This window comes from Anastrepha obliqua, chromosome 5 (assembly GCF_027943255.1).
Source record: "Anastrepha obliqua isolate idAnaObli1 chromosome 5, idAnaObli1_1.0, whole genome shotgun sequence".
NCBI lineage: Eukaryota > Metazoa > Arthropoda > Insecta > Diptera > Tephritidae > Anastrepha > Anastrepha obliqua.
Genome location: NC_072896.1, coordinates 53,773,938 through 53,918,116, shown reverse-complemented (window position 1 = coordinate 53,918,116; position 144,179 = coordinate 53,773,938). Strand labels below are relative to the sequence as shown.

Genomic DNA, 144,179 nt, shown 5'->3' with positions numbered 1-144,179 from the left:
CCACACACCCTTCTTCTTCTTAATTGGCGCGATAACCGCTTACGCGATTTTGGCCGAGATTAACAAAGCGCGCCAGTCGTTTCTTTCTCTAACTTTTCCAACGCAGAGGAGACCTTCCTCTTCCTCTGCTATCACCAGCTGGTACCGCATCGAATACTTTCAGAGCTGAAGCGTTGTTATCCATTCGGATGTCTGTGCGTTATATCTATGCCGGCGCAAAGCTCATGCAGCTCATCGTACCATCGCCTACGATATTCGTCATTGCCAAAGTGCAAAGATGCGAAAATCTTCCGCATAACCTTTCTCTCAAACACTCCAAGTAACGCTTCGTCGGATGTTGTCATCAAGTGCTACTTTTGCCTTAATAGGCAATTGAGTAGTAGAGTCCCGCAGCAGATGTGTGGAGCATGACAATATCCGATGAGTCGCCACTTGGAGTATTTGGATGAAAGATTCTGGGGAAGATTTTTTGATCTTTGCTCGTTAGTAACGGCGACGTCACAGACATAGTGCAGCGAATAAAGGTTCAGCGGTCGGTCATGCCCGAATGGATAGAAACGCTCCGGCTCTGAAAGTATTCCATGCGATACTAGCAGGTGGTAACAGAGTCTTCTCTGAGTTGGAGAAAGAAACGACTGCCGCGCTTTGTTAAACTCGGCCAAAATTGCTTAAGCGGTTATTACGCCAATAAAGAAGACGAAGGAGAAGTATTTGTGTGACTCCGTTAACGTTGGTTTGGATTTAATTATTTTCCCAACTAGTCGATTACTACCGGTTAAAATTTGTTTCTCGCGACGTTTGATTTACCAGCGGTTTAAATCACTTACAGTTTTCCATGCCGTTGCATATTTTTCAGACGAGCCCTAATAGTAGCGGACATAACTTTTGGTTATTCGTGCTTGACCGGTTTGCGTTATACTTTTCCTCAAGTTTTACGATTCTATCTATTGCTGAAGCCGAGCGATTCAATTTAATGGAAATTTGTCTGTAAGTCAAGCCTATAACCCTATAGGCATAGACCTGAGCGATTTCTTCACGGATGAGTGTTTTTATTTTTGCGATAATGAATCTTTGTAAGAATTTCTGGCGTATTGCAATATTTAGTTTTTTACTTAAATAAAATTAAAAATTTTAAATTATGGGTAAATTCAATAGATTTTGTACCCAACTAACCCAATTACTGACTTTAATTGAATTTCGCAACAAAAGTAGTTCCCGAACGAAACATTTCGGATGCAAGAGAAAAGATCTAACGGTGCTGGCATTTTTTAAGCAAAACTGTAAAAATTATCAAAACCTATAACCTCGAGACCATAAACAAGGCACCGTTATGGGCATAAAATTATAATAACCCTTGGCTTAAGTGTACAGGAAATATAGTATATAGGGAAAATTTCAAAACCAAGGATGGTCTATTTGATGTTGTATAAATCAATATTTGCCAAATTTTCATTCTTAAAATACTTTCCTTATGCTTTCAGCCTTCCAGATTGTCAATACAAATCTTTATTAATCGATTTAAGCCCGCAAAACGTTTTCTGCTTTGAAAAATATGAGCCACCCTGAAATACAAATCTAGCAAAAATAAAAAATTCCTGTGGAATATCTGACTTGGCTACACAACCACGGTTCAGAACAATTTCCCCAGTATGGTTGCAGTCTTTGCTATGTGCGCGGAATAATACAAATCTTAGAACATTTCCGTCACAGAGTGGTTCATGTTTTCATATTTTGCTTTGTAAGCAATTTAGTACACAACAGGCAGGGGACAAGAACAGAATGATTTGCTGAATTAGTTTAAATGCTACAGTAAAAATTGTGATGCAGGAGTTTATTCTTACTTCAAGTTTATTCTCCGATTATAATAAAACAAAACATAAATTTCGGTTACAAAAGTTACAGTAAAAATCACATGGACATGTTTTTTAATTACGCGAAGAATATATGTACAGGGTTGGCCATATTAAACTGACCCATGTGATTATTAAAAAAATATGGAAAAAGAAACATTTTTTTGTGTTTCATTGTGAAAAACATTTAATTTAGTTCAAGGAGATTCGTTTACATCACTTTTTGAATATGATATCGCGCAAGTGGTCGCCCTTAGCTCGTATAGCGTAATGTGCCCGTTTTTCGGCGTTTTCCATAGTTTTGGCCAGCGTCTCGGCCGATATGGCGGCTATTTCCCGTCGGATATTGGCCTTAAGTGCGCCTAGTGTCTTTGGCTTGTTGACGTAAACCTTAGATTTCAAATAGCCCCAAAGAAAAAAGTCCGGTGGCGTCAAATCCGGTGATCGTGGCGGCCAGTCAAAATCGCCGCTTTTTGATATCAAACGGCCAGGGAACAAAGTCTTCAATAAGTTGACGGTGGCTCGTGCTGTGTGTGGTGGTGCGCCATCTTGCTGAAACCAGAAGTGCTCCATACCATTTTCACGAACAATCGGCATCACAAAACCGGTTATCATGGCCCGATAACGCTCTTGATTGACGGTCAATGGTTGGTGTTGACCATTTTCAAAGAAGAACGGCCCAATGACCATATCAGCGCAAATGCCACACCAGACTGTAACTTTTTGGTCGTGGAGAGGCACCTTTTCAATAATTTGAGGGTTTTCAGTGGCGTAGAAACGGCAATTTTGCTTATTTACGGTTCCGTTCAAGGAGAAATGGGCCTCATCACTCATAATGATTTGATGCCAAAAATCCTCATCAGTTTGGGCCACTCGGACGACAAAATTGGCATATTCCAAGCGACGAGGCTTGTCGGCCGGCAACAGTTGTTGATTTAGTTGTATTTTGTACGGGAATATCCCCAAATCCAAACGAATGATACGTCGTAGAGTGGTCCGAGGGATGTCCAACTGAGCAGAACGACGATTACCTGACGTTCGCGGCGATGACTCGATACTGGCTCGTACGGCCGCGATATTTTCGTTAGATCGTCTTGGCCGCTTTTTATTTGGACGTCGGGTATTAGCCACAGTGCCGGAAGACAAAAATCTTTTGTGCATTTGCTTGATTGCGTTCTTTGACGGCGCACTTTTCACTTTATTTTTTTTTCTCCACGCACGTTGCGTTTTTACAATCGAGAAGGAATTTTGAATGTACAGCTGAACAATTTCAGCGCGTTCTATTGGGGTGTACTGTTTCATGGTATAAATCTCCTTCGACTGACGCTTCCAACGCGGTATGTCATTAGCTGATCTGAAATTACAGTAAAAAGTTATAGGGTTACTCAATGGGTCAGTTTAATATGGCCAACCCTGTACGTATGCACGTAGATATATAAGAAAAAATAAACATTTTCAATTACTGAAATTGATTTTCTTCCCGAAGTCGACGATTCATATTTATGAATGTACATATATGTATGTCAGAGCTAGGCAAAACCGATCGTACGCACATACAAATATTATATGCTTGGCTCATGATGAAAAGATTTTTAGAGGTGTGGTCAATATCAAACCGTTAACTGGCTCTCAGCGATTTTGAAGGAGTCAGTTGGTTGGCTGACCTAGTCGGTGTTATTATGGCGGTTTGTTTCGGGAAAAACTGTTTGAAAGTGATGAGATTGTGTTCGTGATATACGAAAAAAAACAACAGAAATGTCAGAGCTGACTTTTTGTGTTTACAATAAAATAAATTTTGAAGTGAAATCTTTTCGTTTGCTATATTTGTGAAACAACTCGTTGACGCTGATTGTTAAAAAAAAAAAACTTTATTCTAAATTATGGACATTTTGCGGGTTTTTTTGTGCGAATCGCATAAATATTATTTGCTTATTATTTGCCTGCTGTGGCTTGTAAACAAACAAATTATCATCAAGTGATCAGAAAAGCAATCCTGAATCTTCAACCCGGCGGAGAAAATAGAAATGAGTCTAAATATTTTCCCGCCGTAAAAATAAATGACGGCAAGAAAACCGTCCTCGCGGTAGATCTGTGCAATTTAATGCGATTAAATGTGTTCTAATTTTGACAGTAGATACCCGTCAGCCCATTACCCGCTGTGTGCTGCAATTCTGTTTACCACATTACTTCCTAAATTTTGGTTTTACTACAGCTGATGGGGAAATCAGGTAACCTATCATCCTTGCTTGGCGCTATCGAATTGTACGCTGCAAATTTGTACCTAAAGTTTTTTGTACCTAACAGTTTTTTTTTTGGAATTTATTTTGGGTTAGATCTTCTGAATTCGTGTCTGTTAAACCATTCCTATGTTAGCTTTTAATAATTTTCATATACAGTCTATGTCAGGAAAAAGGAATCGCGATTATTCATGAAGTATAAAATATATACATATATTTAAAACTTTTTTAGATAAAAGTATGTATCATGCAAAACTACAAGTCGCAATTACTCAATAAACCGTGTAGTCTCCATAGTTGTCGAATATAGCCTGGCATCTTCTTTATGCTTTGAACCAGCTTTTCTGTGTAACTCGTCGACAAAGAGGACTAGATTTTGCGAACTTGACGCACGAGATGCTTTTAATCGTGGACTCTCTCTCTCAAATGGGGTTAGCGTCTGGGGACTGGGAAGGTCAGTCCAATACTGGCCATTTGCTTGTTTTGTTGTTTCTCAATGAATTTTTCTGAGAACAGTGGTTTTGATGATGTGGGACGATAGGATATGTTCGCCTCCTTCAGTCGACGTTCGATGGTGTTGATACTCACATTTATTCACTTTTTAACAAGAACTGATCGAACTTGGCGTAGTCACAAAGATGGGTCCCGCTTAAAAGGTTGAACGATCACTTTATCCTGCTTTTTTGTCGTCACTCTCTTCAAGCGCGCTCGGAAAAGTCATCAACGTTTTTGTCTGCCGCTGATTTTACATCACAACAAACTTTTTTGATTTTTTAATCACTTTTGCAGCCGCGGCGTAAGATAATTTCGGCCCTTTCGAATACGTGCAAGTTAGCACTGGCGTCGTAGCCCTTGAGTGGGACTATTATGCAGCAAAAAGGAGAACGAAATATATCTTGAAGTTACAAGAAAAAAACCGGTTCTTTTCTTCTCACACAGCCCATAGAAAAGGGGTTTCACAATTATACGTGGAGCTAAGCATAGAACCAATTTTATATATTGCAGTAGCGAGATGCAGGTATTTATTTTTGCAAATTTGTTTCCAAATTCTTTACCCGTGGCCAAAGGTAATACTAATACCAAATCTTGTAAGATTCCTTTCATTTCTTTTTGAATTGCAGGACTATGATTTGTTCATCGGAAGCAAAGATGTTGTCGATATTTGTTGTTGCGATATTTTGTTAAAATCTGCAAATCTATCATTCATGTTGCTTATGATCGTTTGATTTGTTGTGGGAAATTCTTGAAGTAAGGAATCTGAAACAAACGTAAATTAAGTGAAACAGTTTTCGGCAGTGATTTATATCTTTATTTGTTAAAATTTCATTAAAGATTTAAACTTTTTTTTTTTAATATTGATCTGCAAATATAATTCAAAATATTATATTATATATGTATAGATATAGATAATTGGCGCTTACACCCTTTTTGGGTGTTTGGCCAAGCTCTTCCTATTTGTGGGGTGCGTTTTGATGGTGTCCACAAATGGAGGGACCTACAGTTCTAAGCCGACTCCGAACGGCAAATGGTTTTTTATGAGGAGAAAACTTCTTCATGTTGGTGTTTCACGGAGATTCGAACCTACACTCTCTCCGAATGGTAGTCACACGCCAACACATTCGTCTACGAGGGCTAAAATATTAGTTTGGAGAGAAAGAAATCCTTTATTTTCTCGATAGATGGCTGAAGTGATTGATATCTTGTAAAGTGTAGATCAAACAATTTAGATTTTATTTTCTCCCCGCAATACAAAATTGAATTCGTTAATCATACTACGAACGTTACTACGATAACAGTGACAAAAAATAATGTTGGGTTACTCGGAAAGTCATTTCGTTTTTTTGTGGTGAAAATAAAAGACGATCTTTGTATAAGAAATAAATATTTAAAAAACAGTTGAATTCGATAAATTTAACCTCCCACCGATCTCACGTGTAACAACACGCAGCAACTAATATCTTTATCGCGTCTTTATCAGCTTCAACCGGCCTTCCAGATCATGGAGCATACGTTTCCACGGCAGTCGGTTCTACGTTACCGAAACGACCCGGATTTATATCCCGTATGTAAGAATGGGGAATGCTTATGCTGTTACAACAACAACATCGTGGTGCATATTCGACATAAAAATTGCGGAATCGAAATTTTGCAAACCAGTTCTGGCACTGGCGTATTGTTAACACATCTTCTCCATACACATCAGTTAATTTCTTTCTAGCTTGAACAGCATTTTTACCTTTTGTAAATGACGAAAATGCTGCTTAAAACATATAATGACAAAGGGGCTTAAGTGTGAAGTTAGCTGTGAAAAAATACAATTAAATCCTCTGTCGGGAAAAAACGAAATTACTTTCCGAACAACCAATTATTTTCATTGAGTAGATATACTCACCTTTCTCGACGGATAATATTTGTTCGCTTTCCAAATGTTTTCCATACTTTGTTAGTTTTTAGATATGGTACCGTAAAAAACAATACATATATCTGTTCCTCCTTTTCTTTTAATGCCTTATTGATAATTAAATAAAGCTATTTCCACCGAGAAACAATTATTTTTGTAGGCTTTGTTAATCCATTTCTGCGTGTACAAAACGAACGCTATTGTTGCTTTTAGCAGCTTTCAGTGAAATCAAACAGAGAGTGAGTGCTGCGGTCACACTTCGCTTTCGTGTGCGTGCGAATTGCCGATCGTGCCTGTGTGAAAAATACGATTACCGTCGGTTTCGCGAAACCATGGCACGAAAGCAATGAGGCCATGAGCTGCCTAGCAATGATGTATGAATTTACTTAAGGCGTGCTGGTGGTCTAGAGCTCGAAAATTTTGGGTATTTTCAGGAATTTTTTTTACAATAAAAAAAGAAAAACCATATTAAAATTTTTTAAGCTTTTTGTTTAACTTCTTTTACATACAAAAATGAAAAAAAAAGAATTGTTCTTTTTTAATTCTAAAAATTTAAAAAATTAAAAAAATGGCGTTGAAGTTGACCCTCTCGAAAAATTGTACTTGAACGGTGTTGCCCATTTGGGCTCTTATATTTATCTGAAACACAAAAGCCAAAAAAATTATTAATCAGTACGTCTGTAGCTATGTCCCGCTACTAGAATAAAAAAAATTGACAAAATGGCGCGGTTTTGAATTTGAAACTCTAAAAATTGTTTTTTTTTCAGTTTTTTAATACAAAAATACAAAGTAATTGAAGTAATATGATTATAGTATAGGCGATAGCCATTGATGTTATGCATTAATATTTTAGATGATTCGATTGAATAGTTGTTTTTTTTGTTTTTGACAACATCAGGCCGAAAAAGTAGTTTTGAAATAATTGAGTTTAAAGTTTGGACCATTTATTGTAAATGCGACCATTGATGCCGCCGCGTGACGAATCTGACTCTACCTGCTAAAACGGCTGCAGAATCGAAAGTACTGGGAATATCCTTCCGAAAATTTGACAGTATATTCTTAAAGCCTATGCTTTCGAAATATCAAAATTCAATTTTTGAAAATTCCAGACCACCGAGGGGTCCCGGCATATTAAAGCTTCTCTTAATATGCATGCGCGTATGATATTCCAAAAACGAAAAGAAATTCAAATACTCTTTTATAAGTATCATATATTCGTATAATAAATACCTTTATGATTTTATTCAAATACTCAATTCTATAATTATAAATTTAATACATAATAATATTTATTGTATTTCATAATTTTGTATTTTTTGCAATTTATTGTATTTTTTTTTGTATGTAGTATGTAAGTATGTAATTGTTTTATGTTTTTATTTTAATTTTGGTACACAATCCATTTATTTATACTAAGTTGCTTGTAGTTTTTGTTTAGTTAGTTTTTATTTGAAGTTTGAGGTTAAGTTGAGTAAGCACTGTATATATATATATATGTATAAGTATGCATGTAAGTATGTAGGTATGTATGTAAATGTTTAAGTTATGTAAGTAAATTGTTTATTTTTTTCAAGTTGAAGTGTTAAGAGTGTAAATATGTATGCATTTATAACATTCAAATAAAATTAATATTTAATTTTTTTTTTGTTTTTGTGGCTTTATGTTTGTTTTTGTTTATCATTTTTAGTAGTGCAAATAAATACTCACACACAGACAGTAAATTTATGCGTGATAATATTTTTGGCTGATTGGGGGGTGGGGGTGGGGGCGTACCTATATACCCCCTCTCTACAAAAGCTTCATTAAATTTTACGCATTGTCCTTAAAAACTTATTCATATTTGCTTCATATTTGGTAATTTCTTTAAAAACCGAGTTAAAAATTTTCAGATTTAACAAATAATTTTATATACTTTACAAAATATTTACAAAGTGCACATATTTATAATATTTATAGAAATTAAATGTAAACTTAAATTAGTTAGACTAATTTTAGGAGCGAAATTTTTACAAAATATATTTATAAAAAATGTAACGCTAAATTTCTAATTATTACAGAAAATATTTATAAAAAATTGAGTGGTAAATTCGAAATTTATGCCGAAAATATTTATAAAAAATTTAATGTTAAATTCGAAATTTATACAGAAAATATTTATATAAAAAAAATTTAGTGTTAAATTTCAAATTTATACAGAAAATATTTATAAAAAATTCAGTGATAAATTTTAAATTTATTATAAACAAAATTTTAGTTCTTTGTAATTTCTTCTCTTATATAATTTTCCTTGTTGCCATGTACTCTTGTATTTATATTTATAATTACACAGTACAACACAAATTACAGTAACAAAGCTCCGACGATAAAACTGAAATATTTTTTTTCTTCTTCTCCTCTACCAGAATACTTTTATTTTTTTTTTTTTTTTGTTGTTCTTCTCTACCAGAATCTGTTGGCTTTCTACGTCGACCTATTTACCATGAGAATGTGCAGCGATGGTAACTTTAGCCCCTTTTAAAAAAAATCAGAAGTAAACTCTCAAATCAAGGATGCACCTACATTTTTTTTATTTTTGTTCTCTGTACCTGAATTAATTGCCGACACATTGTTATTTCGGAAAAATTTTGGTTTTGTCTTACAGTGTTATTATATACAAGGTGGCGCAAAATTAGTCATCCTATTTTTTTTTTTTATTTAGTAAAAAAGTTATTCAAAAACAAAATTACTACCTAACTCAATTCCTTTCAGGGCACTGGATATTGAGAAAATACCTCTACAGATGTGGCCATGACAGTTTACCAAACTGCCCAATCTGCACGGAGAAGGAAGAAGATGTTGATCACTTTTTGTTCCAATGCCCAATAATGCTGAAGTCAGCTGATAATTGGAAATGAGTCTGTGCGCATGTAACATATACTCAAAACGATCTATGACGCGTGGAATTACATACCCCTCAACAACAATTTGGAGCTTTTGAGCTAACCAGCCCCGTGAGGTAATAGCATTTGACAGTTCCGCAGGTTTAGTGGTAAAATGTGGTGAGGTGTTTAGTACGGTGGTGTACCTCTGAGACTACAAGTCGTGCATACTGCTACGCCGGTAGCATGAGAGTTTCCTCTTCATGGGCGTCATCCTGGAAAAACAAGTTCCGAACGGCTGATGGTTCGTTAATGATCAGCTTTTTCAAGGCAGAATTACACTTAGGGGAGATTGCTATTAGAAACAAATTTTCATTTTATGTTTCGTGCCCGGAGTTTCAAACCAGCACACTACCATGCACCATGTCACACGGCTCATTACTATTTTGCTCACTAAGTGCAGTAATTGTTCTACTATTGTATTATACCGGTACCAATTGGTCAACTGAGAGCTATAATTTTGCTTGTATGCCATATTATTGATGGAATGTCATTAAAAATTGATGTTATGCGAAAATTCAAAAAGAGTTCAGAGCGAATATTGTATGCAAGATATAACCGGAAACCTTCATCTAGGCCTAGAAATGTACATTAATGCGCTTCAAAGTTTCAATTTGCGCAAAGTTCCATTTGGCAGTGCTTTAGCGCCTATTTCCATTTATCACATCGCGTCATTTTTTGCTGATTATTCAAGCAGAGAGTTTAGACATTCGACGCGATGTGATAAAGGGAGACAATTAAATTTCAGATCAAATTGGATGCAGAACGGAACCAATTCGTTTTAGTATAGTTAATGTCGTTAGCGAGTTTTAATAGATGAGTTACCAGTAACGCAAAATAATTATTGTCCTAATATTTCAGATCAAAAACGTCGCCCTGTTTTAGAAGAAATTTTCTTCGACTTTCGAGGCGATCGCATCAGAACGAAAATTATTTACGGTTTAGCATAATAATTATAATTAACGCGGACACTTCTATTAGGTGTTTGGCCGAGCTCCTGCTCCTATTTGTGGCGTGCGTCTTAATTTTGTCCTATAAGAATAATACCTTCACTTTACACCTCGTTTTAGACCTTAAAGCCTTAAAAGAAATTTAAAAACAATAAGATGTAGTTCCCGGTTTGTCTCGCTACCTAAACTCTCATAGCTTTCTGTTTACATACGTACGCTCTTTGAAGGCCTTCAAAGTAAAACAAAGTAAAGCACTGCGTACAAAGCTAACTTGCATGCAACCAGCACATTTAGGTTGACAGTATACAATGTTGCGAAACCAGCCACGTTAGTCACATGCAAGAAATGGATTTCTCTAAAAATAATTTAAATGCTTCCTTTTTAGAAGCCAGCCATAAGATATGAAAACAGATTGAGCTTTCTTTCTTCTGGTTTTTTTTGAGAGGATACTACTGGTTTTTGGATCACACTGTACGCTTCGCCAGGGGCACATTCAATGGTCAACTTGTAACTTCTGGCTATGTTTTTAAGTAGATCTTTTTATTGCTAGCTCTGTGTACAAAAAAATATTTATGTTTATTTTTTTTTATCTGTATTTATATGGAAGCCATCATACTTTCTGCGATTTTAGAGTGTCAAACATTTTTCTACTACATTTCAATAACTTTAAAATTCCATTTGTTATATCCTTTTGCTAATCAGTCATTATGATTTTTTTTTATAGAATTTTAAATATTTTCTTTATTATTATTTTTTTTTTTTTTTTTGAACGAAACTACGAAAAGTTGAAGGGTCTGCATATACATATTCGAGTTTGATTTTTTGTTTCAGCTTTTTTTCATGTTCTCTTGCTTTCATTCTAATTTTTGTCATACGAGTATATATATGTATGTGTATGTATGTATGTATGGAGTTTTAACTTTTCAATTAGCTACATATCTATTTTCCACTATCAAACGTATAAAATGTAAGAAATTTGATTGTTTTATTATTTTTAGTTTTGATTGATTTTTTTTTTATTTGGTTTCTGTTTTATGCTGTTTTGCGGGGTTTCAATATCTTAGGACTATAAGAGATGCGCAGAAATAAAATTAAAAAAAGTAGATTTCAGCGAAATTCCACCTGTTTTGGTTCTAAAAAAATGTACCAACAAAGCGGAAGTGTTTCTGAAATCCACTTTATTTTAATAATACTCACGAAAGCTTCTGTTTTTTTAAAGCTCTCTTCATAAACGCTTATTCATTTTGCTTTATTAAAATTCGTTTGCAGGAATTTTGGTTGCTAAAGCTATTTTTTCCAAACACAAAATATATTCTGGTTGAAAGAGCTAAAAAAGGTAATATTAATATGATTAATGATCGAAACCTGTGTCAAAGGTGTTGAATAATTACATAATTTTTTTTTTTATATTTCATAATTTTTTTTTCGATGTATAGCTGATGTTGTTTATGTTGACTAAAAATACAGTATTTCAAGATTCTGTTAGTAATTACTGTATAATAATTTTCATAGTTGCCACCTTTATTTTTAATGCAATGTACTGTAATACTTCTTTAAGAAAAACCAAACTCACAGCAAGCAGTGAAAAAGGAAGAAAACATGACTAAAAATTGATAAAAAATGTCGGTTAGCATTCTGAAGAAAGTATGAAAAAAGTGCGTATAGCGTAGTACACATAACAGAAGTGAAACTTTCAAGGCAAACAAAGAAAGAGGCCCGAGAGAGAATGAGAATGAGAGAGAGAGAAAGAGAAAGAATATATATCTAAATAAATTCACATTTGCAGAGAATACAAATAGACAGAATTTACAAAAAACCGAGAAGGGTCGATCGGTGTAGGTAAACGCCGGACACAAACCGTGGCAACAACGCGTACTACTCCGAGCGTTTATCACCCGCACAAACGCTGCGATTCCAGGACCGCAGCAACGGCACAAATTACCGCAAGGCAATACCAATAAATCCGACGCCGGAATGGAAGCACTTTATAGTACGCACAAGCACTAGCCAGGAAACGGAAAAGAGCGCCAAAAAGTAGGCACCAAAAACAAAAACGTCATAAAAATTGGAACCAAAAAAGTCCCAAACAGTAGTTATACAGAAAATATTTATATAAAAAAAATTTAGTGTTAAATTTCAAATTTATACAGAAAATATTTATAAAAAATTCAGTGATAAATTTTAAATTTATTATAAACAAAATTTTAGTTCTTTGTAATTTCTTCTCTTATATAATTTTCCTTGTTGCCATGTACTCTTGTATTTATATTTATAATTACACAGTACAACACAAATTACAGTAACAAAGCTCCGACGATAAAACTGAAATATTTTTTTTCTTCTTCTCCTCTACCAGAATACTTTTATTTTTTTTTTTTTTTTGTTGTTCTTCTCTACCAGAATCTGTTGGCTTTCTACGTCGACCTATTTACCATGAGAATGTGCAGCGATGGTAACTTTAGCCCCTTTTAAAAAAAATCAGAAGTAAACTCTCAAATCAAGGATGCACCTACATTTTTTTTATTTTTGTTCTCTGTACCTGAATTAATTGCCGACACATTGTTATTTCGGAAAAATTTTGGTTTTGTCTTACAGTGTTATTATATACAAGGTGGCGCAAAATTAGTCATCCTATTTTTTTTTTTTATTTAGTAAAAAAGTTATTCAAAAACAAAATTACTACCTAACTCAATTCCTTTCAGGGCACTGGATATTGAGAAAATACCTCTACAGATGTGGCCATGACAGTTTACCAAACTGCCCAATCTGCACGGAGAAGGAAGAAGATGTTGATCACTTTTTGTTCCAATGCCCAATAATGCTGAAGTCAGCTGATAATTGGAAATGAGTCTGTGCGCATGTAACATATACTCAAAACGATCTATGACGCGTGGAATTACATACCCCTCAACAACAATTTGGAGCTTTTGAGCTAACCAGCCCCGTGAGGTAATAGCATTTGACAGTTCCGCAGGTTTAGTGGTAAAATGTGGTGAGGTGTTTAGTACGGTGGTGTACCTCTGAGACTACAAGTCGTGCATACTGCTACGCCGGTAGCATGAGAGTTTCCTCTTCATGGGCGTCATCCTGGAAAAACAAGTTCCGAACGGCTGATGGTTCGTTAATGATCAGCTTTTTCAAGGCAGAATTACACTTAGGGGAGATTGCTATTAGAAACAAATTTTCATTTTATGTTTCGTGCCCGGAGTTTCAAACCAGCACACTACCATGCACCATGTCACACGGCTCATTACTATTTTGCTCACTAAGTGCAGTAATTGTTCTACTATTGTATTATACCGGTACCAATTGGTCAACTGAGAGCTATAATTTTGCTTGTATGCCATATTATTGATGGAATGTCATTAAAAATTGATGTTATGCGAAAATTCAAAAAGAGTTCAGAGCGAATATTGTATGCAAGATATAACCGGAAACCTTCATCTAGGCCTAGAAATGTACATTATTGTATGCAAGATATAACCGGAAATATATTGTATGCAAGATATAACCGGAAACCTTCATCTAGGCCTAGAAATGTACATTAATGCGCTTCAAAGTTTCAATTTGCGCAAAGTTCCATTTGGCAGTGCTTTAGCGCCTATTTCCATTTATCACATCGCGTCATTTTTTGCTGATTATTCAAGCAGAGAGTTTAGACATTCGACGCGATGTGATAAAGGGAGACAATTAAATTTCAGATCAAATTGGATGCAGAACGGAACCAATTCGTTTTAGTATAGTTAATGTCGTTAGCGAGTTTTAATAGATGAGTTACCAGTAACGCAAAATAATTATTGTCCTAATATTTCAGATCAAAAACGTCGCCCTGTTTTAGAAGAAATTTTCTTCGACTTTCGAGGCGATCGCATCAGAACGAAAATTATTTACGGTTTAGCATAATAATTATAATTAACGCGGACACTTCTATTAGGTGTTTGGCCGAGCTCCTGCTCCTATTTGTGGCGTGCGTCTTAATTTTGTCCTATAAGAATAATACCTTCACTTTACACCTCGTTTTAGACCTTAAAGCCTTAAAAGAAATTTAAAAACAATAAGATGTAGTTCCCGGTTTGTCTCGCTACCTAAACTCTCATAGCTTTCTGTTTACATACGTACGCTCTTTGAAGGCCTTCAAAGTAAAACAAAGTAAAGCACTGCGTACAAAGCTAACTTGCATGCAACCAGCACATTTAGGTTGACAGTATACAATGTTGCGAAACCAGCCACGTTAGTCACATGCAAGAAATGGATTTCTCTAAAAATAATTTAAATGCTTCCTTTTTAGAAGCCAGCCATAAGATATGAAAACAGATTGAGCTTTCTTTCTTCTGGTTTTTTTTGAGAGGATACTACTGGTTTTTGGATCACACTGTACGCTTCGCCAGGGGCACATTCAATGGTCAACTTGTAACTTCTGGCTATGTTTTTAAGTAGATCTTTTTATTGCTAGCTCTGTGTACAAAAAAATATTTATGTTTATTTTTTTTTATCTGTATTTATATGGAAGCCATCATACTTTCTGCGATTTTAGAGTGTCAAACATTTTTCTACTACATTTCAATAACTTTAAAATTCCATTTGTTATATCCTTTTGCTAATCAGTCATTATGATTTTTTTTTATAGAATTTTAAATATTTTCTTTATTATTATTTTTTTTTTTTTTTTTGAACGAAACTACGAAAAGTTGAAGGGTCTGCATATACATATTCGAGTTTGATTTTTTGTTTCAGCTTTTTTTCATGTTCTCTTGCTTTCATTCTAATTTTTGTCATACGAGTATATATATGTATGTGTATGTATGTATGTATGGAGTTTTAACTTTTCAATTAGCTACATATCTATTTTCCACTATCAAACGTATAAAATGTAAGAAATTTGATTGTTTTATTATTTTTAGTTTTGATTGATTTTTTTTTTATTTGGTTTCTGTTTTATGCTGTTTTGCGGGGTTTCAATATCTTAGGACTATAAGAGATGCGCAGAAATAAAATTAAAAAAAGTAGATTTCAGCGAAATTCCACCTGTTTTGGTTCTAAAAAAATGTACCAACAAAGCGGAAGTGTTTCTGAAATCCACTTTATTTTAATAATACTCACGAAAGCTTCTGTTTTTTTAAAGCTCTCTTCATAAACGCTTATTCATTTTGCTTTATTAAAATTCGTTTGCAGGAATTTTGGTTGCTAAAGCTATTTTTTCCAAACACAAAATATATTCTGGTTGAAAGAGCTAAAAAAGGTAATATTAATATGATTAATGATCGAAACCTGTGTCAAAGGTGTTGAATAATTACATAATTTTTTTTTTTATATTTCATAATTTTTTTTTCGATGTATAGCTGATGTTGTTTATGTTGACTAAAAATACAGTATTTCAAGATTCTGTTAGTAATTACTGTATAATAATTTTCATAGTTGCCACCTTTATTTTTAATGCAATGTACTGTAATACTTCTTTAAGAAAAACCAAACTCACAGCAAGCAGTGAAAAAGGAAGAAAACATGACTAAAAATTGATAAAAAATGTCGGTTAGCATTCTGAAGAAAGTATGAAAAAAGTGCGTATAGCGTAGTACACATAACAGAAGTGAAACTTTCAAGGCAAACAAAGAAAGAGGCCCGAGAGAGAATGAGAATGAGAGAGAGAGAAAGAGAAAGAATATATATCTAAATAAATTCACATTTGCAGAGAATACAAATAGACAGAATTTACAAAAAACCGAGAAGGGTCGATCGGTGTAGGTAAACGCCGGACACAAACCGTGGCAACAACGCGTACTACTCCGAGCGTTTATCACCCGCACAAACGCTGCGATTCCAGGACCGCAGCAACGGCACAAATTACCGCAAGGCAATACCAATAAATCCGACGCCGGAATGGAAGCACTTTATAGTACGCACAAGCACTAGCCAGGAAACGGAAAAGAGCGCCAAAAAGTAGGCACCAAAAACAAAAACGTCATAAAAATTGGAACCAAAAAAGTCCCAAACAGTAGGCACCAAAGAAATATAACGCCAAAAAGTAGGCACCAAAAAAATATTTCCCACAAGTTTGCAGCAATAAACAAGCGCCAAAAAGTAGGCAGTGTTATTTCTCACTAGAAATTAGCAACCACAAGGAAAAATTCAGGAAAAATAGTCTAAAGTGTGTCTAAGATGTTTATAAGGTATAGCTCTCTCTCTCCTTTCCCTCTACGTTATATCTTTTTTCTCTCTCGCGGAACGAAAATGCCCAAAACGTTGCATGGCCATGAAATTTCACTCTCCATTCTCGCTCGCCCATCGACGCCTAAGAAGTTTCACTTCAAAAAAAAAAATTATTATTTTTAAAAATATTTTTGTTGTGAATATTTAGTGACAAATATATTATTAAAATGTTTTTAAAATTAGGTCGTTACATTGAAAACAGCCACCATTCTTTATTGGGAAAGGAACACATAATTGAAAATACATATAAAAAAAATTATTATTTTTATGGTGAATATTTAGTGACTAAAAAATATTATTAAAAAATTAGGCCAGTATAGCAACAGCCACCGGTCATTATTAGGAATTTAGTGACAAAAGAAAAAAAGTTATAAATTTTAGAAAATTTAGGACAGGAACTACCAGTCATTAGTGAATGTTTCGTGACTAAAAAATATTATTAAAAATAAAAAAAAAGTTGTCGGACAGTCATTACAAGGTGGAAAAAAACTAAATAGAAATGATTTAAAATTTGTTATTTTATCAATGAATTAGTGACAAACAATTTTATTAAAAATTTAGTCCGGTATTCGAAAACTGCCACCAGTCGATTTAAGGAATGCCGGTGGCCTGGAGCTGTAGGGTATTTTCAGGATTTTTTTTTTTTGGAATAAAAAACGATATTTAAACTTTTAAGGCTTTTTATTTAACTTCTTTTACAAACAAAAATGAAAACAAATTGTTGTTTTGTTTAATTTTAATAATTTTAAAAGTGGCTCTGAAGTTGACCAGAAAAATTGGACCTGGACGGTGTTGTCCATTTTGGTATGACTGTAGCTACGTCCCGTATAGAATAAAAAAAATTCATTAAATGGGGTGGGTTAGAATTTGAAAAATCAGTTTTTTAATAAAAAAAAATACGAAATAATTAAAATAATAATATGATTCTAGTACGGGTGATAGCCATTGGTGTTATGAGTTCAAATTTCAGATGATTCGGCTGAATAGCTTTTTTTTTTTGACAACATCAAGCCGAAATAAGTAGTTTTGAGATAATTGAGTTTAAAGTTTGGACCATTTAAATGCGACCATTGATGCTGCCGCGTGATGAATCTGACTCTACCTGCTAAAACGGCTGTAGATTCGAAAATACTGGGAATATCCTTCCAAAAATTTGACAGTATATTCTTAAAGCCTATACTTTCGAAATATAAAAAAATAAAAAATCGATTTTTTGAGAATTCTAGACCTCCGGAACCTCTTAAGGAAAAACACATAATTAAAAATAAAAATTAAAAAAATATTTTATTTGTGAATATTTAGTGTCAGAAAATATCATTAAAAAATTTCTAAAACTTAGGTCGGTATTCTGAGAACAGATAACAGTCATTGCAAATGTAAAAACAAAGAAAAACAAAACGAAAAATGTGATTAAAAGTTAAAAAATTTTGTATTATTTTTTTAGTCTCAAAAAGTATTATTATAATAAAAATTTAGAAATTCAGCCCGATATTCTGGCAACAGCCACTGGAAAGTATTGGAAAAAGAACACATAATTAAAACTAAAAAAAATAGCCCTCAGTAATCAATAGTGGCTAAGAAAAAACCTAATTAAAAATGTTTTAAAATTTATTGTACTATCTTATTAGTGAATATTTAGTGAGAAAAAATATGATATTATTAAAAGTTCAAAAAACAAAATTGTAGGTATTCTGGCAATAGAAACCAGTCTTTATTATGAATTTAGGGGCAAAGAAAAAAAGTTTAATATTTTAAAAGATTAAGGGCAACATCCACCAGTAATTATTGATGAGCATTTGGTGGCAAAAAATATTATTAAAAATTAAAAAAACAAAAACTAGGCCGGTATACGAAAAACAAACACTTATTATTGGGAAAGAGAAAACATAATTAAAAATTATAAAAAAAATATTATTTTATTATGAATATTTAATGAAAAAAATATTATTAAAAAATTAAAAAAAAATTTAGGTCGGTATTTTGAGAACAGCTAACAGTTACTAGTGTCACAAAAAAACAACAACAGCACGAAAACACGAAAAATATGAATAAAAGTTAAAAAAATTGTATTATTTTATTAGTGAATATATTTTTTTATTAGTTTATTAAAGAAAAATAATAACACAATGAATATTTTACAATTAAGAAAAGAACTCTGCCTGCCAGGGCTTACGGCCATTGTGAATATTTAGTGTCAGAAAGTTCTACTAAAAATGTTTAAAATTTAGCCGGATATCTGGCTACAGCCACTAGTCATTATTAGGAAAAGAACACACAAATAAGAATAAAAAAGTTTTGTTTGTTTTATTATTGAATATTTAGTGACTAAGAAATATTATTAAAAATCAATATTAAAAAAATGTAGGTTGGTCTTCTGACAACATTCAACATTCATCAATAATGACAAAAAAAATAAACCTTATTAGAAATGCTTTACAATTTAATGCTTTATTAGTGAATATTTAGTCACAAAAAATATTACTAAAAATTAAAAATGTAGGCCGTTATCTTAACAATAGAGGCGCCAATCAATTAGGAATTTAGTGACAAAAGATGAACTTAATATAATATTTAAAAAATTTAAGACCACCAGTCGTTATTAGTGAATATTTATTGATAAAAAAAATTAAAAATGTATACCGGTATTCTAAAGCCAGCCCCCAGCAACTACTAGGAGAAAAACAAAAAAAAATTAAAATTAAAAAAATATTTTATTAGTGAATATTTAGTTAAAAAAAACAGTATTACAAACTTTAGAAAATTCAGGCCATTACCCTGACAAGAGCCATCAATTATTATAAGTGAATATTTAATGACAAAAAAAATTTAAAATATATGCCGGTATTCTAAAAATAATCACCAATCATTATTAGGAAAAGGAACACATTATTAAAAATTTTGAAAAAAAAATGTAGAATTTGGTAAATATATTTAGCGAAAAAATAGTATTAGAATGTAAAAAATGCAAGTCGTTATCTTGACAATAGCAATCAGTCATTATAAGTGAATATTTAGTGAGGAATCGATCGTGAATGCGGAATCCCCGGACAATTTTTGAATTCGAAATAAAAATATAATAATAATACTACGTAATAGTAAAAATTAAGTTCGAACGCCATAATAAACTGTACAGTCCACCCATACCAAATATGAGGAAATTTTTGGAACAAACCTCGTACAAGCTCAAAAAAGTCAAAGTCACCAAAGATGTACTACGACTTTGTTTGACATTTTATTTGATTACTATCGGCCGAAGTCATCCGGTGGGCAGCTTTCGAATTCGCAAACTTTGAACTGATTGAATGCAAGGTTAATAGATTTACAGGTTTGCTTTTTAACGATGATGAAAAGAAAATTGTGATGGGAACTTTGGCTGTCACGTCACTTGGGGATTTGGCAGCCGAAATCTGCACGATCATTTCACACACTCGTCTAATCAGTGTTTGTTCAGATAGCAATGAAGTATCATTGGTTGATTTTTTCGGCATATCCCTAACACAATTTCATTTTTATTTTAAACACATCGTAACGTCTTCGTATCAGCTGGTTCTGTCAATTTCGCTCAGAGCCGAATAGCGGTCTCTTAAAAGTACATTTCTTTTCCATGGGCGTGGTCAATATCGGACCGTTAATTGGCTCTCAGCGAATTTTAAAGAATCAGCTGGTTGGCTGAAGTCACCAACTGAGATTGTATTGGAGATATACGGAAATAATTAACACACCTCGGGTCATATTGCATCGTTGTCAAATAAACAATAATTGATTCGACGAGTGTGTGAATCCGTGTTAAATGAGCGTGCAGAATTCTGCTGCCGAATACCCGGTAAGGTGGCAGCCGAAGTTATAGGGCTGTCACAGTGGGTCCGTTGCGGCAATGAATTGGACTGACGTGACGTGCAAAAGGTACTGTGCCACAATGAAAGTATTGCCGCATATAAACAAAAGACAGATTTCCTGTCGTGGAAGCAGAATTTTCGAAATTGTTTTTTTTTTCTTAACGTATAATATCTTAAAAATATTGCGTGAAAATTTGAAGTGAGTCCGACAAATACTTTTCGAGTTATTTAACAATCAACAAATTGCGCTCGGGCACTCCGGAGCGTTCATATGCTCAAAAAATGGATGCTGCACGTATGAAAGTGGCAGATAAGCGCGCTAACGATAACACTCGAGAAGGTAGAATGCTACGTAGGCAACAGCAAATCGATATTTTGAAAGCTGCGATGACGGTTGAAGAACTATTATATGGCCCAGGAATAGATTGCATAGTGTAAGTAATTAAATAATTCAAATAACTCTACATAAAGCGACAGCAAAACTTTAAATGCGTTTTTCTCAAAACTATGTTTCTTGAACTGGTGATCTCTGTCACTTGAAAACCGCTTGGTAGATTTCAATCAAATTTATACCGTTATTGAAAGCATAAAAAACTCGTGTCTGATCGAACGATTTTTTTTTTTAATTTCGATTTTTTTTAACAATTAATTGACGGTTTTTTTCTCGAAAATCTGAAAAATATGAAAAAGCTTCGATCAAGCACAAGATTATCTATTAATAAAACTAATTTCTCTTGTCCGATTGATTTTAGATGAATCGCCAAGGACTTGTGATGATCACAGGGAAACGGGTTCCCCACAAACAGCGATAAATTTTTCAATAATTAATTTAGCTTAAGTCAAGTCGAAACATGAAGTATTAATGCTATGTTTTTATTTTTGTAAAATAAAGCAATTGACCAGCAAAAAAAATTTATTGAAAATCATCATTTTTCCGACCTCTGACTACCCCTAACTCCTTAAGGGGGGCAGCTCCTCCAGACAACAAGTTTTTCAATCATGTTTTGCGAAAAACGGAGAGTATTTATTATTTAAAAAATAAATTACATATTCATACTCATGCTTAAATGAATATACAAAATTTTATTTAAAAACCAAAAAAAAAAAAAAATGGCGGCACTACAGCTGCTCAAACGTGGCTCCTTTAATTTGTGCCGAGGAATATACAGCCTCTTGTCATCAACTGAAATCGACTAGACAAAATTTTGTTATTAAAATAAGTTATTCCGCTTTGCACTTACCTTTTCTTAACGAAAAAAATGAAAATTTGAAGTGAAAAGAAAAAAAAATTACACTTTTTTTATAAACAAAATGAACAAAACAATATTTTTTGTGATAATATAAAATTTGAGGTACATGCAAAGGCCATTATGTTAAAGAATATTCCTGTAAAATTTTAAGTTGATATCTTGGTTACATTTTGAGTTATATTCGACAGCGCGGAAGAAAAAAAAACGCGATTAAAGATTTCGGTCTTACTCATCTTTCGTTCGACGCTCATCACATCGCTGACTTTATAGAGACTTTTTAGACTCTCTATCACGCTTGAAACATTGAAAAGATATTCATTAGATTATAAATGAATTAATCAGGAAAAATGGAAAATTTGAAAGCGCTGAAGGAGCTACCCCCCCTTAAATACAGGGCCCGCCATCTATCGTTACGGATTTGAACTAGGTATTATTTGAAGAATGGTAACACTTAGCTGTCATCAGATTTGACAGAAAATTAGTTTTATTCTTCCGCTGAACGAAAATGGTTGTGTATACGCTCAAAGGACAGACCACCCAATGCGTTTTCGCTTCGCTTCATGGGCTTGGGATCGACTTGAAGAAGATGAAGACTTTTACCGAAAAATCATCAGCTCATTTCCATCTGGGCGGGTATGTTAACAAGCAAAATTGCCGCATTTGGGGCTCAGAAAACCCGCACGCACTCGAAGAAAAGCCGATGCATTCACAACGAGTCACTGTTTGGTGCGGATTTTGGTCGAGAGGCATCATTGGTCCATTTTTCTTCGAAAATGAGCGAGGAGTGGCCGTAACCGTCAATGGAGAGCGTTACCGGGCCATGTTGAACGAATTTTTCTTCCGAGAAATTGAAGAGGAGGATATTGGTGGCATTTGGTTCCAACAAGATGGCGCTACTTGCCACACAGGGAATGCTACGATCAATCTTTTGCGCACTGTCTTCGAAGATCGCATTATCAGCCGAAATTCTGATATCGTTTGGCCGCCTCGGAGCTGCGATTTGACGCCGTTGGATTATTATCTTTGGGGTGCTGTCAAAGACCAGTGTTATGCCAACAAACCAGCAACAATTGATGCACTGAAAACCAACATACGCGATGTCATAGCTGAAATACAGCCGCATACAATCGGAAATGTGTTGAAAAATTGGTCCGATCGTATGGGATGGTGCATGGCTAGCCGAGACAGCCATATGAATGAAGTTGTGTTCCATCATTAACCGGAAGGATTGTACTTCAAAATAAAAAAAAAACAGTTTGGAAAAATATTGAGTAGTTTCTTTTTTATAGCATTTTTAATTCCGTAAAGTTATATGGCGGACCCTTTTGTTGTCAATTTCGCCGTACTTTCCGAATGGCAAAAGTAAAAAGTTACCAGTTTTTGTACAGTCCGGCATGGCATACGACGGCAGGTAGGTGGTGCCTTCGACTCAAGTGCACATAATTTATTTTGCTGTCAGTCAAATTCGTTGCCGCAACGGACCCCTTGTGACGGGTCTATTACTCCTTGAAGAACAATTGTCGACAAAATTTTGCCACAAGAATAAATGCTGAGAATTTGTATATGCAGGATTTTGCGCGTAGAGTTCGGTAAGTGAAACTGCGCCATCACTTTCCAAATTTGAGAATTTTCAGATCAGTATAAAAAAAGATAGATACGATAGAAACAAAATACTATAAGAATAATCAGCATTGACCGCTCTGGCAAAATTTGATGCTTGTTAGCTTGCAATGCTTGGATGTTCCCATAGTTCTTAAAGGTGTGATTGCACAATAAATGAAGAACGCCAAATTGTTTGTGTAAAACTATATATGTAAGCATATATTTTGTGATATTGTCATCTTAGAAATAAATTAAATAAAAAATGCTGAATACAAATAGTTAATAATGTGAACTTAATGAGTAAATTTACATTAAAAATGCATTTGTATGTATATATGCATGTATGTAAATGTATATGTAGGTATGTTTAAATTTTTTTAAAAATAAATATATCAAAATGCTATACATTCGCATCAATTATTAACAACATATTAAAAAATCTAATTGAAAAAAAAAACACAGAGGTTAACTTAAAATATTTTATAAAATGTCTTAACAAAAGGCCGCAAATACGAGTAATAATATAACATATGAATACATGGCTGTATGTACGTATGCCTATATATGTTTGCTTTTATTTATGTAGAGTAGATAAATACTAGCGCATGAAAAAATTGCTATATGCAAACTTTTGTAATGCGCTGTAATGGAGTGATAGTTGTAGTGTGTGAATGCCAGCATGCCGTTGTTGTTGTAACATAATATAGTAATACCTTCCATACAAACTTTTGATAAATGTTGTTGAAGTGACAGCAATTGGCTGAATTCATAAGTATAAACCTGGTTCAATGTGGTAATTTAAAGCCGACTGCTGTCTTGCCAGGGTTTAGCTGCTAATTGCCGGCATTGAGGCAACCAGCCCTTGTAGATAATATTTTTTTAATTTTTGTGGAAGAAAATCAATGATTTTGAACAATACTTTCATTTTCGTCTAAAAGTGAAATTTTTAATATAATATTATATATGCCGATTTGGAAAATTAAAAAAAAATTTCAAAAAAAAATGTAAGAATTTTGTAGTTTCCACAAATTTAATATGCATACAATAAGAAAAACATTCTAGCTACACATTTTTTCTGATTATATACCAATTTGGAAAATTTCGAAGAATAAGTTCTAAAAAATCTAAGAATGTGTTTAAAAAAGCCTCTTACTTCAAACAAAATTTCATGTATGTAAAGGGCGATCAGATTGGAGGTACTTTCCCGGTTTTTGTGACAGAACACGCATAACTACCGTTAAACTAAATACACAATTTCTCCACTATTCATTGACATTTCACCAACGTTTACAAACGGTACAAATGTATTACGAAATTACAAAAAGTGTTCATCGCGCGCGCAGGCCAACATATAATATGGTGTACAGCCATGAGGCCCATTTTTGGCTTAATGGCTATGTCAATAAGCAAAAGTACCGCATTTTGGCTGAAGACCAACCCAAAGATATTCCACAACAGCCATTACTTCCATTGGAAACTACTGTTTGAAGCGGCCTATGGGGTGAAGGAATCATCAGCCAATATTTCTTCAAATACGAGGCAGGCGCCACTGTAACAGTGAATGGCGAACGCTTTGGTAAACGACTTTTTGATGCCGAAAATTGAAGCACGTGATTTCCACAACATTTCGTTCTAACAAGAAGCTACTAGCGCTACTTGCCATACAGTCAGACAACCCGCGAAAGAATGGATTTACTGCGTCGTTGTTTCGGTGAGCAATTTATCTCTCGTCTCACCTCAGACCAGTGGATTGGCCGCCAAGATCGTGTGATATCACACATTTGGACTTTTATGTGTGTGGGTATGTAAATTCTCAGTACTTTGTGGATAAACTAGCTTCGCTTGAGGCATTGGAAGCCAACATTATTAAATTTATTCACCAGATACCGACCGATATGTTCCAGCGAGTCGCGAGTCATTCAAAATTGGTAATTGCGGACAACATTTGAAAGGGATTATTTTTAAAAACTAAGTGTGATAATTGGTTCTACACAAAATTAATAAAGATTACCCAATAAATTTGAATGTTCGTTCTTTTATTCAATTTACATTTCGATACCTCTAAATTGATCGACCTTTACATAAAATGAATTAAGTTTTATTAAAAACCTTAGACGCTTTACCACAAAAATAATTTTTTTTTAAATACTTTGTAAAATAATATTTTCTCACAAATTTTCTTTTTACAAAGTATTTAAAATTTTTTTTTAAGTTTTATAAATTTAGGAATTAGCATGCAATCGTTGGCTCTACTACTAGTTTTCGTATACTCGGCGTTTTTATGTATGTATGCATGTATGGGTGAAATCTAAGTGAAGTGGAGTTGAACTATAATTTGATACGATTTTTTTGAATGCAACTTTAAACACATTTCACTCAATGCAGGATTTTATGGGGTGTTCCGATTTTTAATTTTCATATCTTAACTCACTTTTGTTTAAACATTTATTATATAACGGTGTCTCATAAAAAATATTTTTTTTGTTTTTTTTTTTAATCTTAACTAATTTATTTTTATAAAATAATTTAACACAACTAATACATATGTATAAACAGAAATGCTCTTTTGTCTCGTTATTACTGTTTTACCGTTATTCTCATTCAAGTTTTACATTACCCTGCCAACGAAAATTGGCTGCTTCATTCGAAATGCATTAATTTCTTAAATTTAATCAATGTCTTATTTTTTCTTTGGATAATTTTTAATATGCAGTTATAATATTAAAAAAATTAATAATAATAATAGTTTATTTTCTTCATAAAATTATTAGCCGCAACGCTTAATTTCACAAGCAATCCATACATACAAATTTATAATATAAATCAAATTTATTTTAAATTAATTATCTTTCCTCATAAAATTTAATTTCATGTTTCTTAGCAAATTTAACATAAAATTTAAGAAAATCGTCGCACACAATAATTAATTTTAATTTTCTACATAGTAAATGTCAAGTTTTTTTAGCATAGCATAGAATTTATTATTTCAATTTTGCAATTTCTTTTTTTGTTTTTAGCTTTTGTTGCTTTGTCAAAGTAAATTTGGCTAGAAAAAATGTTATAAATGGTTTTCAAGCCATCATATTTGATTACATACAACTTCTTGCACTTCTTTCTTCATCCGTTAGTATTACGTAAAAAAAAAATTCACCTTTTTAATTACAATCATAATTTTTTTTGCAAATTACATGCGCACACACTCAGTTTTTCATATATTTTCAAGTTCAATATTTATGTGCTACATATTGTAGCATGATTGTTATGTTGTTCTTGTATTCTAGTAAAGACCTAGTACGAAGAGGTGTGTATGTAGGTATGTTCTTTTTTATGTATAATATTATATTGAGTGTATGTATGTATGCATGTGTAGCTATGACATAAAGTAATATATTATACGTTTAACGTTTTCAACTTATTATTATTACGAATTTTGTGAACGTGACTCAAACATCGCCGTCATATCACGTATGGAAAATTGTGGTGAGATCTTCTCACGTCTGCAAATATACAAAAAACAAGAACACATTAGTATTAATTTTTTACTCTTAAATAGATTATACAAAATTATTGCAATAGATTTTGCTTATACAAGGTGAAAGTGAAATAAAACCGATTGGAGCTTTGTTCTGATAACTCCGAGTTCATTCAAAATACTCCCCTCTGGCCTCGAAGCACTGTTTTGCGCGATCTAAAAGCTTTTCGAAAGAGTGTTTCAGGGCATTGACCGGAATGTCCTGCAAGATGTCGGTACATGCTTTTTGGATGGTCTCTATGGACGCAAAACGTTTTCCTTTTACGGTCAAATGCAATTTTCCGAACAGGTAGAAGTCACAGGGAGCCCTATCAGGCGAATGCGGTGAGTGATTGATGGTTAAAATGTGATTTTTGATCAAAAAATCAGTCACAAGACATGGTGCATTTTCATGCAATAAGCGCCAGCTTCGCAGTATTCAGGGCGAATTCGACGAATGCGATGCAAAAAACGCCTTTCATTACTGTTGAACTTCTTCATCTCGGACCTTCCCCCACTATCTGATAGTTTACGGATCTCTCATGCTGATATATAATAAAGGGTTTTTCAATAAGGGCGGGTAGATGTTGAAATGGAATGTCGTGGCGTTTGCTGTGTGGCACGTAGCACCGTCCTCTTAGAACCACATGTCGCCTGGTCCATATGGTTCAATATGGGCCATAAGAAAATGGGCGCGCAACGTTTGCGTTAATGAACACTCATTTTGATAATAAAGTTTTATCATTTGAACGTGCTGTTCAATCGTGTAACTCGCCATGTTGATTTGGCATAAACAACTGAATAATAAACAAAAGATTTGACAGATGTCACCAAAACAAAATGGCTGCCACAGGGCGCCAAAATCGACCCACGCCAATTCAAAACCCCTTTATAACGGGTGATTTTTTAGCTATTATCTTTTTAAACAGTTGGTTTAAACAGCTGACGCACGTTTCGTGTTTTGTTTCACTGTCAAACATCTTCAGTTTGGTCTATAATTTAACCATGAATCGTCTTACAAACGAACAACGCTTGCAAATCATTGAATTTTTATTATAAAAATGCGTGTTCTGTTAAGAAAGTTTATCGCGCACTTCTTCCATTTTATGGTCAGTTTAATCGACCCACTGAAGCGGCTATTCGAGCTATTCTGACTAAATTTAGAACCAAATTTACATTATTGGACATCAAACCACCAACACGCTTACGTAGAGTGCGAACTGAAGAAAATATCGCACCTGTATCGGCCAGTGTTAATGATGACCATCAATTATCGATTCGTCGCCGTTCGCAGCAATTGGGCCTCTGTTACGCAACAACGTGGAAAATTTTACGAAAGGATTTAGGTGTGAAGCCTTTCAAAATACAGCTGTTGGAAGAATTGAAGCCGAACGAGCTACCGCAACGCAGAATTTTTGGTGAATGGGGTCTTGGAAAGTTGGCCGAAGATCAACTTTTTTATCGAAAAATTGTATTCAGCGACGAAGCTCACTTTTGGATCAATGGGTACGTAAATAAGCAGAATTGTCGATTTTGGAGTGAAGATCAGCCAGGAGAATTGCAAGAGCTACCAATGTATCCAGAAAAGGTCACAGTTTGGTGCGGTTTATGGGCTGGAAGTATCATTGGACCGTACTTCTTCAAATATGCTGCGAATCGTAACGTAACTGTGAATGGTGAACGCTACCGTGAAATGATATCCAACTTTTTTTTGCCCAAAATGCAAGAGCTTGACTTGCACGACATGTGGTTTCAGCAAGACGGTGCCACATGCCACACAGCACGCGTAACGATGGACTTGTTGAGAGACGAGTTCGGTGAACATTTTATTTCCCGTTCGGGACATGTCAATTGGCCACACAGATCGTGCGATACACCGCCTTTATATTATTTTTTGTGGGGATATGTTAAAGCTCATGTCTATTCAGACAAGCCTGCTTCAATTAACGCATTGGAAGACAACATTAAAGCATTTATATGTGAGATATCGTCCGAAATATTGGAAAGAGTATGCCAAAATTGGACTAAGCGGATGGACCATTTTAAGCGTAGTCGCGGTCAACCTTTGCATGAAATAATCTTCAAACATTAAATTATATGGACCGTACTATCGATTTAAATAAATTTCATGCATTTTTCTGAATTTTACGTGTTTTTTTTTTAAACTTTCCTATAGCTCTTAAAAAATCACCCTTTAGATATATTTCCCGTGGTTCCAAGAAGGAGGTTCAGAGGAACAATAGCTGATAGCTATTCGATAACGGTATCCGGTTAAGACATTGATGAGTTCTGTTTAGGAGCGTAAAGGATTAACTATCTGAACTTTTTCGATGCCGCATCAATATCGACTTCAAATAACTCGGAAATTTAAGCGGTTACTTTCGATAGGTTATATTTCCTTATCATATGCAATGTCAGTCGTAACCACACCATATAGCCACAATAAAGTTCTCAAATAGCTAGTCGGCAGTGGTTGGAGTAAAGGCGTTGAATACTAAGCAGTATCAGTTTGGTCGCCTGGGGTCAGTAAGATACAGTGGATCTCAGTGCAGCACAGACCTGTCAGAAGACCGCACTTAGGACTGCAATGGAGCCTATTTTGATGCCCTTAGAACTTCACCCATACAGTGAAGGGTATATGGTCTTTAAGCAGTTTTTTCTGGGATGTTAACGCAGGGGCTATCCACGTAAACAACTTCAGGAAGCTAACATGATAATTAGGTACAAGGATACATCCTGGAGAAGAAAGACCGAGTTTAAGCAATTTTACGACAACCGCTGGACCCGAAAGACTATCGGCAGGCATATTTATCGAAAGACATAAAACATCTTCATCAACTCTCGCTCCATTAATGATGTAAATGGAGACCAACTACACCACATGGCAAACGCAGCACATGAGAAGCCTCCAGAGACGCTCACGTAACACTGCGTCAATTACGTTCTGGGTATTGCATCACGTTAAATTTCTAAGCCTACCGCCACATGACCTCGATGACAACACTTTGTGGAGCCTCGACTTAGGCACGGCTTAGTAAAGTTTCTAAAACAAAAATATGCTAATATAGATTATTACATCTTGCATCCTAAGAGCTCGAAATGACGTTCAGTCCCATTGCATGAATTTCCATCGGTTTGCGAGATGTTATTTTCGAAAGGATCTCAGTTTAGATATTTGCAACGAAACAAGCGCTTAGAATTTTTTTTTTATAAATTCTGTAAATCCTTTGAGAATTAAATTCTTAAAGCATATCTATAATACTTACGTTGAGGTTAGACTTTGCCGACTGGTCGACAATGCCGCAACACTCCCCACTCCGCTAGCGCCATTACTGCTGCCACCCGCCAACTCACTCCTACTATTACGTTCGCGTGCTGCCGCGGTTACTACTATCGACCCCGCCGTTCCATTTGCTAACTCAAAACTTTTCCTTTCAAATTTTTGTACAGTAGCACGCGCTGAAAACTCCTCCTGTGGCGGAGCTTTCTTTGAAAAATTCACATTTACTGCCGACGATGTCGTCGTATTGGTTGTAGGTGCGACTTCGTTTGTTGTGAGCACTGCGTTGGTGGGGGCATTTGCGTTTGAATTGCAATTATTTGTAGCAGCTGCAGCCGTTGTTGTTGATGGTGTAGTATTTAAATCATTTTGATTCTTTTCATCGGAAATGCTACGCACACGAGGAGCATGCAACGTGCTCTCCGAACCAGCGAGTAGACGTGCACGACCCAGCAATTCCTTTACATTCTCATTTTCCTGTTGTAGAGCACGCATGTCACCGCGTGATTTCGATTTTACTCGCAACGATTCAGGTGCATTAAATTTGTCATCATCCTTGTGTGAGGATGTGTGTAGATCGGTTTTGGAGCGCGACTTGAAGTTCGCCGTATCGCCGCGATACTTTTGTGTCAGTTGCTGACGACGTTCCTCTTTAATTTTATCAATGCGCTCGCGGTCGAGTTTGACACCTGATAGCACTTTGAGGCTATTGGTCGATAGATTCAAATTTGAGTTACTCAGATCGCTTGCGCTGGCATTAATGGCGGATGATGTTGAGTTTGCTGAGCCCACAGATTGCTGTGTTGGCGTATTCACATTATTTTGTATGAGCGAAATGCGATTCTCAGTGGTTGGCGTGATTTTCAGCTCAGCTGTTTCATAATCGTTTTCTAACGCTTCGTCCGCCGCAGCGTGATTGTAACTCTTTTCCGGCTTGAGCGCAGCTGGTGGCGTCGCCTTTTCACTTTTCGTTAAACAAATCTCTTCGGTTATTGGTATGCCGGGCAAGCGCTTTGGCGGATTTAGTGTTTTCGGGCGCGTAAAATCGAAACTCTTGCGCCGGTTAGTTACCTCAGCCAAATCGGGTAGCTGTTGGCTACTACGCGTGCTCAACTCTTGCAGATGCTTTGAGCCGAACTCGCGCACGAAAGCATTCTCATCTAAGGAACGCGTTATTTGCTGTGACTTCGTCAGTTTTTGTTTGTTGCTCGGGTTCGAGGCATCCTTTGCTGTAGACTGCTCGGCATTTGATGTGAGGCTCGATTGCGAAGCTTTCAGTTCAGCCACCGCGCTTGTGTGTTTCTTAATCGAACTGCGAAAGCTGAAGTCAAAGGCAGGCAGCTGCTCGACGGGCGAACTTTCGAACTTGGTAGCAAGCTCCTTGACACTAAAATTTGATGGGGATTTACGTGCTGAGTTTTCGATGATCCCTGCGCTGTGTGGCGGCTCGAGCTCAAGCTCTTGCGCGTTTGCACTGGCAAATTCTTCACCCAGCGCTTTTGTTGTCAACGCAACATCCGTATCCGTTTTTACACTATCTAAACTGTCCAGCTCCAACTTGTCTGATGAGACTTCCTGTTTCGCTTTTTCTTCTACATTTTTCAACTGCTCGCCTAACATATTTTCATAGATGCTTTTTGGCTTGCGCATTTCCACATTTTCATATAGTAAACGCTCCTCTTCAGTTTCAGAGGGTTCCTCCAAACTATCCAAATTACTAGACTCGCCACCCATTTGGATATCGACTTCGCAGTCTTTCGTCTCGATATCTCCACGGTCCCTCTTTTTGTTACCCAGTAGTGGTATATTTTCGTAAGCGCCAAAATCTTGCATCTCATTTTCATTGGTCTCTTTCAGACTCTCAAGCGCCAAGCCGCTTTTGCGCTCATCGCTCAATAGCTGATTCACCTCGGTCACAGAATTTCGAAAGAACTTCACTTGCTCATACACTATATTCTCATCAAAGCTTGTTTCCAATAACGGTCCCTTGGCCTTTGTCTTCTCACGCATCACAGCAAATGATTTGGTCGGCAATTCCTCACGTGGACTGCGCATGTTGTAGGTGATGCTGATTGTAGCACGTATTGGGCTCGTTGGGCCGCCTATTGGAGGTGGTTTTTGTGCGCCTAATAAAGGTGAAGTCATATTGCTGGGTGTATTCTCATATTCTTCATACGCTGGCGAGTCCGCCTCGGTTTCGATAAGCGAATGCATACTGGACTGGCGTTGCAGGTTCTGATAGCCGAATTCGCTGGGCGTCACCGACTGACTAGTGTTGTCTGTAAAATTGGAGTTATTTGGCGAAGGAATGAGTTGTTGTGCGAGTTCTCGCTGTCTATTGTAGGGTAGCGTAGATGCATGTCCAGCACCACCATTTCCACCGGCATCTACATTATCGGTGGTCATCTTGGAGCTCAGCGGCTGTAAATCGAGTGAGAGTTCTCGTTTGAGGGCATGCATGTCACGCCGTTCTGGATGTGAGACGTGTGTGATGTTAGAATGTGAGGTGAACTGCTGGGAGAGATCGCGAGATATATATTGAATTTAAAATTTTTTAACTATAATGAATTCATTGAAAGTTACATATTCTTAATCCTCCTGCTTCGTACCTCTAACTTATCCTGATCTTTTGACAAATTTAGCTGATTCTTTAACTGTTTAATTTTATGAAATATTTGTGAGAGCTGGTTAAATTATGAAAGAACCTGTGCTTTGTTAAAATTATAGAGAGTAGAGCCAGAGATCAGACGGTGATAAGGTGAATTCAGCTCAGGAGTCAGCCAAGCTTACTCGTACAAACGGTTCGCTCTTCCAATCGAGTGTTGTTCAGACGACAATGAAGCAACATGTGCATAGGTTGTGCTGATTTTTCTTGCATCACCAACTCAATTCCAGTGCACTTGGTGAAGACACCCGAACGATGACTGATTTACGGTGGTGTTAGCCGCTTGCTAATGAAGTTCATCAGGTTTTTAATATCAATGCCTGCTATATCAGCAGGCGTAGAAAAGAGATGAGAGCCAAGATACTTAAATATTAGCCCCGCGAAAGCAGGGCAGTTAAGGAGAAAGAGCTGAGATTATTCCACCGCATCCTCCATACAACTAACGCAAAAAGTATTCAAACTAATGCCAAGTCTCACAGCTTATACACTCTGCGGCTAATGTCCTGAGAGAGCACCCACGAAATTTGAGAGCTGAGATTTTGTTAATCTCAGGAGATCCCTCGAGCGCCTCCGATCCACTCATGACCAGAAAGATTTCGCGACCTGAGTTGACGCGAAGCCCACAGGTAATCAGCGGGATTCCAATACTCTCGTTTCGTCTGGTAACTACCTCACAGGTGCCTGTCTAGCCTCGCAGTTTCCTACAATGTCGTGAAAGAATACGGATGAAATCGTTTGCTGGGAGTATACGTCCTTTGTAATATTATTATGAAACGTGCTGAGGATAGCTTGGGCTTGGCTGTATGGTTTTTGGAGCGACGAACTGTTTTTGTTGGTTTTTAGAATCTGAACTCTTTTAGCTCCTTTTCTAGAGCCCACTCAAGGTGGATCAAGTTATTGTTGAGAGGAGTAGGTATTTGAAATCACCTGTCGCTGCATAAGGGACTGATTTTAATGAACCAAATAGGACTAGAATGGTTATTACATGGTTACAACTAATTTATCGCTTTCTAAGTACCGTAAAATGGTTTCCTTATTCTCGACTCATGTAATAATAAGACTGCATTCCTACTGCAGAGTTTATTAGTTAAATTAGAGCTATGCACTAAGGAAGAGGAATAGCTGTTGACTGTGAACCTATTGAATTGAGAATAGCTATGGCTCGAACATCCCTTTCGGGTGTTTGGTTGAGCTACACCTTCATTTGTTGTGTATCTTGATGATGTTCCACAAATGAAAGGTGCTGTGGAGGTTTTTGTGCCGGATGTGAAAGGCAGATGGTTTTTATGAGCTTTTTCATGGCAAAAGTAGACTCAGAAGTTTGCCATTGCTTGCCCAGGGGCGACCACTATAAGAAAACTTTTTCTTTCATGTAGAGTTTCATGTCCACAGTAAGTTTCAAGCCCGATCCCTATCGAATAGTATTCACGCACAAACCTTTCGGCTACGGCGGCGAATTGAGGATAGATGATAAAATAAGTTAGGACTGCCGACTGGGACATTACCTAATAAGAAGTTAGAGAGTAAAATTTTGATGAATTATGTGGAGGTGTCCCAGAATAAAATAAGTTTCATCGGACTGTCGCTGAGCGGAAATGTGCTTACTTCTACTGCTAGTGGCAACAACTTACAAAAATAAATACCGAAAACAAAGTTACTCACATTACAGCTGCCAAGACTTTCGTGCGAGGTGCCCATACAACTACTGGAGTCTACACCTAATAATAATGGCTGCTGTTGCTGATGGTGTGAAGATGTTCCAGATAGTGCCGACAAACCGGACATTGCGGAGGTCACCATCAGTGGTTCTAAATCATACTGTGGTGTATTTACGGCCGAACTATTCTCCGAACTGGTATCGCCAACTAAAAGTGAGTAGCGAGGACTCTGCATCGGCGACGAAGGTGTAACCGAAATTTTTGAACGTTCCATTTCTGATTTGGCATCTTTGGTTATCTCATTGGAGTTGCTGCGTAATATCAGCGAATTTAGCGCCTCGTTGGCATGAGCGTTGCAATAGCTGTTACGATTTCTTGGACGCATCAAATCGGGTAGATTCTTGAGAGCATGGGTATGATGGTTGTAGTTTGTGTTTCTATATAGAGAAAAATTAATAATATTTCTTATGAATTTATGCATTCGTAACTACTTGTTATGTCAATGTCACTCACCTGCCATAAGGTACTTGTGTAATGCTCTCCAGTTCACGTTTGGCGTACAGCTCGTCTTCGAATTGCATGCGCGCAGCGGCATCTTTCGACGAAAAGCGGCGCTCATTGCTTATACCCGAGCCGGGATAGCTAAAACGTTCTTTAAATGAATCCTGATCCTTACGTTTAGCTCCTAACTGCACTGTTGGATAGCTGTATCGTGTATTAATGATACTACCTCCGGCTGCGGCGGCCGCTGCGGCACCGGCGGATGTTTTCTTATCACCGCTCTTGGTACTAAGCCCATATTTCTTTTCGAATTGAGCCGCCTTAGCACTGACGGCATCTTGCAATTTGTTGGTGCTTTCCGTTGAACTATACAGTGAGTTTTTGGATAATGCTGACTTGGGTGGCGCATGCACTTGAACGCTAGCATACAGTGTCTGTGGATTGGCTATGGCATGCTCGGGTGTGCCGCAGTCAATGAATTGTATATCGGATAATTGATCCTCCAGCTTGTATCGTTTGCAACAGCTCTCATCGCTGGAGAGATGAGCGTGATGTTCGTGACAGGCCACCTCGTTGCCGGCAGCATCGAGCATTACACCTACGCCTGCTGGTACTCCAGCTACACCGGTGCCTTGTTGTGCCCAATTGTGCGCGAGTGCCGAAGCAGCGCTTGGCGATAGATGCAAATTTAGACGTGGTTGCTTTTTGGGACTCGGATTCACGCTATTCGTTTGACTGGAGAATTCCTCGGGGCGCGCACGCAATATGCGTCGTGAAGCTGCGCCCGACGATGGCGGTATATTCTCCTTGCCAACACGTGGAGAACTTACCAGCGACTCACTCTCGGAGAAGATGCGCATCTCTGGCTCTTCGCGGTCGAAGTTCAAACCAAGTTCTGAGAGCTCACGCGAAGGGCAAGTGGTTACGTGCCCGCGTTGTGGCGACTGCAGCAGATCGAAATAGGAGTCATGCGAGACTGAGCGCGAGTGGCCAGCAGTTCGCAGGCTGTCGATGGAGTTCGAGCGCACACATACTTCCATTGGCTTGCCAGACACTTCGTCTCGTCGACTGCTAGTCTCAAATAGCTCAATCGATTTCGTTTTTTCCTGTTTGTGCAATGCTTTGCCAACCTTACCGGCGTTCGTAATGATTAAATCCGCCTCAGCAAAGGTGACCTGTGTGTGGCTACCATCTTTATGACGCGCTGGCGGCGTATCACTGACGCCTACTGCACCCACAGCGACACCAGTCTTCATATCATGCCCGCCATTACTTATCGGTCGCTGATTGCGTGTGAAAAGCGATTTCCATGAATGCGTTTTCCGTTTTTGCCAGCTACGTGGCACGGATAACACTGTGTGGTATTTGTCGGGCAGGCTGGAGGGCCCACCACCAACCTCAATATATGAACCAATATTGGCCGCATTGCTGGCCACCATATTAATTGGCATCGAAGTCTTCATATCGAGGCCATCGATGCGTGAGTGGCGCTCCTGTGCTTCTTCCAAACTTATTAGTTTCGGTCCGCCTGTGCTAAGGCTTTTTGGACGCTCCATATAGGTGAGCGATTGATCGTGTTCTCGTTGTTCAACCAGCAAGCTCTCACAATCTGTTAAAGAATCCAGACGCGTCTCGTTGGCCGGTGTGGCGCCTGCTGTCGCGATGTAACTCAATCGCACATTCATGTCATCGAAGGCGTCGAAAATATTGTGACAATTGCGTATCAGGTACTCAGTGACAACGGCTTGTACGCCTACACCGCGCAGAGCGGCCACTCCGCCAGACTCCAGTGCTGGAGAGCGTAGTAAATTTGGGGCCCAGACAATCGCAAGATTCTTGTCAGTCATGCTGGTGCGTGCAGAATGCTGCGAGATTCGATTCAGATGCTCAGCCAAATATTTGAGAGTGCTAAGATGAAAAAGGGGATATAAATATTAGAAGAGAGGATACAAAAAAATGTCCCAAAGTTTTCTAGAAAAATGCGACACCATCTACACTTTCTTATGCAATCAAACCCACCTCTTCATTTCAAACATTTTTCACTTACCGATAATGCGGTGGTGGCAATTTCAGCACCGTTTCCTTCATCAGACGCAGCCGTTCGTTCGACTCGCTTTTCTCTTGTATAGCCTCGACAAAGTTATCATACAACTGGTATGTACACAAAGGATTCGGCAATTCGCGGAAGTACATTTTCAGCAAAGAACTAACTGCGTGTATGTCTTGTTTCATCTCTGGATTACCCAAATCTGGTATACGTTCTTCGTCGAAGGCTCTTCGCAGTTTTTGTATGTTCGATGTAATGCCCGAAAGTCGATAGATGCCATCAACAATGCCATATTCTTCAATGAATTCCGCGCAACACTTCAGAACCATCGGTATCTCTTGTCCGCTGTTAAGCAAATGCTCCGACAGATCACACGAAAAGACACGTTCACGATAGATGCCGCTCTGCTTGAGACGACGTCGTGATGGGCGTGACAGTATGAACGAACGAAAGAAAGCGATGAGCTTGCCGTGTTTACGCAATACTGGCTTCGTTGGCGAGACATCCAACTGACCCACCAATGGAGCGGGCAAAGGAAAATGCCGTGGCACCTTATCACCGATCGTGGCCACACATGATTGCGGAAAGAAACCGACCTCGTACTGCGATTTTTGCAAATGCGACTTCTTACCGCGCCACCAGATCGACTCAGCCGGACTGGGCATATCAATAACTGAAATCATGTCGCCTACTTCAATTGAAATCTCATCGGAAGCTTGTGCCTGATAGCGACGTACACCGTAGGCTGCGCCTACAGCGGGTGTGTTGATCGTGCGCATTGTATCGCCATCGGCTAGTGGCAATCGTCGACCCTTATTGTCCAATTGCAACCAAGTGAGGATAGTGCCGCAGGTCAGCGAATCTGAAGCGATCTTTGAGAAGCGCTCCAAGTATTTAGCTACCGCATATTCCACATCTTCTTCGCTCTTGAAATCCATTTCTTCCAAATTCTTTAGGCCGCTTATTTTACGATCATAAACGCAGCGATGCAACATTTCGTCTAACATTTGCATGTTGTCAAAGGAACGTTTTACTAGAAACGGATCACAGCTGTGAGGAAAAACTTTAATAATGAACCAACAATTCGCTGGCGAGAAGGAACGATAGGATGACGGGCCGGTGCCACTGCTACTGAGCGCCTGCCCCAGTTGACTGCCGGCAATATCGCCACCAATCGATTGTGATGCTATACTGCTATTGAGTAGTTCGGATTTATCGTCGACCAGACGCACTGAAAATGCGCCCAGCTGTACGCGCTCATAGTGAAAGTGTGCGCATTCTTCTAGCTTAGGAAAGCGACAGGATTTCTGAAATGAAAAAAAAAAAAAAACAGATAAGTGGCGAGTAGAAAATTTGGATAAGAATACAACAGTTAAGCTATGAAATAAAAATGAATAAATGTGTTATTTGTAGGTTTGAGATTTAGCTTGGATGACGCGAAATCCAAATTTTTTAGAAACTTACAATTCATCTCTAATAGAGTCTATCATCTTCATTTCGAGGATGAATTGAGGTCCATCAAACTTATTTAATTACTAACCGTAGTTTAATGGAAGAAGACTCCAGCTAGGAACCTCCATTTCACTATTTTAAATAAACACGAACTCTTTCGAAATGCTTCTTTTTTTTGTAGTGCAAGATGTGTAAGATGCTACAAAATGAGAAATGCTTTCGGTGAGTTCTGAATGCTTTCTTATTAATCTTATTAGTATTGGTATTAAAGGGCGAGGCATCCCATTGAAAATAATCGGCCTGCTCAAAACTCTGTATGAGAGATCTGAACAGTCAATTTCTGCACATTGGCACCATAAGTGACGCTTTCTCAACCAAAGCTGGAGTTAGACTAGGCTATCCCCTCTCACCGCTCATTTTCGCGTCCCAGAGGCATTACATGGTTTCTCAACAGACAACTGAAGGATTTGGACTTGCTGACGATATTTATTTAGAGTCATCCAATATGCAAGCGAAGGCGGGCGAACTAGTAACACTGGCACGCAAAGGCGGGCTGGAAGTACACGTCGCAAAAACTAAGGCAATGGGAATCCAGACAATAACTACATCATGATAGATGGCAAAGAAGTGGAGATCGTTAATAGCTTATGCAATCTGGGACGTCAGCAATACATTGATTAAGGCAGGAGCTGCTGTCAAGTGGACGGCGCTATATGGAAGTGAAACGTGGCTCGTTTCGAAAACGATCACGCAGAAATTTCAATGCTTCGCCAACAAATGCTAGAGGATAATATGCAGAATATTCTGGCCCAAAATGTTAAGTAACGAAGAGCTCTGCATACGAACTAACGCGAAGCCCATCTTACTCCAGCCAGCATGCAGGAAATGGAGTTGGAAAGGCCACGCTCTTAGAAAACTGCCACAAAACATCACAAGAATGACCCCAGATTGGAATCCTTAGGGAAGCAGAAATCGCGGATAGCCAAAGAATTTTATTCATTGGGGGACACTAAAACTGTTTATATAATTATTTTTTTATTTTAATTAATTTTATTTCATTTTATTTATTATATTTTATTACTATTTTTTAATTTTTTTTACTTTATTATTTTATTTTATATTAATTTGGTTTACTATTTTATTTTTATTTTTTGTTTCATTATGATTTTTTTATTTTATTATGCGGAGGCCAATAATTTTTATTATTTACATTTATTTTCAATTTTTCCGTTATTTTATTTTAATTAATTGTATTCTTCTCTATTATAACTTTTTTCCATTTATGGAACAACATCAAGACGCACACCACAAATAGGAGGTGGAGCTCGGCCAAACACCCAAAAGGGGGCGCGTATGCAAGTTTATTATAACTTTGTTAGTTTTTCATTTAAATTTTTTTTGTTTATTAATTTTTTTTTTTAATTTTTATTGTATTTTATTTTATTTTATATTAATTTATTTCATTTTGCTTTAATATTTTGTTTTATTCGAATTTGATTTTTTATTTTACTTTTCAATTTTTATTTTTACTTATTTGATTATTTTTATTTTTAAATTTGTTTTTTTTTTTTGTGTTATTTCGTTGTATTTAATATTTATTTTTTTAATTGTAATTAAATTTTTTAATTTAATTTTTATTTTATTTTTACTCATTTCATTATTCCCAATTGAATAATTTCTCGTTATTTAGCTCTTGGATAACCGCGCCAGTTTTTGCCAGCTACTTGCTACAGTAACAACATTCATAGTTGGGCTGGTTATGAAAAGCTCGTGGTTTGTGGTTATTGCCGACATTTTTACTGGCTCATCGCATCACGACTGCCCTACTAACATGTGACTACATGTAGGTATGTAAGTACAAACTCTTGTAATTTATACAATCACACATTTTTAGTTTTTTTTTTCATGTGCCCATATTCAGCTGTCAGTTACTTCCAACACATATTTTGCCTTGACTGACCTAATTCAGTGTGAGTTGCGTAAGTGCCGGTACAACGCTTCGGTTGTTATTATCTTCTTATTTTTTCCTTTTTCGCTTTTTTTTGTCTTTTTTCTGTTTTGCTGCTGAGAGGATTGATTTTTTCCTCATAACCGCAAAATTTTTTCTTCAGGGATTTTGATGTTCTCCCAACAATTTGGTGTGCGCGGAGGTAAGATAGGCTCACCACCCTGCCCTAACAGCATCAGCAACACATTTGTGCCGCAACATGCTAACCAACACAGCGCAACAGCAAAAAATTACGGCACACAAAGAGATAAAATAAAAAACAATATAAAAAATAAAAATATTTCAAAGCACAGGCAGTAGCATAGAAGTGCTGCGGAAGCTTCCTTTGCGGCGGCTCCAATGTTCCGGCGCTCTGGCAATGGCTGCTTTCCTGTCGCCGATGACGCGTTTAACTCAACAGAGATGATTGTACGGGGATGCACAAAGTAAATTCAGACGCTGTCACAAGCATTGCGATGCACAAACAAAAGTAGGACAATTCGTGGGTGTGTGTATTAGTGCCCAAGCGCTTTTATTTGTAAACAAGCACAAAAAATATACATATACATATATAATATGTATGTATGCACACACACGCCTTTTATATTTTTGGGCGTTGCCTCTCGCAATTGACTAACCGACTGACTGTCCTTTTTATTGTGGCCTGCCGCTGCCACATACATGCAGTTAACGTTTAGTTGCTGCCACTTTGCCCGCTTGTGGTTTTGTAATTGGCAGGAGAAAGTATATTAAATATAATAAGAAAAAATAAGAACAAAAAATATTCACATAACAGTAATTGCGTGTTGGCGTTAGTTTGAAGACAATGATGATGTCTCACTCGCCAACCAGTTGCTTATTACAAATTTTAGAAATTCCTGCAAAAAAAAGGGATTTAGTTTCATTCAGGGTGTGCCAGGCACCAGTGGCGCGCAGAGAACTGCGTTGGTAGCAAAAGAAACAAAATTGGGTTACCTTGCATTGTTGTGTTGCGGCAGACATGGCAACTAGGTTGTAGAGATGTCAACTTTTCGATTGACAATAGTAAATTGCTAACCTAATTTTTGGATAGTTACTTAAATTAAATATTTTCGATAAGGATCTAATGAAGTATATATCGTCTGTACAGCAGGGAAAGGAGATTCAAGCGAACGTCTGTAGTGAGAGAATCACAGGGAAAGCTAAATAAGCTTTTGTTGTGCTATCTTAACCTTTTGAATGCGTCATTTTTAATGCAAATGGTTTTTTTAATTTTCTACAATGGCTTAACTTTTCTAGTGCATAGGAATTTCTAATTCTTAGTTTAATATGAACTTTCTGTATTAAAAAATAACTAAGTAACTTATACAAAAAATCAGCTGAATAGTTAAGCGCTGACACAAATTCATATTCAACAAAAAAAGCAGCAAACGCCGCCCAGTCTTCTAGTGATAAAAAAGTTGTCATGAACGCGACTAAACATGAATATCCCGTATACAGACATATTGATATACATTGGTATACATATATGTATGTAGAACGTTGTATATAATTCAAGCTATAGCGTAATACGATTACTGCTGCGTTCAAAAAAAATATAATTGCAAGTAGTCAAATTTGGAAGAGCAAGAATTTCGTTTGGTTATCGCCGCGTACTTTGTGTATTGTTTTGGTTTTATATCGTATTATTTGCTCTTTTTCTCGTAAACCAACTTCCTTGACCCAAAAAGGAGAAATAGTCGCAGTGGCGCATGGAAGTGCAAATGGAACTGCAGTTAAGAAAAAACTGCTCGTAGACAAGTGATTGGACCTAAACCGGAACTGATGTCTAATAATATTGAGAAAATGGGTGGATACTCGCGATCTCTGTTTAAATTTCTGATGTTGCTATTATTGTAGCAGGTCAGTAGGCCCTGCCAGTGCGGTGTAGTCACCGATCGTCATCGTCTAACTCATCTCACGGTAGATTGAGGCAACGTGCTGTTTCGACGGCTTGGGTCCAGAGGGAGAGGGGTGTCAACATCAAGACGCACAGCGCAAATCGGAGAGAGAGCTCGGCCAAACACCAAATAAAGGGTTACGTAGGCCTCACGAGGCAGCTGAAACTTTTGTTCGCAATGGGTGATGGTGGGACTTCGATTATGGCATTCGGGAGTCGGGAGTTCAGGAAGGTAATAAGAGACTGCCGGTAAATTTCGTTTAAGTCTATCTATATACTGTCCGATTCAGTAGTTGCAGCCGTATTTGGCTCTGGATCTCGTCGATGTAGTCGAAGTGGTACTTACTGACACGGCTGGGAGGTGGTTCAGGTTCTAGCAAGTGGCTGCAGGGTTTTACCGCCCTAACAGGAATTACTTGAGAGCATTTAACCATGAGCCAGACAGTCGGTTTTACGTACCGGAATGACTATGATTTTTCCCGACCAAGTGCTGTCGCCCCAGTGAACGAGGGCTAGTAGTTTAGTGCGCTGAAACTCAGCCCAGTCAATTTGGTTCACATTATCGCTTACAGAGGGGAAGAACGCAGAATCAGCGAAGATAGTGTAAGACAGTGGCACGTAGGCAGCCACGACTACGTAGTTTTCAATCTACACTTCAGGAAGGATATTAGTTTTGTAGTTCTACAAGAAGCTCATGAGGCTACTTGTATATTTGTAGCTCAATTAATTTTAAAATAGTCGAGAGAGGGCTGGATATGTCACGCGTTAACCATTAATACTCTCTAGACTGAGAAACAAACTGCCACCAAAGGAAGTTGATACTGGAAAATACAAATTTGAATTTGTAAGCACTCTCACATATCTTGGTTGAAAACTAAGGCCAGATAATACAATGAGTCTTACTATAGGCGAACGAATTCAAGCAGCTAATAGGGCCTACACATCACTGGGTGTTGTGTATTATGAGCTACTGAAACCGAATGAAACGATTACGGGGGATGTCTACCGACGACAATTGATGCGTTTGAGCCGAGCACTGCGAGAAAAACGGCCGCAATACGCCGATAGACACGACAAAGTTATTTTGCAACATGACAATGCTCGGCCACATGTTGCACAAGTGGTCAAAACATACTTAGAAACGCTCAAATGGGATGTCCTACCCCACCCGCCGTATAGTCCAGACCTTGCGCCATCCGATTACTATCTCTTCCGATCGATGCAACATGGCCTGGCTGACCAGCACTTCCGTAATTACGATGAAGTCAAAAAATGGATCGATTCGTGGATTGCGGCAAAACCGACCGAATTTTTCACAAAGGGAATCCGTGAATTGCCAGAAAGATGGGAAAAAGTAGTAGTAAGCGATGGACAATACTTTGAATATTAAATTTGTAACCATTTTACGTCAATAAAGTTTCAAATTTCGAAAAAAACCGCACGAACTTATTCATAGTCCTAACGAACTTTTCAAAGCAAAACTCCTTAACAGACCTTGCAAGCTAGCACTATATAAAACCGTAGTTAGACCGGTCCTGTGCTATGGAGCTGAAACATGGACATTGAGTGATAAAGATACGACTCTTGTCACATAAGCATTTCAGAGGTAAGTTCTCAGAAAAGTGTTTGGCGCAATCACAATTGCACAAGACGAATGGTGCATATGATGAAATGATGAACTGGAGGAACTAATTAAAGACGAAAATGTAGTACGTAAAGCGTAATGCATACGAGGGCTAGGCCACCTTATGAAAATGATCAGTATAAGATCCCAAAAGAACATACTGGTGGTAAATGCATACACACATAAAGAAAGAGGAAGACGAAGATCGAGATGGATAGATGAAGTCAAGGAAGATTTGAAACAACTTAAACTGCGGAACTGGAAGGTTAACGGCAAAGGAGAGAGCAGCATGGAGGTGTACTATTTAGTTAGTCAAAGCTCACAAGAAGCTGTAGCGCCACATGATGATGAGAACCCTTTATTGGGTTTTTGACCGAGCTCCTCCTTCTATTTGTGATGTGCGTCTTGATGTTTGAATCTCCACAAATGGAGGCACCCACAATTTTAAGATGACTCAGAATTACAGACAGTTTTTTATGTGGAGCTTTTTCATAGCAGAAATACATTCTGAGGTTTGCCATTGCCCGCCGTAGGGCGACCGCTTTCAGGCTCGGAGATTCGAACTCGGACACTTACGAATGATAATCACGCACGAATCCATTCGGCTACGGTGACTAATTCTTCAATGCGCTACCAAAAACAGTTGGCTAGCATCTCTTTGTAATGCACACCGTTGACCGTAACATTGTTGCCAAATAAAAATGAACCAATAATGTGTTTGCTTTCTGTACCGAAAACTTGGTATGATAATGAGATGCTAATATCTTTCAACAGAAAATATAACTTTTTTAAGCAAAATCAACAGCATTGGCCTTTAATATCTGAGTCAATTGATCTTTATAAGCGTCTAAGCGGAGTTGTCTGCAGGTAGGATTTTCGTCAGGCTAGTGCGATCAATGTTCAGTTACCTAAATATGCGGTGAGTTGATGTTCTCAGGCAAAAGCAGGAATTGTCTTGATTACGTAGACTAAATGAAACAAATGCACGAATGTGTGGTGAATTTCAACACAACACGGTAACACAACATTTACTTTTGAAGTTAGTTTATTTATTTCGAAAGGTAGTTCAAACGTAACGTACGGTCAAACACATTGCGGAAGTGTACGCGCCAATTATTACTCTTTTTTTTAGTTCAAACGTACCATAGTAAAATCTCCAGTTTGCAGCGTGGAAACATGGCACTGAGTGCTACTTTTTTGAGCACGAAAGTGAAAGTAACATTTGACGTAAAAGAACCCCAGCGATGTTTCACCTTCAAAGCGTTTCAAATTCCCACAATTTATGAACCGCATATTGACTGGCGGAGACCAATTGAGGATGATTGTAATAAAACTACAAATGAGAATTTCAAATCATCTACACTTGTTATAGGCTTTCATAGACGCTCTAAAAGGGAAGAGGCTTTAGAGAAAGAAGAATAAAGGTAAGTGTTTGCAAGTGAAATATGAACAAAGTAGAAATCCAACTTAATATGCTTTTACACATATATATACATATAAATACATATACATGTGTACGCTCGCAAGCTTATTCCCATACATTTCCTTTTTTGTTTTGCTACCAGCAACGAAGCGGCATCCACGGCGTATGAGTGCTACGCGAAACAGTGGTGTAATATAATACTTATACGAATATATAACGACATACATATATGTGTATGTGTATTACTTCGATGATGATGACATCACTTCCAACACTACTGCCCATTAGTGAAGTTAACACGAGATAAGTCAGGAGCAATGTAGCCCCAATACTCTTGGCATTTTATGGCATCACATATAGATGGATGTATGGATGTTTGTATGCATGTATGTATGTATATATGTTTGTATGCACTTCACCAAATGCATTTGCGTTTACGATCGCTTGGCTTTGAAAGAAGTTACCAGATTTTATATGCTTGTGATACATCGTGTCGCTTAGAGCTGTACACTATGTTTGCAGTTGATTGTTTTATCAGCGGCGCATGTCCTTAAGAGGCGCATGTGCTTTGCCACCCGAGGGCATATTTTGCACAGATGTTGTATACAAGGTTATTTTAAGATGAAACTTGATTTGATTTCCAGCAATATTTGCCTTTTCCATTAACTCGATAGCCTTGGAGAAAGACAATCAAATCAAATGAAAATAATATTAGAGTGAAATGGCAAAGACAGAGCGATGTATTGTAAGCAGCGGTGTTCGTGAGCGATATATAGTAGATAGTTGAATACATGAACATATATATAGTCACACTAATTTCTGAGAATTTTTTATTGAAGTTATGAAAAATCGATGTGCTTATTTGTTTAAGCACATACTTAAACATCATCAAATAAAATGTTTGTAGTTTAAGTAACCCAACTGTGACCCATTCGCAACTAGACGCTATGAGCCTAGTTTGTAACCAGTTATTTATTAGACATTTATTCCACTAATTCACAATACTTGTAATTTTAAGTAACCCAACCGTGGTCCATTTGCAACTAGACATTATTTCACTAGTTCGCAACCAGTTCTTTATTATACATTTGTTTCACAAATATACAATATTTGTAATTTTAAGAATGCCAACTGTGGTCCATTCGCAACTCGACACTATGAGACTAGTTTGTACTCAGTTCTTCATTACACATGTGTTTCACTAATTCACAATATTTGTAATTTTAAGTTACGCAACTGTGGACCATTCACCGCTATATCCTATGAGCCTAGTTCGTAACCAGTTCTTTATTACCTATTCACTTCACTAATTCACAATATTTATTTCACTAATTCATTTCTTGCAGGCAATGAGCTAAGAAAACAGTCAACTATGTATTTAATATACCACAATGCGTATCAAATTAAACTGGCGCCCTGCCATCCACTGTTATCATTAGTGCGACTGCGAGTAACTATGCAGCAAGTGTCACTAAGCCTGCTTGCGAAGGGATAATATTGACACAGGTGAGCTCTTGCCAAATCGCCCAACGGCCTTGGTTGCTAGTGAGCATTTGGCTTTTGAGTCTAATGCGATTACCTGGCCGAAAAGTGCACGAATTCACAGTACACTTTTGAGCATCAAATATAATACATTTGTATAAGTGAAAATAATGTTGTGACTTTTTTCGTAATATAACTCAGGGTTATTAATTTGACTTATAGAGAAGAAGCAGTTAAATTTAAAAATTATATTATTCGAATAACTAAAAAAATGTTGAAACCGCGAAGTGTGTACCGAGAAACCGGTAACAAACACCACTCGTCTATGCTCTTGGAATCCACTAAAGCACTCTTGTAGCACTCTATATGATTACCATACATCTCAGGAATTCGGCAGTGGAATCAGCAAACAGTTGTTCTTGCTGCAGATGTGAAAAAGAAGAAGATTTATAGGAATTTGTTTGCCATTGATAGGCACTAAGCAGAAGAAGATTGCACGCTTGCAGCAATTTTATCTTACGAAGGCTTACAAGGACATTACAGAATGAAATAAGGCAGCATTAGTAAAGCCTTCTAGGTCTTCTTCCTTGCCCTTGTATAGGATAGAGCTACTCTATCTAGCCGTTTCTATCCAGCCTATCCTGCCATCTGATGTGATGGCTATCGCATCCGAAAGCTTAAAGTTTGACGCTTTTGGAAAAAATATGCTGCAAACAACTCCCTTCACCATTTTACTCGCGTCGTTAATGTCTTTGGCACTTTGACCACGACTTAACTGCGAACAACAAAGAAACTTACAGCAATGCTTACACAAAAAGTTTAGGTACTCAGTATTCGATTTCAAGACTCAATGGTTTCTTTTACTATTTAAAGGTTTATCAATTTATCTCTCCGTAATCAGTTTCGTATTAATTTCAAACCCACAGACTTGTAAACACCAATAACTGGTATCGAGTGCACTTGAAACCCGCAACAAATTAATTTTCTTAAATGCTTAACATTTAATCCCTCAGCCACAAAAAATTTAAGCTTAGCCGCAACCAGTACACTAACAACACATTCATATTACATTTAATCACCACAAAGGTGACACTACATTTCTTTTTTTCAGCAATAAGTATTTTTTTCATAAAAATGCCGCTCTCGTACGCATTTTCTTTTTTTCATTTTTCACAGTCAATAAGTCTTTGAAAATTAGAAGAGCAGCGGCAATTTCTGCTTCCAACAGTTTGCTTACCTTGAAGCATATTTCAAAAGAGCATATCTATTATCCAGACTAATCTGTCAAAAAGTTTTGCGGCAAAATGAGGAAAAGTGAACTCTTTGTAGCCAACTACTTTTTGTGCAAAAAAAACATCAAGTGAACCAAAAAGAAAGTTTGAAAAGTTGCGTCTATGGAATTAGTTTACAACAACTTCAAAGGTCGTACAAGTGGCACCAAACATTCTGGTCGATACCTATTCAGGTTACCACACCGGTATTAGACCCAAAAAAATAAAACTACACACGGCTTGAAAGTATGAAACACTCTGACCCCATGGATTATGATTTCAACATTGGACTAATATAATGCTTGAATATGAAAAAGCCATCCATCAGGGTGCTCGCAATTGTTAAACAACCTCAAAGTAGTATTTGGCGATATCCAATATCAGTCCGAGTGAGTTTTGACCCTTCTTTGTACCCAAAGACGAGGCATTCATTAAATGTAACATGCCTAAGAATCGTCGGCTAAGGAATCGTCGACTCCGTAGGCTTTCTAGTGAATCAAAGTCGCAGAAGACCAAAGTCGACTGGCTTGTCGGTAAAGGTAGACCATAAGGAGAATATTGAGGAGTGCTCGTGGATCTAGTGAACGAGTGACGTGATGTATATGTTAAACATTTTCAGACATTCACAGTTTCTTAAGAAAGTGTTTTGACATTCGCTAATTCAGCGAACTTTAGACATATTGCTTAAGAAAATAAATTGGCTGCCGAAGGACGACCGCCATTAGAAAAAACCTTTCTATAATTTTGGTGTTTCCTGCACGGAGACTCGAACCTACGCGCTACACACCAACACATTTGCTTAACGCGGTCTCCAGTGCATTCACAAGAAATTTGAAAAAAAATTTTGTCGGTAAAAATTATAGACATGAGAGGCTGAGTTCTTAGAGTTCGCTATCATGATCAGTTGAAGGCTATTTTTTGCCAATATTGGATGTTTTAGATCACACAACTGGCTAAAAAATTTTTTTAGTAAAGGAAAAAAAGCGGATATCGGCAAGTTAACTTCCAAGAAGTCTTGTTGGATTTCTTTTCGTTAGGCTACTTTTACTTGTCTTTTGCTTATTTCAGCAAATCAACAGCGCTAGAGAAGCCACAATATCGAATGCGTAATTGTCCATATCCGGCCGATATTTGAGGAAGAGGGGTTCAAAATGAATTGCAACTTAAATTCAGTAAATCGCTGAAATTGTATTCCCGTTGCGATATCTGCATGATCGATATAGATGCCTCAATTATGTTGTTAAAACTACAATTATTATAACCTTATTGAAAACTCGTTTACATTTTAAATTCTCCCGATTCAAGTACAAATCGGTGAAGCTTTTCGGTTTCTAGAAAGCACGGAAGTATGTATCTTTATCCTCAAATCAGCCTTACTCGTATAATACTTTCTGAAAGTATACCTATTCAGTCCCAAACCAATCGATGGATTCGCAAAAGTTAGCTCGATTTTTTTTCGGCCTTCTAAAGTTTTCAATCCCAGCCATTAATTTATGCCACCAATGTTTTGCCTAGCCAAAAAATAATTTTCTAGAACAATTCAATCCTCTAACGACTTTCCAAATTAAGTTTTTGGGGGATTTCTTAAGTAAGTGTGAAAACGATCCTTATTTGTGGGTGATAGAATGGGTTAAAATGTTCTACGAAAACATTTTACCTTTCACTTTGCTTAGACATATATTTTAATAATATTTTCACTTTTTTGAAAACAATTTGGGCCGCGACATCAAAATTTAGTAGGCCGTAAAAATATGTGTGAAACCAGTTTAGTTTGAAATTCTACGAAATTCTAATTCTAAACTCAAAATATCTCAAATGTTGTGAAAAAACCGAAAATGTCGAATAGTAATTATTATTTTTTGCTACACTTCTGATGAAATTGGTAATTTTTTTCATGAGGTTTGATGATGCGTGAGCGGTGACTCGGATATTATCTGATCCTTTAGTTGTAAACTGAATTGGCCCCCCCTTTTATGGGTTCAAAGCAACAGTTGATTTAAAATCACCTTTACTGCAATTGAGTTCATTATTTCCCTGATTCTTACTATTTTGTAAATCAAGTTTCCTTTTCAAAGAAGATGTTATATTTTTAGTGTAGATTTGTATTCATTTCTGTCTCTAGGAAGCGGCGAATCTGGTGACATGGCATGGATATCGTTTGTGGTATCAATTACAGAATATTAATGGCGTACGTTTCCTCTTCTTTTCTTCTTTTGAGGGTAATTGTTGGATCGGCCTGTTCGAAAAATATAGATATTGCATACATCACAATTTTTTCGAGTTAACTTTAGTAGAAGAATTTGTTTGTAGTTTGGTATAGTCTGTAAAGGTCTATAAATACTTTCTAATTCAAGAAGAGCTAGTCGACAAGATCCGCATATGCCCAATGGAAATTGGGAATTTGTGGTACAAAAATTTGTACTATGAAGCTGATTTCACATTTGTCAGTAATAATAAATTGCGATTTTTGTTTGCCAACCCTAATATTATATTTTGAGTTTAGATTCGCGTAGGATTTCAAACTACCATAAACTGATGTCACACTTATGAGTAGCCCGTAACGAGTCCTTGGTGGCCGTTTTGTATAACATTTTTGTCAAACCTCTCTCATGTTCAAGCGAATGAATCGTGAATAATTATTTGCGGGCTCAAGAATGTCTAGGCTAAGGATACTTGGCACTATCGTTAGATCAAACTATAGATAAGTCGTGACTTTATGCCACTATTTCTCCACCTATTATCCCGAACTAAGTACATGAGAGGTTAAAAATTGTGCATAGTGCGGCTTGGAATATCGAACGGCTTGGAAAACACCTCTAGCGAAAATTGTTGCCTATCACCATTCCATACGACATATTCCCCAGAAGCTAATACAGATTCAGATTTAGAGTCATTGCTGGCTGTAATGTATGACGTATGATTGTTTTCTAAATTTAATGCAATGCCGAGTTCTTAATGTTTCACTGATTTTTGTTTAATTTTTCTGGTGCATTGAAAAACTTATTTAGTTCCAGGGATAATTAGTTATTAGATATTCAGAATTTGGCACTCAATTATTCCATTTTATAAATATTTTTTAGTAATTATACTATTTATTGTGATAATTTTTAAATTGTAACACTGTAAGCAACTCATTAAATTAATTAATTAATGCAATAATCCATTGTTTTTTTTTTATTATTATTACTTTTTTTTCACAATAACAACTAACCGTCTACAGCGCGCTGAAATCTAAACGTTACTAATAAAATATATTGTTTTCGGTTGAAAGGCGAGCAAAGAACTAAACAAATGAATGGTGGGTTTGGTTGTTGAGCGAATTGGTGGAACGAAATGTGCAAGTATCCGCATGCAAACATACATATGCATGAATGCATTCAACGTGGTAAAGAAGCCACTGCTAACAGCAACTAACGCAATGCTTACTGCGGCGCAAGTATTTACAAGCACTCGCATTTGCATCAGTCTGTGAACAACCAGATACCATATTAACAATTACCCCAACCAAAGCAGCCAAAACCTGGCATAGTACCCACCAAAGCTCAAGCCTGGGTCATATGCATGCCGCACTATTATTTGTGACATTTGTTCGTCTCAATTGCAGTAAAGGAAAGTGAAATAATCACAGGGAAATGTAAATAAGTGCATACTCATGTAAGTACACAGCCAAAAATTTAGGTGGAAGCAAAAAATTTAAATCAGCTTTCTGTTAATCTAAAGAATGTCACGGGATATGAAGTTCAATTTGATTTCGGTTTCTCGACATCACATTAAAGTTAATACTTCGTGAGCAGACAATGTGTCTTGCTAACTTATTTTTAATACATAATAAAGGGTTTTCCAATAACAAGTGTTATTGGTGAATAGATTGCGCTATCGAGAGATGATTAACGATTTTTTATGGCCGCAATTGGATGGAGGGTGCTACATGCCACACAAGCAACGAAACCATTGATCTTTTACGGGAAAAGTTTCCGGACCGTGTTATTTCTCGCAGAGGTGACCACAATTGCCCACCGAGATCTTGTGATTTAACCCCTTGTGACTTTTTTCTTTGGGGCCACGTGATTCAAGACCTTAAAGATGGAATTCGTGAGGCTATCGAGGACATAGGGCAGCCACTTTGCAATTCGGTTATGGAATATTTCATGAAAAGGATATTGTCCTGTAAGCGTAGTCGTGGTGGTCATTTGCCTAATGCCATTTTCCAACGTTTAACCCAGTCCTCCATGCACCCCTGGTAGGCCAACGAAGGGATGGCCTTCAGCTCCTTCGTCGCATTCTCTTTGATCTCCTCTATCGACTGAAATCTCTTTCCACGAAGTGGTAACTTCAACTTGGGAAACAAAAAGAAGTCGCACGGGGCCATATCAGGTGAATACGGTGCCTGTACGATGGTATTTACTTGGTGTTTGGTGAAATAATCCAGCACAATTCAGCTCGGTGCTATGGCGCGTTATCATCATGCAAAATTCAAGAATTGTTTGCCCACATTTCCGGCCGGCCATGCAGACGCTAATGATCCGATGGCGTTAAAAAGTGACAGATGTGTGTGCACACATAAGCAAAAAATATAGACCGGTTCCCACGGGCGCGGTTCGTTTAAATTTAACATTCCCGGTACTTTTTGATCATAGTGTATATATACTTTTAACATAATTTACTAGAAAATATCAAAAATATTGAAGGATACAGTTCTCAAACGACATATGTAATTCTACTAATATACATATATTAATACAGGTGAGAACAAAATTGTATTATAATATAGATGCATCTTTATTCGTTTGATATCAATATTTTTTTGAAAATTTAACGCTTTGAAACTTTAAAGTTCCTTAAAAAATTATATTGACGAGAAAATGAAACACTGAATATGCAACATTACTATATAAAATCCATAGTTTCACGTGCGTATGCAATTTTTCCTGAATAACTTTTACTGTTGCATGGAGAAAAATAAACTAACTGAAAACAAGGAAATCTAAGGGATTTAGAAGTAAAGAATGTTTATAAAGTTCGCAAAAAATTTTAAGTATGCTATGACGATGTAATAGTTTTGCTCGGTTTCTCAGGAGGTTCTACATGGCATGCCTACAAAATTTTCGACACCAGTCATGAATGTGTAACCAATGAAAGGCATGTCATTTAATTGACGCTTTAATATTTCACTAATACTGATTACTTGAGGCAGTCTCGGCTATCATTTGGTGAGCTATATTACAAAGAAGTACGTATAACCTCTCAGATTCCTTAAATAGATTCCTTAGCTTTATGTCCAATAAAGAAAAGGCTGTCTTTTTTCTTTACCCGCTTCAGTGAATCTCTTCGAGATAGCCACAGGGTGCAATATCTTCACAACGAGGCTGCCATCTTCCCTGTTGAGGAGCATAAGATGCTCGACAAGCAATTTCTACTGGATTTTTACCGCAGGACCCACCTCTGCAGGCACTTGTTGGAGGCTGAGCCACCTCCCAGGCGAGACAGGAGACATACCTTCAACATCAAGATCTACGATCGAACACAACTACTGGATCAAAAAATTTGCAGATGGAAATTAAACCACATTCAACGGGAGTATCTCACAGCCTTCTTAAACTTTCGATCCTCGAATGCTGTCATCGTAGTCCAACCACCACCCATTACAGACGTAGAGCTTTAGCTGTCTCGCGAGACTCGCGTTATCTCAACACAATAGCGTTCAGAATATTGTGCCAGGTTAAACTCCTATATATCCAAAATCGACCGCGACACACTCAATATATATCCGGCATGTGAAAGTACACCACACGATACTAACGACCTATTCAAATGCCCCCCTAAACCCACTCAACTAATACCTTTCTCTGAAAAAGACGTTGACGATCGATGACAACACTATACTGATAGGGCTTGCTGAACTGCTACAACAAGATACTGCACAAATTCCAGTCTATCCCTTTAACTAAACCCTAAAATTTAACTAAATCTTAGAATCAATATAAAACGGTTTAGTTGTTTGGGTATTTTGTTAAAGTCGTTTTGCCTCTTTGTATCCTTGGTAGGCAGTATCTGAACTGAGCATATTTTGACAAAGAGCTCATACGTTAACATACGTATTTGTCACCGGCACTATCAAGATTTACGAAGTATCTCAAGTAACCTTTCGTCAGCTACTATTAAAATCACTTCGTTCTATATGGTCGTGGGGAAAGTTTTTACGTCATGCAATACTAACATCTAAAAGGAAATGATTTTTGTTCATTGCCTGTTAGAAAGACAGTCTAAAATGCAACATGTGGGCAAAATAAATGTCCACTTGAAAACTGTAGATAAACCACGAATTCATTTATAACTTTTACTTTTCAATAGGCAGCCAAATTTTTTCTCAGTGTATTTGTGCAACCTAAGAATTGAATTGTCTCGAAAAAAGGGGTAAACATTTGCAAAATATAAAAATCAGTGGCTTGTAATTCTAGTAGTGCATGACTCACGTTGTATTAGACTAAAGCACACACACACACACACACACAAATTCTTCAAACATACTCGGCTATCTGCAAGTACGTACAGTAATTGCATGGAAACAATATGAGAATGGAACATGCAGCCAAGCGTTACAAGTAATCGTGCTTTTCTAGAGTAGTGCCAGTTTTGGGCTGAATTGTTTAAATGTTGGCACAAATGCGATTTTATGCTTGGCTGCATAAATGCAACAACAAGGAAAATGAATGAATAAACTGAAATAAATAGAAAAAGAAAAAACTGCAAAAAAATAAATCAAATACACGTAAAGCAGAAAAAATATATGAAATAGGGGATAACTGAAGAGTGCAATAGCAAACTGAAAAAAGTGATACCAGAAAAAGTAAAGCAAAGTAAAAAAAAGCTAATTGCACTAAAGTAGGAAGACAACTCATGCAACTACACGAACAATGAGTGCAACTTTTGCGATTTTCAAAGTGATTTGTGTGCACAATTTTCCACTGTCTCTCTTCCAGAAAGCGTCATAAAAGGAATTTGTGGCTGGTATTGTTGGTAGGGCTAAGGTACAAACTAAGTTTACGGGTATGCACTATGCAGCCTGTTGCACTGCCATTAAAGAATGTTATTTCAGTAATTTATTTAACTGGTGCATCTACGCCCCTACTAACATGCAAGTACCTACTGGCCTTTCTTTGTGTATGCTGTTCTTCTTCTTCAGATGCGGCACGAACATTTTTAGACGCGCACTAATGAGTGGCAACAACTATGCGCGAAGCTTCCTAAGACACACAATGAAGCAATAATGTATCATACAAGGTGGAGCAAAATTAGTCACCCTTTCGGAAATTTTTTTTAATTTTTGCGAAGCTGACAGATAAGCAGTGGAGCGCGGTAACGTCAAAATAAAGATTTCCATCACTCAAAATATTTTTTGTAATTTAGTAAAAAAGTTATTCAAAAACAGATTAGATGATTAATTTTGCGCCACCTTGTACAGGGTGGGTCATATAGCGTTCGCTTTTTGAACCACCGATTTTTTTGAGAATGGTAACACAAATGACATGTCAAATGTGTTCATAATTTACTTAAAGGTTTGACATTTACGAAATGGGACGCTATACGCTTGAACAAAATTGGGAAATATTGAAAACCTATTTCCGAAGTGGTGAGTCTTCTTCTTCTTTTCTGATTTTCACATCGGTGGCTACGTCAATAAGCAAAATTGTCGGATTTGGGGCTCAGAAAATCCACCCGTTACTGCAGAGAAGCAAATGCATCCACAACGAGTCACTGTTTGGTGCGGTTTTTGATCTGGCGGCATCATCGGGCCATTTTTTTTCGAAAATGAGCGAGGTGCCGCGGTTACAGTAAATGACGAGCGTTACCGTGACATGCTCAACGAGTTGTTTCCAAAAATTGAAGAGGATGACATGGACGACATTTGATTTCAACAAGACGGTGCAACTTTTACCTACCGTTTTTGAAAACCGAATAATTAGCCGAAACTCTAATATCAATTGGACGCCTCGGAGCTGTGATTTAAGCCCGTTGGACTATTTTTTGTGGGGAGCCGTTAAGGACAAATGCTATGCGAACCATCCAGAGACGATTGATGCTTTAAAACACGAAATCGAAGTTGCCATTCATGAAATTGGAGCCCAAACAATTGAAAATGTGCTTAAAAATTGGGTTGATCGAATGGCCTACTGTAGGTAAAGCCAGTCGTGGCAGTCATTTGAACGATATTATTTTTTATTCGTAAATGACATGGTTCAATCTTCAAAAAAAAAAAAGTTTAAAAAAATATTGATTAGTCGATTCAAAAAGCAAATTTTGCATGGCCCACCCTATTGCAAATGTAACTCACCGACTACTTATTTCTCTATCTACAGGCTTGCATACATGCGGCCTAGGGATGTAATCCCGTGTAAAAATTATTTACATTGACTTAATCGACTTCGTATTTTAATTAGGATAAAAGCCTACTGACATGTGGCGCAAAATTAATCATCCCATTTTGTTTTTGAATAACTTTTTACTAAATAAAAAAAAATATTTTGAGTGATGGAAATTTGATGCCAATTTGAAATGCCAAAGCAAAAACTTTAAATTGTCCGAAAAGTATGGAGGAACTATGACCTGGAATTTGCGTCGGAAACGCAATTATTTAATTATTTTGAAATAAGCTGACCTTTTACTTCGAGATGCTGCAAAACAGGTTCATATGTCGAAAGGTTACGTATGCAAAAGTGAGGGTTTACGATCATATAAAGATATTGTAGCACCTAATCGAAATGATGAACAAAATAAGAATGATAAAACACATCCGCGAAAATTATACAGTCAAGTCATTCATAAATACGACTGGGTAGTTCTGGACGATAGAACATACATCAAAGCAGATTTTTAATAGGTTCAAGACGCTGAGTTTTATATTCCAACGAAGAGAGAAGGAGTCCTAGGTGCCTTTAAGCTGAAAATATTGGAAAAGTGCCCTAAAAAATATTTGGTTTTGGCAAGCCATCATTACCGCGGGCACTAAAAATCAAGAAATTTATATTTAAATTTATATGAAGTACTGCTCACAAAAACGTTTGCTGCCATTCATAAAACAACATAAAGACTCTGTTCTGTACTGGCCCAATTTAGCATCACGTTAGTATAGCCGTCCGTCTTGCCAAGAACTGGTATGAAAATCACGGGGTAAATATTGTTCAAAAGGACCACAACCCACCAAACTGTCCACAATTGCGACCCATTGGAAAATACTGGGCAATTATTAAAAGAAAATTGCTAAAACTGAAAAAAGAAATTAAAAATGAGCAGCAGTTCAAATTGAATTGGCAGAGATCAACAGATACCGTAACAAAATCTGACTGACTTTTCTGTTTAAACTTTCTATTTTTTTACCAAAGTGTTCTTAAAAGACTAATAACGACGATGGACAGAGGGCACAAGTCACGTCAGCACGCAAAAAACTCTTTGCTAAACACAAAAATGCCCTCTTAAAGACTAAATACATATATGTATTTATAATTGGGGATTACACCCTTTGTTGGATGCTTGACCGAACTCCTCCTACTATTTGTTGAGTGCGTCGATGTGCTTGCAACAATTAAAAGGACCTCCAGTATTATGCCGCCACCGAGCGGCAGATGTTTTTTTTTGTCTTGAGGAGCTTCTTCCAGCGACGACCGCTATTAGAAAAAACTTCCTGTCTCACAAACTCACTGTCGGAATTACCTCGACAATTAGTAGCTCACTTCCGTGTGGAGTTGTCTGTCTCCCATCGGGCGGATAGTCAGAGGCCCTATGCTCCAACTGAGAGTTAAACACCGCACCTTGCCACAAAGCTGCCACCGGGTATAATTAATAATTCTATGTGACTTATTGTTATTATTTATGTTTTTCCAAACAATATACTTCCTCTAAAAAGAACGAAAATTTTAAGGAAAATTTCAATAAACTCTCCTTGAGCTTATGAGAAAACAGCTCGTACGACATTGTTACTAAATAAAGAAATTCAATGGATTTCGGGGTTTTTAGGAAGATTAAAAAAAATAAAAAATAAAAAATTCGGTTATAATGACACCTAAGCCGGCTGTAGGCCCATTGTGATACCACCAAGGCTGTTTTCTCTACCTCACTCTGCACCGTCCTGATTGAACCAAACTGTGGCTTTAATGTATCTAACAATCTTTGTTAGTTTTAAACTGGCTACTTCTGCCAAGTTTTTCAAAAAACTATTTCCTAGAATATTGAACCTTCTTTTAACCAGAGCCATGCACCCGCATAAAAAGTTTTCCATAGTCTGCTCTTCTTCAATGTCGTTACAGCTTCTGCAGTAGTCGTTATATGGTTCTTCCAGTCTGCCTATAAGACAGTGCCCTGTTAGAACCCCAAAAAACTTTCTCACGTCCTTCCTGTTCAGTTTAAACAGTCGCTTTGTGCAGCCCATGTTCCATTCTGGCCACGTCATCCTACTTGTAGTACAGGTCAGGGACTGCGTCCATAGCACGTTGATGGTGTGTTTGTCTATTAGTAGCTTACAAGTTGGTCGAGGTAAAGGTATGTTCGGTTGGTTGGATCGTTATGTGGTACCCGATCTCGCTAGTTCATCTGCTTTTCAGTTACCTCCTATGTCTCTGTGGCCCGGTACCCAGAGCAGATTTATTGTAAAGTACAGTGAGGGTTCTGTCAAAACGTCGATACATTCTTTAAAGTACTTTTCAGGAGCACTTGGCAATGGACTGGTCATAATTCAGTGTCCAGTGTCCAGTACATGCAAATATGTATATAGCCGTTTCAGGCACACTTGGCAGTATCTGGCCGAGTGATTTTGTGGCCCTTTACCTTCAGCACCTTTCTTACTTTTTTGTCTATTGTCAAATTGCATACAATTTCCAGTAACTAACTGCTGTCCCACACACATCAATGTATGCATTACATTTTTCTTTCTCGGGCACTTGTGGCACCTACTCGTACATGCTGTAAGTACCAAATGCTGTATACCCAAAGTATTACGTAGCACTCGACAACAATAGAATTTGTATGTGCATGAATAGTGTGGCATGAAATTGTTTCATTGTTGGCAATTGGCCAATTGGCCAACCATAACTTACATGGCATGAATGGTCTGCTGCTGCTTTGGATTGCTTTGGGTTATTGCACTTTTGAGCATTTGCCTCTTATTTTTTACTCTCTATACTACATCTATTTATGTGCATATATTAATATGTGTGCCCACTCGCATGCAATAATATTCAATTACTAACATGTTGCATGCCACCTCAATTTTTTTTTTTTTACTATTCGCCACATTTATGCGAAAAATCAGTTTCGCTTCACGGTATGTGATAATTAAATGTCAAGAGGGATCTCAGACAGTATGAGAAAAATCAGAATACTGTCATGACACCGTTTAAGAAATATGAAGAGTGTATGAGGTTGTTTCTTGAGAAAACTTGCTGAGCATGCATCCAATATTTGCGTAAGTGGTTCTTATATAAATTAGTGTGTGTAAAGGGGGAAAAAAGGCAACTCTTCTGAGCTATCAAAACAAATGAGAAAAATCTAAAGTTCTTCCAGTTACCGATGCGTCTTGAAAACGGTCGTTATGACTAAAGATTCAGGACCAAACACAACTGCAACTACTGGACCGGACAGTATGAAGACAGGCACTAAACGACAATAATCGGAAGACTTTCACAGCCAACCTAAACTTCCGATCTCCGAATGCTGTAATCGGAGTCCAACCGTCATCCATCGCAAACGAAGAGCTTCAGATGTCTCGTGTGACCCGCGTAACTTTGGCTCCATTACGATCTGGCTATTGTAGTAAGTAAAGCTTCGCGGCATGCGAAGGTATACCGCACGATAATAACTTACATCATCCCGCACAGATACTAACCTAACACCCCTCTCCATCTGGACCCAACCCGTGGAAACAACACATTTCCTGGGTCCATCGTTAGATGTGTTAGATGATGGCGACCGGTGACTACACCGCAATGGTAGAGCCTAGTGAACTGCTACAACAACAACCAACAACAGTATTGCAAACTCCTATAGTAGCGAAAGACCATAGCCCTACACTCTCGGAGATCGCGTATCGAGAGGGTACGATTATAATTTCCAATAAAAGAGACGGGCATTAAGGCGGCAGGCGGCGAAAGGTCATGTTTGAGCCAAGCTAGTCAGTATTCTGTAATAGGTATGGTTACAGGAAACGCCAAAATAGTGAACGGTGATTTAAATTGAAGTCGAAACTAGAAGCAGACAGCGCCCAATACCAGGATATGGTTGGAAAAATCGTATCGTATGTTCGCTTTTCAACGTTAATAAACTATCCACACCCTCTTCTCTCTTTCCTTTAACTTTATACATACGTATTTAGCTGATGAAATCGTTCAGTAACTGAAAAATCGACGCTACGTTTCGCGGACTACCAACTCGGAAATTATTAAAAAAATAGTATCGAAAATCCAGCTCAGTGGTAAATACGCAGATGCGGATTTTGACAAAAAAAATCAGCTTCTTCGATTAAACCTATTTTTGGCACAACTCCTGCTTTGTCAACAAATAAAATTGGCGTTATTGGAGCGAACGAAATCCTCAATTGCTCCATCAAGCCTCAAAGTAACCACAAAGATTGACTGTTTGTGGCTTGGCGACGACCTCGGACCTGATTCCTTTCGAAATGAGAAAGGTATTGAATCGGTATTGATCGACTTCTTGTAAGCTGAGATCGACAACGTCAATATACCCAAGCTTCGGCTTCAACAAGACGGCGCCACATGCCATAAAAGTGATGCACTGTTCGAAGTTGGGAAGAAGAAATTTGACGACTGTGTTATCTGACTTACACACTCATCGACTTTTTTTCTCTGCCAAGTCGCCGTAGCCGAATGGGTTGTTGTGTGACTATCATTCTTGAGTGCGTAGACTCGAATCTCCGTGCATGAACGTCAAATAAATAATAGAAAATGTCAAATTTCTGCTAGTCGCTCTGTGGCAGGTAATGGCAAACCTCCGAGTGTATTCCAGCCATGAAAAAGCTCCTCATAAAAACCATTTACCGTTTGGAGTCAGCTTAAGAAATGTACGCTCCAATTTGTTATATATGTCAAGTCCTTAGTCTACGATGATAAGCCAATAAGTCCAACAACTTTAGACCAACATTCGCCTCGCATACTGCACCGAGTCATCAAAAATTTGGCCGACCACTTGAAACACAGCCAGAACAGCCGAGACGGCTATTTGAAAGATGATTCCATAATTGTTAGCTTCAAATTCCTAAATTTCCTTCCTTATTCGATCACCCCATAAAATATATAAAATTTTCACTAAAATGAACAAGGCCCATTGGGATTAGTTCACATCAATGAGCGATTACTGTGGTATACTATTTTGATTCTCATGTCAACAGAGGCACAGTGATTTTCAAATTGTCGCCATTCTGCGCAATCATATTTACCTTACCCATATTTTGCTCAGCGCCAAGTAGACAAACAGCAAAATCAATAAGCGCAAACAAAGTGCACAACGATTGCAAATACATTTAAATGGAATAACAACAAAAAACACAAAGTTTGTGTTTCGCAAGCATGAAATTGATGTGCAACAAAGACTGCCGGCCAGAGTATTTGTTTGCAAGTGTATGTATGCATGTATTAGTGTGGTCACAACTAGCAAGCAAGTGCTGCTGTCCATCCAGCAAGTACTTAGTTCGCGTTCGGGTAACTGTAAATTGCAGCAACAGTAATGGCCAAATTTGTATGCAAGTGGCAAATATGTTTTCAACACAAATACGCACAAACACACAGACACATACAAACATTTTCCAACAACAATGGAGAAACACAAATCCTTTTCAAACTGTACTGTGCAGGCACACACATAGTACATGTGTGTGTATGCTTGTGCGCACAATAATAGTAGCGTGGCATATCGCAAGGTTTTTACTTATTTTTTAATTAACTTTTTTGTATTCTTCCATATCAAAAATTATATAACATAAGGTTGAAAACTTTCTAATATACAAAACTTTAAATCATTAAAAAATTATTCATTAAAACTTCAAACTATTTATTCAGAATTTAGAGAAAACTTTCAGGTATGTAGTTTTATAGCCCATTGAATTATAATACATTAAGCGACAAGTTTGAAGCGATTCAAATGTGCTTGACATTTTTGTTTGGTGGCGGTCGATTTTCTCTACGTAACAAAAAAATTTAAGCATTATAGGAAAGTTTTAAAATTAAAAAATTTTTTTTTTTTAATTTTTGTGCAAGGGCCAAAATTGAATGGTCTTCGAAACTGCATATCCAGAATTCTTCTAAAAATTCAGATTAAAAAGTTTTAATTTTTTCTAATTTCAGTACAAAAACCAAAAAATTAATTGGCTACAAAACTGCATACCCATGATTTTTCTAAAAAATTTTATAAAGAGCTTGAAATTTTGAACAAAAAATTTTTTGCATACCCAGAATTATTCTAAAAAGTTTTCAATTTCTGTATGTACAAAAACCCAAAATTGAATAGGCTACAAAACTGCATACCCAGATTATTTCTACAAATTTTGATAAAAATAAAAAAAAATTTTTTTGCATACCCAGAATTTTTCCAAATTCAGATTAAAAAGTTTGAAATTTTAAAGAAAGTTTTTGTATTTTTCTCATTTCTGTACAAACACCAAAATTTTATTGGCAACAAAATTGTGTACACAGAATTTTTATACAAATTTTGATGAAAAGTTTGAATTTTTTTTGCCTACCCAGAATTTTTGTAAAAGTCAAGCTTAGAAAGTTTGAAATTTTTAAGAAAGTTTTTTGATTTTTTTTTCAAATTCTGTACTAAATCCACAATTAAAAAGGCTTTTTCTAAAAGATTTGATAAAAAGTTTGAAATATGAACAAGGAAGTTTTAACATTCCCAGAATTTTTCCAAATACTACCCAGATTTTTTCTAAAAATGCAGATTACAAATTTTCAAATTTTAAAGAAAGTCTTTTGAATGCTTTCCAATTTCTGTACAACTTCTAAATAAAACTTTTCAAATTTTTTAATTTTTCAGGTTGTGTACAAAACACCAAAATTGACTGGGCTACAAAACTGCTTACCCAAATTCTACAAATTTTGATAAAAAGTTTGAAATTTCGAACAAAAAATTTTTTGCATACCCAGAATTTTTCCAAAAAATCAGATTAAAAAGTTAGAAATTTTGTAACAAAATTTTTTGAATTTTTTCTAATTTCTGTACAAAGACCAAATTTGAATTGGCTAAAAAACTGAATTTTTAGAAAAATTCTGACTAAAGCTGTACATTTTTTTTTTAATTTTTTCATATTTAGTATTTTGCTAGTAACATACATTTTGAAATTTAGTATTCGATTTTGATAACAGAAATTTTTTGAAATTTTTTTGAAAGTGCGAAGCTTTGAGCTATAGAATTTTTGTAGTATTATGAACTAAATTTTTATAAAAGAATAAGAAGAAATATATATAAAAAATAAATTAATAGTTAAAACGTTGCAAAATGTCGCCCTGCTATCATTCTGAACACAGGAGCATTTATATGTGTGTATGTACAAAATGACACAAAATTAGTCATCGAATTTTCTTTTTGAATAACTATTTTACTAAATAAAAAAAATAAGTTTGAGTGATGGAGATTTCTATTTTTAACTTTAGCGCGCTCCTTTGCTTGTCTGTTTATATACCATAGCTGTTTGTTCGCAACGCCATTTCTAAAAATTATAATCTTCTGATAGTGTGATAAATTTTGCGCCACCTTGTATTTAGAATGCGGTAACGAAAGCGATTGCAATTACATCCAACCGAACACTTCACTCCTTGACTTTATATCTGCGAGCGTACACCTGCCGCTGCCAACGACAAAATGTGAATGGAGAACAATAAACATCGGAAATATGGGCACATGTGCGTTACTGTTGCTGCTGCTACTGGTTGTTCTTGTTGCTTTTCACTGTTTTTGCTGGTCATATCATTGTGTTGCTGTATGTATACATATCCAACAGCAACAAAATGACCAACGTTATATGTGTATATGTGTGTAAATATGTTGGTATGGATGTGTGCGTGTATGTTTTTACGGTGTCCAATAACTCTTTGGTGCAGAGTTTTATGAGTGTTTGGCAAATATTATTTCATTGTGTGCCGCTGATTATAGCCAAAAGAAGCCAAAGTCAGAGTCAGATACTGCGTGTGCTGCTGTAGTTGTTTAGAGTGGGAACAATGTGTACGATAAAATAGCAACAAAAGTAAATGTACGAGCAATGGATAAATGCGTTAACAAATATGTTACGTTGGCCTAGTTCGTTTCGCTCGATATTGAACAACTATTTGACCACTTGCACATGCACAAAAAAATTTTAAATAAATTTTAATGGTGATAACATTGGATAAAATATCAAGTTCTGAAGAGACACCAATAAACTCGGAGGCATGTAAACTTAATTTTGTTAAGTGTTCCGTTTTTCAGTTAATTTACTCAAAACATCAAAATATTTTTAATATAATTTCTATTGTCATTGGACGATCGGCACACACGCGGAAAAGCTAGGTTTCCCATGTAACCACCTTTGAAAACTTCCTCTGTAAATGCCCGGGTTTGGCAGCCAGACGATTAAGGTCGATGGGTGCTTCTTTTTTCGATAGCCTGCTTTTCCGCATCAATCTTCTACAATACATCAACAGCTCTGGCTGGCTGTAGATATCTGTCTGTTGAAGGTCTCATAATTGTATCAACACAGCATTTTAGTGCTACTTGGGGAGTGTCCGACTGGTACTTCAGCCATTTCACCTACCTACCTATCTACCTTCGAGCGATTTATCTAATATTTCTAAATGAAAAAAGGCGCAGTCCGCTTTGAAATTCCAATCTTTTAAAAACTTAACTCCATTTTCAATGACTAAAAGTAATTTTTTCCAAAGTTTGGGCACTTTTTGACCTACAAATTTCTATCAAATTTTTATAGTTAAATTTTGTATTTATTTAATTTCTTTTTTATTTTTCAGTTAGAATTGACCAACAGAATTGGGCAGGTATATAGTCCTTCTTCGCAATTGTTGCTGATTTTTTTGCATTCAATGCAAAACGATTATGGGAAAATTACCAGTTGCAGCGGAGCACAGATTCTTAATCTACGACTATAATTTAAGTTCAGGCGTATCCGCGTTTTCTTTCAAGTTTAATTTTAGCGTCTCTACAGCGTCTGAGTAGTAGAAATATAGGGTGAACCAACGGTTGGTTTTGTTTCAAATCCCATATTGCTTCCACATTGACAGTCAACTCGCGTTAAAAAAGTAGCAACAGCTCAGTAATAAGAATAGAAAGTATATGATTTCGCATAAGGAGTCAAAGCGGAATAAATACTTGAGCTTCGATGTGAAATTGTGAAGCATTTTTTTTATTTGTGCTTTAAAACTCGTTTGCCTTTCAAAACATTTTCAGATTTGCAGCTAATGGAACTCTCATAAAGAGTTTCATTCTTATTCGGAAAAGCACCATACAATGAGATTTCAATTTACCACTCTATAAGCCATTTCAGAAGTGTAGCCATGTACTAAGTGAATAAAATGGTAGCCTTACATACCTACAGGCGTGGAAACTATTAAGTGCAACTCTCATTATCGTATCCCCCCGGAATCAAAAAAATATAGTATACAGGGTGATCCAAATACTGGTACATTATTCTATTTTAGCTTTATTAGTTCAAAAGCATGGCTGTTAGACAATAGCATATTTCCATGGAATGAAATAGATGTGTCTAATTGGCATTTACATCCTTTTTGGGTGTTTGGCCGAGCTACTCTTATTTGTGGTGTGCGTCTTGATGATGTTCCACAAATGGAGGGACCTACAGCTTCAAGCCGACTGCGAACGTCAGATATTTTTGATGAGGAGCTTTTTGATGGCAGAAATACACTCGGAGATTTGCCATTGCCCGCCGAGAGGCGACCGCTAATTGAAACACCTCTTTCTTCATTTTGGTGTTGCATGCACGGAGATTCGAATCTACGTACTCCGAGTGGTAGTCGCGCACCAACCTATTCGTCCACGACGGCCGCCTCGCAATTACTACTTATAACGGGTGATTTTTTAGCTATTATCTTTTTAAACAGTTGGTTTAAACAGCTGACGCACGTTTCGTGTTTTTTTTCACTGTCAAACATCTTTAGTTTGGTCTATAATTTAACCACTGAAGCGGCTATTCGAGCTATTGTGACTAAATTTAGAACCAAATTTACATTATTGGATATCAAACCACCAACACGCTTACGTAGAGTGCGAACTGAAGAAAATATCGCAGCTGTATCGGCCAGTGTTAACGATGACTATCAATTATCGATTCGTCGCCATTCGCAGCAATTGGGCCTCTGTTACTCAACAACGTGGAAAATTTTGCGAAAGGATTTAGGTGTGAAGCCTTTCAAAATACAGCTGGTGCAAGAATTGAAGCCAAACGACCTACCGCAACGCAGAATTTTAGGTTAATGGGCTCTTGGAAAGTTGGCCGAAGATCCATTTTTTTATTGAAAAATTGTGTTCAGCGACGAAGCTCATTTTTGGATCAATGGGTACGTCAATAAGTAGAATTGTCGATTTTGGAGTGAAGATCAGCCAGAAGAATTGCAAGAGCTACCAATGTGTCCAGAAAAGGTCTCAGTTTGGTGTGTTTATGGGCTGAAGGTATCATTGGACTGTACTTCTTCAAAGATGCTGCGAATCGTAACGTAACTGTGAATGAGCGCTACTGTGAAATGATATCCAACTTTTTTTTGCCCAAAATGCAAGAGCTTGACTTGCATGACATGTGGTTTCAGCAAGACGGTGCCACTTGCCACACAGCACACGTAACAATGGACTTGTTGAGAGACGAGTTCGGTGAACATTTTATTTTCCGTTCGGGGCCTGTCAATTTTCCACCCAGATCGTGCGATATAACGCCTTTAGATTATCTTTTGTGGGGCTATGTTAAAGCTCATGTCTATTCAGACAAGCTTACTTCAATTAACGCATTGGAAGACAACATTAAAGTAATTATATGAGAGATACCGGCCGAAACATTGGAAAGAGTATGCCAAAATTGGACTAAGCGAGTAGACCATTTGAAGCGCAGTCGCGTTAAACATTTTCATGAAATAATCTTCAAACATTAAACTATATGGACTGTACTATCGATTTAAATAAAAATTTCATGCATTTTTCTGAATTTTACGTGTGTTTTTTTGAAAAACTTTCCCATAGCTCTTAAAAAATCACCCTTTATATTAAAAATTAATGGGCTACAAAACTACATAAAACTGCTGGAAAAGTCGATTGAAAAAATGTTGATTAAATTTCCTGAATTGTGGCTTTGTAGGTCGTGCAAAAAAACAATCCCTGTACTATTTTCAGTGACACTCAAAATTGTGTTTATATTAACTGGCAACACTGTTATCACTCCACGTATCAAACGAATTTGTGACTGCTCTTGACAACTTCCCATCGCAAACGACGGTGTGCCAAGTAAAAATACATGCGTATGTATGTGTGTAAGTGTATTGTACATACTACGTATATATGTATGCGTGCATGTAACTTTGTCAAATAAATTGAATCAAACATTGAATTTGCATATGTAATTTTTTACTTAGCAGGGTGCCTTCCGTCCAATCATAGCACAACCTATACAATTTTCCCCTGCTTGCTGTGGAGTGCAACGCCTAATGGCGAGCACTTTTGCGGTGGCATGCAAAGAGTTACAGCCGTTGATAGCTAAGCAGTAACTCGATATTTTGGTCAATTTTGACTACTTTTCTTTGGCTTTTTGATTTTCATGCAACTTTTATGAATGCATCAAATATATAAATCAAAGTTTCAAAGTCTCTACAAGATTTATAAAGGCATGAAAAATATTCATCAAAATTTCAAAATTTTTCATCAGAATTTCTAAAAAAAATTTGAATTTTTTGATTAGTTTTATTGTCCATTAAGTTTTAGCATAACAAAGTGTGATTTTGAAGTGGCATTTTGGCAGTGGAACACATTTTTGTAAGGAGAAAGTGCGCAACATCGTCAGGGAAAAAATTATCCAAAAATCAACGAGACTTTTGAGCCACTTGAATTTTGCACTAAAATTTAATAAGGTTTAAACTGTGTACCCGAATTAAAAAAAAAATTGAAAATTGAATTTGAAATTGAAATTGAATGGAAATTTGTCGAATTTTTATAAACCTTGCAATAAATTTAAAAATAAATTTATATGATATTTCTTGTGCAAGGTGGCGCAAAATTGATCATCCAATATTGTTTTTGAATAACTTTTTTATTAAATGCTATTTTGCAAAAATTTTAAATCTTCCGATAGTGTGACTCGCGCCACCTTATACAAGACATATCATATAAATCTATTTTTGTAGTTTGTATTTTAGAAAAAATTAACGAAAATTAAAAAAAGAACTTTGCACTTTATTATATTAAAATTAAAAAGTTATAAAACTGCTTGCAGAAATTTTCGTTAAATACAAATTTTTTATGAAAATTTCTCGAGATTTTATAAATCTTGTAATAGATTAAAAAGTAGATTTATATGATATTTGTTGGGCGAGGTGGCGCAAAATTAATCAAACAATTTTATTTTAAAATGACTTTTTTACTAAATAAAAAAAATCATTCCTAGTGATAAAAATCTTTAATTTGACCTTCGCCCGCTCCATTGCTTGTCTGTTGGTATACTGCACATGTCTAGTGTCACAGCTGTCTTAAGTGTCAAATATGATTGGCGTTCGACGCTATTTGCAAAAATTATAAGAAAAAAATATAAAAAAAACATAACAAAAATTAAAAAAAATCTTCCGACAGGGTGATTAATTTTGCGCCACCCTAACGATGAACTGTATTTTATAAAAAATTTGCGAAAATTAAAAAAAAATAAAAGCAGTCAAAATGTCGCATTTCCATTTCGCTGTCAAGGGGTGTACACGTATATTTGTATGTATGTATGTAAAGGTATACGAGTATCTGTAAATTCATTAAAATTTGAGTGACGTATCAGTCCTCTTAAACTGAATTATATACCTACATATGAAGCCTTTATGCCCAACAAAGTAGCAATCGGTGGGAGTTTGCTCGTGCTGAGAGTTCAAAACCACAGAATCCCATTCTCTCATTTTTAATGGCTTGAGTATGCATTTCTGAACCGGTTGGCATTAAATTCTGTTTCTATTTCAGATTCACATTTCGAATAATTTCTTTATTACTTAGCGTCATTGTTTTAATATTTTTTAACTTCGTTTCTACTACTACAGCCAGCGTTTATTTATGTATGTATGCATGTATGTGTGTAAACATGTGAATGGTTTGTATTCGCTCTGGGTTTTTATCAACAAAAGACCTCAGCCAGACACATTTCATTCATGATTATCAACGCCATCTTGACAAACAGCAGCTCGAGTCACTCCAGTAAAAGTTTCAGGAGTGGGCGGCAAAGACGACAGTTATTTGAATGCCAAGCCACGTTACATATATTCTCATGGCTCAGTATTCATTTGCATATTTAAATACCTACATATGTACTTACTTTTGTGCACTTGCTGATGTATTTTTTCTGCCGCCTTCTCGGCCAGCATATGCACAAATTTAATTTATTTTGCAAAGTAGTCAGGATGAAGTTGAATAAAAATAATGAAATTACACACTTTAAATTAGATTATGGTAATGAGACACACAGACCCAACTACATTTCTGAATGACGCAACCCTTTAAAGTAAGTTAGTTAAATCGATCTTCCCTGTATATTATATTTGTATTATATTTATTAGGCGACCCTTGGAGTGTTTGAGAGAAGATTCTTGGACCTTTGCACGTTAGCGATGACGAGTATCGGAGGTTATGGAACAATGAGCTGTATGAGCTGCACGACGACATAGACGCAGTGAATGAAGTGAATGGGTACAAACGCTCGGGTCCCGAAAGTATTCGCTGCGGTACCAGTTAATGGTACATTGGAAAGATCAAGTGGAGAAGGGCTTGGTGGTGTGTTCAACTGGTGCCGGTTAGCACGAGGAAGAAACGACTTGCGAGAAATTTTCGCATCAATATCAAAAGCTTGTGCTGGTTGAGCCACGTCGAGCGTATGGATGTAGAAGCTCCATCAAAGAAGGTTTCCAAATGACAAGTTTAAGAACAACGTAGAGGAAGACCATGTCTCCGATGGAAAGACCATGTCGGGGAAGCCCTATCATCGCTTTGTGTAACAAATTGGAGAAGGCGCGCGTGAAGAAGAGACGCCTGGTGAGACTTGTTGCAGTCGGCCTTAATTCGGTAACGGATTGTAATCCCTGATCAGGCCATATAAGTAAGTAAGTAAATTAGCTGTGAAGCTCTGCCCAGTGGAATGCGGATACAATTTTTTCACAAGCCTAACTCAAATTTTACCGCAGATTCAGGGATATGAAATCACACACACGCTTAATAACTTCAAGACCTACTGCTTATAGCTGTAGCTCGTTTCGCATGGAGATACTCTTTTTGAGAGCATGAGTTGAGCCCCCCAGAAGTGGTATATTGTGAGTTCCAATATATTGAGGAATAAATCAGCAAAATTCTCTGTTCTTCAACAGATTTATCGGTTTGATTAAGCAGTCAGGGAGGTTTGAAGAGGTGCTAACCTTGCAATATTCTATCTTTCTCCCTGTTTTCCATCCAAATTTCCTGTCTTAGTCTCAAGTGTAAAATCATCTATGCTATCCTGCTTGGATTTTAAATTGCGGTGGCCCGGATTCTTCAAAACCAATCAATCGGTTCATCTTTGATAATGGATCGAGTTAACTTTGTAATAATAACGTCCCACCCTCCACGGTTTCCCATCCATTTATATTTTCTGTCTTGGGTCTCACGTAAAAAAACTATCTATATCTGAGTGCCTCAGTTTTTATTTAAGACCTCTCGGCCTACTCATATCCATCCATCTATTGTTTTCGTTTTCCGATTTTTAAGTTAGTGTAAAAAACACCACCAACGTATTGACCTCCGGTTTTGAGTTCTGAAGTAGTTGCTTTCTGAAAGAATTTGTTTTTGCACTGCTCCATTTCAATGTTATCTAATAACTAATACGTACACGTACCTGCTTGTTTGCATTGCCTTACTCCTAAAACAGGGAACGCGCCAAATTTTTTAGATGTAGTACATCAGCAATGGCACCTACTGAGGCTTTTCAACGTTTTTTCTACGTTATACGACAATACTTGTCAATAGTCGAATAGTTAAAAACAGTCATTCTGAGTATCGTGCTCTTAGGCTCTCGAGAAATTAAGATCTTAAAAACAAAAAACATTCTCAATCTCGAGCCCTCAAGAACTTAAGAACTTAAAAACAAACAAAAAAAAAAAACGTATTGCAGTGTTTCAATAGCCGCGATAATCAGCCTTTGCTTTTAATTAAAGTAACCAGCTTGCAGCTTTAATCTGCTTCTGTAATCTTCCTAGTAAACCACCCCTTCATAAAAGACACCCACTGGCGTCAGCTGATAAGCTTTGCGCAAAAGTCAAAGCCAGACAACGCCTTAAAGCCGATTAAAAACATGAAAAATATTTATGCTAACTAACCTTTGGCAGTACTAAGATGTATGGATGTCCGCGTAGCGTCTGCCCAATAATGGCCTTTTCTGTCTTTCTGTATGTTTGTCTGTCTGAATGCCCATGAACTGACTGCTATTCGCCTAATAAATATACGCTTTACGCCCTCTTAAGCCGTGCTAAGCTGTTGCTGTAAACAACGCCTGCACATACCGAACAACTTAGAGGTGGTGAGCACAACCCCTTTGTAACTCCGCATGTGCACCCCCTTCCTTCTTCCCCCAGCGGAACTCCATGGGGGACTAGATGGCGTACTTGCAACCCAAACAATCTACACAGCCACCCTTTCTGACCACTGCCAGTAATTTCACGCTTCACAGCCGCAATTCATTCGCGACTCCACCCTAACACTTACTTGCACTCTCACTATATGTATGTAGCTCTCTTCTTTCACTTTTTTTCACTTCGTATTTGTTTTTCGAGTAATCATATAGCGTAAGCATGTAGGAACTTTTGTGCTTGGCAAACGAACGGCAAACGGGTGAGTGAGTGTTTTGTATTTGTCAATCATTAAGGTGTCTCGAGTGATTTATTGTCGTTGCGTTTTTTTTTCTACAAACATAATTTTATTTACTTTCTTCATATACCATCCACATGTCCATACCAACCGCCCACCCTGTTCAAGTTATCTGCATATGAGTAAAAGTTTTAAATAACAACCCCGTTCGCACGAAACAAAAAAAATCTCGCAACGAAAGTGTTTTCAAACTACTCAAAGACTCAATTGGCTGTCAAATATGACAAGTTCGCAGCCCACGCTAACAGTGGGAAACTGAAAAGAACATTCACTTTGTAATGGAAAAGCAAATGTTTACTAATCGAGGTATGAGTAACAGATAATCTCAACATTGCTGCAGGCAAATTAATGACTGAGTATTTGAATCATTTCGACATTGACGTTGGAAAATCTGATAAATGGTCAATGCACTGTCCATGGCTCAAAATAGGCGATGATTAATAATATTATACTTTTGGAGTGTTTAATTACCATTCTGGGGTATTGTGGAAGAAACGTTTAATCCTATCAGAAATGTTCAACTGAAGCAAAGCGAATGGGTCTGGTGGTGAACAGGGCCAAAACGAAGTACCAAACAAAAAGTCGGCGCACTAACGTATCGATACCCACGACATTGTTGATAGTTCGAGGTTGAGATTTCGAAGTCGTAAAATATTTGGTTTATCTAGGAACCAACATCAACACCGATAACAATGCCAGCCTTTAAACCAACTTGCCAGCAAGTGCTACTTTGGACTAAGAAGGCAATTGAGTATCATGCCCGTCCTAACATATGGCGCAGAAACTTGATGACAATATCTGATGAGGCGCCCCTCGGAGTGTTTGAGAAAAAGATTCTGTGGAAGATTTTTGGACTTTTGCACATTGCTGACGGTGAGTATCGCAAACGAGGGAATAATGAGCTGTTTGAGCTTTACGACGGCATAAACATAGCGCAGCGAATAGGGTTCTAGCGGCTAAGTTCCCTGGGTCATGTTGTCCGAATGAATACAAACGTTCCGGCTCTGAAAGTATTCGATGCGGTACCAGCTGATGCTAGCAGAGGAAGAGGAAGGTCTCCTTTGCTTTTGAGAGATCAGGTGGAGAAGGACTTGGTTTCACTTGGCGTTTCCAATTGACGCCGATTAACACTAGAAAGAAACGACTGGCGCGCTTTGTTAAACTCGGCCAAATCGGTTAATCGAGTATCGCGTCAATCAAGAAGAAAAAGAACAACAATAAGCTCCTCTGTAGACCATCTAAAATTAACCAAAACTGCTGAAAAGAATGAAATGAAACACTAATTCATGCACTGGAGAAGTACCACTTTACGAAAAGCCAAAAAACTCGAATTCGAGAATCCAAGTTGAAAACAACGTTGATTTATTCATATGACTTTTAACCTTTTAACCTTCGGTGGAGCTTGGTGAACTTTGTTAAAGATGAAGGAAAACGCATTGCGAATTATGGGTTCTCCACCAAAGTAATGCGACACCTCGGTCCATATTGTCTGTGAAGAGGTTGCTAGGCAAGCAAAGCTTTGTAATGGCAGACACACCGTCTTATTCGTCAGAATTTGCTTCTTACGACATCTACCGCTTTTCTAAGATAAAATCTTCATTAAACAAAATGAGATTTGAGTTCAATAAAACTATGAAAAAAAGCCGCTTGCAGAGAGCTTGGTGGGAATACCTGGAGGAGGGGGTATATTGAAAGTGATAAGTAAATGTATGAAGTCGTAATCAAATGTTTACAGCATCGGTCTCGTTACTTATTAGTCACACCTCGTATCTACATATGTATATGGCGAGCCATATTAGGTGGCCTTATTGCGAGACAACAAAAAAGCTATAGTCTCACCAGGTTTATCAAAATGTGTGTCTTGGAATAGTATCATTTTGACGTCAGTTATTTGTGAAGATGGCACGGATAACTTCTGACTTCAAGAAAAGTACTGAAGGAGAGGCAGAGGTAAAAACAATGAAGGAGAAAGAAATATTTTGAAACACAAAATTTCGCAAGCACCCAGCAACAAACATGAGAGCCAAAATGTTTTAGTTTTCGCCTCGCAATAGCGTGGCAGCATTACTTCCGATGTGATAGTTTCTAGTTAAGGCTTACACCATTAAAGAGAATTTCGGCTTTGACTAACTTAGAACCCTCTAAGACGATCTCCAGTCCACACATGGCCATAAAGATTTTTCAAGCTTGCATATCCTTTCTTCTCGCATCAATCATCACTCATCAATCATCTTCACAGCTCCCGCTTAAATCACTAGATAATTGGCTAAAAGTGCAGGGCCCCGTCAGAAAACTCAGAGCACAACGGAACTTGCATACATGGCCCCAATTCCAAAAGTCCTGCATCAGAGACTTTCCTCGCAAACTTGTGTGCTCTAATTTTCCGAAACAACATTATGCCCAGTGGCCTAGCACAGTTGTATGCGCTATGTCGAAGGTGCCAGCCAAGATTTTAGGGTATTGGTCTGCCGTCGGCTTTTACCTTTGGCTGTAGTTTAACCTTCTTCCTCCAGGTAGTGAAGAGGCACGTCCTGGATTTAGTGGGGGGAAAGCTGGAGTTTTCTCGAAGTGAAAAAGAGAGAAGGCTGGCGAGATCAACGTTCACTTTAGAGCATAAGTCATCAGTGTCATTGACCGACTTCATTATCGAACAATCACCAGCATAAGAGACCAGTGAAACTTCCTGTGGTCGCTGGGGAATCTTCGAGATGTAGAAGTTGAGAAGTAAAGGGTGAAAGGACACCACTCTACGGTACACCTTGCTTTATTCTCCTCTGTTTTGAGCTTTGCTCTCGAAACATGACTGATGAATGCCGACTACTCAGATAGGTCGCTGACCACCTCTTCAGTTCCACCGGGAGAGTCGACTGTTGAATATCATCTAGTGGCGTGGAGTTGCTGACTGTATCTCACTTTATAAATCAGTCGCTGCAAATCTCGGGGCCTGCACGCGTCATTAAATTAGCGTTACTTAAAAAAATGCAACAGTTGCAGTTCCATTACTTGTTTCTGAACCGTCTGTTGGTAAAACTTGAGGGGCAATTGCCGCTAAGATTGAAATAGAAACCATGAGCACATCCAAAAAAAAAGTAATTTACCTTGAAAGAAACAGGTCAGGTAGTAGCTGATTTTCTTATCGAATTGAGAATGAAGGATGACAATCCTCAGGGGGATTTATCACGAACGAACTTATCGCTTGGGTTGTTCGGCTATATAAAAGAGCCTTTTGTCTGTCTCTGCTCTAATTTAGCTGAATTAAAGTGGTGTATGTGCAGTACAATGGATTTAATTGTGTCTGAGTGCTGTACTTGCTAGTCTGCCCCCGACAAAAAACAAGATGGTGTATTTCGTGTAAAAAGTGACGCGAATGGATAATTTAGATTTTCGAAAGAGGAAGTTTTAACATAAAGCAATTATTTCTTATAAAATCTGCCACAAAAATAGTTGTACATGTTAATAAAAATTAAAATGAAGAAACTTTAAATTCTTTGCACTCCCGCCCCCTGTTTTTCTGCTTAACTTCTTGTACCAAAAACTAAATTCGTTCCCAAACATAATTATTTCCCAACCCAGTGGCTGTCATTGTAACCAATTTCAGCAATAACTACCACCATTTGCGAATTCCCAACGCAACAGCATCGATACATAAAATCGTGTGTTTTACGTGATCATTAGACAGATTATGACAAATGAAGTGCACAAGATTCGGTGGGGCAGCCGATCACCCCAAAAACATTCACAAATAGTACGGCAAGTGTGGTAAGCATAATTTCGTACAACACCAGAAAAAACACATAAGAAAGTTGGGGTGCTTGTTATGCAACATTTTTCTTACTTTGTTGGCTGAAAGCTTTGATTTGTGCGGCGCAAGGAAGCAGGAAAGTAACCCCTCAATAGCGGCAGATAGCACGTACTCCAACTGAGAAGCCCGGCAAAACGAGAAATCACTTCCTCTGCCATTAATATTTATTTTCTTCATTTGTGAAGAAGGGCTACTCGTTGTATATCGTAGCAGACTGCTTGTGTCGGCAGGGCAGTATATGAAGTGCGTATTTTTTTTTTTCTTTTTTGCCCATTTGGTAAGATTGTGAATAATCTTCATAATATTTCTTGTAGCTTGCAATTTCAAGTATCAAATGAAACCAGAAAATAACATTCAAGTTCACAACTGCTTTCCAACAACTCAATAAGGTTGCTAAGTGGCAACTCGACAACAACCAGGCTGACAGTTAGTCAATGAGGTTGTCATTTGTGGCGACCGCCTCAAATGCTTCACATGTGCGACACTCTTTGTTTATAAGCAACTAATACATGCGCTCATAATGGGTTACTTTTGCAAATATACCGACTGACTTACCAGCCTTACTTGCTTTCGGAGCACTGCTAGCCACTTGAAACTTGGCGGGTTGACTTTGCATTTGTAAAAGTTTCAAAGGTTTGTTTATCCTTGCCAAGGGCCGCTACGCTCTTTCAATTGTTTACTCTCCCTACAAAAACATTGCGTCCTCACTTTCACTCACTCCTAGCTGCACACACCTCTGCTAAACTAAACTTTCGCCTTGCTCACATGCTCACTGCATACACCATACATACACATCGATATGGTGTAGAGTTTCAGTGTCAATTAGGAATTGCCTAGCCTCAGGCGCATGGTAGGAAAAATTGCTATATCTATATATACAACGCATGCATACCTATATGTATACGCTTAAAATTGACTTTGGTGTGAGTGTCGTTTAATTTTAAACATTTTCATGTTGTTCTTTTTTTTTTTTTGCTCGTCTGCCTCCTTTGCCCACACTCACGCGATACGAGTGGCGGCTTCTAACACCATTAAATAAAACGCGATAAATTTCAACCAGAAACAACCCCCCAAATATGCGCTAAAAACTGCAAGTAACACATCAACGCTCATGCCACTTTCACTTTTTTGTTTATGCTTTAAAGCAGGCACTTGACAAGTGTATAATGTTTGGCTGCTCAGCAGCCATTTTTAATACTTACTGGCTGACTATTTTAAATTTCATACGCGTACGTATTTTGCTATTTAAATGTAAATTTTTACCACCCAACGCCTTAAAATATACTACACTCCTATCTACGGGAGCTATGGTAGGGGTCAAATGAAAAGCAATAAACATAAAATTTCGCTGTCGACTTTCACTCAACACAGACAGACCGACAGACAGACAGGATATTGCTGTTGCAAAAAGGTTACGCGTACAAGTATAACTTATGTTGGCGTGTACGTGATAACCACTTCATCGCTTCATTTGATGTTGGCATAAATGAGTATGAAACAGGGGAGTAAGAAAATCGTGGTGTAGGAGGAGTAGCAGAAAGAGTAGGCGGTTGTGGGCGTGAAAGCATCATACACGATAAACCGTAAAACGCCGTGCGAAGCGGTTTTATCGATTCTTTGGTAAGTTAATGCCAGCTTTAACGTCTCAAATTGCCGAATGTCACTTCAAATATTTCAAATGCTATAAATTTTTTGTTTGAAATATTTTGTATAAAATATATTAAATCATATAGCGCGGAATTTATGTGAATACATTGACAAACCAATAGATACATTGGCATTTAGATAGGTAGTTATGAGAGTAGCACCAGCCTGCAGGTGGATGGAGTTGAGAAGAAATCTTCTTCCTTTTTTACGAACTGTGTCTGATTGGAAACGGAAATGCAATTTAGCCAGTCAGACACGAATCGATTTGTACAAATTGAGAGAGGGATATGTATGTGCAGTTATGATTGTGGTTTGGCGAGACATGTAAGCCGCCGGTAAATTTAGAGTATAAGGAAAAGAAGAGCTGCTCAAGTTAGCTTGAAGGATAAACTATTTTATGTATTGGTGAAGTAAAAACTGCTGACAAATCCCAACAAGTCATCTTTAGTGAGCCATATATCACAGCGTATACACACATACAGCGACTTAAAGTGGACATTACACCTCAAGCACAGTTATTTGCAACCTTTGTGCTTGGGGAAGCCAGTTGTGTGTTAAAGCTTGCCAGAATGAAGGTAAAACACAGACAATTCTGGACCATACGTTCAAAAATCCGAAGGAGCATGTAGCCAAGCTCTTGCTTGTGTGTTCTTTGTGGATTCAACCAACCTCTTCTCTCGTATTCAGGAACTCAAGGAGAGACAAAGAAGTTCATAACAGGACAATCTGCCAGGTTTAACGCAATCAAAATCAATGATAGTCAGCTTTATACGAAATCGATTTAAAAATTATGTTTGTATTACGACGGCCGTCATAGCGAATGCATTGGTGCGTGACTGCCATTCGGGAGTGCGTAGGTTCGAATCTCCGTGCATAAAACAGCAAAATGATAGGCAACGTTTTTTCTAATAGCGGTCGCTCCTCGGCAGGCAATGGCAAACCTCCGAGTGTATTTCTGTCATGAAAAAGTTCCTCATAAAAACCCATTTGCCGTTCGGAGTCGCCCTAAAACTGTGGGTCCCTCCAACATCAAGACATTTGAAACACATTGAAGCCACTACTGTATAGGCGAACACCAAAGTGTTAAAAACACGTCTACCAAAGACCTTTTCCCAATCGTTAAGGAGGCGACATTCACGCTTGAGTGGTCAGGTTTAGGGTCATACTAGGCCCAAGAAATATGCTGTTGCGATGGGGTGGGTCCAAAGAGAGAGGGATGTTAGGTGTGTGGATTTAAGGGGGCATGTGAATAGGTAGTTAGTATCGTATTCACATGCCGGAAATATGTAGAGTACGTCGGAATAGATTGTTGATACGTAAGAGTTTAACCTGAGGCAATATTATGAATGCGATTGTGCCAAGATAACGTAGTTTTGTACGAGGTATCTGTAGCTCTTTCTCTGTGATGGCTGCGAATGGTTGGACTCCGATTCAGGAGGCGGGCGGGCGTTTAAAGATGTGGTGTCAGAGATTCCCAGTCAATGCCGTTCTTGAGCTGTTGATATGCTAATGGGTCCAGTGAATATTATGTTAAGTCCTGAATCTCGTCAGGAAAGGCGAAGGTATGCCTCCTGACGTAATTGGGAGGTATTTTTGGTCCCACTCGTCGCCTCTGTGCTACTACTACACCCAAATTTTACTATCTATTTACATCATTGGAAATTATTGCATATTGTTAGGAACAAGGTCGATGTTGCCAGGCCATTGTTTAAATTCAGACGAATCTAAGTAGTAGAGTCATTGAATATTTCAGTCCTGGGATATGCGGAAATGGACATTTCAACGAGGTTAATATATCGCAAACATAATAACATACATGGGCCTTTCAAATAAAAGAGAATTTCGCAAACAACTTGATTTATTCTATTTTGACTATTATTGGAAATAATACAATTCTAATTCTGAAAGAACATCAGTATTTTTCTTCAAAATATCTGTATATTGATTCAAATATACTGCACCTACAGTATTCACCCTCTGCTATTTAAATTGCATACCCTTTTTGCGCCCTAATTCAGTCCCCTCTTCTCATTGCAAAAGCCTTCAGAAGTATTGCAATTAAAACGAAAGTAATTTTTGCAGCCTTGAGGCTGTTTACAACACTTACCGAATCAAAATATTTTTATATTCCCATTTTTACCAATTAAGTGTATACAGTTACCGCCATTAAAATAAATACAGGTAGATGAGTTTCACATATATTAGAACAGTTACACCAACTTCTGAATAGGTCTCAGAGACTTCCTACCCGATCAACGGCATCCCCCGAGTGTTGTTAAAGGGGAATGGCACAACTTATTTCTCTGGAAAGCGCTTCTTTCGTTTCTTCATGTACTATTTCTAAAACCCTTTGGCTTTTGGCGTGTTCACGTCATTCAATTTCCAAACTCGGAGCTGTGCTTACCGGTCATTAGACGATCAACCCACACGCAAAAAAGGTAGGTTTACTATTTATTTCCAATTGCAGAAGCTGTCGGGATATTTCACAGAAGAATTCTGTTGAACACTTTCTCCGTAAATGCCCGAATTTGGCAGCTAGACGATAAAGGGTGCTCTTTTCTTCGACAGCCTATGGTAGTGTCCAACCTAAATCCCATCAACCTTCTCCATTACATTTACAGCTCTGGCTGGCTGTAGATATCTGCCGGTTAAAGGTCTCATAATGGCATCGAAACGGTGCTTTAGAGCTACTTGGGGTGTGCCAGAGTGGTACTTCAACTATTTCACCCACCTACCACCTTAAAGAAATGTAAGCAGTTTTTCCGACCAGGTAAAATTCATTGTCAACCCACTTACGTCTAGTTGGAATTCTAGTAATAAATAACCTATTAAAATATGGCTCATCCAAGTATTAATCAAAAGGGTTAGTTGGACCCAGACCAAGTGTTATGGGCGGATGTCCAATATCTAATTCGCGCCATTGATAAGTTGCGGCAGTGTTACTTGCATTCTGCTTACTAACCAAGTCCAGAGGAGGTAAAAAGAAAATAGTATTCAGAGTATGATATATGTATATATGTATTTAGTGGTATGCGCTGAGCTTTCTGAAGCCTTTTTCTACTCGTAGTCTGGTAAAGAACCGTCCACCAGGCTATAATCCCGCAAAGGAGGACAAGTCTGATATCGGTCCTATACAGCCAGTGAGTGTTCTTCGGGTAAAACCCCGCCTGCTGCGGGGTTAAAATGCTACACAAAAATTATCATCGCGAAATTTTGCAACAGAACAGCGACAAAAATATTTTCAACAGAACTCTTAATTTTTTTTAACATAATATTCATAATATAAAGATTTTAATGACCAAATATTGGTAACTTTTACGCGTGTGAAAACCCAAAAAACTGAGACGTTCTGGACTATAGCGTTGTTCTACAAAAGTCGCCCACTCCTGATGTACTTCGAGGATTAGATGGTAGCTTTTCTGCATCAAAAATTTGCACTGCTCATAACTTTGATTTTCAGTTGCCCGAATTTTTATATACGTCACTGTAAACAACTACACATTTTTGATACTAAGCAGCGCCAAGTTAACTGCTTCGCTGGAATTCAATGAACTCTTCAAAATCATTCATTCCGTTCTAATTCCGAGCTTCAAGGCTACTACGAAATTACGAAAATTGAGAGATTCCAAGCTGATGCATAGTTTTGGACGTATAAAATATTCAACAAGCATCTGATTTTTATATTGCAGATATACATTACGTAAGTATTTAGAACGTATATGTGCTACAATTTCCGTTAAAGGAGCCAAGAAAAGAAAATGCAGAAACTCGTATAATGCAATAAAACTTTATTTTTGCAAAGGCTTAGGAGCAGAGGACAAAGATATAAAATAAATTGCTATAAATATGAGAAACAACTACAAGCAAGCAAGTACATATTTGCATTGCTATGTATTTTCTTCTGTATGGCAAGGCGAATTGAAATTCCAAAGCAGCGCGCAAGTATTTGGCAAAAACAACTAAGGACGGGAGTAAAAGCCCAACACAAACAAATAGCAAGAAAACAAAGAGCCGGCAATACAAATTAAACGCCAACGGAATACTAAAATGTGTGGAGATAGTAAAACAGTAAGGAAAATATGGAGGGTGAAAACGGGTGAGAGAAAATTATTAGATTATGTGCATGCGTTTGCTTTGGGACTTGTGTGCGAAGGATGGAAAATTGGGATTGTGGGTGCATATCGATTGAGGAAGAAGAGGCGGCAAGACTTGCAATAAACGTGATTATTTATACCAGTTATTTTCTTGTGCTTTTATGGGTATGGAATTAAAGTGTTGCATAGTTTAAGGCGCTTATTCGACATCACGTATTATACGCATTAACGCGTTAAAGTGTTAAAGCATGAAAAGAAAATGGTCAAAGATATTTGCTCTCACATTTATTACGATGGTGAATACAAAATTGAAGAAGAAATGAAGTGAAAAGATAGATTAGTAGGAATAAATTGGAAAACACAAATAATTATACATAATATAACAGATAGCTACGAGGTATCCGGTGTGAATCAAGCCTCTTGTGTATCACCAAAATTCATATCATTCATCAAATAAACGGACGAATCGAAGCTCAAAAAGAGAAAATTGGTCATGTCTGAAGAGATCGAATTATTTATTTATTTATTAAGCCAATGAATATAATAGATTATTATAGGCTAAGTAGACATATTTTAAGGTTAATAGGCATTAAAACAAGCACAAATAAACTATTTATAATAAATATTCAAAACTTTCAATAGGTGAGCTTTTGAAAATGAAAAATCGATCTTAACAAATTTGGAGATTTTATTAAACTCAATTAAGGCTCTGGTAATACGAGCATTTCGAGCATAAAGAGATTTTGAAAGACCAATGCAGAAGAACTCCGAACTACGCAGAGCTCTGGTCGGAATATTAAAGAAAATCCTCTCAGAAGCACCAGAAAGATAAAGATAGAATTATTCTCCTGTTCTACAATGAGGCTATGCATTTATGTTTGCTTAAGTAGCGGACATTTTCAAGTGTACTTTTAAAAGCATGTTGCAAAGTGCATAATATTTTTACTAATTTTTGAAAGTCTGCGGGAAAAGACCAATCCATTGGTCGATTTTAATGAAACTTTGAATTGAGGAATCTTCAAGGTCGCTGACTACGAATCTGAAGTTCGTTTTCCAAAATTCAAAAAGGTTGAATCAGTTTAGCAAACAACTTTCAAAAATAATCATCCTATACCGCCAGTTATGAAGATGTTTCAAAAAATTCTGACACCGAGAGAAACTATTCTTCTGATTTTGAACACCAATCAAAACAAATTAATGAAATCATTTTGTCGACATAAAGCCTGACATATAAAATGCATAAAACTACATATATCAAAAAATAACTCAACTATTTAAAAAAAAAAGTTTTTCGCACGTGCATAAAAATTAAAAGAATTAATGTATTAAAAAAATTAAAATAAAAATTTAAAAAACCTTTTACAATTAAAAAATGAAAATAAAATACTAAAATAATCAAAAAAAGACAAAATTAAAAAAAAATAATAATTGAAATACAATATTAAAAGAAAACAAAAACTATTAAAAAAATAATAAAAATAGCAATTTAAAAAACCTGTGGAATTAAAAAAACTAAAAAAAAAATTAATTTAAAAAAAATAATAAAATAATCCAAAAAAATTGAATAAAATAAAATATGGAAATTTTTTTTAATTAACAAACAAATTAAAAAACATGCACAATTAAACAATTTAAAAAATTAGTAAATTTTAACAATATTTAATATTGATAAATATAATTGATAAAAAAATTAAATAAAAGAAATACAAATAAATTAATTATTAAAACATGTACAAATAAAAATGAGTTTTAATAATAGCAAAGTAATAAAAAAACCAATAAATTAAAATATTAAAAAATATTTTTTTTTTTAAATTAAGAAACGAATGAAAAAAGCGTGCACAATTAAACAATTGAAAATATAAAAATAAATTTAAAATAATAATAATAATACAATAATAAAATAATAAAAAATTAAATAAAAGAAATAAAAATAAGTTAAAATGTTAAAAAGCGTAGTGTAAAAAGCGTAAGCTTGAAGAGTAAAATAATCCGTTTTTTGTTTTTTATAGGCAGAGTTGGGCATTTTATCCTATATAACGAAATCTTCTTATAAAAATTAATTGTCACAACTTTCCAATATATCGCACTCCTTTTATTTTGCACATAAGTGATTATTAAACTCTGAAAATTTTTCAAGCAGAAAACATAATATTTTTATCAAAAACGTATTAAAAACCCATTAAAGAATTAAATTTGTATTTCCTCTACCAAAATTAGCAAGCAACTGTACTAAAATCCCTAATGACTTTCATCGTTTTTCCATAATACCCATAAAACACATACTCTTCTTAGTTAAACACACGCGCGCATGCACACACAATTCAGTTACATACGCCTAAAAGCACACAACGCTTAATTGCACATTTAATAGCCAATAACAGCATCGATAAACAAAGTTTGGAATAAAATGAGCAGAAAAAACATTTGAAATCTATGATTGCACTTACCCCTGCCACACTGTGTGCGGTCAAATGCTTGCCACCGACAGACTTTCCATGAATGCTCGCCACTGCCACTCCACTAGCACTGCCGCCGCCACCACCAGGACTGCTCGACAACTGCATCGACTCATTGGAGTTGGCAGATATTTGTGATGAGTTCATTATTGAATTACCATCGCCAGCAGTGCCGACGGCGCCTCCATCCGGCAACAGATGAAAGTTTAATTGTACACCAGCGCCTACAGCTCCTGTGCCAGCAGCTCCAACATTGTAGTCCGACGTGGACTCGGTATCACTGCCAGCAATGCCAGACGCTAGCATTACAGCATTAGTTGTAGTATGAGAATTGGCTGCATCCGCATCATTGCCGCCACCACCTAAAGACTGTGGGGTGGGTGTTGTGGGTGTCGTCGGTGGCGGTAATTGCTGCAATGTAGTCGATATCAAAGTGGGTGCGCCAATATGTGGCACTGTGTTGGTGGTGGTGTTAACGCTGGTGTGACTGTTTGCCATATTCTGTAACTCTGTTGCTATTGCTGTTGCTTTGCCTGATCTGCTTGCTGTTACTGCTTTTGTCTGTCCATGTACATTTCCGCTTGTTAAACTCAACGCGCGCAATTTTTCTGACATCACACGCCTGCCTCCGGTAGGGCAGAAAGCGAAAATTTTTAGTTTGTGACGTGTCTTGTGTAGTTGATAGGTATGTGTGTATGTGTGACTGCTATCCTTCAGCGCAGGGGAGTGTCAGACGCGTCAGTGCGTGCAGCAATAGCCAAGCCAACCACTGGCACCACTTCACATAACTACTTCACTCGAATTTAAGGCAAAATTAGAGTGTTTGTTGTTTGTCACATAAAGTTTATTCAGGATTTATGGAGAAGCGCCTTTATAATTATAGCAGACGTCCGTTAAAATACCAAGCAATTGACGAAATAACAAATTTTTTTTTTTTAAATGCTCACTATCTACGTTTGTCCACAAGTCCTGTCCGTCGTCAAACTGTTGCAAGGTAGGAGACTTTAGTAAATCATCTGCAATGAGAGAGAGAAATTGAGATATTGAGAAATTAGTAAGATTAAGACTGAAATATATTATAATTTAGCAAAGTACATTCAAAATATCCAGATTGCAGATTTCAAAAACTCATAAATAAGACGACTACTTAAGCTTAGGAGCTAATCCACACCATAGTGCCGGTCAAACGATTCGGTCCGGTAAAATATTATCAAATAAAAACAATGTTCGCATTCATATAACAGTGAAGGTTCAGTCCGAGCCCGCATCAATTACGAAGGGATTTTCGATTGAGCAAAATAGAACCACGAACGGCATGGCTTCTAGTGTGAATGCTACTACACACTGAGCATGCCTGTATGAGATAAAATTTCACCAAACCGAGAACAAAGCGTCTGTTAAACGATCTAGGATGTAAAAAGGCCCTCACTTAGTAGACCAAGAACGAATTTTAATGGGAACTATGATGTTAAAAGTCTCTCACTCGCGGCCGCCATAGCCGGGTGTGTTTGTACGCGACTACCATCTAATAGCAACGGCCTCTCAGCAGGTGATAAAAACCATGAAAAAGCTTCCTATAAAAATCATTTGCCGTTCAGAGGCAACGTAACTGAAGGTTTCTCCATCAAGACGCAATAACATTTAATTAAAAAAAAAAAATTTTATAAAACGAATTAAAATAAAAAAAAATTTATTAAAAACATACTGAAAAAAAATTAAACCAAAAAAAAAAAATTGGACAAAAAAATTTTTTTTTTTCGTGTCAATACACGATTCAAATAAAGATAAGAAAAACTCAAAAAAATTTTAATTAAAAAAAAAATAAAATTTAATTAAATTATTTTTTTAATTAATATTTTTTTTAATTCAATTTTTTTTGTTTTAATTTTTGTTTTTAATTTTTACATTTTTCGAAACCCTTAAGCTTTATTTTTATTAATTTTTTCTTCTGTGTTGCTAGTCAAATTGAGTTTTTCTTATCTTTATTTCAATCGTATGTTGACAATCATAGAAACAATACTCTTTTTTTAATAGCACGTCATCACATAATCAATCATCCAATTCGTTACTAGATCAATTTCGTAGTTCAATGACATTTTCAGCTGACTGCGCTCTCGAAACTTCATATTGCATCATATTGCATTTATTTACACGACATACTTACAAAAAAAACCTTTATTACAGCTACCGAAATTACCGCTCACATATTGATAGTAGTTTTGGGATTTTTTTCCAAATATTGACGGCAGCCAATAAAAAGTTGAATAAAAAAGCTATCAACTCAAATGTATGTAGAATATTTGGTTACGCTGCTGAATCACCCCACAATGAAATATTAGTAGGAGTATTTATATGGCAGCACGTTCGCTCAAACGATGTACGTACAGATGTGTGTAGGTACTCGTACTCGCAAGTCGGTACGAAGATTCCATCAGTATAAAAAAACAAACAAAAAATAATTAATAAATTGGACTCTTCCGCAGTAGCACTCAAAGATACTATATACTACTACTCGCACAACATTTTTTTGTTGTAGAATTATATAGGGGTAAAATTTCGTTTGACGATTACTGTTCGTAATTTCTATACTTCCCAACGGCATCGCATTACATCACACTTTTATGCTTCATCCGTCAAATGTGCTCACGCAAGCGTCGAAATGAATAAACAAAATCTTCCTCGCAAATGTCATTGTCAAGTGACAGAACGTGAGTCAACGTGCGCCGAAGACTTTATTGCGCTCTTCCATGATCAACTTTTCTACATCGCTGCCGGATTCATTTGTCAGCTGCGCTGTGCAGTCAAGTGAATTCAATCTTCTTCACAACGCTGGGGATTACGAAGCAGCAGATATTGTTTTGTTGAAGCACGTAGATGAAATGTTTACTGCCCGTTATACGAGGCACGGCTGCTAAGTTCGCGACCTCAGGTACTGAGCGCTCCGATTCATCATCTCGTTACTGACAAAAATAATTGCATGACGCATAGCTCAATACAAATTACACCCTTTTTTATTTAGTTCAAATTATCCTTGGAACAAGCAATACAAAAAATAGTATCGGCTATTTAAAGAAAGCAGTGTGAAAACGATCGCCGCGGTTAAGGTCGCTCAGTGCTGGTAGTGACCGAAAAAGTATAAAGAAATTATCTCTCGCTGATCGAGAAATTAAACTGTGAATCAAGAAAAGATCAGCAAATAATAAATTGGAGAGATTTTACATGAACATTTCCGCATGAAAAAATTAATACGAATTGGCTACTACGAATGCTCACACCGCTCGACAAGCATTGACGAGTAAACAATTGTAAAAATTTGTTTGGACTCTCTGATTCTCACAAAAATTGTGACCGCTGATGGCACCTGAATTGGGCAGTATGATGCGGAGTTAAAGCAAGAGGCGATGCAGAGAAAATCAAAGTAGTAAAGTCGGCGTCAAAGATTAGAGCTACCATATTCTTCTGGGTAAGAGAGGCAGTTTTATTACTTACTTCATTACTTAGCTACGACCACCGTAGCCGAATGGGTTGGTGCGTAACCACCATTCGGAAGTGCGTAGGATCGAATCTCCGTAGATGAAACACCAAAATTACCGAAAAAGGTAATGGCAAACCTTCGAGTGTATCTGGGAGTGGCAAAGACTTCGTCAAAGATTGGAGCTACGATTTTATTATGGCCCAGAGAGAAAGGTTTGTTACTTGATTACTTGTCTAAAGAAACTACAATGAACGGCGCACTCTAATTTACTCGGTCAGGCCGGTCTGCAGACAGTCAGTTCTATGTTACCGCAACGAGCCAAATTTAAATATGGTCGAAAACTATCACTTCAGGATAGGTTAAAATGTGCCCATAGAGAGGGCAGACTTGGACGAAAATGAAAATTAAAAAATCGGCCTTGTAAAGGAGATAAGAAGAATCACATAGTAAGAAAGGAAGGAGGAGCTGGATGTGTATTCGTTGAAGACGGCCGAACGATGACTGATGCATTGCTGATGAAGTTCATCAGGTTTTTAATATCAAGGCCTGCTACATCAGCAGCGGCCACCGTAGCCGAATGAGTTGGTGCGTGACTACCATTCGGAATTCAGAGAGAATGTAGGTTCGAATCTCGATGAAACCCCTAAATTATGAAAAAGTTTTTTCTAATAGAGGTCGCCCCTGTGCAGGCAATGTCAAACCTCCGAGTGTATTTCTGCAATAAAAAAATATCTGCCATTTGGAGTCGGCTTGAAATTGTAGATCCCTCCATTTGTGAAACAACATCAAGGCGCACACAGCTCGGCCAAACACCTAAAAAGGGTGTACGCGCCAATTAGATATATCTCAGCAGGCGTAGCGAAGAAAGTAGAGCCAAGATACTTTAATATTAGCTCTACGAAAGCAGAGCAGCTAAGCAAAAGGTGCTGAAATGATTCCATCTCATCCACTATACAACTGGCGCAAAACGAACTCGAAGTCTCACAGCATGTATGCCTCGCGACTAGTGTCCTGTAAGGGCACCCACGAAATTCGAGAGCTGAGACTTTATTAACCTCAGAAGGTGCCTCGAGCTTCTCATCTCTACTCGTGGCAAGATAGATTTCGCGACCTTAAAAGTTTGTGTGCTTGTGCAGCGCTTGCTGATTTCACTTCAGCAACATCTCCCAAAAATATATGGGAAATGTTTAAAACAAAACCAACAGTAACAGTCACTGGTTCAGATATCCGAGCCTGTCGTACAGAAGAAACAAGACAAGCTAGCATCCGTCCGTAGTGTAATATCTGCATGCCGACGCGTGTGTTAACACCGCTCGGGTTCGCTGCTATGAGTGCCATAAAAGCTATGGGATTAAAAAAAAATGTGCCATGCAACCTAAAGCTTTAACCTGGTTTTCAACGACATTTTCGTTCTCGCCAATTCAAAATAGAGGTTGAGGCGACTATGATTTTCGTACGATAAAAAGATGAAGGCGATTTGAAAGCGTTTCTAATGAACTAATTTTTAGTGCGAACTCTTGAGAGAGATTAAATTGAAAAACAAAAAAATATGAAATCGTGCGTACTCATCAGCCATCCCTCGTACATACCCACCCATATTCTTGTGTAATTTTTTTGCCGGTTATTACCGTCAGCCGTTTGATTATGCGCTTCTCGCTTGACTTTCTTTTAATTTTTGGGGCATACATTTTTTTTGTATGCGCATAGGTGTGCGTGTATAAATATTTTTCGCTTGGTAATTGTTGTTGACTTGCTTTGGGGTGCCTCATAAGTGGGTTGTATAGTTGCGCATGCGCGTATTTACATAAAAGCAGACGAATAATAAAATAAAAGTCAATGGCTTAGCGTCAGTGCTTTGCTGGCTTATCATTTATTTGCCGACTGTATATGATTTGATTAGTTCTTTTTAAATGGTATGGTTTTTTTGTATACATGCATACATACAGTTTATTTATATATTTAACATACTTATATATTCAGACAATAAGCGAACTGATACGTTTGTAAATATTATATGAATTTATGCTTTTTTATTTATCAAGATGTGCGCACGAAAGTTTGTGCTGTGGGCCCGACTACTTCTCATTTAAAGTCAATCACTGCTTTTTGCTTTTGTTTGACTTTTCAAGTTTTGTGTCGCTCCGCAATTTTGCTGCTCCTCTATTTTTCTAGCATGATTAATGCACATAAATTGTAGAAATCGTTGCCTGTTGACAAAAGTTATTGACCTTAAATTAATTCAATTCTCTGTACGCTTTTACTACACAACAATTCGACACAAAATTAACGAGATTTGAGGTGAGTTACTAGAATTTATTCGTTCGGTTCTTCGATCAAAGAAGTAAAAAGCTCTTAATTTTGACACTCTGTATGCATACAGACATATGTTTAGCTACAGATATTTTTACTGGATTAATCCTATTTACATATATTACATTTGTCTTTGTTAGAACTAATCAGCATGGGCTGCCGGGTAAGATAACGACGAAGTTTCCTATTTAGAGTTGGAGATATCTTCTTCTTAATTGGCGCGATAACCGCCTACACGATTTTAGCCTAGTTCAACAAAGCGGACCAGTCGTTTCTTTCACACCATGTGAAGCCAAGTCTTTCTCTACCTGATCTATAAAACGCAGGGAAGGTTTTTTTCTTCCTGAGCCAGAGCGTTTGTGTCCATTCGTACGACAAGCCCAGCCAACGATAACGCTAATGCCTGCCGTCCGCAGGGACGCCTCATCGGATATTGTCATGGTCTAAGCCTCTGCAGGTCGGGCATAATGAGAGCCTTATAGAGTGTTAGTTTTGTTCGTCGAGAGAGAGGACTTTACTACTCAATTGCCTACTTAGTATATAGTAGCACTTATTGGCGTCTGACCCTCAAAACGCCCCATCGTAAGACGCCAGCGAATATTTTTCTAAGCTAGATCTACTTTTTAGTGAATCCCTATCGAGTGACTCTATGCTAGCTCAAAATGCACTCTGTCATACCTGCTTCAAAGTGACTTCTCACTTCACGCATAACGGCATCGTGATGATTTCCCTATTCCTCTTACAGCCTCGACTTGGCTCCAGCAAACATTTTTTCTATTTCCAAAATAAATACTCTTTCAAAGAAGCGCGTGCCCTGTATGAACGGCGACAAAGTTCGCAATATCAGGGCTGGGCATCACTTATACGAGGATGTAGATCGTGCGTACAAATTAACTTGAATTTTCATCATGAGCTTGGTCTATTTTTTCTGTTTTTTGGTTTTTATTAATACCTACTTGCTTTTAATAAATGGCTTTTGGATACATATTTCGTGGAATATGCGGATGATGTAGCTGCGGTATATCAGCGCGGGATACCGAGGACGCCAGGAGGAGCTGAACGAAGTCAAGTTGAGAACCCAATTTTGGCTTGAGAACCATGGCCTGACACTCGCCAAACATAAAACTGAAATCATCCTAATGACACGAGGTCAGAAATATGGGGAGATGTGCTAAACTGCAAAAGAAAGCGTAAAGCACTGGAGGCTGTACAGCGAACAGCGACACTCAGAGTTGCTCCAGCCTACCGCGATAAACGGAGAGATACATATCGACCTCGCGACTCGGAAGCAAGTGGCTGCATGTGATTCTATGAAAAAACACACCACCATTAACGCCGCGGTACTGAGATGCCGAACCGTGCAGCGGGTGGCAAAACCAAAGGGACACTGAACCGAGTGGTAAATGAACGATGAAGCTGATTCCTACAGTAGGCAAATGGGTTCAACGGAACTTCAGGGAATTGGATTATTTCATGACTTGGTTCCTCTTAGGCTAGAGATACTTCCGCAAATACCTATACCCAAAGTGCATATACTGCGAAGCGCCGAACGATGACGTCGAACACACATCCTTTAGTTGCGACAGATGGTGCGTGGAAAGAGATGCTCGCGAAGGGCAAGAATGATTGGCAGGATACTTGAACGCGAGGGTAACTGGAATGCGGTCAAAAGATACGTTGAAAGTGTAGTACGGAGAAAAAAGATAGAGCTCGACGCAGTGCAACCAAGTGAACCTCACAGACAGAGACATAAGACGAGCCAATAGCATGAAGCTGGCTAAAAACATGGTCGATCCAGGTGTGGGCGAATAGAAATTGTTAATTTCAAGGACGTCGTTCTGGACCCGATTATAGCTCAGGGTGAGCTTTAGCTTCGTCCACAATCCACAATAGAGTTCCAGCTCCTAACTCGGGGCCTTTTCAGGTGGCTATGACTTGGTCAAGCCAGGTTAGCCTTGGACGTCCTCAGGCCCGGGTCGTTAGAGAGTTTGTTATTAAAAAGAAGTTTTAAGAGCGGCTGTCTTCCATGTGCACAGTGTGTCCTAACTATCGAATCCTTTGGGATTTAATGTATTTAACTCGTCGTTGTAGCGTATTCGAAACGTGCCATCGTTGGGGCCAAACACCTTTATCTCATCTACCAAAAAAAGACTTTTGACAGCCCATTGCGAACCGATCGGGCAATATCATCTAATGGAACTGTCCAATCGGTTGTCATAAAAAACATGACCGACAATTTAAGGTTATCCGTCTCTAAAAATCACCCTCTACTTCAACTAAAGAATTATGATAAAACTATTTTCTTAAACACCTTTTTAGCCAATGTTAAGAAATTTCAGTTTAACGATTTCTTCGGGGTTTTGCTTATTCATATAGAAGATAAATGTTGAGATTTAAAACTTTTCATGGATTTCCGTTTCTTATAAGAATTACGATCTTCACCTTGAATGGATGGAGTGAAGTAGTTTGATTAGGACCAAAATGGACCAGTTCGTCTACAGTGCAGTTTAGTCTATTAAACTAAGCCAACTACTTAAACTTTCAATACATAAAAAAATCCAATTTATAGCAATCATAAATAGCCAATCAATAATAATAAATTTTTCATAGCATTTACCCGCATTTAAAACCAATTTATCGCTTCGAATGGGTGTGAAGAAGTAAGCGATGAGATAAATGCATATCTTTTTATAAGAGAGATCACTTTGAGATGCGATATTTAAAATATTTAAGTGGATATATAAATTCCACATACAGTAATTAATTATATAATCAAATAAAGTCTTATTTGGGTGTGTAAAGAAGGCAAAGGAATGTACGAAGAATGCGGTAAATCTACAGATGCTAACGAAGCTTGAAATATGTAGAAACAGATAAAGAGTAAGTAAAGATATGCGCATAAATGAGTAAAGAAAACAAAAATAAGAAAAAACAAATACAGCAACAAAAACTCTTAAGCGCAGAGTTGCAACTAAAGCCAACAATCGGCGCTTAAAAATCTCTTGATGAGGTAAAAACAAAGAAAAAAAATACATAAAAAGAAACAACAATAGAAGGTAAGCCAAATATAGCAGAAGAGCACGTAATTAAAAATTCTCAAGATGACAAACACGCATACAAAAACTGATTTATAATGGGATTCAAAAATTAAAAACAATATATAAAGCATTTTATCTCAAAGAGGAAAATTATATGGGCTTTGTATTCAAGAGCAACAGGTGTTAACGACAAAAGAAGTAAACAGTAAAAATTGGAAAAAATAAAGAGGCACAAATAAAGGGTGTGCAAATCACAGGTTGCTTTTAAAAGTAAAATATTGGATGAAGTGAAAATATGTCAATGTTTTCTTCGCTTTATTTCGTCTATGAAACTTACACATTTACAATACAAATATCTCTAACACAAAACTGTCAAAGAACATTTTTGAAGCGTAAAACCACCACTTTTGCCATTCAGAAGTGGATAAATCCAAACGAGCTGTTTAAAGGCTTCAACAGAAACATTCAACTCGCAATTTATTTTTAATGTTCGAGGAAACAAAAAGAAAGCAGTAGGTGCCAAATTAGGGCTGTAATGCGGATGATCCTTTAATTCGGTCTTTTGAGTGCTCAAAAACTCTCTTGTGTGAGCCAATACGTGAGAGCTCGTATTGTCTTGGTGGAGGGTGAAAGATGATTCGTCTTCGGCGGTTGGTTTTCCTTAATTGCCCGAAAACTTCTGGGAAATAAGTGGTTTTGCACCACTTCGAATTGATTGTTTCGCATTTCGCTAGTGCACAGTTGCGGCATGACCAAGTTTTCCGAAAAAAACACGCAATCATTTGTTTTGAAGTGCTCCTTGCACCGGGAACTTTCATTGGATTCAGCTCGTCGTGGAACACCCATACTGTCGATTACTGTTTTGTTTGTCAAGATTCGTCACCCACTACGATGTCTTAGACGTGCTTTGAGCCACCCCAGCTCAATTTGTTCAACATTTCTTTACACCAATCGACACCAATTGGCGCATTGTCAAAGCCGCGATCTTGTCTCTGTTATGAACCAACTCAACCTTTTAGAAAACCCGTCTACTGGCAACAGATATGCAAACGGTGGTGGCGTAGGAAGATGAGCAAGTGGAGGAGGAAATGTGGCTTACTTGTATTGTTAATGAGCGTTGGTTGGTACAAGGATGAAAGGCCCACAAAGACAAGATGACTCGTCCACAGTCGGCTAACGAGAATAAGAAGAAGCAATATTGGAAACCGGAAACACACCCATTTTCAAATCAATTTTCCAAATAACCTTTTCGACGATTTCTTTGCTATTCCACTGAATGCAAAAATCGTCCCGGATCATCTCTTAAATTTTAGTTCACAAAAAGTCGATAATCATGGGGCGATCAACATGATTGCATTTCTAGCGACTTTTTCGAAAAAGCAAATTAAGCAATGGATTGGCTGATGTACAATGATAGTCAAGGCTGAGTGTCCCAACCAAAAGTCTACGCGTATTGGATAGCAGCTTGTGATTGACAATTACAAGTTCGGCGTAGTCAAGGACTTTGCCTACCTAGGATCCAGCATTAACACCAACAGCAACGTCAGTCAAGAAATCCAGCGAAGAATAACTCTTGCCAACAGGTGCTACTTTGAGCTGGGTAGGCAATTGAAAAGCAGATCCCTCTCTCGATGCTCGAAAATATAACTTTAACAATCATTCTTTTTCCTGGTCTTACAGTATGGCGCTGAGTTCTGGACATTGACAAACATCGATGGGCGGTTATTAGGAGTTTTCGAGAGAAAAATTATTCGCAAGATCTATGGTCCAATTTGCATGAATGATGCATACCGAATAAGATGGAACCACAGAGCTGTACACCAACATCGGGCTGCGCTGCCTAGGTCACGTTGAGCGGATGGAACATAACGCTACAGCAAAATAGGTACTCTTTTCGAATTGCACGAGTGGAGCTACTGCTAAAGTGCTTGGCCGGATGTAGGTATATCCGAATTGTTCAAGTAACGTGGAACCGACTGTTGTGGGACCGCACATATTCTATGAAATTTATGTATGTAAAAAATGGGAAGTACTTGAGTATTTTTTTTTTTCAAATATAAATATATATAGTTTATTCGAAAATATTCACCATTAAGCAATTGCTAAACAATTTTGAGCCATGCCTACAAGATAAGACTAAATTGTAGTGGTGCGTGCAATGTTGAGTAGGTAATTGACACTGATGGTGAGTCGATTGCAGGTGGAAACTTTTCTATTGATTTCACAATTTTCTCGTCGACAACGTACGAATAGAGGGGTCCTTCCCACAACAGTTGGTTCTACGTTACCGGAACAACCCGGATTGATATCCGGCCAAGGACTTTCACATCAGCAGCATTCCCCATACATGCATGGAGAATGTTAATGCTGCTACAACAACAACAGCAGGGGTTTTGAATTTGGTATACTAAAAAGCAGCTTACATATTTTTTCGCACAAACTAGGACGACCAATCATCGCAATGAATTACCGACCTGACTAGACTTATTTCATTCTACGAAAATAAAATTACCAACCTCATTTCATTCCGCGGAAAAAGTTTTGAATATCAAAGTGACTCTCAATTTAAAAAGAACAGTGTAACCACCCTTTAGAATATAAGAAGAATATTTTTTAGAAACTTGTAGCTAAGAATAAAAATTTGCATGTAACCTTTTGAGAAGTCTCAAAAACTAATTTGAATAATTGGGCCGATTTACATGTGAGAAACAGTTATGTAAAACGGTAAATATAGCAAGAAAAATTGTTTTTTAAAAAATAGCGGTAATTACAACATATTGTTGTAACGTCTAGTCGCTGCTAGATTAGGCGTCTTGTTTTGCTTATTTTTTTTCTTTTTGTTTCATTTTTGAATTGGAGTTGAAGTGGCTGCTGTGGCACTCTTAGGTCAAAAATAGAGGTCATTATGAAACCATATTTCACAGCATTATTTATTATTGATTATTGATTCCTATTCTTACTTAATTTGACTTATTATAATCTTGAATTATCTTGAAAAATAACTCATATTGACATCAACAAACTATTGTATCATGACAACGCGCGTGCTTTTGGAGAGGAAACAGCAAGCGAAGGTGTTTTTCTCTGGAAACAACAGAAAACCAAACGTGCTTTTTAATAATAGATAAATAGTTACTCATACATACACATATCTACATTTCTTCATTAGGAAATAATAATAAAATCACCGCAGAGTTGAAAAGTTCAAGAAAAAATAGTAGAAAAAACATGAAACACAAAGGCGGTAAATTTTAGCAACTGAATGTTAATTTATATAAACAAATTAAGCATTTCAAAATTAAGGTCAATGCAAAGTTAAGATATCGCATTTAAATGAAACCTTCGGTTAGTGTAAATGTTAATATTCGTGATGTATGAAAGGCATTTTTGAAAGCAGGTGGAACTTTTGTAATCAACTTTTGTTCGTTTTTGCAGGCTAAGGAATCACGTAATTATGGGGCAAAGTTTTTTATATTAGTTTGGGGAAAAAAGAAATCCACTATTTTTGCGTAAAATTTTTGTGCAAATGGTTTAAAACTGTTTTATGGTCGATCTTTGGCTACTGAAACGAGGAAACCAACAAAATTGCACATAATTAGCTGTTACAGTATCCATGTTACCAGGCACCATAAACACCATTCACAATTTTAGCGGCCTGGCTTTCATTTTTGCCTTTTCGTCTTCAAAGAAAAACTATAAAATGTTGCGAATTTTCTCATTGTTAACTTCCATTGTAACTCACAACTGAATGGAACAAACAAAAAACAGCAAACGAATTTTTTTAGTGTGAAATGTCACCTTGAAAACGAGCATAAACTTTAAATTGTTTGATCGACTCTTTACAGCTATCGATCACTACAGGCATCTACCGAGAAAATATTGAATTTCTTTCCCCCAAACTAATATTTTATTTAGGGAGGCCTGCTGCAGAGATATGGCAACACCAGTGCGAATATGTAAAATATAATATGACAATGTCACAGGTTATGGCATTGTTACTTTTCGGTCGCCACATTAATCAACTGGCAATTAAACAGACTCTAGAATTTCGCATCACCAACCCCAATTTTAAGAAACATTTTTTATTTATCATTTCATGTGAAATGTAAAAGAAATATTTTTTTTTTTTTGGGAAAATTTAAAAAAAAAATTCGAAATTTAATTTCTTGTTCAAAATAAACAACAAAAAAGAAACGCTTATTTCCGAAGTGTAAAACTACAGCATCGCAGTCGATTAGTGACCGACCATTCGTTAGTGGCTGACCTCGAAATTCCGGGCATGAAGCGCCAAGTAATAGAAAATCGCTTTTCTAACAGCGGCGCCTGCTCAGCAGACCCTGCCAAGCCTCCGATCGTATTTCTGCCATGAAGCTGCTAATAAAAAACGATCAGCCAATCGGAGGCGGCATAGAAGTTCCTCCATTTGGGAAAAAACCTCAAGACACACAGCGCGAATAGGAGGAGAAAACACCCAGCAAGAGGTGTAAGCACCAATTATATACAGGAAAATTTATAATTTTTTGAAATGGCATCGTACATCAATCATATTTGGCACTTGTAAACTAAACAGCTGCAGTATATACAAAGATAAGCAATAGAGCCCCTAAAGGTCACTCAAAATCACTTTTGTTTTGTATTTAGTAAAAAAGTTAGTCGAAGAGAAAAAAGTTATTCAAAAAGTTATTCACAAAAGTGACTATTCACCCACCACCTCATATACATATGGTTAGTCTTGCCAGCAAATAGCAAATTTTAGAATGCATACAGCGAGAACAAATTCGCAGAAAAGAGGGGTTAAGACCCCCCGGTCAAAAGTGTACCGGAGGATGTCTTAAACGGCGTGATGATACAGTTGAGCAGTACTCTCTTCAATGGACAGCGTTCGATCTTCCAGCACAGTTCCTCTCCAGCCTATTAGGCAAAAACAAGTGACTAAAAAACAATATTCCTGCGTTCATGGCCGCAGAAGATTGGCCACCTGGAAGCCCAGATCTGAATCCGTTGGACTATAGTTTGATAGAGAATATGGCATGTCGAAGGCCTCACAGAAATTTGGCGAGTCTCAAACAATCGTGGGTTCGAGCAGAGACGTCAATATCCATGGAAACCGTGTGTACTGCATAGCTGAATGGCCTAATCGCTTGAAGGCTTGTGTTAAAGCAAAAGGTGACCATTTGGAATGATAATTTAAATTTATTTTTTAATGTTTATATGATGAAATAAAACTAACTTCATTAGCAGAAGTGTAACAGTACAGTAACAGAACTATGGCAGGACTAAGATTAAAAGTACAAAATACTTTGTACGTGCTCTGAGGTAAGGTTCCTCCAGTTGCCAATAAATCCGAATATTGGCGAGAAGTGTTTGTTGCAAGTATGCGAGTTGCGGCCAGCATAAACGGCCTTACATGTGTGAACTTTTTTTTAATCTTGGAAATCCTATATATGATATAGAGTGCGATGGGCTGAACATTTGCAGTAACTTAATTATTTTAAAATAGGTTCAACTCAATTTTAATATCAAACAGTGAAGTAAAATACACTGCACTTCGACCGCACAGCCTTTTGTGCCCTCCACTCAACACAGTACCTCAACTATACCCAGCTCCCTCAATACAATTAAGATCAAGCTGGGTAGGGCTAAGCGTATGTGCCTTTCTTGCGGTCGCAACCGGCTGAAGTATATAATCCTTCTTTTCGCCATAGCATCACATTCGAAAAGAAAGTTGGGGATTAATCACAGAAAAGTTACAATGATTAGTCACAGAAAGAATCATACTATATGGCAAGTCAGTGCAGATAGCTGCGCTAACTGAAGTAACCTGTGAGAATGTCCGTGAGCCGTTTCCACGGCAGTTGGTTCTACGCCGCCGGAACGACCCGGATTTATACCCGCCAAAAGACTGTCACTTCAGCCGTTCCCAGTTCCATAGGCAGAAGTTTAAAGTCTTGAAGCTTCAGATTACAGTTCTAATCAAGTATATGGAGAAATCATATGAAATGCGAATGCAGATGCAACACGGGCTTGAACATTGACTGAAAGCCGGCATAACTAAAGCCTTTCGCGGCCTATAGTTTGGTAAATAAACTCGGGCTTTTCTAGCCCAGCAGACACACTTTGAGTTGTGGATGCATAAAAGGCATGTTAACAACCAGCTTTCCACCCCAACTTTAACAAAAGAAAAATAAATTGGAAACAAAATTTATAAAATGGTAAAAAAAACGAGTTGCAGTGAAGAAAAACGTCTAAAATTTTTAATGCATTTTAAAATTACTTTAAATCATTTGTAATGCTCTAATCAACGCCACAGCTTAATTTCAATTTATTTTCCTTTTTTTTTCTCAGCAGCAACAACTGCCAATCATCATAAATGCATTTAAATACAAAATAACAAAAAAAAGACGCACAACTCGACGTCTGTTTTAATTCACTGACCAAATTAACCAACTGCAAAGATTGCGTCGCAGCGACAAAAAAATTAATAAAATAAAATTTTAACTTCACAAAACGGATAACAAAAAAGGGGAAAGCAACAACAAAAACAGCGGAAAGAAACAACAAAATCAAGCGATAAAAAACGACAATCAAAAGCAAAAGCAATAGGTTACAAAAACTCAACTGCCAAGCTGATTATATGCATACCCACACGTACGTACGTACTTAAGTGTTGACAATTACAGTGGCGGCTATTGAAATCCGAACGGGTAGTCAACTGGAGTTTGCAGCGCAGTGCGTACCCAGCTGTCCTAAAATGCATTTTGTTAATGTGTAAAAAGTGTGGCGAATGTGAAATGCAAAGTTTTAGGAAAATTACCGGAACGGAGCTAAACTTTAAGCTTATGGATAAAAAAAACTGAGAATCCTGAAAACTTGAGCTCGCAATTTTGTCATCGATGTGTTTTTTTTTTAATCGTGAGAAGTTCGGGTTCCTTAATTGGAGAGTGATGATACGTTTGATGAATGTTGGGTCGGATTCAGCCTTGGAAATCAGATCTTAGATAGTCGCTTTTTTGCATAAAATTCAGGTTTTGGGACTAACAGAACTGAAATCAGTTGAATTAGAGCATCACCTGGGAGTTGTTCCAGAAACTTTTTGATCAAGGTGGTATACTAAAACTCCAATTTCAACTCAATTCATTACTTCATAGGTAAATACAAATAAATAATAAAAAAAGGAGCATGAGTTGTTCTTCAAAGGTTCTTTTTAGAGGAAGAAATATTAGCAGAGCATAACATCTAACCCGATCATTTCCAAGCTGCTTATAAGGATATTTACAAAATAACGTTGCTGTCGAAATTACTACGAGATTTGAATGTCGAAGTCTTCAGAATAATTACGGCTTCCAAAAAAATAAGAAATATTCAAATCACCCTTACAGGCAAAAACCAATTTTTTCATTCATTTTAAAATTTCAAAAATCAGCACTTCCTGAACGGTTGATAAGTCGTATGTCAAGAGAATGGCTGAGCGCATCAACGCAGAATTGGACCAAAGGTGAGGTTCAGCGCACTAGGCAAGGCTAGTTTATTGGGGTGGCAGCCCTTGGTCGGAGAAAATCCGAGTAATTCCCCTACGTAGAACAGCAAAATTGTAAATAAACAAAGAAATGTGCACAAAAGTGAAACACCAATAAAGTAACGTCAATTCGCTTACAAATTCGATTTTTTTATTACAAATGCATCACCTTCTTCACGATCTTCGGACCGACCTCGGTCTGGTAAAATATTGTCAAGTATAGCATAGTAAATACTAAGTTCACGGTCACGTGCCTGTCAAAATCCATTCAAGTTACATTGCCATGAAATATGAGTGAAATTTCATATGGATCTCACGGCAAAGTAGTACTCAGTTCACGCCGTAAAAACACCGCGCAAAATGCCAGCAACATTTTTTTACACCCATTTAAAATGTGAATTTTATTTAAAATTGAGCGAAAACTAACAATTCGTTTGCGAGTGAAGTGCCTGAGTTCGAATACCCCGAAGGTATGCCGAACCGTGATCGGCACTATAATGTGGAACAGTCCTTAGAAAGTAAAGGAAGTGCTTAAGTGAGTTGCCTTAAATTTTCTTATCGCCTGCAAGTAGGCAAAAAATTGATCTGTTTTGTTTGTCATTTCATTTAGGCAATCAAATCGCTGCAACTCTCAAGTGGTTTATCAATTATTAAATAGAAAGCTGTGTTGCTATTTCAGCTGATACGAGTATGTTGCTTCGTCGCAGATTCTTCGCTAACGTTTTTCCATCAAGCCGTACAAAACTACCTTAGTCTTTTTCACAAGAAAACGGAAATTGGATGGACTTAGTCTTCCAGCACTGAAAGGAGTGTCACTTAGTCTTGCTGATGAAGTTAATTATCTCAAAGTAATCTTGAATAAGATACTGACTTGGAAGACACATGAAGGTGGATCGCGTATTAAAGATTTTTCAACAATGCAAGGCTCTACGGCAGTAGTAAAACTTGGAGTCTGAAATCAGATGTGGTCGTGTAGATATACATATAAGTGTAGGCATTACGGATGGCACGAATATAACCTCCGGCGATGTACTATGTGCTATGCTTGATTTGCTCCCCCTGAATCCTAAGATGCAGCAGGGAGCAATGTGTAGCCTCCATAACTAAGGTTTCTGGCACGAAGACGGAACTATGTGATACAGAGAAGTTTTTAAGATGCTATCTGAGCAGTATTCGCAAATTTTGGCACCTAAGGACGATTTTATGTCCGTATTTTCATTTGGAAACAATGGAGAAATCCAGAGTGCATTCAAAGAGGTTTGACGCATATTGTCTTTACCTATGGGTCCAAGAATGAAATAGGGTCTGGAACCGGATTGTATTTAAACTATTGTGGTAAGTATCATTACGCTATGGAATAGCAACTGTTTTTCAAACAGAAATTTGTGCCATTCTGAAAGTAGCAGAACGGATAATGGAGAGGAGATGGAGTGGGAAACAGATTGAAGCAAAGCAAACCTCAAATATTGCTCAAGAATGTAACAAGAAGCTTAATTCTGTTGCAAAACGGAATAAGATTGTACTTATATGAAGTCCAGGACACCGCGATGTTCAAGGCAATGAAATTGCCGATGAATTGGTCAACTATAAATCACCGGTTACTCCACAGAGAGCAGAGCCAATAATCGAAATCAGTTCTGCAGAAATCATCAGTGAATGAACTTTTAAGCTTGAGTACTTTCGGAGTTACCATTCTCTCGGCGCTTCTTGGCTCGCCTTTTTCGAAGTTAAAACGGGAATATTACAGCCACGCATTGCGTCAGACTCTTTCCATTAGAGTACTCTGAGAGCACTTCAAGCTAATATACATGGCTGAATAAGTTTAATAACAGATAGTTAGCCCCATCACAAGACGTGCTATAAAACCCAAGTAAATAAAATTACAAACGAGCTCAACCCAAAACTCTGGTAATATTTCGCTCTCCTCACTACCTTCGCCTCCCACTCTCCCTAAGCTAATCAGGATGCTCTACACAATATTTATACATTTTTATGCTCCCTAAATTTTACAATTCAAGATGATTTTTCTACTTTTATTAGAAACTATATTAAAAATGTTTGGTACTAAAACTGCAACATATCTAAAATAAATATGCAAAAAAAAAAAGATTCTGAAATATTTTTTTTTTATTCTCCTGACTCCGTTGGACACTTTTTTTAAAACCTTCAGTTGGGCACACGGATCTGGCCTTTTTTCGTTCGAGGATCCTTTTTAAAAGGTTACATCCCTAAATCGATAGAAAATTAAATTTAAGGAAGCTACCTGGTAGCTATAATAGAATTATGTTAAATTTACGTCCAAAGTCGAAAAAGTCTGGGCAGACGCGGGGGCCAAACGAAAGGTTAAAGGCGTTGGCAGAAATTGAAATCTCGAATATTGGACTGAAAACCTACTACGAGTAAAACGCAAAGATAGTAAAAAACTAAATAAATTTTTTTAGCTGCTAGGACTTCATTGTCGACAGCTGTATGTAAACATATACACACACACATACATATATGCAAGTGTATGTATGTGCATCTGTTAATACAATGTAACACACGTGTCCATATGTATGTATGCATGTGCGCCCATATCAAGTCGGCTAGTCGTAGAAAAACGTTATTAGTTCCGGTCAATAACTTTCGATTTGTTGTTGTTGGCCAGCCGGCTGCCTAACTACTGTTTAGTCTGTTGCTGGTCGTGCAGTCAATTGGTAAGTTGGTTCGTTGGTTAGTTGGTTGGGTGGCTGTTTGATATAATGCGACTGGATGCCAACTGGATTCACTATTGTCGTTATTATTGTTGTAAATGTTGCTGGTGGTACTCGTATTGGTGTTGCTTGTTGATTGCAGCGACCGGTTTTAGGCTGTTAGGCCTCCGCTACTTTCGTATTGTTGCTATTTGGTTTTGTATTTTTTTTTTCTCTTTTGCATTGTTGTTGGAGCGGTTGTATCCCGTCAAACATAGGTACACACACATTTGCTTTCTGTTGCTATCGTTATTGCTGTTTAGCGCTCATTTCACGGTAAAAAAATGTTTTATGTGCAACTCAGCAATCAACCGACCAACCTTAATTTCTATGTATGTGCGTATGCATGTATGCAATGCTTTGTTTTTGTGTTTATTTCATTTCACTGAAAGTTGCATTTGGCGCTTTTTTATCCTAACCCGCCGCCGACGTTGCCAGCCAGCCAACCCACACATATGGCACTTTTTCTCTCACTCGAGTTATCAACTCGCCAATACCACAAAAAAGTTACATTTTTATTTTATTTTTGAAATGCTTTTTTTCAAGTCAGTTTATTGCTTTTTGTCAAATATTTTCATTGCATTTTTTGCTTGCATAATTCAACTACCAATTCTTTTACTTTTCTTCTTCTACTTTTTGATTCCATATTTACTCAGTACGCTTTGCTTTTAATTTTCCTTCATTACTCCACATTTCTTATGCAAACGGAAATGAACAGCTCTCTACCAGGAAATTTGACTTTTTGTGGTGCACATTTTTTTACAGACAAATCTTCGTTCGGTTTTCCACCAGTGGAAATCAATTCAAAATTTATTTTTCTCCCATTTTCACTGTAGGAAAATTCAATTTGACATCTGATGAAATTAGCGGAAAATTGCAAGACCATTTTGCTATCGAAATAGGAATTAAAGGAAATGTCTGCGACACGTACCGGAAGGTATACAAATGAAAGTGGTAATTGGGTTAGGTGAGGGAGATCAAAAAAAAAAACAAAAACAGAAACGAGTGGCAGAAATATCAATAAAAGAAATAGCTGAGAAACTGTAAAAGTCTCTCACAATGCCTCAATGTCTGTAATAATTTGTAGTTCAAATTAACTTGACAGTTTGAGGCCGAGCATTTCCGCCTCTTTCTTAGTGGTCAGAGTATTTTGTGGTTTTCTGGTTTACCCTCATTTTCGAAAATAGTTTCCTAAGTATTTGAACGTGAATAACTTTCCATTTGCAGTGCGAGTCCTACAAATGCAGGGACATACAGTGTAATACCGCCAGACAGACAGATGTTTTTTTATGGCGCGGTTTGCCGAAGATTGCTGCTCTAAGAAACACTTTCTAAGATTTGATATTTTTTTGTCGATAGTGGGCACCAATCAAATGTCCAACAGAATGGTAGTCAAGCTGAGTGAGCTCAATGGAGAGAGGCGAAGAAGAGAGCTACTGCTAGAGCAGCTAGAGGCTGGCAGCTATGACGACTGAATCTGTATTCATTTAGCAGCAGAGTTCCAGTGGAGGTCGAATAGAGACGAACTGACGGCAGTCACAGACGACTGAGTTCATCACTCACGACTAAATCATACAGTGACAAGACGGTATTTGCCGTGACATTATCGCATGTTATCGATGTTCCTTTTGATCCCACCTACAGTAGAAGCAATTCGAGAGTATGTTCGACGTATTACCTCTATACATCCCAGGCAGAGGGCCTGGACACAGACTCCTATTGTGTCAGAGAATCACGGCTCCACCTCGATATAATGCAAACATGCAGTCCCGGGTGGTAGTCAGCTGAAGAGGGAGGTTTGGGAGCATGCCCCACATATCATTGGTGCGACGGTATCAATTGAATGTTTCAGATATTTTTATCCTCCCCTCCAAAAGCAAAACAAAAAAATGGGGCTTTCAAAGCCCCACTTAGCTATGGCGGTCCCAGTTCATAGCATAATATTTTGGAGAAAATTTTTCAAGCCACCTACTCCGTGCTTTCTTATTACCAGGAAAGACAATTTCGACGCTTCATGCTTCACATCGAACAGCTACTTTGGGATAGAAATGCAGATATTCATCGAAAGCTTGGGCACCAAAAGGGCAGGATCAAAGGTGGAAACTCTCATGGGACGGGGCTGTAGCCCGGAAACTATTATCAATAAATTAGGAAAAATTTAAAGATTACGTCTCTTGTGACTATTGAAAGATGATACATTAAGAAATATTTTTAATCATAAATGACCTTCATCAGAATACATACAAGGCAATAGAATATTGTTTCGTGAAAAAACCGAGCCCACACGAGCTGTCAAATCTCTGCTTTCTACCATGAGTCGAAAGTCTTTATAAGCTGTATTTAAGTAAGAAATAGTGATTCTTTGATATACCTTTTTGGGATTTTCTCAAACTTTATGTTCCCGTGTACGAATATTCCATCGGTGGGTCTGATCATGAATAGTATAACTCACAATTGCCTGCTAAGCCTTCAAAAGGTGGACGGGCTTATATTACTAGAGAGTCGGCATTGTCTTAGTTAGTGCTTAAAGTACTACAATATGAAAAATAATAGCACAGATATATTTAGATTAACCGCTGTTTGTTATTAGGGACCGGCTAGATTGAGACTTAAAAACAACCATTTCTGCTTAATTACTTCCTTCTTCATTTCCTCATTCTCCCAATTTACGTTGCTCAGCATTAGGAGAACTAGAACGAAGCTTTTACGAGAAATGCATTTTAGCAATCTTGCGTCTAATTAGGCAAGTTTCAGTTTTAAACTGTCATTTGGGTTGAAGCAAAGTTTTCGTTATTCTATTGGACATAAGTTTCTTTTTCGAAAAGAATGACACATGGGCGAGAAAAACTGTTAAACGTTGCGTACCCCTTTAACAGGAATAAGAAAGACAAGTTAACTAGTAAATTAGAGCCAACTTAAGATAGCTCGCGCGTTACCTAACCGTTCGGTATTGATTGCGTTCGCATCTGTACTTGATGGATCGGTCTTCTGAGATACGAAGACATTTCAAGCGTATGATCGGACTGGATATAATAAAGATTAATATTTCTTGGGAAAGGTATACCCGACCTTATGATTCTTAAGATCGCAGTTACCAAATCCCGTTTAGCCTTCATCAGAGTATGCAGGTGGTTTAGTTATTGGGTGCCGTGATATTACAAAAGATCTTATGGCGCGCAGTATCCCTCAACTCGTGTAACATCCAATATCTTACCTTACGCTGGTAGTACCATTGATAATTTCAGATCTCTAGATTATATAAGTGTGTAGATAAAAAGCTGACTTGAAGTCTATAAATAGTTCTGAAGCCCACCGAGTTGTTAAGTATGGCGGTTGCTTAAAAATATACCGTAAAGCTCCACGTTCTTTATAGTACCATAGGAGTTAACGAAGTCTCTACTACTCAAAAATCATTGCAGTACAAGTTTGAATTCCGTCCCACTCCTAACCTTTGGGCACACGAGATAATAAAATTCTCAAGGCTTTTCATGCTGAGCGCTTGATGTTGCCAGTCTTTGGCAGATGAGGATTGTGGGAACTTATCCCTTCCTCTATTTTAGCATGTCTACATACTCTGCTCAAAACTAGCTGAAGAATAGCCTATCAAAGAAGTCTATTTGCCAGAGTTAGATTGCGTTTAGCACTAGAGCACTCAAGAGCATTTCGGAAAATTGTAAAAATACTTTGCGTGGAGAGTTCGTACTGAACTGACATATCGCTCCTTATTATCTTCTAGAAAATGTTAACTTAATCGTTAAATATGTATTTTATGGAAAGAAAGAGCTTACAATCGAGAAACTGTATTGGCCAGCCAAGCTAAAAGTGGAAAATTATAGAAAATATTCCCAAAATTTTGTTAAATCATTTACTTCCCTCAAATCTTATAAACTCCAGTGGAAACAACCAGTCAAAGCGATAGATCGTGAACCTTTGTCGAAGAGGTGATGCAAATGCAACAATTCTTTCTGAATGGCAAATCCAATTTTAAGTTTTTTACAACTCAAATAATAAAAGCCTATTGGTCGTATCACATCCACATGACCACATCCAGCGATAGTTTGGTATGCTTTTGTTTTTGTTTTAGGAAAATGAACCAGATGCAGATGTTTGCGCACAAACGCATCTGTATATATATGTATATGTATATCTGGGAAATAGAAAAGTGTAACGAACCACTTCCCCCCTGTCGGTGTGCTAAATTAGATCAAATCTACCAATTCCATTTTTCTCGACTCTATAATACAAAAAAGTTTATCTTGAAGTATTCGCAACCCATTCTGGCTAATGGATATTTGCATCTCCAAATGAACTGGACAGGCAAGCAAAAGTTCGTTCGTTCGTTGCCAAAACAGTCGGGTCTACATTACCCAAATGACCCGGATTTATATCCAGTTAAGCACTATCACCAAAGCAGCTTTCCCCGTAAATGTATGGAGCATGTTTATGTTACTACAACAACAACAACTAATAACCGCACAAACTGTCAAGCCCACTTAACATCAAGTGAGCCGATTTGAGTCACAGAATTTTGGATTATTTTTTCCCTTCTTCGAATTATGTGACTTAAGTTCCTTGTACTCTCTTTGTTTCTTTGTTTGACCTTCGTCAAAGTTAAAGTCGATACACGAAAAATAGGCCCATAAGTAAGCTTGGACAGTTTCAAAGTAGAAATACCACAAAACAAAGAAATACTTTGTTTTTTTCTCTAACAATTCTCGATTAAACTCCCTGCAGGCTGAAAAGCTCTGGAAAAAGTCTACTTTTTCATGTATTTTTGAATAAGTTATTGAGATAAGAAGTTCTCATTTTAATGTGGAATTTTCCAATGTACAAAAAATAAAAAAAAAGTTTTTAAAACGCGCCCACACAAGCACGAACGAATGCAAAAACAATTATTAATAACAAATTCATTCAAAAATATTTTCATCATACTAATTATACTTGTGAAAGGCCTCCGTTTAGAGCTGATAGCGCCACACAAATAAATATATATATATATATTTATATATATGTGTGTATGTATACATGCTTAAAATTATAGCTGCTTGACTGCTCGAGAATTAGTCATTTGAATAAATTAATAACACACGCTGATATTAAAATTTGGGGGGGCGGCAAGCACATACCAGCCTAGGCCCTGTGGCAATATGAAGTTATTAAAATTCAAGAACCGAACGGAAGAGAGGGGAATTTATATTAAAATCGTATCTTTTTTGCAACACAATGAAATCAGCAGAAGGAAATATGTAGTAAAAATATTTTAGTGTTAATAATTTTATAATTTCAGTTCTGCGTTAAAAGAGTGGCATTACCGCAATGTGACATTTGCCTAATGGGAGGTCAGCGTAAATTTATGAGGTGATGGCATACAAATGTAAAGTATGTATAAATAAAAATGCTACTGAATGAAAGGAAGTAGCGTATCGGACAACGCCCAAGCCTATGAAGCGCCAAAAATTAATAGAAAAAAAAATAATAGCGGCACTTCGTTGGAATCAGTGGCGGATCTAAGAGGACAAGTCAGATGAAATCCGGAAAAATTAGGGATCCGATAAGGTGGTGAAAAAAATTGAATAAAGGGGGCGTCCTATAACGAATCCGTGGTAGTAGAAATAGGCTGTTCTCAAGGTGTGCACAAAAGCAGCTGTCTTTAAGGCGTTCGAAGCCGGCCTTTAGCAGGTAGACTAACATGGATAACTGCAAAATAACTAAACAAACTAAAGCTCAATTTCAACAAATCCAGAACTGACGAGTTCTTAAGAAAGCCACGAGCAGACATCCAGAATTACGTCAACAATAGCCACCCACTGGCCTTTGAGAAACCGTACCAGGAAGATGGGGTGGCCGTACAACGATAGATGCAGAAGCTGCAATCAAGAAGAATCTATGGAAACAGTCTTTCACTATCTGTGTGAGCGCTAAAGTCTTGGTGCTCTACGACATAAAATGCTGGGGGAATTCTCGATGGTCAACTTGAAAGAAATTGCAGAAAAGAAAATACATATATGACTTAGTCATCAAGTCAAATCAAGATGGTTCGCGTAATAAAAAGTAGTGGAGTATCAAAATGACATCTTTTGTGTTGATTGGGTATAGGCTGTGTTACTCAGACAACACCAGTACATTAAATTTCTTTTAAACCTATGTTCGCTAAAAATGGGCACTCAAGGAAGGGCTATAATATCACTAAACTGGTGCTTGTATTGGCATTACCGGATCTTTTTGCACCTACTTCCCATCGACTTTTGCCTTATTTCCAACGCTGGTCAAAGTACAATCAAGTTAAAGCAGGTTGGTCTCTGGAGGCAATCTTTCAAGGACCATGGTAGCGCTTTTGGGTAGTTAACATCGTATTTCTCCGAACTTTGTACAGATCTGTCTATCCGCAAACTGGAGTTTGAGGATCGTGCCAGGGCAATCTTTCCAAGTAGGCAAGACTGGAACGAGGTGGAAATCTGTACCTTATCTTTGTCTTCCTGAAGGCTCCAAGACGAGAGGCGGATAAGGGGTTTTCTCTAAATCAGCCAATTTATCCATTTCCTTAAAACTGCCGAACATGGCCAGCACTTTTCAGGCAGAGATCTTTGCGATCCTGTAGGCATGCACAATGTTTAGGGATCGCGGGAGCGATGGAGAAATCAACATTTTTTCCGACAGTCAGGCCACGACTAAGCTTCTGGCAACACTGCAGATCCAATTTGGTCAACTCCTGTAAGGACGAGATCAAATCTTTCGACCCCAGTCAAACAACAAAACTGTATCCCCAGCGGGTGGGGGGGAAGAATACATCCGTGGTAAGGCATGCCAGTAGGAGAGGAAGGGGCCTCGAAAGGCCTCATATTCCCCAGAGTACCTCCAGCGGCAGGGCTGTAAAGCCCATCAGGATCGAGACCAGTAAGATCCTGATTACAGTATACTGAAAAAATATTATTAGATTAGGAATTCTATGGGCTGGTGCAATTAGTATTCTATCTCCTCAGTACAGGAGGGTGACACCTCACCGAAATGGCTGATAGGCTAATGCTACAATCGCCTCCGTCCCGTTAAAACTCTGGCAAGCCTTCGGGTACGTTCCTTACACGTCACCATTAAGTTGGTGGTACAGGCTCAGTTGAGAAATCCTCACTAGTTCCTGTCCTGGCTCTGAACTCTATTGCCCATGAAGCCCTGCTCGCATAGATAACCATGGGGACACTTACGGAAGCTGCACTTTCGTGTAAGGATAGCGACCTGAATTCGGGCCTCAAAGGAATTGAAAATGAATACCCAAAATAGAAAACAAACCACCGAGTAAACAACAGATGAAGGAATCAGAGATGGTCGAAATGACAATGTGGATTCAAGAGCAGCCTTCAGAAAAAGTAGTTTACTGCTAAGATTCCCGCCGGCAAAGAACGCACCAATCATGCAGCTGGAAGCGGACCAGCCCGCACTGCGTTCAAAAATGTCAAAGCTGATAGCCCCGCAAACGGCAACGGGGACAGTAACATCAGCATTCAGATGAAGGATGCCTCCAGTACCGACAGCGGAGGGCTACAATCAGCGCAGTATACGCCAACCAGCACTCTTGCAGTGGCAGAACGGCAATGATAAGACTTTGACGTCGATGAGACGACCCGCAACGGAAGGTCTTCTGAATTCGATGAAGAGTGTCTCAAATAACAGGAGAAGGGTCGCCAAACCAGTCGGAAAAAAATTAGCTGCGATTCTCAATCAGCTTCATTCAATGCAATTTACGGAAAACTTTGAAACCTAGGTGCCTCACGAGCTTAACGAATAATAAAAGGAAAATCGCCTTCAAATTGGTTCTCAGCATCTCGCCCGCCATCGAGCAAAACGCGGTGATAATCAGCGCTGTTTGCGCCGAATCGTCACAGGGGATGAGAAATGGTGCCTATATACATTAATATGAAGTAAAGAAAGCAGTGAGTGGCTCCAGAAGATACGCCAAAGCCAAGAGTCAACCCGGATCTTCATCCAAAGTAGATTCTGATATGTGTTTGGTGGGACTGCGAAGGCATGCTGCACTGGGAAATGCTAAAAAAGAATGCCATGGTCAACAAGGAGCTCTACATTGCCCAACTACACTGCGTGAATGAGGCTATACAACTGAAAAGGCTTAATCGATATGGTCAAACCACACTGCTTCTCGACAACGCCAGGCCCCATGTTGCACAAGCCGTCAAAGGTGCACTCCAAGAGCTCAGCAGTCGCCGTATTCTCCGGATATTGTACCGACAGACTACCATCTTTTCCGCTCCTAGTCAAACCATGTGAAAGGCGTTACCTTCGATAGCAGGTCCTTTGACACCATACTAATACTCCTTACGGTACAATCGGTCTTCCCACTGCCGAATACAACCAGTGTACTATTTTCGGAGATAAACCCTAAATTAACCCTATGGTTTTCAGGCATGAGTAAAGAGCTGAGCTTAGACTTTCCTCACTCTGTCTTTTACATTTAAAATCCAATTTAGCTTCCTATCTAATATCAAACCTAGGTAACGAGCACTTCCGCTGAACGACCAGGTGATTTCATTCAATTTCGGGGGTCTTTCTATGCGGTTAATGATGTTTCCTAGTAAGTAATACGAGCTTACTAGTTTTGTCTAAAAAGTCATTATTTGCAACCACCTAAATTTTAAGCGCACCCTGACGGCCTGACGATTTTTTGGCCACAATATTGGGATTATATTGATTTTATAAATTTTTTTTTGGTTTTTTTTTTAACAAAAAGTGTCTCTTTTTCTCTAAAATAAACTTTAGTCATGTAAAAAAAGTTCCCATTTCACAACTTTGCTAGATTTTTGCTTTTATTCCTACATATTTCTACTTTTACTTCTTCTATTTGTTCATCTGCTCCTTTCCATCAACATCAGTGCATTGCATTTGTCACTGTTTTCCGTGTTTAATATTCTGCAAACGTATTTAGTTTATTCAAGTGTTAATTGACAGGTGAAAGTTACACAAGGCAATAGGAGGTCCGCCGCCAACCAACTGCTGGTTGTAATATTTATATGAAATCTTTAAGATCCACAATAACTTAAGAAGAAAAGATATTCTTTTCGCATTCTCTACACAACTTTTTTTCACGTCTCACGATTTCCCATTCTTTGGCACTTTTCATTTTAGTTCACTTTGTTTTGTCTGTGATTTTTACTGCAACTAAATGGCAATTAGCAGCAAAATTAGAACGAAGGCAAACAAAACACTTTTGTAAGTTATAAAGCGCGAAACGGCAAACAAATGCAGTGCAGTAACAATGGCGTGGTAGCAGCGGAATATTATGTATAGAATCTCATATATGTATTTGTATGTACCTCAAAATTGTCATTTATTTTGACAATAAACTTTTGTTTGTCTAAGTCTTAACGCTTGACTGCTGCTGCTGCTTCGGTTCTGTGTGACTTGCAATACAAAATGCGGAAAGATGTTGGCGGCGGTTGGAGCGTTGGTGGAATATCCATTAAATTAAAGAAATGTAAGCCAACGAACTCGACGGCGAGTAACGCATTGAATGCTTAAATAGAAATTGTTTAGACAACATTGCGGTGGTGCGTAAATTTGCCAAGGAATTCGAAGAAAAATTATATTTATAAAAATATACAGTCGATGTAGCATACAAAAAAACATAAATCGCAGCATTAGCAGCTTTTCGTAAAAGTGTGTCAAACATTTGTGAAATCTTAATTTGCTATTTCAACACACACACACACACACACACAGCTGAGAGTGTCGAGGATAGGCAGTTGAGTCAATAGTGAAATTTTTTGAGATCATAATTATTTTTTACACGTGCAAGATTGAGCAAAATTTGTTATGCTTCAAATGAAATGTTTGCCCATTACAAACATTTCTGAATTCACTATGGCAGCCTTTATGGATCTGGCAGGTGTTTTTCACACTATTCAATTGTAATCGAAGGGTGTCCTAACGAGTCTTTAAGACGCCCATTCTATTCAACCTCATCCCCATCTTCTGCAATGGGGATTAAATGGTAAACCTGCCTTTTCCGCTTGTGAGCCGATAGTCCAGTGACAGCTAAACACAGCTAAGAGTTTGGAAAATTAATGGCGTGGAGTCACCAAGGCTTTCTGAGTCCTTCTTCTATTGAACTGAGGCCAAAAGGATCTCGTAATAGCAAATGAAGAAGTGGAACTCCATATTTTTTGCGCTTTCCTGAGAAATGAGTTGTGCAATTCCCTTTTAACAACAGTCAGGGGGTTACCGATGAACGGGTAGAAGGTCTCTGGGACCAATTGAATCCCCTTCCTGGCAAGCTCATCAGCAATTTCATTTCCTCTATGTTCCTATGTCCTAGAACCCAGATCAGAGAAATGTTACCTGCATACTCAAGAGATTTTGATTTCTTCCTTACAGGAGTTTATTAGTTTGGATCTGCACCATGGCGTCGTCAGAGCCTCCCTATCGGAGAAAATGTTAATATCTTACTTGCCCTACGTTCCCTCACTATTTCGCATGCCTGCAAAATGCTAAAGACTACTGCCTGAACAAACACTAGCATTATTTGGCAATTTTAAGAAAATAAATAAATTGTTCATTTAAAAAGCGCACGATACGTATATGAGTAAATTTTTGTTTGCTGGAATGTTGGTCTGTGTCGCAGAATTTGAGCGTGATCTGTCAATTAGCTTGTTTTTGGCATTATATTTTATCTGTCAACCGCAGGTGTACTCTGCGATTTTCACTATGGATAAAAATATCCTACAAAGAACTTATCTTAAACTTTATGTTTTGAACGGTATTTCGTATGCCGAATCGTGGTAAATGTTGCAGGAAGCCTATGGCGCGTGTGCTTTATGAAAAGCACGGATCTACGGGTGGTATACGGCTTTTGCTGAGGGCCGAAAAGTCGTGGAAGATTTGCCTCAATCTGGTCGCCCACCAACGTCTTCAACGGATGAAAACGTCGACAAAGTAGTCAAGGAAATGGTGCTGGAAAACCATCATTTAACCATCATAAGGTAGCTCATGACTTTAGCGTGTCTCACGAATCAATTCCCAACATTTTACACCATCAATTGGGCATGAGACGCGTGACTTCTCGACTTGTTCAAAGAGATCTGAATTTCTTTCATCGGAAGAAGGTGATTGAAAAAATGCTTAAGCAAGTGAATTCGGACCCAACGTTTATCCAGCGCATCATAACAGGTGATGAGACGTGGATACATGAGTTTGACATGCAAACCAGTCAACACGCAACCAGGCGGCCGAATGGCGCTATCCACATGAGCCGAAACGCAAAAAACCACGCCAAAGTCGGTCAAAAATGAAAGTCATGCTACTCGTTTTCTTTGATTATCCTGGTGCTGTGCACTCGGATTTCGTTCCAAATGGTTCTACGGTAAATAAAGAATATGATTAGGAAGTTATGCGGCGTTTGAGAGAGAATGTGCGTAGGAAACGACCCAATTTGTGGAAAGAAAACTCATGGATCTCGCACCATGATAACGCACCGTCTCACAAGGCTAACTTTTTTTTACCAAAAACTCGACAAATATCATCGAACAACGATCGTATTCACCGCTTTTAGCCCCCTGTGACTTTTTCCTTTTCCCAAAACTGAAACCGCGGACGCCGCACAGTGCAGCCGATTCCCGAAAAGCTGGCCAAAACTCAAAAAATTAAGTAATTGATTCAAAATTTCTTACTCGGGGGTTGTCGGGGTCGCTGATTACAAATTTGATCTTAAAATTTTGAAAATCCACCCCCTTCCACCCCTATTGCCCACCCCTCACGTGAAATAGCGTATATTCAAGAACATAATCAAGATGCATGTTAATTTATATGTTTTCGGGGTCGTTGATTACGAATTTGATCTTAAAATTTTGAAAATCCACCCCCTTCCACCCCTATTGAAAACCCCCTCACGTGAAATAGCGTATATTCAAGAACATAATCAAGATGCATGTAAATTTATATGTTTTCGGGTAGCAAGTGGTAGCAGCTGAATCTTGTTTTATTCAGTAATCATTACTTTTTTGAGTAACCTTTAATAGGTTTCAAAGCAGCATATGACGGCGTTGTATTACTATACAGTTTGAAAACTCAAATTTTATAAAAAAAATTGCAAAAAATGTATCTACGTATTGCTGCAGCTAAAAATTTTGTGTCGAGGTATTGATATGTACTAAAGATTTCTCGTATTTTACTAACCTTCCGAAGATGATTCCATTTGGTTTTGTTCAATTTACTCCATTACAAAATCTTTCAAATGCGTACAACTTTCACTATTCATCGACAGTAATACGATGCTCAAACGAAGGCCACGTTGCGACTGAAAATACAGAGGATACTTAGGGTACAGGACGTTGCTATGAACGGTTTTCACTACTCAAGGCATTACTGTAGCCAACCCCAAGACAAAAAAACTCTATCTAGAAACTTTTTTTTTCGACTTTTGGCCAGCTTTTTGGGAATCGGCCGCACTGTGCGCCGCTTTGAGTCACTAGTGGCCATTAAGGAGAATTTGCTGAAGAAGATCTCTTCAAATGCGTTTAAAAGGTGATTTGATGACTGGACTCTATCGTTACAGATGAGTATTGCTTCTAATGGAGCCGATTTTGAAGGCGACAAAATAAATTTTGACACTGGCTAAGATCAGCTATGAAGTGTTTAGAAAACCTGTGTTGAGAAAGGAAACTGAGCTTTCTTACACCCTAAAATCTCCCATTTTTCCGAAAGTCAGCTGGATCTGAAACAAAACTAAAAGAATATAAAAATGAGCGGCATAAAGTTGTAGTAAAGCACCGAAAAGGCAACTTTTGAGTTTCAATAGAGTCGGATTGATTAAAGCCATCGATTTAAATGGTTCTTATTCAGGCAATAAAGTATTCTTGTTATTGCATAAAAGAGAAAGATTCTGTAATATTTTCTAACAAATCCAACAACGACAGCGGATAGACTCCTGACTCATAAAAGCTCACAAATTAAGTACGGCTATTTATTGTTTAAAATTTCCATATAGACATTAGAACATGGAAATGAAAAGTATTAAATGGAGTTTATACAATTTTTATGACTATAAATCAAACATTTATAATGTATTAATTTTGAGACAAACAAAAGTCGAGCCATTAACTCTTAGATAGCATTAAGCCAACTGCACCATAAACCAAATAAAATAATAACAACAGCTGTCCAAACTACAAAAAAATGAAAGCGGAAAATGGTCATTAAAATGATCATTTGAATAACATAAAAACTTTAGCCGATAAGCTTCACTCAATGGACCCCGCTAACATGCCACAAACTCAACCTGTGGAAAGTTAATAAATCACTGGATAAATAAACTAACATACAAAAATAAAATTCAGATGTATGCATATTTGTATCTGTGTGTGTCATGTATGCAAACTAAAGCGAATATGTATTTGGTATGTGATTGAGTGAGCGGCAAAGGTTATTTAACGAGCGCCCGACACATAATTTGCACGCCACAGGTGAATGTATTCATATGTAACAATTAAATAGATTTATGTGCTTTAGGGTGGGCCATATTTAATATACAAGAAAGTAGGAAACAAAACAACTATGAGGTCGAAGTGCAAACATTTTAAGGAATCTACAGGATCTGGCACTCGAAGTGTAACCAACTGAAGACCGCAGGGGCATCAGCTGTCTGTTAGTTGGCTAAACGACAGTCCAGAGTATTGTTTACAAGCGCGCGGAAGCATTTTGACGAGAGTAAACGCGAAAAAAGGCGGCCGCCGTAGCCGAATGGGTTGGTGCGTGATTACCATTCGGAATTCACAGAGAGGTCGTTAGTTCGAATCTCGGTGAAAGCAAAATTAATAAAAACATTTTTCTAATAGCGGTCGCCCCTCGGCAGGCAATGGCAAACCTCTGAGTGTATTTCTGCCATGAAAAAGCTCCTCATAAAAATATCTGCCGTTCGGAATCGGCTTGAAACTGTAGGTCCCTCCATTTGCGGAACAACATCAAGACGCACACCACAAATAGGAGGAGGAGCTCGGCCAAACACCTAACAGAAGTGTACGCGCCAATTATTTATTTTTTATTTATTTAAACGCGAAAAAAGAAAATTAGTAATGGATTTTCAAACGTAATGGTTAATGGTTAATGGTAGTAAAGGGTTAAGGTATGGCCCTTTAGCACTGCGACTGTGATTGCATTAAATTTGGCTGGGGAATCACGACCAGCGATTGTTCGTGAGCTCGAGAACCTTAAAGTAAATAAAGTTTTTGTTTATCGCACCATTATTCGTTACAATGATACTGGTAGCATCGCGAAACATCATGGTGGTGGTCATCAAATGACTGCAATGTCACGTGACATGATTCAAAAAGTGAAGAAGCGACTTGAGCGAAATCCCCGGCGAAGTGCCAATCAAATCGCGAAAGAGCTGAAAATATCTGACCATAGCATCCGCCACATACTGAAAAATGATCTCAAAGTCAAGCCTTATAAGATCTAAAAGACTCATAACCTCACACCCAAACAGCAACAAGTCAGACTTGAGAGAGCGAAGGAGTTACTTCACATGGCCGAAAGAGGTCAAATTCCGAGCAATTCGTAAACTCAATTCGAATTGCTCCCACGACGCATGGAAATTATCAACATTCACCAACGAAGTGTTGAGTTTTGCGACCGCAGTTCGAAAATTTACGAGTGAAGCACCTACTCGTCCTATAATGGTCGGATTAATTGATACATTTTAGGCAATTGGTTCTATTTAAACCCACAGAAGACACACACAATTGGGGAATACAAAAGGTTGTGCACTCACAGCACCGCCACTCGACTCTCAGTGAATTTGAGATAATCCACATTGAGCTGACGTAACTGTAGAGCTTTGTTAACGTTTTTCTTTTTTTGTTTACAAACAAGTTTTTCTTTCTATTCCCTATCCCTTATGTATAGGGTTTCCCAATAACAGGTGTTACAGATGAATGAATTGCGCTATCGAGAGATGATTAACGATTTCTTATGGCCGGAATTGGATGGTAGTGATCTGGACAACGTTTATTTTGTGCCACACAAGCAACAAAACCATTGATCTTTTACGGGAAAAGTTTCCGTGCCGTGTTATCTCTCGAAGAAGTTATCACAATTAGCCACCGACATCTTGTGACTGTTTTCTTTGGGGCCACGTGAAAGAGAAGGTCTACGCCAACAGCTCAGGGTCGATTCAAGACCTCAAAGATGGAATTCGTGAAGCTATCGAGGACATAGGGCAGCCACTTTGCAATTCGGTTATAGAAAATTTCATGAAAAGGATATTGTCCTGTAAGCGTGGTCGTGGTGGTCATTTGCCTGATGTTATTTTCCACTATTAATGGCATAACTTCCTTTTTATAATGAAATAAACATCCGATCATTTATATTAAAAAATTGCATTTTTCTTTGAATATGAAAATAACACCTTTTATTAAAAACCCCTTTATTATCTTACATTAGGCCAGCTGAACTTTTAAAAAGGTCCATGCCGTGGCGCGGCGGTTTCTTAGCATTTTTGCGAATTGTTTCTAAAGAATAGTGAAAGCTTCAAACTCTTTACTATCTATTGAGTCACATTTTAACTATAAATACAATTCGCTTTGATAAAAAAAAAAGTTGTCCATTGGCGACCACGATTTCGATTGTTTGGTTGACATAAAATCAAAAAGTTACAAACACAAATTTTTATCTGTGAGGCTCGCCGGATCTATGATTATTTCAAAATATTGAAATTTTTTTCACGCTTTGAGTTCCTTATTTTTTTAAACAGCTTGAAAGGGAAGAAGGGGGGTTTTCTTTTTCGGGGGACCTTCGCAAAACTGTGCGCATTTTCTGGTCTGATACCATCACTAACACCGACCTTCAGGCATTAACTAAGCAGATACCCGTTAATTTTGAAATTAGGCGGCGAAAGTGGAATTGGATCGATCCCACACTGCGTTAACCACATGGAGATATCACAAAAGCAGCCCTAGACTGAAACTCGCAAAGCAGTCGGAGATGTGAGGCGGCTAGTGGAAGCAGAAGCGCTACAAGCAGGTCCCACTTGGCGACAAATCAAATTATTAGCTTTAAATAAATATACTTTTAACTTGTTTATTGAGGCCCTTTGTTCCACCTAGGAACTACGGAAAAATATGTTACAAAAGCACTATTGTAAAATTCGTCTTCATGGTTCTCTCACCCACCTCTTCCACCATACCCGACCTCCGAAGAAATCTTAGTAGACCTTGTGGTGCCAATGAGCAAAGGTAGTCGCTTCTTAACACATCAGTGCCAAAGACCTCAAACCTGATTCGAGCAAAGGCCGGGCAGACACACAGAAAGTACTCCGCAGTCCCAAAGACCTCAAGCCCGATTCGAGCGAAAGCCGGGCAGACGCACAGAAAATGGTGCGCCGTCTCACCCTCCTCTCCACATGCTGGGAAGAGTGCACTGTCTGAGATGAGTAGTTTGTTACTTTCTTTGTTAGCTAGTCCGCGATGCAATTTCTGGAGATGCTTCTATGTCCAGGAACCCATACAACGCTCAAAGTATATGACCAACTCGTTAAGGAACTTCCTATATTCCATTGACATTATTCAAATTGGACGCCAGCAAGCATCAGAAGACCTGTAAATATTCATCATAAGCTATTAATTTTCGACCACATTCGACTTTCAATATCAATGATATAAGACCTCTATATGTCAAAAAGAGAGGACGCCGGAACTAATTGTGGTCAATATACACAATTGCGACACAGATAGAGACATAAAAAGAAGAGCCTATAGCAGGAAGTGAATAGAACTGGTCCACTTCATGGGCGCCGTTCTAGGCCCTGCCGAAGTAATGCAGAAAGTACATACTTACGGTAACAGAGTTGTCCCAGAAGAGGAGGAGGGATTGTTTTAGTGCTCACATCACTCAATGCAGTAGACGACGGTCGCTGTAAGTGCGAAGGCATTTTCAACCCTACTTCACCCATCAAAAAACAAAAACTTTTCACATGCCCATTTAAATCCAATCATCTAACACCCCATTCCCTCTGACTCCAACCCATCGAAACAGTTTGTTTCTGGGGGCTTACCGTTTGATGTGACAGACGACGAGGCCTGATGACTTCACCACACTGGACAGGGTTTGCTTAGCTCCATTTGCCACACAAATTGTGTCATATCACTCGGTGAGTTTGCCCACATAGTATTTCTTGGATATTCAGATGATCCTAGAGTTCGCGTGAAAAATTGCATCAATTTACGCTTTTGAAGAAAAATAAATTCAAGAAATTACGGGGCAGTCGTTTCTACATTACCGGAACGACCCGGATTTATATCCGGCCAAGAACTGTCACTCCAAGAGCATTCCCCAAACGAGCTTAAGAAGTCATAAACGAAGATGTCTTGAGCAGCATTTGGCGCGGCTGAGTTTGTCTCGAAGTTACCGGACTGAGACAAACTAATTAATATCCAATTCATTTATGTTGGTCATTTTATGCTGTTACAACAAAAACAACAACAAAAGTTAGCCCATTGCGAACTTACAACATGAATACAAAATTTAGAAGTAATAAATGAAGTGAGTAGCACAATTAAAAAATGATGAAGAAATATTTGGAACACCCTAGTATGTATATATAATAGGTAATAAAAGTTTGTTTTTGTTCAGTTTGGAGACAGACAGACATTTGTAAATACATAATTGTGTTCACTGGCACTTGTTTAACTTTATGATATTTAAATAACGGCACAAGATTTACAAATGAGCTTAATTAGCAGCTTTTATTTACTTTTAGGGCCGACTGGGCGCTTAAGGTTATCAGCAGCGCATTAAATTTAGAATAATATTTCAAATAAATTTGTTTTTCCAACTTTTCACACTTATAAATATTTTTTTATATACAAAGTCTATTTATTTATTTCCATATCTAAAATATTTTTTCAAATCATCCATTGCCACTGACCTCCTTTAATAATTTACTACACTTGTAGTAATTGGCGAAATTCAGAAAAAGTTATTCAACGAGTGACAAATACGGTCGGTCTGCAACTGCCGGAGTATGGAAGAGATAGTCAGCGACACAGCTGTTGGGCTTTAACGACAAATTTTATAATTATAAAAGCTGCAAACACTTGAAAAACATTTCAACATATGACTAACATATGTGGCGCACTTTTAAAATTATATTTCTGCAATAAATATTTAGCTTTATTTCATTTCCATTAACACAATAAACACATGTTGCAGATATTTTTTTTTTGCTTTCCGCGCAGCTCAACAACACACGAAAGCATTAAATTGTATAAACAGAAACGAGTTGTTATCTTTTGAGACGAAAAATAAAACCTAATAGTCGAGTTTTCACACTTTTATTGGTAAAACTGCTAAAAATTTAATCGAAATTTTTTTATACATTTTTTTTCACGCCCAACTCGTTATTAGTAGTTAAATACACTGCAATACAGAATAGCACAGCAGGGTTAAGACCGCATTCGTGGCGTCAGTCGTAATCGTAGCGATGCGCGACAAAGTAAACCAAAGCACCACAATGAACCGTATTAAAAGCGCAACTAATATATGCGACAGCAATGAACGCCCAACAAGCCCCCCAAAAAAGCGTAGCGCATAAAAAGAGCAACGAGCATGCGAGAGAGCATACAATCGCTCTTCGTGTAGAAAATTTAAGAGCGTAAGTGAGAGCCAACAGCAAAGCATGGTAAGCTCGAAGTAATTGAGGAAAGGTAAATAATAAAAATAAATATTTTATGCTCTTCAAACATATTTTTCTATACATATGTAATATAGCTCAGGAGTATCAAATGAAACTATAAATGTATGTATACGTATGTGCGTTAGTAAAGAAAAAGTCAACACACTCAAGCACATACATAACTAAAATTTGAAATTATTCTTAGATTCGCGCATTTTCTCTCCACGCTCTTGTCATGCAGTAGGCTCGATGCCTTGCTGTTAAGAAAGTAAATAAACAACTACCGATAAAAGCTTACTATTTGTTTTTCTATTATTTCACAGATTTTGCTATACTTGCATATATTTTTTTATTATGACTACCACAAACTTAGTGACTGACGCAGCGCGGCAGCTATTTTAATACAAAATATTTATTTTCGGTATTTTTTCTTTTTAATTTTATTTTTGCTTTTCATTTCTTTTCAGCTACTTTTTTCTCTTTTTAGTTCAGCTATGCCCTAACTCACTCCTCGCCCGCTACCCAGCTGTCGTCGTTTTAAAATTCGCATTTCAATAAATTTTTATCATTTCACATTTGCGCGTCGTCACTGCGAAAGAGTACATACCACAGTATTTAATTGCGCGTACGTGTGGCGCGAACTCACCATCAATAGCGTTTCGACGACTTCTTGCGGTTTTTGATTTCACATCACCGCCAGCAGTAGTAGCATCGCAGCAACAAAGGCAGCGTCACAATGGCCATCGCCTTCATCGCATATAAACATCATCGACACTTTGCCGCCGCGGGTATACGTAAATTTAGTCAGTTGCTTTATTTTGTTATATGTTTTTTGACTTGTGGAGCACGTAATATTTTCTGATTCACGCATTCAGCCGACAGCTTTCTCTCTCCCTTTCCATCTCTTTTTTTCTCTCTCTCTCTCCGTTTGATATATAAAGAGCAATAAAAAGCAAACAAATTACAAAGAGAAAATAGCTCGACTTCAGCACACCATACTTTTTCACAACATCCCTGGCCTAGTGTGCGCACCGACAAATTGTTATTGTTGCGTGTTTCACTAAAATATTATTGCTTTGAGTTTTTGCTGTTTGTTTTGGTTTGTCTCGTTCGAATTGCAGTAACTGTAATGTTGTTGGCAGCTTCGATGGTGCAGCAGCGGCGCACTGTTTGCTTCGAGCACCTCCACGGATGTAACGGCTGCAGATGTTGAAGATTGGTAGGTGTAAGTATTGGATATTAGTCATCTCCTTTTATTTCGAAGCGTGTGTCTCTGAGATATTCGATGTATCAAAAGGAAATCCCAAAACTCAGCAGCGCAGGTTTGCATTGTGATGACAAATTTGAGCAGTTTAGATTGATTACTTTATTTGAATATTTTGTATGGGAGAAGGCAAGAGCAGGGCAGCTGCATCATGCCCTAAACGGAATTGCAGCAGACAGCGGGTAAGGGATTGGCGGGTTTCGGAAAATTCGGTCGGTTAAACCAAAATTGCTACGGGACAGTTTTTACCTGACATTTTATGGTTACAATAAAATTATTATGTAGTGAAACACTTAAATTTGCTATAGGTACGTGCAATGAAAATATTTTGTATTTCACAATACTTTTGTTCTTATTTTTTTGTCGAGACAACTAGCAAGTACAGCGCTCAGACGACATTAAGTCCATTGCACTGCACTCGGTTTCCCTTTTCAATTTTCTTTAAGTCTACCCGTCCTCCAAAGAAATCTGAGTAATTCTTGTAGTGCTAAGGATCCAAGGTGGTCGCTTCTTAACACATCAGTGCCAAAGACCTCAAGCCTGATTCGAGCGAAGGCCGGGCAGACACACAGAAAGTACTCCGCAGTCCCAAAGACCTCAAGCCTGATTCGAGCGAAAGCCGAGCAGACACACAGAAAGTAGTCCGCCGTCTCATCCTCCTCTCCACTTACTGGGCAAAGTGCACTGTCTGAGATGCCTAGCTTTTCCATGTGCTTCGCCCATAGAAAGTGGGCCGTCATCAGTCGAACCTACAAAATTTAGTTTTGTCCTGCTGATGCCACGTAGACACCAGAGCCGGAAGCGTTCTCGGTCCTGGAGCCATCCATGAAAAGGCGAAAACAGTGTTTGGCGACTTAATTTTCAGAGTTTCGTCACAATTGAGCCTCTGGCGTGTGAGTGTCTCTTTTTAAGTACGACTCCTAATGGCATTGAGTCGAGAGGCACGGAGAGAATCGTTGGATCGAAATCCATGCCTTCTCTGTTGTCCAATGCCGGACAAGGGCCGTACCAATTCCCATTGTGTTTCACCCTGCGAATGGCCTTCAAGTCATCTCCTTGGATGAAAACATCAAGTGATGGTAGACTAACCAGAGCATCCAACGCCGGACTTGAAGAGAGAGTCTACTCCTCCGGACCACTGATACATAGGTGATAATAGGTTATATCATAGCTGTGTAGATGCATAAGATCTAGCTAGGAGAAAGACCCCAGGTTTTCCCAAAAAGCCAGAAGGCTGTCAAAGCTTTGGATGTCTTTGTTTCAGCGTGTGACTTCCAAAGAAGTTTACTATCGAGGATATTCACTATTTACTATCCAAGATATTTGATTTATTTGGATAGCTGGAATTTTACTCCTTTTAGCTTAAGCAGAATGAGTCTATCAAGCTATCAGTTGGCAAGGGTTGGCCGATAGCCCATTCGTATATCACCAAGTGGCAATCATATCCGCAGTTTTCTGCACTTTCCTACAGATATTCATAAGCGAAAGGCCTGTTAACAAACAACGTCGTCCGCATCTCCTTGTGCGTAGACTTCAGCATCATTTAAGGTGGTGAGTAGAGGTGCACCACCTTGGGTGCAGCCTCCATTAAACCCCGCAATACTTACAGCCGGCATTTACCTCTCTCCCAACCTCCTGCCAAATTTGGTCCTTCTGCACGTTTCGGTATTCCTTGAGAGTTAAATCGTAATGCACTCTATTTTCGCACTTCCTCTATCAGCAACTCGCTGAAACTCATTGTTTAAAAAAAAAAACTTATTTTTAATTAGAAATATCAGGTGGAGAAGGACTTGGCTTCACTTGGTGTTTCCAACTGGCGCCAGTTAACACGAGAAAGAAATGACTGGCGCGCTTTGTTAAACTCGGCTAAAACCGTTTAAGCGGTTATCGCGCCAATCGAGGTGAAGAAGAAGAGGAACTTGAAGGTCCGGTGGATTTTCTTCGCTTGAAAATTTTGCTTTTCTACCGAGTCAATTAAGCAGAAATGAGCATCGAACGGCCGTGGACAACGTAAATTGATCAAAACGAACGGAGCACTGATTTTACTAATAAATTTTAACAATTTCAATACTTTGTTGAAAAAAAAAATAATATTCTACAGCTCTACCAAATTTGAACACTATGCACTCTCAAAGTCCGATTGTACCTATCGAAGCATGGTGTAAACATTTCAAAGGTGAGCTCTTTCACAGATCGACTTTGAGCGAATTTAACGAATCAGCTGATGGGCCGATGTCACTTGGGATGTATTTACAAAAAACCGAGATTATAACCGTGATATACGAAACAATCAACCAATGGCACTTCGTTGCCATCTGACGACTGACGGCTCGTTTTTCCTGCTTTGTCTCAGCTTGGAAGATGCTACACCGATCTGGGAGTTTAAGGGAATAATTTAATAATAATTGCTCCGAGTACACTCTCGATTCAGTGCCTCTGTCCATCTTTGATCCGTCATTATAAATATGGTGACCACTATCATCTAATATGACCCTGGTCTTCCAACCCTTTCTGTCGGCTATTCTTATTTTATAGTCTATGCGTTCAAAACTGGAGTACGCATCCTTTCTTTGCTGCTAGAATTGAACGAATTCAGAAAGTATTCTTACATTTCGCTTTGCGTAATTTACGATTTTTGGATCCTATTCCTACATGTGAAGCGCGATGCTTATTGATCAACTGAAAATCACTGCAGAGCAGAAGAATAATCCTATCTTTATCTTTCATTTTTTACTTAATCCGTGGTGCTATTGAGTGTCCGCTGCTTCTTGAGAGGATTTTCTTTAATATTCCGGGCAGAGCCCTGCGTGGGTCGGAGTTCTTATATGTTGGTCTTTCAAAATCAGAAAAAACAGAATCCCACAGCTAAGTTCATTTATGCTCAAGGGGAAAGCTCTTGTGATTTCGGAAGAAACCAAGTACTTGGTACTAAACATAGAAAGGAAATTGACTTGGAAGTCTTTATACTGCTGTCGTCGGATCCATTCTTCTATATGGAAATGTTGTCTAGGGGTGTGCTATCCAGAAAAAACCTATTCTAATTTATTGAATAAGGTGCCGAGATCAGTGGAATTAGCAATATGTGGTGTCATGAGAACCACGCCATCCATGCCTTGGGATATCATATTACATCTGCCACCCCTAGATCTCTTCTGCAAATACTCAGCGGCCTGTTCCGCTTTAAGGCTCAGAGCGAGCTCACAATGGAAAACTGTCACACATAGGCATTCAACCATCTTAGACTCCTATACTGATATATCCAGTAATTGTGACTATCATCCTCCCATTCTTTGCTTCGAAATGAATTTCTCTTAATGAAAATCCCTTCTAGACTGGAATGACTTGAAGAAGATCCATCACCCAACACACCCGTTAAGATCTACACGGCGGATTTAAAATGGACACCGGTGTAAGATCAGGGTTATATTGGAAAGAGCTTTTTATCAGTGAATCCTTTAAACTACCAGATCACTATACTGTTTTTCAAGCGGAAATAGACGCTATTCATGGAGCCTTACAATGGTTAGAGAATATCATCAACGGATTCTATCAGACAGCCAAGTTGTCTTACGGGCCCTGGACGCATTCCAAATAACATCAAGGAGTGTCTTACATTTTACCCAATCTCTTAATGAGATGGCCAAACAATATCGTATTATTTTATGTTGGGTTCCGAGCCACAGAGATATACCAGGCAACTGTAGGACTGACAAACTTGCAAGAGAAGGTACCTGTATGCCAAACATAAATAATTTATTGGGGTACCTCTCGCACTTTCAAAGCTTCTTATTATGGACGCACTAATCAGTTCTGTAAATCAAAGATGGATTAGTGCCAATATCTGTGAAATTGTTAGGCAAAAATGACAAAGGCTAAATCTACGTCTGTCCAAGAATATTATAAAATTGAGTAGACTTCAAATTAGAACCTTAGTAGGGGCCCTCACAGGGCATTATCTCAATCTCGCAAGGAGATTAGGCGTTTACATGCAGGAATGAGAAGGAGTTGGTAACAATTCAATTTGCACATGCCCGGCTCTAGCGAGAAGCTGGAACCGATATTTAAGATCCTACTTCGTAGTGAATATAGATAATATCTGCACTTTAGGTATCAACAACCTTTTACGCTTTGTCAAGAGCTCAGGATGGTCCAAGGGGAAATGTAGCACAGCCCCTGCGGCACACAACGGACCCATTTCGTGGTGTAAGTGGCATCGCTATCTCTATGTGCGATGCGGCTGCCAAACCTAACCTAACCTATGACTTCTGCTTTAATTCTGGAGGCAGATTTAGCCGATATCTCTTTAACATATGATATTAATGGGTGGGATATGTAGGATTACTTCTAGCGCCGCCTAAGGGGCTGATCGGAGCGCACTGGTTATTCCTACACAAGCCAATCGTTAACCTTACTTGGTGGTAGTGGTTCACGGTTCGATTTTAAATTTTCTCCATAGTTTATGATCTCTTTCCGATTGCATTATTGCTCTCAAAGTTTAATAAATCTCTTCTTATCAAAGCTTAGTTTATATGGATGTATTGTGTCGCCAAGTAGTGCTAAGCGACCCCTATGCAAAACTTACATCTAACTACATCACAACTATCCCACGAAAAAAAATATGTTTTTGTGCTTATGACCTTCTTCCAGCAAACAAGCGAAATGTATAGGTATTTATATATGTGAAAAGAAGAAAATTCTTATGCATATGAAAATGCAAAGCACGAGTTGGGTTTTAATTTTTTTTTTTTTTTTCATTTCAATGTGAAAATTATCAACTATGAAAAACTTTCTGCAGCTGTAGCCATCCGAACGGAAAGTCGTCACTCGCAAACGCTCATACTCATATTTCACATTAAGCCGAAATGAAAAGAAAGCCTAGTTTGGCGGATTAAATCCATTAAAATGAAGCAAAGCAGAATCAACCGCGGAGCAGCTGCGCACATAAGCGCGTAAAGCGCTGAAAACAAGAGCGAAATCATGTTTTGAATTTTTTTGTGTTTAATTATTAATGTAAACAAGACAGCAGAACCACGCTGAAAATCTTATAGATAGTTAGACAACACAGTAATAAAAAAAAACAAAAATGGATGCAAAACGTGGTGCCATCAAACGAGAAAATGACAGTTAAATGCTATCAAAAATAAAGCGAAAATAAAAATTAACAAAATTTGGTAGCTAAAACAAAAGTGGGTCAATGGAGAGCGAAAGTTTGGCTCGCTTACTGGCTTCGCATAGAAAAAAAAAAAATAATAAAAAAAACTCATAAAAAACACAAAATCAAATATGAAACTGACAGCGAACTGTATGTAACAATCCAAATGAAATTTTAAGCTTGAAAAACATGATGACTTTCCAGTTCATTCATATGACAAACTGTTTAAAAATTGGCCAAGTCAGTTCACACTAGCCAAAATCATCGAAGCAGCAGTAAAATGAGTAGTAATGAGCAGCAGTTAAAATGCTTGGCAATTAACTGAAGCTGTTGCTGTTGCTGTAATTTGTTAAATTTGACATTTATGGCAGAATTGCGAGTGGGCTTTACGCCAGTGCCAAGAACTTCTAATTGTATGCCATTATTTATTTTGTTAATTCGTACAGTTGTGCTCATACTTATAGCAGTGCTTACTTAGTTCTAAAACAAAGTGTGAGTTTAACCAAAATAAACAAAGATTTTCTGCAATTTAATCGCATAGCTATTGCCTGGGATTAAGGCGGCAACTGTATGCTGCAATGGATCCATCAAACTTCTACATTTATTTTCAAATGAGCGTCGCACTATTGCTCACAAAACGTTTGTATAGAAAGTGAGTTTATTTCGACAATATTGTATTTTATCATGCCCCCACCACAATTCCCAAATCTACGCCTTCTGTAGATTATGTAAAAAAAAACTATCTTAAAACAGACAACTTGGGTGGAGTTCGCGATTTTTTTGTCATTACTGTCTTGAAATCAACTATCATTTCGTTGCTGGACAAGTCAATTTGTTTTTTATCGCATCATAGCTTGGGCTGTAAATGCAACATGACGCGCAAACTACAATTGCATAACTAACAGAACGTTCAGAAATGCCAATATGGCAGCACTGCAATAATCAAGCGTTCAAAAAGACAACAATTCTATCAGTTGTCACTCATAATTTCTATCAAAAAATTGTTTACTGCATTTACTGCATTTAACTACGATGTCTGAAGAAAAGTAAGTGCAAAATTGTTTTATTTTAATTTTTGTATTGAAATTTAGTTAAATTATGTTAATAATAATTGTATAAATTATTATTTTTAAATTTTTAGTGAAAATCTCAGTAATGCGGAGACACAGTTATTGCTGAGAGTACGGTTGAATATGGAGGACGAGCTTAAATCGGGTAGAAGGAAAAAAAATGTATTGTGGAAGAAAGTTGTGACCGAAGTTAAAAATGTAAATCCCAATATAAGACTGGACAGCACCACAGCGCAGAGAAAATCCTTAAATCTCTTGGTAACGTACAAGCGCATTAAGAAAAAAAAAATTCTTCCGGTAGAGAAGCTACATCCTGGAGGTATTTTGAGGACTTCGACGAAGTTTATGGTATAAGGCACTCAATGACTCCTCCAACAGCAAATTTGCAAGCCTCTTTGGATTTGGTACTGTCAACGTCGTCCACATCTTCAAGTGAAATAAATAATGAGTCGTCAAATTCTCCACCGACTACCACTGAAACGGCCGCCAGTACTCAGCAGTCACCAGATTCTCCACCGACCAGCAGTCAGAGAGCCACTCGTCCTCGAGCGACGTCTAACAAATTTAAAGAAAATCTGTCTTTTTTTTGCTCACAAATTTCGTCTAGTGTTAGATTCAGCAGAATTTCCATTTTAGTATTATACGCGTTCAATAATGCAAACAAACGCAAATTGTCAAAAATGGTATAAGAAGTATCAAATGTCAAACTTGCAGTGTTGCCACTGATGCTTATGCTGCAAGTCATGTCGCATTTACGAACACAGCCTTGATGCCATTTTGAAAATGAAATGTTAAGACATCAAGTTGCCCACATTTGAAAACGGGACAAAGTCAAAACAGATATTCAGATTTCACATGGTGAAAAAATTTGGTGAGCTCTTTATAACAGACCTTTATTCGGCTTTGAGTGAATTTGACAGAATCAGCTGATAGGCTGACGTCACTTGGGTCACGAAGCGGTTCGTTTACGAAAGAACTAAGATTGTGTTAGTGATACACGAAAAAAATCACCCAATAATAACACTTCGTTGCCATCTGAACAACGACTGATTGAATGTGAATATGTGTTTGAACGTGTGTGTGACTATGTGTGAAATGATCGTGCAGAATTCGGCAGCCGAATCCTTAAGTGATGTGGCAGCAAAAATTGCCCTGACAATTTCCATTTTCACCATAGCTAAATAGCAAACCTGGCAATCTATCATCCTTTGGTATAGGAAATATCTCTCCCCATAAATTTTCGAAGCAAAATGCAGATTACTTGTTGTTGTTTTATTATTAATTTAAAGCCTTCTTCTTACACAAACCAGTTGACAACTCAATTTGACACATTTCACAAATTCCCCCGGATTTTATGCCTTTTGAGTCTCAACAGCCCGAGAGCCGACAAAAAACATAAAATGGATAGTTTCATACAGCCGCTGGTAGCGTCAGCAATTTGTATGGAACTCATTTTTCCGACACAGCTCCTAGCATTGCTGGATTCTAAGAAAAGAAGTTCACCAGAGCATAGAAAGTCAATTTCAAGTCCCTCAAAATTAAAACAAAAATATATTTAATTAACCCCAAAATAGAAGGGCAGTTTGACACTGCAGATAGGCAGTAGAAAATTTGAAATAAAATTGATCTAAAACAAAAGTAATTGTAAATATTGTGGTTAATTATAAAAAAAATTATTTAATAGAAAAAACATTATAGAAATAAATTTTTTAAATATTGCACAATTTAATTATTTTTGTTAGTTTTAGGTGAAGTTTTATTAAAATATTACATAAAGGGTCGTCTACATGTTGTCTTAAAGTAAAGTACAGAGTGGCTGATGAATTTTGCTACATTAAGAAACTCAAATAACTTTTTTTTAGTGTATGGAATTCATTTATTTTTTTTTTTTTCAAGTTGAAGGTCATTAAATTTTATTAAATGTAGCTTAACTAGTTTTAAAAATAATTGAATTTAAATGCCCCCCATGCTCGTTGACACAAGTGCGGCATCTTAGTAAAAAGTTGTTCATTGCTGCTTTGAGAGTTGCGACAGGAATAGCCGCAATTGTTGCCCGAATGGATTGTTTTAGTTCATCCAAATTTGTTGGCTTTGTTTTATAAACTTCTTGTTTACATAAACCCCACAAGAAAAAGTCGGGTGCAGTAAGGTCAGGCGACCTGGGGGGCCAACGAAATTCGGAGTTTCTTGAAATCAGTTTATTGGGAAATTTTCGTCGCAACTCTGTCATAACAGTCTGGGCTATGTGAGACGTTGCCCCATCTTGTTGAAACCACACAGAGTTGAAAGGAATTCTCTTTCGGCGTAGTTCTGGATAGAAAAATTCTTTCAGCATTTTCAAATAACGGTCTCGAGTAACCGTAACGGTGTGACCATTTTCTTCAAAAAAATAAGGCCCGACAATACAGCGTGAAGAAACCGCACACCACACTGTCACGCGAAGAGGATGCAATTCCGTCTCGTGGAGTATCTGTGGGTTAGAAGTACTCCATATTCGACAATTTTGTTTGTTCACATTGCCGTTTAAATCGAAATGGGCCTCATCAGACATGAAAAGGCAGTTTAACATGTTTTGGTCTTCTTCCACCATTTGCAGGATCTTCTGGCAAAAGTCCAAGCGAATCGGCAAGTCTGCTGCATTCAGTTTGTTAACCATTTGAATTTTGTAGGGAAATAAGTCTAAATCTTTGTGCATTATTGTTTGCAAAGACTGTCGGCTGACACCAAGTTGAGCAGATAAGCTTCTTGTTGAAACCCTTGGATTGTTTTGTATAGCTGCAGCTCCAGCAGCGATCGTTTCCTCCGTCCGAACTGGTGGGTTTTGATGATAAGGCCTTCTGGCGACTGTTCCTTGCTCAGCAAAATTATTCACCAGTCTCATTATGGTCCATCTGCTCGGGGGATCGCCGCCAAACATCCGCCTGTACTCTCTCTGTACCAAAACTACGGACTCCAGTGCGTGATAGCGGCGGACTATCCAAATTCTTGTTTGCGTGTCCCAGTTATCCATTTTAATAAATTTTAAAGATCAATCTGCAAATTAAAACAAAAATGGAACAGATAACTTAAAAAGAAAAAAAAGTTATTCAATTTTTTTTTGGTAGCGGCTTTCATCAGCCACCCTGTATGTAAAAATTTACTTTTTTAGGTGTCACTATTTTTATTCAAAATACGGGTCCCAACATGAAAAATGATCATGAATGACATCATTTGAATGTTCACCATGACCAGGTCCACAGGAAAAATGCGCCAAACAGTCGATGAATGCCTAATTGTTGGGATTGTCGAAATATCGATCTTGAAGGTTGTTCAGCAACATTTTTCGCTACAGTAGAAATATTCTCAAAAGAACGTCCAGTTTTTGGACTTTCAGTATTTTTTCAATTCTCGACAGAACCAGTTTCTTGGAGTTTCTAGAATTTTCAACTCATTTGGCCGATTAGGTAACAGGTGAGTTCTACAAGTATCACGAACTTTGAATTTTCGCAGGTTACGTATATTCGAATTTCGATTTTTTTTTGTAGCGATATGTTGGTACTCATGTCTCTCACTCATGCCGACGAGTTCGGATGGATGGATGGATCAAAGAACCTGTATAAAATTTTGTGTGAAAAACGAAATTAAGTGCGCGGATGCATTCCGAATGTTAACTGTGTCATACAGAGAAGCTACTTTGGACCAAAGCAACGTTTATCGGTGGTACACAATGTTCTCAGAAGGCCGAGAAGATGTGAATGACGAAAAGCGTGCCGAACGCCCGAGCACTTCAACCACAGACGAAAAAATTGATGAAGTGAAGAAAATGGTATTGGCCAATCGTCGAATCACCGTTAGAGAAGTTGCTGAGGACCTAGACATATTGATTGGCTCGTGCTATTTGATTGAATGATTTGGGCAAAATTCTTACCAAAACTGCTCAATTTCGACCAAAAGCAGCATCGCATGAACATTGCTCATGAGATGTTGCACTTTGTATGCGACGATCCAAATTTACTCCATAGGGTCATAACTGGTGACGAATCGTGGGTTTATGGTTATGACGTGGAAACTAAAGCTCAATCATCTCAATGGAAGCTGCCGCACGAACCAAGACCGAAAAAGCAGGCCAAGTTCGGTCGAATGTAAAAGTTTTGCTTACCGTTTTCTTCGATGGCATCATGAGTTCTTGCCACAGGGTAAAACGGTCAATAAGAAATATTTTCTGCAAATTATGCGTAATTTGCGCGAAGCAATCCGCCAGAAACGCCCGGATTTGTGGAAGAACAAAAATTGGCTCTTGCATCACGATAACGCCCCTGCTCACACATCGTTGCTTGTGCGCGACTTTTTGGCCAAAAACAACACACTAATGATGCCACAGCCATCCTAGATCTGTCCCCTGTGACATTTTCTTGTTCCCGAAACTGAAGAGGCCATCGAAGGAGGAGCTGAACAAGATAAAAAAAATTATTTTTTGATGTGCTTCGAAGATTGGAAAAAACGTTGGCACAAGTGCAAAATATCTCATGGGGATTAATTTGAAGGGGACAAAATAGATATAATATTATTAGATAATAAATAAATAATTTTTGAAAAAAAAACACAAATTTCGCGATACTTTTCGAACACACCTCGTAGGTAGGCAATTGAAATGGTTGAAGTGCCAGTCTGACACTCCTCAAGTAACACTAAAGCGCCGTTTTGATACCATTAAAAGACCTGGAAGAAAGGAGTATCCAGTGCCCTTCATCGTCTACCTGCCATACCGGGTATTTACAGAGAAAGTGCTCAACAGTCTCCTTCTCTGAAAGGTCCCCGCACCTTCTGCAATGGGTGTTAAATGGTAGCCCTAGCTTTTCTGCGTGTGTACCGATCGTCGAGTGACCGGTAAACACAGCTACGAGTTTAGAAATTGAATTGCGAGGAGTCCAAAGGACTTTCTGAACCTTTTGTATATTGCACTGGAGCCAAGGGGTTTTCGAAATTGCACCTGAAGTATACTCTTTCCTGGGAAATAATTTGTGCAGTTCCCCTTTAACAACTGTCAAGGGGATGCCGATGATTGGGTAGGAGGTCTCTGAGGCCAATTCAGTCCCCTTCCTGGCAAGCTCATCAGCAATTTCATTTCCCTTTATGTTCCTATGTCCTGGAACCTAGATCAAAGAAACGTTACCTGCACACCCAAGAGATTTGATTTCCTCCTTACAGGAGTTTACTATTATAGTTTCGTTCTGCACCATGGCGTCATCAGAGCCTTGATCGCGGCTTGACTATCGGAGAAAATGTTAATATCTCCCTCGCTCCCATGTTCCCTAAAAATTCTGCTTGAAAAAAATTAGCAGTATTCTGCAGTTTAAAGGAGATAAACAAATTGGCTGATTTAGAGAAAACCCCTGCTCCGAAACCAGCTTCGGTTCAGATTGTCTCCTTGTTCGAATTCTGCCTATTTGGAAAGATTGCCCTAGCACGACCCTCAAACTCTAGTTTTCACGAAAAAAATCAGTAATTTTGCGAAATGTTTTCTTAAACATCGAACGTTTACATAATCAGCTTCAACAATTTTAACGCGTTGTTCTATCATGTAAAATTGGGCATCTTTCTACTTCACAAATGTCAAAGATGACCAGTGCCGGCAATTGACACTACAGATACAAAATTATTAAGATGACATGAAAAGAGGTACCGTCTAGGATTTATTTACTACTGACATCTAGACGCCACTTTTATGTGTATGTAATTTGCTTGTAGCGCTATCTAGCTGTTCTTTACATAAAAAAACTATCAAAAATAAATTTTTCGTGCCATAAAACTCCTCAAGTACAAGTGAGAACAGAAGGGTTTATGATTTTTCAACATATCTTTTTTGTATTAAAATATAAGCTGAAAAAAGTAAATATCGTAATGTCAAGATTCGTAATTTTTAATCTCGCTCCCAATGGTTTCAAGCGCTACGTCTATTAATTTGGACGCATTTTTTAATAAAATATAAATAAATTTTATTTATTATTTTTACAGTTACCCTTAGTACATATTTCTGGGAAAGTTCTTCGTGTTTTGCATACCTGAAAAAAAAAATAAAACATTTAATTAGTATTTACTTTCACATTTTAAAGGTAGTGAATAACTTCTAACTCATACTTAAGGGGGGAGCCTGGTTTATGAGGTCTAAAAGTTGCATCTAAAGCTGCATTTAGAGGAAAAAATTAATTTAGCACTGCAAAGTTTTTTCTATCTTTTAATAAACATTTACAAAGTATAAAAAATGTTTGTACTGGTTAAAATAAGTTGAAAAAAATGCTTAACATAGAAATTAGTAGAGCGCTGCAACGCTGGAGTTTCCAACTGGCGTACAAGATACAGCTCGTAATTATTATTTAAAGCAAAAAATTCAAATGGATTTCTAATTATCATGATTTTTTATTCTAGATGAACTAAGAAAACTGAGAGAAATTCCAAAATTTCAACTTTTTGGAGGTTTTAAAGAAAAAAATACCTTTCTATAAAAAAAAAATTCACTTCAACTTGGTATGAAAATCTTGAAAAATTTTTTTAATCTATTTTGTTAGTTCAAATAGTAGAGAATTTAATACTGAAGGGAACAAGCTATGATTCATTTCAAAAGGTTCATTAGTTTTTTTTCATTCATGTGCGCCAATTCAAAGAAATCATGAAAATGAAAAGTCGAGAAAAGAAGATAAAGTTTGTACTATAGCTGTCCGGTCACAGCGTAACTACCTAACTCTCGCCTACCTTTGGCTTTTTATCTACGGAAATATTGAGAATTAGGCTCTGTAACTTTGTGTGAATATTCTGAAATGTATTAGGAATCGCTTGAAACGAAAAAAAAATTGATTTTTTTGACCTTATAAACCAGGCTCCCCCCTTAAGCATTTAATCTTTTAATATTAGTTTAGTATTTTAATTGTTTTCGATAATATAATTCTTTATATAGACGGTAATTAATATTCATCCCGCCGTCAATCGCTAGCTTACGCTTAACTTTTCAATTTCTTTGAAAATCATCCGAAAGATATGCAGTAGGGTGGTCCAAAAAATAACCAGGATAATACAATTTTTGGAACTTTGATGCTGCCAGCCCAGAATTATAAAAATTGGGAATAGAGACCCGTACTTATTGGTTATGGAAAAAATTGTTAATATAATTTTAAAAACAAATACCTTGCAGAATTTCATTTATTGAAGGTTTGTGAGAGGAAATATTCCCATTGCATCAAAAATATTTACTCTACTGATTTTGAAACAATTTTACGAAAAAATGCCCAGTTTCAATAATTGTAAGAGATGGCTGCACTTTTTTTTGGACCACCCTAATATGAAGGACTTAGTCAAATACAATACGGCAATACACAATTAAGTGGAAACCAGCTTCCATGTATTTGTTTTCGAACAAAAGTTTTTAGAATTATTGTTGCTCTTTTCATGTATTGAACGCACGCCATGATAGAGGAGTATCAAACTCACAGTATTTTCTTGCTGCTGCATGCACACCGCACAAGCGCTTACTAAAAGTAGCGCTCGGCAATCTTTTTATACTCGAATACTCACTCCTTTCGGAACAAATTGGCTTAACTGAAATCGAATGTTACAGCACCTGCTGAAGACACATACAATTTTACTACAGCAATTTTATTTCAAAATCTTGCGAAAAATATTTCACTTCATTTATGTCAGGATAGGTTTCTGTGGCAGTCGGTTTAGAGTAGCCAACTCACTTAGGCTACGTACGTCCGTTGTGGTACCACTGTGTAACACGGGCGCCTCCATGTTTATTCATCAAGTAACCATTTAAACGCTCCTATTAAGCGTAGAATATGTTTTATCCCAACACCGGATAGTTCAGTAAGAGAGTCAAAACAGTATTTTCCTAATAACCTCGCTCTACGCCTAGCTAAGGCTGGACAATTACAGAGGAAGGGTTCTACTGTTTCTCTCTCTTCCTGGGCTCTACAACTTCTGCAGTATTTATGCGAAAATATTCCTAGCCTAGAAGAGTGTCTACCTAACAGCCAATAACCGGTGACAAAAGCCACGAACTTCGAGATATTCTCTCTAGAGAGGTTGAGCAATTCTCTTGACCTTTTCCTATCTATTTGAGGCGAAATTAGTCTGGTTGTAGCACAAGTATTTTCTTATCTCCATGACCTATTGACCTCCTGGAAAGTGTTACTTTATATCCTTAATCTGCAAGTTCTCATATTGCCTCTGTTTTTAAGCAGTGGAAGATTCGTACCATTTCTGGCTAGCTCATTGGCCTTCCTTCAAGATCTCTACGACCCGGTACCCATATAAGACTGACCTTGAAGACGGCACTAATATCATTTAGAGCTGCATTCCTAAGCAACCTTTGATCTTAGTTCAACTGCCTCCACTGATGTGATGGCCGTCTGCATGGTCAGGTAGCAGAACGTCGATTCCGTCGTCAACGATTGGGGTATCGGGATCTTCACATTCTCTGTGACATGCGCAGCTATCACTATTTAATATAGGGTTTTTCAATTGGCGCGGGTCGATTTTGGCGCCCTGTGGCAGCCATTTTGTTTTGGTGACATCTGTCAAATCTTTTGTTTATTATTCAGTTGTTTATGCCAAATCATCATGGCAAGTTACACGATTGAACAGCACGTTCAAATGATAAAACTTTATTATCAAAATGAGTGTTCATTAACGCAAACGTTGCGCGCATTGCGCCCATTTTTCGGTAGACGTGGTGGCCCTTCCAATTTCGTATGGCCCATATTGAACCATATGGACCTAAACGACATGTGGTTCCAGCAGGACGGCGCTACGTGCCACACAGCAAACGCCATTTTATTCCATTTCATCATCTACCCGCCCTTATTGAAAAACCCTTTAGTTCGAGAAGTGTTTCCTTCACAATTTTATTCTAAAAATTTCACCCTTTCACTTAAATATATGTACGTAGTCTTGCATTCTATCCTTCCTGGAGTTATATTTCTTGCATATTGAATATTTGTACTTTCATTCCTTCCTACCTCTTTTGCCTTCCCAATTGTCGCCACTCGAATGAAAAGCTAATTTATTGTTTTTTTGTTTGTAAATATTTTCCAGAACCCTGCAAACCAACGTTCACCAGTTTTTCCAATTTTACCAACACATTCACTCAATTTTTCCAATAATACCCACACAATCACATTTAATTCTTTTGTCATTTTCGATGGGTTATATATATATTTATCTCATAATTTTCGTGAATACTTATTAAACTTAACTATAGTGAGTGCGAAAGTGACAGCAAAAAACAAGTTGCAAATGTCAAATCCAAAAATTAATTCTGTGAAAATCTCCAAGCAAAAAGGTAAGTTGAACAATTTTTAGTAAATTTTGGAATTATATATATATTTAAACTAGTAAAATGTATTTTTATTTTCAGAAAAAGAGGTGCATCAAAAGCAATTCAATTTCACAAATTGCATATACTTCTACATACAGAGAGTTGATATCAACAAATCCTTTACAGCTTGTGGATGTGCCGGAGATGGAGTATTTCGCCAGTCAAAACATTGGGGAGGTGTGCGTGCGCGGTTCTAACGCATTCCACAGGTAGGTGTTGATAATTTTAAGCAAATAATGGTTTCTTCCTGTGCGAACTTGATTTCTGTGACTAAAACTAACTTAGAGAAAATAACAATTTCACAATCTTAAGTCGAGTTATAAAGGCACTTGAATGATAATTTCTTTCTCTGCCTTTGCGTCGCAGTTATTACAAAGATCCCGAGAAAACTGCTGAGGCTGTTGACTCTGAAGGCTGGCACCACCGGAGAAGATTGAGAATATTTACACTCTGAGCCAATATGTAAATCAGGTGTATGTTTATGGAGAGAGCCTTAAGGTAACTCCATTTTTTGACATATATTAATTTCTAGCTTTTCATGTTCACGCCATATTTACATACAACCCTTAACGCCCACTTAGAGCTGCATCATAGCCGTCGTCGTGCCTGATGTGGATGTTCTGAAGCAGTGGGCGAACAACAATCGCGTCAAGGGCACACTTTCGGTGTTATGCAATAATCCACAAGTAAAAGAACTCATCAGGAGCGATATGCTGAATTGGAATAAGCAGAGCGGACTGAAATCCTTCGAACAGGTAAGAAGCCCAGTGCATATCTGCTTATACTAGTAACGTATGACGTGGTAATAATATCATAATTTAAAATTAATAATAATTACAAATTTTGTATTTATATACCAGGTCAAGGATATATATTTGCATCCCGATCCGTTTTCGGTACAAAATGGACTACTCACACCAACATTCAAAGCGAAGCGGCCACAATTGAACAAAACAGTGCGAGAAACCCCGTAGAGGAGTTAGAAGTAAAATGCGAACAATTTTAAACTTTATGCGAAAATAGAAAAAACATGCAATTGCTATTTATTTAATTAAGCATCAATTTAAATTTCTGTAAAATAGATATTTTAAATACCGGCATAAAAGCAAACTATTACCATTTTAGACAAAACTATTCTTCAGGTACTAAATAAAATTTTATTAGAAAAGAGTAATCAAATGTAAATATTATACTAATTTATGTCAAATTACTTTAATTCGTGTTCACTTTGTAACACCAAACCTAATTTAAGAATGTAAATATTATACTAATTTATGTACATAAAAACTAAACCGTAAACTTTTCTAATAACTTAACTAATTAATGTATATAAATACCTAAAACTAAAATTTGTCTAACACCAAAACCTAATTTAAGAATGTAAATAGTATACTAATTTATGTACATTAAAACTAAAACGTAAACTTTTCTAAAAACTAAACTAATTCATGTATATAAATAACTAAAACTAAAATTTGTCTAACACCAAACCTAATTTTATAATGTAAATATTAAAATAAATAACTAAAACTTAACGTAATTTTATAATGTAAATAGTAAATTAATATAAATAGCTGTACATAAATAGAACATACTAAAAAAATTATTATATTAATTGTATTAATTTTCTTTAGAAACTAAAAATTAACTAAATAAATATTAAAATGATTCAATATTCAATAAATAACCATTTGTATCAGTAATTTTGAAGGATTATTGTATATAGGATCCGTAAGTATTACCTACAAAATTACCCTTTTGAAGAGATTCTGTTAACTATGTGTTAACAACGAAATTCACTTATTCATGAGATTCTGTTAGCTACATGTTAACAACGAAATTCACTAGTTTATGAAATTCTGTTAACTACATGTTAGCAATAACATTCACCAGCCCAAAAGATTCTGTTCACTACATGTTAACAATGAAATTCGCTAGTTTATGAAATTCTGTTAACTACATGTTCACAATAACATTCACCAGCCCAAAAGATTCTGCTCACTACATGTTAACAACAACATTCATGAGTTCAGAAGGTTTCGTTCACTACATGTTACCCACATCATTCACAACTTGAATGTCAATTCGAGCAGCACAGCAGTATTGAGAAATTTCTGTTAGTGCGAGCGAATAAAATCATCACACGTATAGACTGGAAGTAGGTAGAAAGTGCACGGCGTAGAATATAAAATTACTACAAAGCTCACAACTTCACAGGTGAACGATACCCACAAGTTAGCAGTGTAAATAGCAGGTAGTTGGTTTGCAGGGAACTGCTTTCTTTTCTATAATATAGTAAATACATACATACATTCATGCACACATTTACACATACATATGTATGTATAGTTGGGCTGTCAATTGTTTCGCCAGTGCCCATAATGATGATTCGTCTTGACTTGACTTAACTTAATGTTGACAGACTGGCCGTTCGTACATAGACTCGCATATTTTGGCTATAAGCCAAATATTTACAAAATATTTGTGGCCTTATGGCGCTCGTTTTTGCTTTTCTCATTTTTTATGGCTACTCAAATTTGAAGGCGATTTATAGTAGTGCAAAGACAAAAGCAAATAAAAAAAGCAAAATAAAAAAAAGCAAAAACAAAGCAAGAAAAAGTTGGACACAAATTTCGCTTAATTTGTGCATTTATGTATTTTGTGTGCGCATATAATTTATGTTTTATTTTAATGGCTAATAAAATTTTACTTTTCTTCTGCTGTGCATTGTTTATGCCAATTTTGTTGTTGTTTTACATATTTTTTGTTTCGAGCTTTACAGCGTGGCTGTTGCATTTTTGTTTTTTTTTAAAGCGCGTACCATTTGCCAATATTTTCTAAACTGGGTCAATTTATGGGGAGTTAAAGGAAAAAAACCTATAATATAAAAAAATAACAAATGAAAAGATATAAAAAAATGTGGTTGGATTTTCTCAGATGATAATTGAATAACTTGGATTTATGATGCAAATTCTGTTTTTATATTGTTTGCAATCAGTTTCTAATACATATCAAAATTATAGCAAATGCGGGAATGTATTTCTCTTTTGCAGAAAACTTGTAATAAAATTGTTCAATTAAAATGTTTCTTTGCTGTATTCCTTAAGAATATTTCCTTTCCACAGGTTTTATGTCAGACACAAGCACACCACGGCGGCCTCGATATTTTCACCTTCACCTAAATATCAGCTGTCTTTTGCTTACCTGGCGCTAAATGCGCGTTTAAATTTCCAAATGTATGATTATATTTGCTCTCAGTGGACGTTGATGTGCATCTCTTAAGTTTATTTACAAACACACACACATGCTAATGTATGTATGTACACAACCTCTGTTCAGAATGCAGCAGAAATATCTCGTATAAACGATCCGTTCTTGAGTTATTGCAAATACTCATCAACTGCTTAGGTTCCCTGGTTGAAACATCTCGACCACCTACAGCCAGAATAAAGAAAAATACACTCATCCCAACCCAGCTCTATCTTAAGGGATTATATACAGTTAGAATTTTCAAAAAGTCGATTTTTTTTCTTAATGCCGCCGTAGCCGAATGGGTTGGTGCGTGATTACCATTCGGAATTCACAGAGAGAACGTACGTTCGAATCTCGGTGAAACACCAAAATTAAGAAAAACATTTTTCTAATAGTGGTCGCCTCTCGGCAGGCAATGGCAAACCTCCGAGTGTATTTCTGCCATGAAAAAGCTTTTCATAAAAATATCTGCCGTTCGGAATCGGCTTAAAACTGTAGGTCCCTCTATTTGTTGAACAACATCAAGACGCACACCGCTAATAGGAGGAGGAGCTCGGCGAAACATCCAGAAAGGGTGTACGCGCCAATTATATATATACATATATATACAGTGTTGGAAAAAATAATAGAAACGACAATCACTCCACATTTCATATAAAATTTTTAGTTTGTAAGTATGTACCTATTTATGCAGATACACACTGTGTAATACTGTTTGATAACGGTACTTTATTTTGTCTTGTTTTTATGTGCATAATCGCAAATATTTAGGCTCAGTATTCTTTTTGGTGCAGAACCGCGTGTTTTAGTTGGAAAAAAAAATAAAAACGTTTCGGAAAAATTTGAATAGCTACAGTTAAAATTAATAATATACTGTTATTTTTAAACTGTTTGATATTATGTTGGAAAAGTATGTAAAAAATTATATTTATTATTATCTTGTTCATAAAATATTTCTTATCTTATGAATATTGCATTCAGAATGGGACGTGGTAAACACTGTACTGTTAATGAAAGAGAAATTATACAAAAACTAAAAAGTGGTGGCCTTTCTATGTCATGGATTGCCGATTTAATGAAATGCTAAAAAAAAGGTGTTTTCTGCGATTAATTTTAAAATTACAAAGGAAAAACGAGGACGAAAGCGCGCAACATCAAAGAAGTTTGACCAACTGCTTATACGAGAATCGAAAAAAAAACCATTTTTATCCTCAGAAGAATTGAAAAATGTTTTACAAGCGCCAGTAAGCAGTCGAACAATCCGAAATAGATTAATATCTGGGGGATTAAAGGCCTATAGTGCAAGAAAAGTCCCATACCTTAGCAGAAAAAACATAACCTGCAGATTATCGTTTGCAAAGAAACATCTACTGCGTGGAATTGGAAAAACGTATTATGGTCAGATGAAACAAAGATTAATTTGTTTGGGTCTGATGACAAGGTACATGTAAGACGACCTAAAAACTCTGCATACGATCCAAAGCACACGTTGAAGACCGTGAAGCATGGAGGTGGTAATATACTACTTTGGGGATGTTTTTCGTCGGCAGGAGTTGGTCCCTTATTCTCGATTAAAGATAAGATGTGCGCTGCGGACTACTTAAATATTTTAAATAATGTTATGGTTCCATATGCCAAAGAAGAAATACCATTGATATGGCAGTTTCAACAAGATAACGACCCAAAACACTCCTCTAAACTGGCAAAGAAATGGTTCCAGGATAACAATGTAAAGTTAGTAGAATGGCCTTCACAATCCCTGGACTTGAATCCAATAGAGCACCTTTGGGGCATTCTGAAGAAGAGAATTGCCGCCTATAAGGCAAAAAATAAAGCAGATTTGTGGGAAAAAGTCCAGGCAGAATGGTTTAGTATAAACCCATCAGTTTGTGCCAAGTTAGTGGACTCAATGAGCCGGCGTTGCACCGCAGTCATTAAAGCCCAGGGTGCAACAACCAAATATTAATTTGTTTACAATTTTAAAAGTTTTGTTTAATTATCTTAAAGAAAAATACTTATGTTTATTAACTTTAAGGACGTCGTTTCTATTATTTTTTCCAAGGACAATAAAACGAACTTCATGATTTCTTTTTTACAAAAATATAGCAAGAGTTGAGTACCTCTATTTTTATACAATATATAAAACTGTTTCT

At 37.4% G+C, this 144,179-nt stretch overlaps 1 protein-coding gene and 1 long non-coding RNA gene across 4 annotated transcripts; one reads left to right on the top strand and one right to left on the bottom strand.

Annotated features, from left to right (window-relative positions):
• Positions 1 to 24,291: 24,291 nt before the first annotated feature.
• LOC129249146 (GTPase-activating protein CdGAPr) lies at positions 24,292 to 121,774 on the bottom strand. Of its 3 annotated transcripts, none has more exons than XM_054888799.1 (8): positions 121,640 to 121,774; positions 121,190 to 121,318; positions 84,187 to 85,211; positions 36,914 to 38,220; positions 34,879 to 36,774; positions 34,370 to 34,802; positions 30,029 to 32,553; positions 24,292 to 26,748 (listed from the first exon to the last, which is right to left on the bottom strand). In XM_054888799.1, the coding sequence occupies exons 3-8, from the start codon at positions 84,808 to 84,810 to the stop codon at positions 26,673 to 26,675; spliced, it is 6,861 nt and encodes a 2,286-aa protein (XP_054744774.1). In that variant the 5' UTR covers positions 84,811 to 85,211; positions 121,190 to 121,318; positions 121,640 to 121,774; the 3' UTR covers positions 24,292 to 26,672. The 3 variants fall into 3 exon arrangements, with proteins under 3 accessions (XP_054744774.1, XP_054744775.1, XP_054744776.1); XM_054888800.1 differs by having other exon boundaries at positions 121,190 to 121,275; XM_054888801.1 differs by lacking the exon at positions 121,190 to 121,318.
• A 17,049-nt stretch (positions 121,775 to 138,823) lies between these two features.
• On the top strand, positions 138,824 to 139,893 carry LOC129249145 (uncharacterized). The gene is made up of 4 exons (XR_008582641.1): positions 138,824 to 138,983; positions 139,141 to 139,272; positions 139,356 to 139,529; positions 139,635 to 139,893. It is a non-coding gene; the product is annotated as an uncharacterized LOC129249145 (long non-coding RNA).
• Positions 139,894 to 144,179: the final 4,286 nt, after the last annotated feature.

Bases quoted from the DNA above. Each gene is read 5' to 3' on its own strand.
- LOC129249146 (XM_054888799.1), bottom strand. From the start codon at position 84,810: ATGTCAGAAAAATTGCGCGCGTTGAGTTTAACAAGCGGAAATGTACAT. The intron at 38,221-84,186 runs GTAAGTGCAATC...TTTTCATTTCAG, and splicing joins CCGCACACAGTGTGGCAGGG to AAATCCTGTCGCTTTCCTAA. The intron at 36,775-36,913 runs GTAAGTGAAAAA...TTTTCATCTTAG, and splicing joins TTGCCACCACCGCATTATCG to CACTCTCAAATATTTGGCTG.